At 39.7% G+C, this 144,179-nt stretch overlaps 1 protein-coding gene across 2 annotated transcripts; it reads right to left on the bottom strand.

Moving 5' to 3' along the window:
• Positions 1-26,808: 26,808 nt before the first annotated feature.
• DAPK1 (death associated protein kinase 1) lies at positions 26,809-113,925 on the bottom strand. 2 transcript variants are annotated; one of them, XM_040090124.2, is made up of 25 exons: positions 113,788-113,925; positions 69,232-69,453; positions 58,563-58,701; positions 57,800-57,929; positions 57,467-57,515; positions 57,280-57,306; positions 56,715-56,867; positions 56,528-56,573; positions 54,774-54,863; positions 54,279-54,371; positions 52,626-52,745; positions 51,409-51,507; positions 50,518-50,616; positions 49,233-49,331; positions 47,644-47,841; positions 46,476-46,673; positions 45,534-45,632; positions 42,710-42,787; positions 40,477-40,699; positions 37,926-38,114; positions 35,983-36,180; positions 33,614-33,752; positions 32,166-32,286; positions 30,519-30,707; positions 26,809-29,207 (listed from the first exon to the last, which is right to left on the bottom strand). In XM_040090124.2, the coding sequence occupies exons 1-25, from the start codon at positions 113,847-113,849 to the stop codon at positions 27,975-27,977; spliced, it is 4,293 nt and encodes a 1,430-aa protein (XP_039946058.1). In that variant the 5' UTR covers positions 113,850-113,925; the 3' UTR covers positions 26,809-27,974. The 2 variants fall into 2 exon arrangements, with proteins under 2 accessions (XP_039946058.1, XP_039946059.1); XM_040090125.2 differs by lacking the exon at positions 57,280-57,306.
• Between the last annotated feature and the right edge of the window lie 30,254 nt (positions 113,926-144,179).

Genomic DNA, 144,179 nt, shown 5'->3' with positions numbered 1-144,179 from the left:
ACTGCTGCCAGAAACATTTTCAGGAAACTCCTTTTATTCCCCCATGTTTTAGTATCTGAAAACTGCTTTATTGTTTTTTCTTTGTTTTGATTTGGTTTGGGTTTGGTTTGTTTTTTTGTTTGTTTGTTTACTTTGTAATTTTTTCTGCCTCTGGACTCAAGCTCGGTAAAAGGTGTTTTAATACCACTGGTGGCTAGTGTTTATGTGCATAGCATCCAGTAATACCTACTGGAAAACACTGTGACATCAAGAGTTACAGCACAGATGAGATACCAGTAGGTTTACACATGGACTTGGTTTTCACGTAAGCACTTTGATTTTTAACAGGAAACTTGTCTGCAGTAGGATAACTGCAATTTATGTGAGGTTCACCCTTAAACTCTTGTAGAGCCAGCAGTGCTGATGGCTTTAGCTTATAAACTTTAGAACGTATATTTAGTGTAAAAACCAGGGTTTGCAGACTGTTACACAACAGTGAAAAGGAAGAAATCACGTGATACTTTTTTGGTGCCTTAAGACACACAATATATTGCTAAAACAAGCAATACGTATTTCTTTACCCACGTAAAGGGGTATTTGGGATTTTTTTGAGATGCATGGCATTTGAAAATATTTTACTTAACAGCTTTTTGCTGATATTTTTTGTGCAATCAAATTTCTCAGTCCTGTTTAAGTTAGCTTTGTTTATGCAATTGTATCTAATACTGACTGAGCATTGAAAGGCTACAAGTAAATTATCAATGAACTATGGACAAGAAGTTCTCTTCTTAAAGGACAAGATGTTTAGCTGGCATGACAGGAGGTAATGTCTATATTACAGAAGGTCTTGCACCATAAGTCACATGCCTGCTGTTCTGTAGTGTGCCCTGAGATGCAGCAAGGCAAACTGATGCTTTTCTGGATGATAGGAGGTCCTGTCTCTTTGGGGAAGTTACCATACAGTCAGCTAACATATGATACCACTATCATATTCTCTCCTATTCTCTCCTCCTGAGCACTCTTGGTGAACGTACACACACACACACACAGGAGTCAAATACCATTTTTATTATGAAGATAAATTCACCCTACCAGTTTATTTAACAACTGTGCTTAGGGAAGTCTTAGCTAAGAATTTGTTGAAATCCTTGAAGGAGGCAGGAGACAGGAATACTTTCACCTTCAGCATGTTGACTTAGGCTTGTACCGAGTTCTAAGTGTTGTGTGGATATATCAATTCCTTAGGTATTTTGCTAAGGATGTTTGAGAGCCCAGGTGCAAAAATGTAAGCATATGCAAGGGAAATCAGTACAGCCATGGTCAGAATTTGGTCCTTGCAAGAGTGACCATCTAGAAACCTGTGATAGGAAGCTGAGCTAGGACCACCTTCAAGTCCTGGATGCACATTTCCTCTCTGAGAATTTTATAGTAATGCATCAACATGAACACTGACAGCCATGTTGTAACAGCTGTTCATTATTTCAGGCAAGGTAAAAACACTGTGTTACGGAGCTACTAGGCATCCCTCTCTTACTGACCCTGCTGCTCCTGCCTCTACACCACAATGTATTCACAAGCCAGACTGTAAGCCCAGTGTGGTGATGATCTGCTGAAGTGAACAGAAGGTCAGTGGCAGCAGTTACAGGTAATAACTGGACAGATACTGATAGAAATAATTTTCCATCGAACTGCGCAACCTTTTGACAGTATACTGCAGTCACACCAGCTGTAGCAGTCTTTGCTCTATTGAAAACAATCTCTGTGGGTACTGAGCAATGCACTCCTTCTAGGTTAGCAGAGAGAAGGGGTGAAATCAAGAGCTCCTTCACTCCCTCTGCTTAAAAGCTCTGTTGATGCCATCCAGTCCAGAGGAGTGGAGTCCATAGCTAGTCATGCTAATCACAGTAGTCAGTTCTGTCTGCAATAATCCAAAGATCAAAACTTGGAAGGAAGACACTTGTCCATTGTTTTAAATCTCTCCATTTCAGAGGATAACTTTCCAAGTTGTTTTTTTTTTTTTTTAAAAAAAGAGCTTTTGAGGAACCCTACATTTGCAAAACTCCTGGTATTTTGCCCAAGGCATACCACTCTTCTAAGAAGCAGGAACAACACCTTTTAATAACTAGTCATGTCACCATTGCAACAGCCAAACGTTTGCCAACTCTACTGCTGCTATCAGGCCCTACAAGTAACCAGATAACAGAATAGTTATCTGAATAGTGCCAAGAACTTGCATAGCGGTGTGTTGCCCCTGAAGCTGAAGGAGTCAATTCAGCATTGAATCTCCAGGGACATATCAACTGGAGTTGAGTTAACTGCTGCAGTTACCAAGTGTGCTTGGTACTGCACAAATTGCGGCATTGCACATGTGCAACACAATGCTTTCCCTTTGGAACCAATCTACTTATTTGAATCCAGGACTTTTGAAACTTTTTTGGTACTTTTAAATCATTGACGTTCTCCTGGTACAAATACACACAGGAAGGGACCAATCTGTATCTGCCAAAAGGCAACTCAGCAATCAGAAAAGCTGAGCTCCTTTGTAATGGCAATAGACTTGTGAAGCTACAGGTGGCTGGTAATATGTGAAAGCCATCCGAGCAATGTAAACAGAATAAGCTATGTCACACTCAACTGTGACAAGACTCTGCACAAGCAGTTCCCCCAGACCAGCAATCTCAAGATAACTCATGAGCCATGATCTTTACTGAAGTAAAAACAAATGGTTTATTTATATGCCATTTTGTCTGAACGGCAAAGGTAGGACATTTATTTTATTTAATCAAAGTGTTGAATGGATTTTTGTTTTACTATTGAGACTAAATTCAGGATTTCTGTTCCTGAAATAAAAATTTTCAACTGGCTTACTTAAAAAGCTATGCATATGAACATGTTTGTTTATACAAATATTAAAGTCCTCTAGCTTACAATCTCGTTTCTGTCATTTCACCCTACTACACTATGGCTTAAAAATAGATTTCTACAGGAGTATGGTCTCAGTCAAAATGTATTTTAGTGTTTTATAGCCTAACATGCAAGTTACTGTATTTCGTGGCAAGCTTTTACTGACCAGCTTCCATTAGATGCTACCAAAACAAAACAAGTGAAAACAAACACAAGGAAATAAAAACAAATAAAAAAATCCAAGTCTCATACTTCTGTTTAGCCAAAAAATTGATGCAGTTTAGAAAATTACAATTACGTTGCAGAGAACACTGTGCTGGTTTTACATCCCAGTGTTTGATTTGTGTGTAAGAAATTCCAGTCATATTTGTCTTTAGGAAAATGAAACTTTAAAAAATGCAGGCCAACTTTCTTTTCTAAAAAATAATCATGACTTTCTTCTGCCTATGGTAAAGATTCTTCTTACAGGAAAAAAAGCATAGTAAATTTCCAAAACCAGAGTGACTTCTTCAGAAAGCTGTGAGGATGTGAGAAAACAATTGCAGTAGGGATATCCCTATGCTGCTTGCTTTAATGCTTATTATTAGTGGCACACTCAGAAAAGTTTTAGGAACTGCAGATATTTTTCACCTAACTTGATTTGAACATCCCTGGGAAAAAGGCTGTCAAATAAACATGAGTGATTTCTTCTGTGTAGTTCTGTGAAAATAACCAGCTTTCTCCCTCAGTCTAGGCGTTCTTCACCACAGATCTAAGGTGGCTTTGTAGTTTATAATGTCCGTCTGGGATTATTATGTTCCCTCTGGGAACAAACAACGTTCATTCATAAGTAGCCTCTTAAGAATCTTTGTTTCAGATTCTCCCTAGTAAAATATAAGATTCAAACTGCTTCAGCTGGAGCATAACCCATAATGATGTTAGTTGCATCATTGTTAGGTTAGAAAAGGAAGCAGCATTTGCTTTAAGGGAACCCAGACAGGGTTCTGTGAGTGTTCCGAAGACCTGGGAGATGGCTGAGGAACAGTGACACAATCCTCTGAAATACTTCATTGTTTTCAGTGGTCCTGTGATCTGCCAGAATGACCATTTCCTCACCCGAGTGCTAGATAAGAAACTGCATTCCAGCTTTTCTGCTGGTCCCCAAGGCAGAGACGACTTCGTTTGCATCTTAATGTCTCACCTAGTCACAGGATTTGGGAAATGATGCAAGGGATTGCTTGCCTTGCAAGAAAGACCAGGTGGGGGTCCTCAATTACTTCAGGGTTAGGGTTTCTCAAAAGCAGTATTCTGTTCCTGTGAGGTTTTTTGATGAAGGTATTTTTTGTATATGTGGTGGGAGGGAAAGAGTTCTTTTGTTTTCTTTTTTCTTTCACCTTAATTTTTTTAAAGAGGTTAAATACTGAGTCATGTTTGAAGTCAGCTGTGAAGTTTTGACCATGATGTAACTCACATGCTTAAAATTTTAAACTTCAGTTTGATTGATTCCTCATTCATTACTCAGTGTCTCTTCCTGATTTCTGACAAGTAGTAATTTTTGTGTTTTGGGAGATTTGAAAGCTAACTGGGGGAAATAGTGCGAGTATGCGGGGAAGTATAATCTTGAATTGTTGATATAGAAATTGACAAATATAGAATAATTTTCACATTGTATTGATGTTTGTCTAAATTTTAAAAGTAATTGGTGTTTTTCCTCCTTATACTAAGAAGGATATATTAAAAAAATAGTCAAAAGTGTTTACCATTTCCTGACTCTCCTAATTTAAAATTTTATTCTAACAAGTTGAAACTTGTAGGTCCAGTCTGTATTGTAAAATTCTCTGACCAAGATCAATTTTTTGCTGCCCATCAGTACTCTACAGATCACAGTGAAAGCATTTTAACAGATTTCAAAGGAAGTGAAGGTGTGGGGAGGATTTAACATACTATTTAAAATTTGAAATCACATTTTATTTTTCTTTAATGATCCAACATTTCTGTTTTGGGACAGAAACAACTATAAAGTTCAGAGAAGTATAAATCTTAGTGTTTGATTATGGCGTTTATGCTTCTGTAAGCCATTGTAAACAGCTGCATAGCATGAAAGACAAATCTGTCTGTCTCTTGGAGCAGTAGCGTCTAAAGGGCAAGCTGACATGCTGGAAAGCATTTCCCATGATAAGGTTAGAGACAGTGAGTGAGGTGAGGAATTATTTTTAGAAGTTACAGGCTGGGCTTCATTAACAGATCATGTGAGAGAAGGTTAAACAAAAGCTGCTTGCAGAAGAGGAGAGAGGCTATTGAAACAATTGAATATGGGTCTAGTTTGTTTTCCCGAAAATCAGGTAAGAGCAAAATGACTGAGTGTGCTTTTGGGGTAAGAGCAGTGGTGACTCACACCCACTGTTATTCCTGCTTTACAAACAGAAAGACTGAGGAAAGAAGAAGCAGTAATGTACAGCTGTGGCCACTGAAATCAAATGAATGACTATGAACAAATCACTATAGGTTCTTCAACAGCACGATTACCCATGGTAAATCGTAATGCATCACATCTCTTTTCCTATTTCTGCCAGTCAAGAGAAATGTAAGGGTTACCTAGTTTGGGGAGTATGAACACACATGTGATATAAATGAGTGAATGGCACATTGCCTTGTTAGTCTCTGAGATTCAGTTGAAGCATTCTCAGCCCATTGATCCCCAGGATGCTGGCAGCTGCTGCCAGAATTACATTATAATTTCAAATATTTTAATAACTGCTTAACCACTGTGGCAGACACAGTGCACAGGTCTTTTATAAAACCTTTATGGCCACCGAAGAATTTCTTGATTTGAATCTTTGCATTAGTAGAGCAGAATTTCTTTTGATCTCTCCTTTGATCAACCTCAGCCCATGAGGCATCCAGAATGTATGCCACAAGCTTCAGGACAGCACAGCAGAAGGCAAACAACTTGTGCACTGGTTGTTCATTTGCCACTGAAAGTGAGTGTGTACATGAGGACAGTCATCTGGAGGTGAGGTGAAGCTGATTTACTTAGTAGCTAGCATGAAACAAGATATTTTAGGAAACTGTTTCACAATACAGCAGTGTCTTGATGGCTCCATGACAAGGCCATACATAGTGCAGCAGGTGCAGAGCTGAGGGCTGAATGCTACTTCTCCGACTTGTCTCATGAGCATCTATATATAAGCTTATGCTTATATGCTTATGCTTATTTCCTCTTGCTTATTTCCTCTTGCTCCATATGGAAACAACAGGGATTTTACTAGACCTTGCTCTTGGGCTTGCAGAAGAGCACAGTGAGTGACACCAACACAGTATTCATACAATCATTTCTCATCCTTGTCACCAGAGCCTTCCACTGCTCTTATAGCAGGCTATCTCTTGATGTGCATGCATTACCAGAAAAGTGGGCTGACCTGAAGGGTCATGATGGTACCTACAGCTTAGAGCTGTGCTGGACTGTGGCCCAGCTGCCTAATATTGGGGCCTCAATTGCTCAAGCCAAGCCTCACCATTCACATTACAGTGTACTCACAGATTCCTCCCTCCCTCCCTGAGTTCTGTTGCTCAAAGTCAGACTTGGATATTAGCTAAGTAAGCTGTTTTACACACTGGCCTGCAAACAACTCATTACTGATCATATCCGTGATCTTATGCAAAAAATTTGGCCTTTGCCCATGGCTGGAAAGGTGGTGACGAAACCCTTTGTTCAGAGGCTGTTCCGATGCTGTGTACCTGGGTTGCCTTCTGCTCTCCTGTCCCCTGATAGTGGTCCCAAGCCCTTCCATTAGCATGAAGGGCAGACACTTGAGCACACACAACAATCCAAACACACTGCAATCCAAACAGAGTGTTGGCTGTTTCCTGTCCCCCAGATGACTTTGTTTTTTTAAGAACTTCGTTTTTGGCTAAACAAGTAACTACTCAAAACAGAGGCTGTGTTTGGTGGTTTTGCCAGGGTGAATGCAGTCTGCTCCAGCTACCGTGTCTGTTAACAAAGGCTTTCCTTGGTGCAGGTGTCAGTGCAAATTTTCAAAGGCCCTCAGTCCTGGCACTGGAATCTAGAACTTTTCACAGCCTGCCTGCAAAAAGTTAATCTCCAAATACTATAATGAAGACAGACAGAGAGGAAGGAAGGGAGAAAGAAAGTGAAGAAATATACAAAAATAATCTAGCAGCCTAGAGTTTACCTAAAAAATCCTTATTTTGTGACTATTTTGACTATACATAGAGTAGCAAAGATTAATGTCAATATTAAATTTTTTTATTACTTTTTTCCCCTAGCAAATAAGCTTGAATTTAGTACTTTTTAATTGTTGTTGTTTTCCCAGTCAGTACTACTACATTAGCACAGCTGGACATCCCCGCTAAATAGTCTTACATTGTAACAAGGCAAGGACACTCAAGAATGGCTCCATAAAGGCACAACTATTTTCTTCCTGGGTTTCATAAAAAACATATCCATAGCTCAAATATGAGCTCACACTCATTATTTCATCTATTGTTCAGTGCACTGAGTTTGTACTGTCCTAAATCATTCACAGACTGTAAATTAAAATTCCTAGAAAGAATGAATAGTCAATTATTAATGGAAAAGGATACTTCAGTGATGTTCTGTATTTAGTATACCATAATAATTTAAATTAAAATGCTCCATCATAATATTACTAAAAATGTCTCCCCTTGAAGCAGTAATTAAAAATAAAACAACAGAATTCTCAAATCAAATACTGGATTAGACTTGGTTGAGCTGTGTAGTAAGATTTCTAATACCATATAGAAAGCTGTTTTTCCTTCTTTTATACTTCTCACTGAAAGAAAAGCCAAGCAGAAGTGGCAAAATTCAGTCAGGACAAGCCCAGACTTCTTTCTGTGTCTGGCCACATTTAAGAACTACATTGCCTTCTGCCCAGTATGCAGGTCTTCAGTTTCCTTGTTTGTCTGAAGGGGACTGGAGACATTAAATCAAAGAGTCATCAAAAAAAGTCTTTAAGAAATAGTTTAGAAAATTCTGACTCAGACAACTGTCTAGCTTTTCATGTTAGCTTTCAAACCAGAATCTATATGAAATGTATTTTTAAATGATACCAGAATGTCTAGCACAGATATGTCTGCATGTTTTAGCTCTGGCTGTAACATGCCCTTTTCACCTGGACTCAAGGCAGATTTTGTGCCTGTCTGATGATCCTGTACAAACCCAGTGCGGCTGAGGTTGTTTGTTCCTCCTGCGTTAACCTCAGTGAGGTAGAAGTCCATCTCTTCAGCCGTGAGTCCCTCTGCCGCCAGTGGTCTTTCTCTTATCTTCCCTCAGATGACTAAGTTTGTGTGCTGACAGCTCCTCATTCAGAGTGAAAATGAAGACAGACAAAGGACAGATTTTCTAGCAATGACTGATAGTTGGCTTAAGCAGAATATGTCGGATTTTCTAATGTTTCCCCTGACTTTTCCACCCATCAAGTCAGTCAGAGCACTTTATAGTGCTCTTTTATGCCTCAATCAAAATAAAAATAGCAAAAATAAGCTCTTCCTCTCTCCTTCTGCCAAGCTTTATCAGCAAGACCATTCTTGCTGTAAAATTTGATTCCATTAAGTGCTAGCCTTAACTTATCACTATTCTTTGAGGAAAGCAGAGGTCAGCAGCCACCCTAGATATTGTGTTAATGCACATTGTGTGGTTTTGGCTAGATCTTGATGGAAGATAACCAAAATAAAATAAAAAAGAGATAATAAAATGCCTCACTGTAGTGGTATCACTACTAAAGGTAATATTTTGCATTGATTAAATACCTTCCTATTCCACAAACGATAACTAATAATGCTTTGTTTACCAGGACCTGTGAGGGAGAAGGGGATCAAGCCTGAAAAAAATTCAGGACCAGTGTCTCCATAAAACATTCACACAGCTGTCAGGACTCATTTCTACATTTTTTTCCTAGCTAGAACCTAGTTGCAGAAACCATTTTTTTTGGGCTGACAAATCAGCCCAAATGTGTTGCTGCAGCACTGCCTAAAGTTTAGTGGAAGAAGATGAAAGCCAATTCTCAAACTGATTTCCTTCCTTCCTTCCTTCCTTCCTTCCTTCCTTCCTTCCTTCCTTCCTTCCTTCCTTCCTTCCTTCCTTCCTTCCTTCCTTCCTTCCTTCCTTCCTTCCTTCCTTCCTTCCTTCCTTCCTTCCTTCCTTCCTTCCTTCCTTCCTGCCTTCCTGCCTTCCTGCCTTCCTGCCTTCCTGCCTTCCTGCCTTCCTGCCTTCCTTCCTGCCTGCCTTCCTGCCTGCCTTCCTGCCTTCCTGCCTTCCTGTTTTGTGACTCACTAGTATGTCCTTTGACAAGGGCCTGAACCATTTTTTAAAATGCAAAACACTGGAAAGACAACAAGAATTCATCAACTGGGTTTGTAATTAAGCTCAGATGTAGTTCTGCATCCTGAATTCACTACAGGCTTGAAGGAGAGAATAGCAATCTAGAAATATCATGGCCCAGTGAGGTCTTGGCTGACTTTTTGTTGCTCTCCTCCTCAAGTAGAGAAATCCAACAGGTTACTGGTTACCTGTTCTCACATACTAGAGCAAAGGTACATTCACAGACATTCAGCTGCAGGGTGCAGTGAGGTTTTTTTTACAAGACTGCAGATACTAGGGCTGTGGGTAGCTCTTTATGAATGCTAAGCAAGGGAGATATATCATAAAGAAACAGTTTTATCTTCAGGGCCTTGGACAACCTTATCCTTACCTTCAGTTATGTCCTTGCAGTTGCGTATAACTCACTTGCTCACTGCCTGGTTTTCCTGTATTTCCATTTTGTTCCCCTTTCCCACTGGTTCTGGGAACTACCAGGGTTACCTCACATTTCTGAAACAGCCTTCCTAGTCAAGAAAATGTTCAAGTTTCACATGAATCATAGTAAAGCATACAGTGCCTTACCGTGGATCCTTATGTTGGCTGAGCTGAAAGTGTGTGAATAAGAGTTTTGCTAAGTAGGCAATGCGGAATAAGTGGCGAGATTCACACTTGTCCTGCTCCCACTCCCTTAGTTAGGCCATCAGTACCTTGGGTTTGTTTTTTTCCCATAGAAAATATAAGACCTGGGGCACAACATCATCCAACGTGTCTATTGACTTGCCATAGCTTTTGAGGACATTAGCCATCACAGATCAGTTGTGAAAGGGAGAAATCTCCAATTTGCCTGGAAGGCAGCTTTTTGATAGGAGAGAAGAAAACAAAACCAGAGCCTCCGCTGGGGGAAAGCCAGGGAGATGACAGCTGCCACAAATCAGTGCTTGGCAGCTGTATTGCAGTGTTCCCCAAATCTGAGCATCTATAGCTCCCATCTGTGGCACAGCTTTCACTTGCTCAGTGAGGATGGGATACAAAGGTACACAGAGAAAAGAGTGAATAAGAGACAAAAGAGAGTCCCAGCAGTAATGAAAATACATTGGTTCTGCCCTCATACTACTTCCAACATCCATGTTGACAAGCTGCTCTCATTTACTTGCAGAAGATCCCACAGCTACCTCTGTGTTATTACTGAAGTCTGATAGATTCTTGGAATGATGAATTGTAGCTAAGAAGAACAAATCCTACCTGTCCTTCTTATGTAAAGAAACTGATGTGTGTTGAAGCAAATGGGTGGTGAAATATCCTTGTCTATGCAGCTCAAGACTTTGCACTGCAGCAGGCATCCTACAGAGGAGGAGGCAAAGGCAGGATGATATTTCCTTTTCTGTTTGACTGTTTCTGATTAGGTGAGGTTTTCTAGGGTAAGTGAAATCACTAAAGATTGAGCATCCTTCAACTGCCAAGTATGATGTGACAATGTGCTTCTCATCAGTAGCAAAAACCAACAGGGATAATAAACATCAATTATTTTCGTAAGAAAGCATCTTAGAAAAGCAGTTAGGATGAAAAAATCATCACTAAAGGTCAATAAGGCCTGAGTAATCCATTATTCAACACACTTTTTAAAAATAGGACACTTTCCCATTTCTATAGATGGCATTTCTACAACACTTGGCAGGAACCTCCAATCATGCCAGTTCTGAAGACACTAAAAAACCATGCCTTGTCTTATTGTCCACAGAGGTGGTCTCATATAATTCCATCAGTTCACTCTCATGAATAAACTACACACACACAAACAGTTTTAAATGTTTGCAAGACTAAGCCCTAAATACCTAAGCTCTCTGCTTCAGTGGGATGGAAGAAATTTTTTTTTATTTTTTTTTCTCTGCTCAGGGAATAGCTGATAACACTAAGTATTTTATGCACTTGAAATATACTGATTTTTTTTTTTTTTTCCCAGCACTGCACTAAATTTCAGGAAGACTAAAATAAAAAAAACCCTAATTATAGGGCACATATATGCAGTCTACTAAATAAAGTGTCTTTTGAAGAGTGTATAATTTAAGCCAGAATTTCTCAGAGGACTAAATGGAAAGCAACCTGACATTTTTTGACACCTGACTGGAGGAATTAACAAATTTATAAGAGTTACGTAAGCAATTTGTATGTACGGAGGCCAAATGGAACTGCTGAGAAATTTTATTCCTGCCCCAAAGCTACTGTGAAGACCACACTGCAGTTTTTGCCAGGGTTACTTTCTGCAATGAAGTTAGGATCACTAGTGTTTTATTTCAACCTGTATAAGTGTTACAGCAATATTTCATAGATCTATCTATCTATCTATCTATCTATCTATCTATCTATCTATCTATCTATCTATCTATCTCCAATGTCCAAAGGGTCCAAACTGAGGGCTTGAATACAGTGAATCTATGATGGTGGTGTTGCTGTTTGTGTACAATGTGTTTCATGACAGAAGGAAGCTTCTCATTCTCCTTCAATCCCTCCTGGTTTTTTCAGTTAAAAGTAATTGCACTGATATGTGGAGGAGAGTATTCTGAGCGTCACAGGCTGAACACTTTCTTCAGGCAAGAGTTGATGAAGCTATGCCATTCACAGATGAGATTAGCAGTCACATTATTTGCACATGGAAACTGGCAGCGTTAGGGCAGAAGATCAAAGCTGCTGTTTTACACAGACCTTCTTATGACTTTTTTTTTTTCTTTTTTTTTTTTTTTTCACTTGTCTTTGAGCCTTGCTTTCTTGTCTTACCGTCTCTGTAGAGTTTTCATTTATCACTGGAATAATTTGATTTCTTTGAGGCTTCTTCAGACTGGAATAGATGTGTTTGGTTTGTTGCCTGTCCCCCTTCTCTTTGACCCAAAATTCATCCCCTGTGCTGTAAACATCCCTGCAAACCTTTGCTTTCCTTCTTCTCAAGTTGTTGCCCAGCTATCTATCTGCATGGAGGAGGTAACTGACAACACGCAGCAGAAGATGGAGCAGAGAACAGTGTCCTCTATTGTGTTTTCTTTGGTATGGAACCTGGTCAGAGGGGTACATCCACATACCACTAACATGGGTAGATATGGTACCTAGAAAGCTTTGTCAAGAAAGGCATTATACTTAGCTTTGAGAAACAACTCTCAGATACTTGCTGCTGAGAAATAGCATGTGTCTTGATACATTCCCATCCAACCAAGCCTCTACAGAAATGTTCAAAAGTGTGGCACAGGAGCTCTGCTAGCATGGTGACTTTAAATGCACATGCCCACACGACTTACTTGGCTAGCAACTATTGCAATGAAACAAGTTTTGCCAGCAGCTTGGGTCTACGTAGTCTTTCTCCCATTAAATAGGTCACAATGTTGTTTTTTGAGTTATGCTCTTGTTTACCGGATTCTTACCCTGGCTGACAGATAGCCTGAAGGCAAGATGTTGCAAAGGGACAGTGGGATGGCTGGAAGTCTGATGAGAGATGTGTCCCTCTTGCTGCAGTGCCGTCTGTATCTCCCCAGAAGCCCCTGTACAGACATACAGGAGGTGAGAGAGGGGAGGAGATGGGGTCAGGGCAAGCTGTGCTATGCCGTTTGATGATTGTGCAATGCTGTGTCCCCAGACAGAGACTTAAGTCAGTGCAGCAGTGCACTCTAGGGTCTCCTTGCACCACTCACCTCCCCTTATTTTACCAGAATGCATTGCACACGGGCTGTGCCGGAAATAGGATGTAATAGATTTGTGGTTATGTTGTGGGAAAAAAAAAAAAAAAAAAAAAAAAAAAAAAAAAAAAAGACTGTGTGAAATCAACATGTTTGTTTATCTTGTGGAATGGTGATATGAGAGAGCTGTTACCTTCTTTCAAGGGTGAATTGTATCGATGGTGCCTCCAAGAGTTATGAGGGACAAAACTAAGACCACCTCCCAAATGAAGGTGCGCTGACAGGAACCGAGGAAGAATTGTAAAACAGCCAAATAAAGGAAGAATTTGGCAATGGTCATTTTGAAATAAACCTGTTTGTGGCAAGCAGTGACTGTGGCAATATTTACGCTATGATTCATACCAAAGTGCAGCACCTGCAGTTCTAGTCAGGATGATTTTTAGGTTAGAAGCCACAGCAAACACCATTCTAGCGTTTAATAATGCGCAAGCAAGCAAGCGTCAAAGCTGCTCTTGGCTCTGGAAGTGTATTAATGTAGAGTAGGATGTGTAAGAGCTGGCTGGAAGCACCTTTACACCGCCAGGTGCATGTTACTTGTAACTGACTCACAAATGACCGGGGTTTGCACAGTTGCCCGTCTCCGTATTCACTTGCAGTCTCTCTTCTCTTTTGTGTGACAATTGCAATTACAAGTAGTTCTTAGCTGGCATATACACATTAGAGTCCTTTGAGGATGCTCTCACGAAGTCCCTTACCCTGCCTCCTACTCCTCCTTGATGACAATGACTGAACTTTATTACCTGCGTCTATACCAAAGAGCCAGCAACAGTGTCTGTCTGTAAGCTGCAAGCAGCTGCTGGATGCCTCCTTGCAGAGAGATACTGGCAAGTTATTCTCTTGGTGCTACCGATAAACAAACTGTTACAGCCAGGAAGACATCACAGTTGCTTTGTATTCCTGGTTTTTGATGCTGTCAAAAGGCAGCTTTTAGAAACTCATCGAATTCCAGTGGACACCAGTGGGAGCTGCATGTTGTAACACTGCAAAAGCAACTCTTCTGAGGGAATCAAAAAGTCAGGTTCCTGGTTTTTTTACAGGACATCAGCTTCAGAATGTGGGACTGTACTCTCTTTCCACCCTCATAATATTGATAAATGCCTAGTTAGTGAAAAAGCCTGGCTTACTGGCTGTTTTAGCAGGGGAAAATGAGATCAGAAAGGGGGTGTCATTCAAGATCTTTGCTTCCAGCAAAGTCTTCAACATTTGGATTTCTCAGTTTGGTCCTCAAACAAAGGTACTTAGTGGGTTTTGCCTACTATAAAATACTTGTGCAGGGAAGTATCTTCACACAGGCTTGTTGGTGACTTGTCTGCTTAGCACTACATGTTCTTTTAGTTATTCCCTGTACTCAGCTGTTCTAAACTTGTTTTGAACAGTTTAAAGAAAACACCCTTAAACATTTAATTAGGAAAAAATAAGAAAAAACCACCTATTTTTTAAAAACAGAAAAATTACTAATCTAGAACCTGGAAGAGTTGCTTACATGAGAAAACTGCCTGCTAACATTTTGTCCTTCTCACCTGTCTCTAATTTTCCACTTGAAAGAATTTTTGTTTCTTTTCATTTCCATTTCAGGTTAATGTCTTTTAAGTCAAAGCAAACGTATCTCATGTCCTAGCTAGTCTTTTTTTTAATTGCTGGAGAGGTAAAAGTTGTACTTCTGCACTTTGAAAGGCCACTGTTGTCCACATCTGAATCCTTCACCTTCACACACAGATCCTTCGCCTGTCATGAACTGGATAGCTTTTCCCCACAGCACAGCCCAGTCCCTTCTACTTATTTATTTTGATGGGTCTGTACTTGTTTTTATACATGAAGAGGAAATAATTCACAAATACAGATTTTCAAAGCCATGATAAATTAATGGGGTTTCCATACGCAGTAAATAAAAGACAAAATATGTTAATAGGATTGCAAATATCTTTTTGTTACACATACTTTTTATTATACATACTTTTTATTACTTACATACATACATACATACATACATACATACATACATACATTAATACATACTGCTTAGAGACACAAAGATTCTGGAAGTCGTAAAAATGAATACCATCCTCTATTCACATGAAGTGTGACTTTCCCAATCTGTGTATCTTCCCAGCTGTGTGGAAAACATCCTGGGACAGGGAGAAATGAGAGGCTGCATCATTGGCAAGTCTGCAGCTGATACTGTTACACAAAAAAAATACCCTCTTCCCAGCAAGCAGGGTCAAATGGTGAGAAAAGAGGTGCTGTAAATTCTTGAGTATGAAAATGTGAACCACTTAGAGAAAAGTTCACCCTAACCTACAGAAACAACTTAGCGATGATACTATCCACAGTCTGGTATCCAGCTGCAATACCCGGGAAACACACCATCCAAAAGCAATGCCCTAATCCTTGGTCATACTTGACCTGGTCCAAGCTGACCTTTGCTCTAGCTCTCAGGTGGTGCCTATCTTGAAAGGCTAGTCCTGGATCATGGCCCCTGCAGACAGCTGGGGCCATGTGCTAGCCACATTGCGAACCCTGCTGCTTTGAGGGTGAAGAGCAAACAGATTAAAAGAAGTGCATTCTTCAGAAGCAGGATCACAGAACATTCCTTAAATTTTATCAGGGTTTGTTCAAATACAGGAAGATGCTTTCTGACTCACTGACAGAACTAGAATTATTTGTTTGCTTGCTTTTTTAATGTTTTCCCACACAGAGTGATGTAGACTCAGGTCTTGAAACCACCAGTAGTATTGGGTGTGCAAGAAATGGAAGACTGAGTCTTGCTTTGTTAACAGTACTTTAAATTTAAAATTAAACTTTCTCATTATATTGGTTTAGGAAGCAACATCTGCAGCAGCTGCTGCCTATCTATAAAAGCATTTTCCCCTTTCTTTTCAGACTGAAAGGAAAGCAACAAATCCAAAAGCCAATAGACTAAAAGTATCTTATGGATATAATGAAAAAGATGAAGGGGGACAGATGACACACAGATGAGTTTTGCTCAAAAATGTTTAATGATGAGTAGCACCACATTTCTTCTTCATGTTCTGTACCTTTTCATCCACATCTCCATCTAGCCTCTCTCTTCCCAGTGCTTGTTTTATCACAGCATGTAAAGCCCAGTTCCTGTTGAGGTGGGGTGGCAATGGTTCAAATCTGCACAGGTCCTGCACCTGTGACAGTGCTACAGGACCAGCACAGCCTATATAGCTCTCAGGAGCTTAGCAAAAGTAATTTGAAATTACTTTTTTGAAAGTAATTTAAAAGCTCAAGAGCTTCTGCAGCACTGCAGCACTGAAACTTGGACTAGTTTTAGAAACATTCCCTGAGCTGAGCTGCAGCCCAGCCCTTGAAGGCAGGGCAGGACTATTACCTGTCAGCACACCGCAGGGAGCTGGGTCAAGGAAGGACTCAGCGACTTCAGCACAGGAATCTTGTTGTGCAGGCAAGAGCACAGCAAACTTCCTTTTCCTTTCTTCAGTACTAACCCTCCCTTCTTCACCAGATGGACCAGAATTAGCTGTACCCAGGAGCTTGAGGAGAGAAGGAAAGGGCTGTGGATGTCACTCTCAACTTGCTAACAGGAGTACTTAGGGGAGAGCAGTGAGTTAGGAGAGGTCAATCCCACGGTGCTGCTTTTGCAGTGCTGTCTTCTCCAGAACAGGTGCAGTTGCTACTCTGGGCTTGCCTTCTTGGTTAAACATTCTCCAGAGTACAGGCTTTCCCAGCTCACATCTGCTAGTGTTTCTGGATTTGGGATAGTTGCTGTTTCCCTGGAAGGGGGTAGAGGACTGCTTTATTTTCTGCCAAGAGCCACTGGCATCTAGACAGTTTTAACGGAGCTTATGGAAATACTTTTAGCTAAAACAAATACTGAAGTCAAACCTTTACAGGGTTTGAAAGTATTTATGGGTGAGGTTTACCAAGCAATTCAGGCTAATTTGAACCAGACTTAGTGCTGAAAAAAAGGCATTCTGGCCCTTCCTTCATCTGTCAATTCCCATTTCTGCCCTAAGCTGTAGCAGCAAGCTCATTGAACTGCAAGCAATGCCCGCAAACCCAAGTGACAGCTTCCTGTTGGATGAATGAGCTGAACTGGCTGAGCATGCCAGGTACTAGTGTGAACCCAAAAGACTGCAAACAGGGGTTGGACAGGACAGGTCTTCCCCTTTTAGTGCAGCACAGCTTTAGATTAGTGTAAGAAACCAAGGAAAAAATGGACGATCAAAACTTACAGTGTTGAGACTAAAGTGCTGACTAATGGCAGAAGCTGGTTAAAATCACTTCTGCAGCAAGCCAGGCATATTCACACTGACCAGAATTTAACACACCTAGCCTTACATACATACATCATATATAAAATCTCTATTCCTCTCTCTCCATTTTTGCCAAAATATTCTGGACTAAAGTAAAACTAAAAGGTAGAAAAAAGCAAAATATGAGAAGTACAGAAATTTCTGCAACAGGGTACCTAACCCCTGTCATCTGTCCTGACTCTAGCTATAAACACACATGCACGCACATACTAACCACCCTCCAAACAGGAGATGTCAGCCTTGGTCACATTTGTTGATCAGTTGCCAGCAGTCTCCTGATCAAAACGCATGGACTATGGCTTTGTACTGTGGCTATCATCCAGGAGACCACCTGCTCCTCTCTGCCCAAAACACGTAGTTACTTTAGCTGCTGCATGCTTAGTTTTGTTTACTGTTTCCCACTCACCTCTAATCATGCTTTTTTTACAAGACAGTTTAGGTGAGGTGAACACAGCACTTACTAAGCTGGCAGAATTGGACTCCCTCTTGCAACTAATCTAAAGGGGCTTTCAGAACTGGATGTACAGGGCTCTCCAGGAAACCGTACCAGAACCAGAACCAGAACCAGAACTGAACCCAGTCTAAACCAGACTGGGTTTAGAATGAGTGGCTTATCGTATTTTCCAGGTGCCTTGTTTACCCAGGCTATACATGAACGAGGGCCTCCCTTTCCCAAGACTCTTTCTGCATCATGGGGAGCAATGAAGAGGACTTGTCATTACCTCCACCTGCCATTTAAAACTGTCTCTCCTCCCTGAAGAAAGCAGTGTAGATGTTTTCCAAAGGTGAGTGCCATTTTCTAGTCTGATTATTTCAATACTTAATTATTTCATGCTGACTCCCCAAAGTATTTTATTTACTTGGTTTCTTGGAGCTGGCAATCACAGGTAGGCTTCAGGGAGAACAGGTTAGGAGAAGCACATCTGGCTTCCAAGATTTGAAACTGTCTGTGCAATTTGATGCCCTGATAAATTAAAAACTGGAAGGAAGGAATATAGCTATTTATGATATAGCAAAGATACATAGCTTGTGAAATTTGTTCCTCATGCAAGAACATCAAACTTTTTTTTTTTAACCCTAGACTCTAATTTTCGACCTTAGCATCTAAACACTGCACCTTTGATCAACAGATACTAATACATAATATCCCCAACTATTCAACAAGGTTGAGTACCCATTTACTTCACTCATTCCAATATTACCTTCATCACCAGTTTCCTTCCATATAATTAAGATAAATAGCAGGAGATGACAGAGAACATCAAATAAAGTCTCTGTCTTATTAATGGCTTACACTGAAGCCCCCCTCTCCCCACAGGGGCATCCAGACTAGTCCCTTTGTCATGTCAACTACTGCATCTCTGCCCATCAGGAATAAGACAGTGCTATTCCTGGCTGATGCTGGGAAATGTGAGGACACAACATGTCATCTGAACTTGCCTCTACCATAATACTATGGCAGTGGCTTTAAATACTTTTTACTGTATAACAAGGTTTGGACAACATTTCTCATCTACAGTGGGACTGATTCAAACACTAATAGGAGGAAGGACATCCTCACAATTAAGCATGTGTCAGATGAAAACTAAGTGGCAGAGGCAGTTTAATAACCTTGCACCACACCCTGCCTGATGGCAACAGAGCGCTCAAAAAATCCCTGTTGTTGGCAGCGCTAATAAAGCCCTTGTCTGAGTTACAAACATGACACAATATGTCCTCAGCTGGGATTTTTAAGAGTTGGGAAGCATCCTTTGGTCCACAGTAGAGAGTCTTCTGCTGGGCACACAGAAGAAATACTTCTACCAAGCAGAGGAAGCAGAAATCAGACTCTTTGTTGGTGTGAAAGACTGCGCTCTTGGACAATGTTTACAATGAGCAATTCCAGCCCATTTTCTTAGTTGTTTTTTTTCACAATATAGCCAAAATCACTTACACTACAAGATTTCCATACTTCCTAGATTTGAAAAAGACAAATTAATTGACTTGACAGATAAGTTTTAAAACAGGAAATTGCAGAAAGAGAATACAACATCTTCTTACAACTCAAATTACTGTATTTGCAAGTGATCTTCTTCTGAAAATTGTCATTAGCACTGTTTGCACACTTTATTTTTTAGGTTAAATTCAGCACAGGCATAGAAATGTTAGCCCTTGAGTTGGCTGAGATTAAGGCTGCAGATCAGTTCCTCCAAGCTACAAATGGAAATTGGTTTTAGCTCATGCAAAATGTGACTCTGGGCCTGGTGGATATTAATGATAAGGTTGCAGTGGCATAACAGTCTTCATACCTGCTGTGTATGCATGGATGCAAGGCTCTAAATTCCAGTAAGGGAAGGTGGTCTTCCTTCACGCTCTGCTGGTGGCAGGGAGCGGTGGGGCTGAGTGCTACAGGGGCCCTGGCCAGGTTGTTCTTCCACACCTCCCTGGGTGTGGAAGAACACCATACCTGGGAACAAGGCTCTGGCAGGAAAACCCAGTTGTGCCAGCAGAAGGGTGTAATTTTGCCTCCCCCTCTCCAGCAGGAAGGTGTTGGGAAGCACTGTCTGTGGGAGACCCCCCCTCCTCTTGGCCCTTGTTCTTGACTGTTGCAGGGCATAGGAAAGACTTTCATATTGCCTTTGTCTGGGAAGTCATGTGGGTGTGACCTGCGGGCAGCATCCACCATCTTATTTGTGTTCCTGAGGGTGAATACATTTCTGTAGGTAAAACATCTTCTCTCTTTCTATACTTTTGGCATTCATTTTGTTATTATTGTATATTTCTTACGCCATTGTCTTTTGCATTCAGGAAATTGTTATCTCAGCCCATAGCCTCTGCTTTTGCCCATTTCTTACTGGAAGATTTGTGGGTAAGGGGTGTTGTTTATTTGGGTTTGTTTTCCTGCTGGTGTTAAACCACTGCAACTTTTGTCTGTTATGTGAAGGCACACTAAAGTCATGAGTCTGCTGTGGTGTTGCTATGTAAATGTCTAACAAGGAGTTGTGGCTTTGGATTAATAGTCGATTACAGGAGTTTTTTAATACCAGATTTTGAAAACTAATTCTTCTAAGAACAGAAACAATTTGCATGTGACTTCACTTACCAGTCAAAGTAACAGTTAGCAGAAGTCTCTCTTAGATTTACAGACAATTTCTGCCAAAGATTATGTCTTTCCATTGGAGAAAATCTTTTAGAGGTTTCATTGAAACACAGCAAAAAATGTGCCTCAGAGATAATGATGATAAATTCTTGCTGAAAACAAATGGTTTCCAGCAATTCTACATAAATTGGCCTAATTTCTGGAAATGAAAAAGTGTAGTCCAATGAACTCTGAAAGAAGCAGGAATGTTCCCCTTAGTGCTTAATGCAATAGTACAAGTACACATGAACATCAAACTTGAGTTTAGTGAGGCTCCTTTGTGATTATGAAGTCTGCTTCTGGGCCCACTGGTGGAATGTAAAAGATGCCATAATTCTAGCACATCATAAAGAAAGATATAAAAGTTACACCTCTGTTCTCCTCACTAGATGCCATATTTTGGTATTTACAGGTATATCCATGGGAAATTCAGAGATCACATTCACACTGTGCAGCTGAATATTGTTGGAGCTGGGTGCATGGTTGAACTGATAGTAGGAAGAGGCCCTTGGGACCATCATGTTTATTTGTCATGCACTTGCTTTGACCTGTGCTCTCCTTCTATGCAATGCCTGGCTCACCTGGTGCCACAGACTGCTTCACATGAGTGATGCAGCACTCTTTCCTACGGTGAGCAATTTAAAGCAGAAAGGTAGGTCTGGTAAGGGAACTGTGAAAATACTATGCTAGCACAGAAGACTGAACATTTAAATAACTGAACATCCTTACTGAAGAAAAATGTATAACACAAGGAAGAATTTCTCTCTGGCATGCTTTTCTATGGTAGCTGTGGGGAGTTCTGTAGAGCTTTCCTAGCCATGATAGTGACAAATAGGACAACTGCAGGGTGCTAAGTCACAGCTGGGGAGGTTGTTCTTCGTGTAACTCTCCTTGACCTTCTGCTGAAAAATATTCTCCCTGTTTTTCTAAGTACAAACCAACAGTGTATCTTGGAGAATGAATGGCAGATGGGAAGTCACATGGTAGCTTTGTATTAATCTATTCATATCTGTCCTGTAGACCCAAATTGACACCAGATGAGATTCCTTTCTGTATTTCCCTGAGATGGCAGCAATAAGTGCTTTGCAAAACACTTCTCAGGCAGGTGTTATTACCTGGGATAAAAAGGCCTGGAAATCTACCTCTTCCCAGCAGCACTTGCAAGTTTTATGCCTTGATTCAGTTCTTGAAGTCTACATGGAGACTGTGTTAATCCATCAGTTTAAACATTCATGCAGCTCCTTTCTGAACCTCTATAAGCAGATTGATACTGCAGATGATGCCTTAAGCTTCCTCTGAAACCTTTACTGGTACCTGACTACCACGTCTAGGAGCTGCAAGGGATATTTCCTTGTGACTTTGAGCAATTGAGAAAATTTAGCCCATCCTATCTGATGCTAATTTGGTTATGGTGACTCACTCCTTCATTGTTTTCCAGGGCAATTGCTACAACATTCTCCAGCTGCCAACACAATCCCCAGAGGTCTGTAGAAAATTTTTATTTGAAGCGTTCTACTTGGAGAGGATGGTGGTTGATTTCTCAAGTGTAACCAAATCTGAGTCTAATCCTAGCTATCAGGTGTTATTGGGAAACACTTCTAAATAAATATCTTTCCTGCTCCTTCTGCAGATACATACCTTAGGAATGATGAAATAATCCGTATTATAGGTGTAGGAGAGTAGGATATGTTTCTGTCCTATAACGCACCTGGACCCACACTGGCTTTCGTATGCACTGACACATTGCCTTTGGCGCAAGATTCCAGACTTGTGCCCTTTGTTTTTCCAGTAATAAAAGCTTTGGCTTAGCAGTAATTGATTACACTCAGCACTCTGCAGAGTACTTTTTTCTCACATTTGCAACCAATAGAAAGACCTAAAAATTATATGAAATTATAGTGCTTTGTAGATAAATTTAGTGATAGCAAGATTTGCTGCTAATCTTTTCTCAGCACTCTTTTTGCTTAGCTGACTGCTACATCTATTTTGACTTGTAAGCAGTCAGAGAATCACAGAATCACAGAATTTTTAGGTTGGAAGAGACCTTCAAGATCATCGAGTCCAACCCATTTCTAATACCTCAACTAGACCATGACACCAAGTGCCACATCCAGTCTTTTTTTAAACACTTCTAGGGATGATGACTCCACCACCTCCCCAGGCAAGCCATTCCAGTACTTTATCACTCTTTCAGTCAAAAACTTTTTCCTAATATCCAGCCTGTATCTCCCTTGCCGCAGCTTGAGACTGTGTCCTCTTGTTCTGTCTGTTGTTGCCTGAAGAAAGAGACCAATCCCCAGCTGTCTACAGCCACGCTTCAGGAAGTTGTAGAGAGTGATAGGGTCACCTCTGAGTCTCCTTTTCTCCAGGCTAAACAACCCCAGCTCCCTCAGTCATTCTTCATATGGCTTGTGCTCCAAGCCCCTCACCAGCCTCGTTGCCTCCTCTGGACACGCTCAAGCATCTCAACGTCCTTACGCAGGGAGTCTGAGAGTGAAGCTGACTCATCTTTCATGGGAAACAGACTAGTCAAACTATACTTCTTTTGCCCAGGCTACAAAAGTTGATTTTGAAATTGAATGAGCAGCTCAAAAAGTGAAGCACAAGATGACTCAGAGTCATACACATGCCATCTTTTAACATCAGCAGTCTAGCCCCTCTAATGCAAGATCCTTCCCCTCTCTCCCGCATTTCTCTAACAGTTCTGAAAAGTACAACTTCATCCTCCCTGTGCACCACATGCTGGTGTCTCACTCGGTCGTTACTCATGCAAATTCCAACCCTCTCCCCTATCCCTCAAGCTTCAATCACTGAGGCACAGCAGAAGCATCCTGGCTATACTTCCAACTCATACAGTCCAGAGCTTCTCCAGGTGTTACACTCAGCTGTGACCATGCCTGAATCCATAGCGAAGATACCTCACCAAGCTGCACTCTGAATCCTGTGCAGATACAACACAGTGTGTATTTATGAGCCTGGACACAGAGCCACCAGAAATGGCTACACCATTGCAGCAGGTGGTACATTTCTGCAGGAGGAGTATGTGTGAGCTCAGGCTGTCAGCATGTCTTTGCTGAGAAATCCATGTAAGACGCAGCATGTCCAAGCGTTCACTCCTGTTTGAGACTCCTTATCACCCGGCCCTGAAGTCTTCCTAATCTTCCTCTCTGCCTAGGGTATGTGAGTGCATATTGGCAGTGTCGGTGTCCTAGGCCTTCTGACAGCTGGAGCCAGAGTCTGGGCAAGGTGGCCTGGGCTTGCCTCGTCTCAAGGCAGGCCAGTGGATTTTAATATACATCTAACTGACTCAGCAACGCAACTGCTTTCTGAAAAATGACTTTAAATATGCATGTGTTGGATTTGGACCTCACCCAAAGTAGTCTGACTGGTGCAGAAATGCTAGGTCAGTTTGGTTAATGCAAAACTGAACTAGGTCCACCTAGATCCTCATCTGGCTTTGAGGCAGTATAGCTGCTGGTCCCACTACTCCTGTAAAGCTTGTTATGACAAATGGATATGACAGAAGAATACCATCTGTTCCCTTCTATATACTGCTCATCTGACTTTTGAAGACCCGAAGACTTCTACCTGCAAAGTCTGAGTGGCTTGGCTGTAACCCTTTTGGAAAGCAAGTACCTTAGACATTGTTGAAAACTGATTTTCTTTCTCTTTTCCACCCGCTGCCTTATCTTCTGAGTCAAAAATTGTCGGAAAAAAATGTGAGTGAATTTTTGGTGGGGTGGTGGGGTTTTTTGGTGCGGTTTTATTTATTTATTTATTGTTTGTTTGTTTGTTTGTCTGTTTGTTTGTTTGTGGGGTGGTTTTTTGGGGGTGGTGGTGACACAGTGGACTGAGTTTAAGAATAAAAAATCAAATAGAAATAAATTTTAATATTGTGCAGAGTACTTTTAGGCCATCTGTATATATATATGTATATATATTGTACCATCTCCTCTGACTTAGCCAACAGCATGCTTCATTTACTTTCTTTGGAGTTACAACTTGGGCATTATTCCTCCATTTCATTGGCAAAGCTGAAATAGTGATGCAATTCAAATAGAAGCACCTGTTTTAAACAGTGATGCTGCAACAGAACATCTCTGCAATAAAAGGGTTGCAATGAATTAGGGAGGTAACTTCTCCTTTGAGGGAGGAACAGAGCCAACAGAGGTTTAGGATCTGAAACTGGCTCCAGCACAGCCAGCTCTAAAAACTTCACTGCTGCTCTCTGTAAAGACCTGACCATTTAGGAAACAGACTTTTTTCTAAACCTCCTGGCTCTGTCAAGCATGTGACATTTGGGAGTTTCTAAACTCTTGTAAGTTTCGTAACTTTCTCAATCACTTGAACTCCAAAGGTCCTAAAACCTGTGCCTCTCTTCATCTTACCCTTATCTCCTCACCCTTTTAAGGTGAGAAAAATCATATATATCTACCTCCACCCAAGGCTGCCTCTGGATGCCCTTGGCCCACCTTAAAATCATTTGCATATAACCACTGATCTCTTGTGGCTTTCCAAACTCAGCAGTCAAATCAGCAACAAAACTTCCAAAGACAGTACAGCTAGTAACACCTGATAAAAATAGCAATATGAAGCACTTCTTTTATTTGATGCATGCTGCTTCATGCCAGGGAGAAATCATTGACAAAATGGCCTGCACCAAAGTGTTTGCTTCTTCAGAAAATTTCTTCAAGATTTGAGTCTGGGTGCCTGTAGAATACTTCTCTAAACTTCAAGGTAATCTGCAATGTCTCTTGGCCTTGAGCAGCAAACTTGAGAGTTTGTCTATATTATGGATTTTGAAGACAAAATGAAAATTGTCATTCATTGCTTTATCCTCAAGATGATGTTTCAGCAGCTCTTCTCTGAAGCTACAAAGATGGCTAGTATCCAGCTTCAGTTATTTCACTGTCAGAAGCTAAGCTTATCATGTTCCTTGCATGAGCTATACATTCTGTACACTTACAACTAAACTTTTTTGAGCTTGCAAAGACCTGCATTTTCTCAATTTCTGGACTGAGTAAGGGCAGGATCTGTGCATCTTTTAAACACAGTTCTAAAAACTGTAGAATGAAGCTCTGCTCCTAGTTGCATTCACAAAACAAAACACAGCATTAATAAAAGTGACGCAACAGAAGGGATGCTCACTTGTAACACTTGGCTAGCCTTTTATTTTATCCCCAAATTGTCACCTAGGAATTTTTTTTTATTATTATTTTTTTCATCAGTAGCACAGGATTTATAAGAAAGGAATCCAAAGCTATCCTGTGACTGTGATTCACTTTCCTGAGCCTATTACCATGAAAACTGGAAATGATGCAATAGGCTGTGACTTCTAGTCAAAGGTACATCATAGAGTCCATTAAGTCATTTATACTCCCAGGTCTGCGTTTTACAGTAAATGGAAGCAAGGAACTGTGAGAAACATGCTGTTAGTAAGGGAGAAACAAAAAGAAGTAAAAGGAGTGGTTAATCAGTGTTGGTAAGTTGACCACATATCTCAAGTGCCCATAAAGCATCTGGGGAGGTGGGAGGAAACCTTTTCTGGTAGAAACCCAGAATGTTTTATGACATAAGAAAGACTCCTCCTCCACTTACCAGAATCTGACAGAAGTACTAAACATGTCCGCAGCTGGAAGCTGAAGTATGGTAGTGGCCATTAGTTGGCAGAGGTAAATACAGGCTGCAGAGAGCTGGGCTCTGCACTGAGCCACTTCGAACAGACGTGGGAGATGCTGAACGCAGTTTGTCAGAAGCAGAATATCAAAACACAGACAGCTCAGGGTAGGACTGCTTGTAAACTGTAGTTATTGAGGACTAGACTATAAAAGAATGGTTAACAATGGAGCACAGCAATAACTGGGACCTGGGGAAAGATTTAATGAAGCAAGGATAAAATAGGCAATGAAAGGCAGGGGCAAACAGCAACTAGCATTTTAAGATCTTGCTTAAAACCTTTGCAGCATACACAGGGCAGAGGCATTGTGCAAAGCTGCCGGCACAGCATGCCACACCAAGACTGTGCAGCTATCAGGGAGTGATGCTGAGATTTTAAATAAGCAGCTCCAGCAGAATCCCTTGTGTTATGAGGGGATATTTAATGTAAAAGACCATTATTGCAGCATAAGTTCTAATGCAGTGTCCTCTCTCTCTGCAGCACAGCATTATCTGGAGAATTCCTGATGACAGACTCACATTTGCTGTTTTGGTTTCCATTATGAAAAAACACAAAGGAAAAGCTATGTAGCAAACTGCTTTGGCTTGCCGTTTGCTAACATGAATGCAGATCTGCTGCACAGGGACCACCTCTGCAATAAAAAAAACCCATAAATACTCCTGCAACATTCTAAGAAATCCCCCTGAAGTCAAACAGCATGTTCCCAGAACTTCAGAAGGCAGGCATTGACTCTCGATTCTGACTGTAAAGAGAAGTTTTGATGCCCTTCAGCAACAGAATGTGATTAACAAGGATGCAACAAGCAACAGTTTATTTGTAGAAAAATCCTTTAAAATTTACTACAATGTAAGATTAAGGAAAAAATAGTCTTAATATATATACATACAATATATATAAACAAAACACATATCGCACCATGAAAATTACATGCTTTTTAGAACAGAGAATGGATCATATTCCCTCATATCAATTTTAAAGTTATCACTGCAAGAAACCTTGCTTCCTTTTTTTTTTTTTTTTATCCCCATCAAAGTTTTCAAGTACAGGAAGTAAGTAATGCAGAATCTAATAGTAGAAAACCTTTGTTATACACAAATTACAACTGACAGCTAGACAATATTATTCTGCAGTATCCAACACTTGTGTTTTTTGAACTCTATTATAATGATATGAACTTTTACCTGAGGTACATGGAAATAATGAAGCATGATAATTGGCAAGTTTAAGAGATTTTCACATTTTGATTTGACTGTAATTGATTAGGTATCACATCTACACCTATAGTACTGGCACAAGAATACTCTGCGTGAGTCATCACCAATGACTTAGAAGTGCAGGAAAAATTAACAGGCAAGCACCACTTGCAATGATAAGCATGCAGACAATTTGAGTGAAACAGAGGTAGCATGTTCTTGTAACTCCAGCAAGGTCATTCAAATCAACTGCACTCTCCCTTCTGCAAAAGGCACTCACTTTTTCAGCTAAAAACTATGCGCTTAAGTTTGGTCAGATTGACCACAAATGGTGGACTTCTCTCCTTACAAATATAAAAAAATATTAAGCAGAGGACACAGTGAAAAGAAAAAAAAAAAAAAAAAAAAAAAGTAAGAAACACATATATAAGGTACTATGTTTTATTCCTCTCCCCCTACCTTTTTTGGGGAGAATTATATAAAACAATTGCACTGCGTAATCCAAAAGTTAAGACTTTCCAGTTGAAATGGCAGTATTAAGCAGCACATTCTCAATCAGAAATAGTTTTAAACCAGCAGAAGTACACCAGTCTTTTTAATAAAGAGCAACAATTCACAGTTAGGAGTAGAAAGTTTATACACAAAAAAGGTGGTGCCAGAGAAGGACCCTCTGATGCAAAAGCTCATAAATTACAGTATGCAACTTTTATACCGTGTCTTTTATCCTTTATGCACTTTGAAAGGATGACCACGCAAAACACCTCCTCTTACCGTGACACTACAGAACTAATTGAGTTATAAGATGTGCCACTGTTGCAACTGGAGGCATAAGCCTCTTGACCATTAGCATCTAAATTTATTTTGAATACAGAAGATGCCTTCAGTAAGAAATCTGCTGCATCTCTGCGACCTAATTCCCTCAGCTTAGACATTAGTATGCCTACAGTGCTGTCAGGTGCATTACTCCATTCCTGTAGAAGGGCATGAACTGGGCTTAAGAGAAAATAATTTTGTGTTCCATTACTTGTATTGTACTTTGCAACAAGATCAGGGAGGCCCAGGTTCATGGCAAGAAGGCACCAGTCTTTGCCCATTGGATCAGGTGGATCCAAAAGTCGACTTAGTTTTCTCCTGGTAAGTAGATTCAGATCAGACACATGAATATCCATTCCTAGGCTTCCCTGGGAGTAAACATCAAGACACCCAAAACACAGTATGCTGCTAAAGCTCTCTTTATATCCCCCCATAGTGTTAGTTAATGATGTCTCCTTTTGACTCTGTGCACGGAAAAAGTCTCTAGGCTGGTAGACCATTACTGGCTCATGATGTTCCCTCAGCTGCTGAGGACTAAGGTAATATTTCCCGGTCAGAAGACCGGGTAAGGTTGTGGCTATTAAGTTATCAATGGTGCTGCACACAGAATCCAGAAGTAAACAGCACTTAATCTTCTCTGTTTCCAGTCCTCTAACTTGAACCTCTATACCCTGCCCATGGTTGACCAGCAGCACTAAAAGCTCAGCTCCACGATTCATAATCTTTGATCCATTTACCCACAGACGTATATCAGCATCTCCCTCTGTGCTCTGCTGATGAATCCACCTGCAGAGATTCACCTGAACTTTATGAAAAATTCCGCAAGGAAATGGGGCAAGATGTTCCACAGGAACGATTCTAACACCACCATAAATCAGCACTTCATCCTCCTCATCTGTCCAAGACCTGTGGAGATTGTCAGTCTTTATGAGAGCAGGAATATCCACCATTGCTCCACTGCTAAGGTCCCTTGCACAAATATCCATGGCATCCAAAATCTGTATCAGTTCTTCCACATCACTATCTGTCACCAGACGCTGGATGTCCTCTATGGTGTACCGACCTCTATAGTGATGGAGGGCTTTTGGGTTCTCCACTGACAAGACTTTTCCAAGGACATTAGAACAGAGCCAGCGAGGATCCAGAAGCACAACGTCTTGGACAGTTTCACTCTGCATAATGTTAATCTGTTTATAAATATGAAAGTTATTGTTTACATCTCATGAAGTACAAGATGATAGCCCACGTTCTCACCTTCCTAACAGACTGATCTGACAATTTGATTAACACTGCTCACAGGAAAAAGCTAACAGTGCATTTAAATATATGGCAAGTACTCAGAACAAAAACCAGATCTTGTTGCTATTTTCCACTAGTAATGAAATAATTAGAGCCCAACAGCTGGAAAGCCTAGTCATGCCCTGCAAGCTGTTTATGCAAAGATGTTATCCTACTATTCAATTTCTAATGGACACATAAATTCTCTCACATGTGGTGAACACTTCGTTGCAGGCGAATATAGTGATCCTTTCTGGTTATTTGATATTTGTCTTGGTTTGAAAAGACAGGTGTCTGCTAAGGAGAGGCAGGCCTCTCTAGGAAATGAGGAATTTGAATCCTTCCCTCTGTGTTATTATAATTTGGAAGATTAAAAAAAAAACCCAAAACTTTTCAGTCAGAGCTATGGGGAAAAGGAATAACAGTCCTTTACTAGTAAATATAACAGGACAGACAAAAAAACAACAGCAATTATAATAATAGTAAAACAGAACCAAGAACCCCGAGGGCAAACGGTGGAAGCTCCGGCGCTGATGGCTGGAAGCCGGGCGCGGTGGACTGTCCTCCGCAGGCAGGGGGGGTGCCCTGGCAGGCAAAGGTGGCCGTGCCAGAGAAGCCAGAGCAGCTGGACCCGGGCTCACCCAAAATCCAGCAGGACAGTGAAGAAACTCCGAATTCCTGGGCGCTCTAACAGATGGTAGAATTCCCAGGACCAGACTCCTTCGTTAACCATGGACTCCAGGCAGCTAGCAGCCGCACGATCTGTGCTCCCCGGAAGACCGAGAGACCTGAGACTACCACCCTCAGCTCTCTCCGGGAGCTTTCTCCCTCCCCCAAACTAAGTGATCAGCTTCTTTTGTCCAGGTTAAGCACTCTCTAACTATCAGCATTTAGTCTCCTAGCAAGTTGGGGCGGGGGGGGGGGGGGGGGGGGGGGGGGGGGGGGGGGGGGGGAATTCTACAGGAAACTTAACCCTCAACAATATTCTTACAACTATAGCAATAAACTGTAATTCTTCCTGTCTCAAAGAGATTACATAGAACAAAATAGAAGCCACGAGACATACTGATAACAGAAAGCGTTAATAAGAATACTTTTTACGATGTCTTAAGAGGGAGAGAAAAAAAACCAAACAACTTTAGATATTTGCTTAAACTCATAACGTAATATTCTACCAGAACTTGCAAATAAAGAGATGGAATTTAGATAAAAATACTTACTTCTCCTATGCTATGCAGTTGCTGTGCAATATGCCGTAGGTCATTTTCGCTTGCTAGGGGATTAAGATGTTCCTGTACATCATACACAAACTGCTGCAAGGACATCAGCTGGTTGGGTCCATTTATTTTTCTCCAGGAAGGTAGTGTGGAGATTATTTTTTCACACAGGTGAGTCATTGGTGGGCAAGTCTTAGAAAAGCACAGAAAACATCCATTTGAGAATAGTGGTACCCTTTTTTTTTTTTTTTTTTTTTTTTTTTTTTTGTTTTTTTGCGGGGGCCTAATCCATTTATAATGAATATTGAGATCTAAAGAGTTCCCTTTGTGCTGCATCCTTACTCTTTCATCTGGCATCTACTTGCCATAAGATCTGTCTACCTTTTCTTAAAAAAGTGAATTGCATAAACCAGTTTTTTACTGAAATAAGCAAATTTTCCAAATATCGCCATGAGTTGCTGTCATGCATCTGTAAGTTAATGCTTATTTCTGAAATTTTCAGTATTTATTTAGAATCTGTACTCAGTATCTGTACAGGACAAATTTACTTCAAAAGGTGAGACAGCTGGGTACTAAATAAGATGCAAAAATGGCACTTTGATGTATTGATTGCCTTAGACTTCACTGATGCCTTCTTGCTACATTCTCAAGTGAAAGCCTCTACTTCTTATGCAGTAAACCCCTTCAGATTTCAAGCTAGGGACCATAGCTATAATAAAGCTTTCTTAAGAGAACAAAAGCTTACAAAATCAAGAGACCATCAAAAATGTAAAATAGGCTGAGTTTTGCATGAATCCAAATATTTTCCTCAACCCACAGAATTAACTCAGTAATACATCCACTTTTAATCAATTACAAAAAAAACCGTTTCAAAAGTAGAGGCAGAAAATCTTGTTAGTCTGTAACATAATATTAATCCATTTAGCACAGGATACAAAAAATTTTGTTACACTTACTATGGAAGTATTCATGGTGACAACGTGAAAACATGGCTACACTTAACCTTTATTCTCATATGCCTATACCTACACATACAGGTACAACTGCAAGCAATATATTCCAATTAAAAAATGCAGTCAAAAGTTAATACATATTCAGTTTACATATCCATATTTGGAATTATCTTTCTAACAGTTGAGAAAACTGTTCTACTCTGGTGGGTTTTTAAGTGAAAAAACTTTTTTTCCTGAAATATATTTATAATATATTTCTCTCTTTCTGTATAATATTATGCTGATTAAAAACAAAACAACAACAACAACAAAACCCCAACAAAACAAAACAAAACACACACAAAAACCCCACAAACAAACAAACAAACAAAACCCCCCAAAACCCCCCCAAAACAACAAAAAACAACAACACCCCCCCCTCCCCCCCAACAAAAAGCCGGGCAGGGGGAGGCAATGCTGGAATCCAATCACTGCCAATCAAAAACCAAAATTATGACTTTGAACTGAAATCTCAATTTTTTTCCTTGATGTCAAGGGTTTGCTTATCACAAGACCTGTCAAATGTGCTGTTAGAACATTGGAACAATAGTGGTTTCTGTATGCTTCATTGTTCCAAGTTTGAAATTTACAGTAGTTTATTACACAAGTAATGTTCACATTTTGACTGATCCAACCCAGACCATTAGATACTACTTACAGAAATTATCTGGCTTCTTATTTCTTGCAAGTGATTTCGGAGAAGCTTCATATCTTTCGATCCAGATGCTCCAGCATCCAGGACAAATAACTTTTCTGAAATTTGCAAATCATTTCCAAATCTATGGGAAAATAATTATTACTAACTTAGCCTCAAATCCAGTTTATTTCTTAATACAAATATACTTCAGTCTTGAATTATACTAGAGTTGTTTTTCTTTAAGGAATGATGAAATTTAAGTAATGATTATGCTGAGATATTTTACCAGCACAGACATTATAGCTGCTGTATGATTTTCTTGAAAATAAAAAAAAATATTGAGAGAAAATTGTTTTCTTTCAGAATGAAGACTGCATATGCATAAGAAAATTGTAACTGCATCACATGACTTGTAATTACAAAACAAAGCATTTGACTAGAGAAGGGATTACAGGTATTTATTCTATTTATTTATTTTATTTAAGGACTTAATGTCTGTTGCTTGCTTTCTTCTCACTTTAAATAGTTCAGTAATCATTGCTGTTGACAGATCTCTTCCTTACTTGCTTCTGACTTTTCAACCACACAAACCTGTTTGCTTAGCTCTGGACAGATTTGTGTTTAAAAGGATTACAGCACCAAAGATGACACACAGGTATTTTTCTATTGGTTTATTTAATTGATTAAGACTCTACCCTCCTTACCCCCCCTCCCCAACAGTGCTGGAATTCCTACATCTGTTTCTTTTACAGCCCTGACAAATGTGTATACTTGCAGGTATGGATGATTTTCATATCCAGTGTTTCCCACTTACATGCTTACTCTGAATACAAGGTATTGTTACTTTAAACAATACTATGTTTATGGAAAATTCCCTATTTCCATCTACCATTAGTATATGCTCCAGACACCTGCTGAGTTTTAGAAATTTTGTTAACTTCTAGGTACCTCTTGGATTACCTTGTCACCTGTGTGACTCACGATGTCCAGCTTTTTGCAAACTGCGTGGGGAGTACTTCCAGGCCTCATTTAAATTTTTTTCATACCTATCCTAAATCAGTGAAGAGATAAGGGTACTCCTCTGGTAAAGTTTTCTCTTTTGCATCTGGAGTCTTTAGCTGCAAATGGACTACTTTTCTGAGACCAGTGCAAAACCCAAGAACCAAGATGTTAGACAGAAAATTGGAATAGGTCTTTGGATGTAGCCCAGTGTTTATAGGATGAGACTGCCTACACCACAGTTAATTTTGACACCACTTGGCTCATTTCAGCTCACTCAGGGCAGCTTAATCACTGCAATATTGGTAAATGTTTCAATTTTCGCACAACACATGCTTCCTGAAAATATTGAAAATATCATCTTATTATATAAGCCATATAAAAACCTTTTACCTATTCCAAAGCATTTTAGTATTTTTCTTTCCAGTTAGACTGTTTAAACACTATGTATAAATATGCTTCCCACTTACCTGTTCCTGATTTCTTTCAACAAGGAGATGTCTTTGTCATACCAGAACTCTCCCCCCACAGGCCGAGGCAGATTCACTATGTCAGCATGAGTGGCAACCAAAACAACATGCAGGGGACTTTTCAGCTTTCCACCAAATGCTAGGAGAGAAACAAAAGGACTCCCTCACTATGAGACATGCCTACGGAAATGGTTGATACTGAGCCAGAAAATCAGAAATACATTTTATGTCGTTCATACCAACCACTTTTGTAGTGATTTACCAACTCTAAGCACAGCTATTAACAGCATAACTGCTGGTGTTCTGGCAATTATCTGCTTATAGGACTGACTATATAAGGCCCAAATATCTAGACTATTTGAACAGCATCAGATACATTTATACTTCATTACTTTATTGGTTTAACAAAAATAGTAATCAGTTGCACTAATGATATAGTTACTAACTACAAAGTATGACAGTGTGAGGAAAAATAATTAGAAAGAGCAGCTTCTTGAAAGGGCTTTGCATAACCTTTGGACAGTCCTTAATATTACAGGAGCAGAATAGAGGATTGTAAGAACACAAGAGGTCTACAACATTCATATGTTGATATGAATGCTACTTTGCAGTACTTACACAAATAATGACCTCTCACTTAGGTGAGAGTTAAGTAGGAAAGCCTGGCAGAAGCCATGAAAAAGAATAAGAAAGAAAGAAAGATACAAATGGCATGAATGAGGTGACAGTATGGAGCACAGAGTTTTCAATCTTTTTGCAAACTCATATTCCAGAAAAGAAAAGACATCATTAAACTATTTTTAAGAGAGACAGTACACCCAATCCTGCTCTTTTAGCCTTAAAAAAGTCATGTGGGAAAATATGCTTACATCACTGCTGAGTTGTCATCAACTAAGAGCTACATAATCTTGATTAATTCATAAAAAGTCACATTTCCTGAAATCTCTGCAGAGAACTTCAAGGGAAGTGGTGTATGGTTTTTTGTGGTGGTTTTTTTTTTTTTTCCAATTGGCAGCTAAGGACTTAAGACAAAATAACTGGAAAGTAATTCCAAGAGATTTAACTTCTCTGCAAACATCAGTTACAAGATATTACTCGAGGGATTTGTAACAGTACAGAGATGCATGGGTACCCAGCCTGAGCTGATCAGTATAAACACAGATTTAAGTGAAGTATCTAAATAATACTGATAATCAGATGATCAAGAAGAAAAAATCAGGTGAGACTGAGGAGCCTTGAAAAGCTTTCAGCACTTGCAAATTAGCTGTATTTGCAGCTTTGTCACCTTTTTGCAATTTCTGAGATTTAACTTTCACAATTTATTCTTGGTTAGATGCAAATGCTGATATTATTAACACTGAAATTTGATCTAAAATAGAAAATAAAAGAATGCAGATGACTGAAATGAAAACCAAGGGTTGGCCTTGGCTCATTGTCTGGCTGAGATAATGCATAGCAGAACACAGAAAGAGAAAGAAAATAACTCTTTGCACAACGTTAAGTATTTAATACATTTGTATGGTGAATCCCTAGCATTGTTACAAATGTCCTTGACTTAGATCCACTGGCTGGAATAACCTTTCCGATCACAGAACCAAGCCACATGTCAGTTTGGTTAGTCCAAGAAACTGTAACAGTCTGCAGATCAATACTCAGCTACAAATGCAAACAAGTTATCATTTACTGTATATACACCTGGACTACCAGACCTTTTAAGAAAAATGTTATTTAAGTTAATTTAAGTTTGCCCACCAAGTAACTTCCTGTAAGCCTGAATATAAACCAAATAAAATTACGTAAAACCTGTGCAAAATTGGAGCATATGAGAAATTTACAGGAAATACTAACTTCTGTGCATCAGTACCAAAAAGTCATCATATCTGAAGTCCCAATAGAAGTCTAGTTAAACACCTGAAAGTTGCAGATACTGATGGGTAACATGGTTCCATAATACTGTTCTGACCTGTTGTCACTGACAAGACTAATTTATGCTGAAAATTTTGTTTATTTGGGCTAGATATAAGAGGAATTTAAGCAATGTGTCTAAACTTGGTTTTGAATGGTTCCCCTCTGAAACAATCTTGTCAGCTTATCTGACATAAAACTTCATCTGCCACATACAGATGTAAATCGCAGTGGCACAAGACATTGCACTGTACTTTATGACACTTTTTAATTGAACTAAGTGGTGTGTGCAACTCTTCTGGCTTCCACAGATAAAATTCCCTTTTGCTAACAAGTTTGTAAAGTTTGTTTAAATACATGGGGATGAAGACACCCAACATGGATGATGTACAGAGTTGCAGAGAAATACAAGAAGCTTTATTCTACAGATCTCTAATACTTCATTAACAACCACAAGAACATACCAATTGGCTCCTCAACTGGGACCAATGACTTCAGGAAATTGAGCCAAAAGGTCACTTGGTTTAACTGGATTTCATAAGGCTCCTCAAGACTAAAAAGCACTATATGAATTGCAGTGTGATCATTTGCAGCAAAATAATCGTAAGAGCAGAAGTACACAGGATTCCCAGAGAATTCCCAGATGCTGAAATCACCAACTCCTGAAAAACAATCAGATGAAGAGATGACACTTCATCAGTAAGCACAAAACATCTTCTGGCCACGGAAATGCAAACAAAACATTCAATCTGATTTAAATTTTCACAAACATAAACTGTATGCATGTGAGAAAGCAAGACTGAAAATGCAATCACGAACAAAGGGAAAGAGTTCCAGTTAGTTTCAGAGGCTTAGCAGTTGGACCCTCAAAGTTTGTTTCTCACGTTCCTCCTCTAGGACATTTAGCTGGATGACATATGTAAGTACCTGTGTTAAATGCATGCAGTCTTATGTAATTGAGCTTTGCCTTGAACAACAGCAGCTGATCTTTTAATTGTCTTGAAAACCAAGAATAATGGCTCCCATTAAAGCTTAATATTTTATTAATTATGGTTCTTAACATGGCATCACTGATTTTAAAAACCACTTAAGCGCATTCTAAAAAGAAGCTGCAATTCTGCTGTGAACAGAATTGTACTGTTCACACTGTGTCGGTAAATCAGGGATGAAGAATCACCATGTTAAGGGTTCCAAGAGCTCCATGCTTCTTTTCCCCATCTCCTTTAGTTTTTGGGTGAGAAAATTGTTAGTATGTTGCACTTCCTAGATGCACCATCTGATTAGGGTGATGTCTGCTGCACTTGTACTACTTCTAATTAAACAAACAGTGATTAAGATGCACCTCAAAATTCTAGAAGGAGAGAATTCAGAACACTCCAATCTGCTGTTTTGAGTACAGCTGCCCAGAGTTCACCTGTGTGTACACTTTTTCTGTAGTAAGACAGTACAGAGAAAGAAAAAAAAGTCCTTCTGACAGTCCATGGCACAACTCTGTTTCCTGCAGCATTTGATTTGGCTTAAAACTATACTGAAGGAAGAACTTAGCCTGAGCAAAGAACAAGCTTTAGCTACTTGGCAAACTCTTCAGCATCTAGGATAAATATTTTGTTGCTGGATTCATTACTGTGCACTTATAAGCAGGTTTCTATCTCCAAAGTAAACTCTTGATTAATACTAACTCATCTTCAAGATTGCAGCTGCTAAAACATTTTCCTTATGAAGACAAGACCTGACCACCTATATAAATGACAATTAGTATGGCTGGTGGAATAGAAGCACAATTTGTGTGGTCTCAGAGCCAAAAGCCATGTGAGTACTTATGACACCTTCTGTGACTGAGCCCTCTTACTGCTAACTGGCTTCAACTACACAGCAGTTAGTTTCCTTGCAAAAAAAGAAATTAAATCAGAAGCTCCACTCAAAATGACTGATGAGCTCCAGGACTCACCAAATATGCTCCAGCCCTGACATGGAGTGACAACAGCATGTCCTTTGCATAGCTGGGAATATACTTAAATGGTGAGGACTAAGTGAGACTAAATCTGATAAAATCCCCAGATGACATAGGTGAAGAAGCCGTCATACTAGTAGCTATTTTGCCAACCTGCTCCTGTCTAAATCCCAAATGCCAAATACCTCTTTTCTACTCTCCCACTTACCTCAGAAATGTTTCTCTGTAATACTACCAAGATCTGATACAAGTGATTAAAATGTATATTACAACAGCTACAGAACTTCGGGCAGATTTACTTTCTCAAACAAATTAAATGCCACCAGTGTTAGATTGTCAAACACTGTCACTACTATACCAAGTCAGTATTTCCCCCCATTTTTATTTTAAAAAACAAGTAAAATGGCATTAACTCTCCTGCAGCATTAAGGCACCCCAGCCCAGGACAATGCTTACCATGCAAGCAGGCATTCTGGATGTCAATGGCCTTGGTGGACTGGTCATCAGAAGAGAAGTGAGAGTGATGGGCAGGTGATACGAAAGTTTCTAATACCCCTTTGGTCAGGCCTGGCTCAAACATCATACTACGGCTTCTCACGCTGACATTTTCACAACCGGGATAAAGATTCGTAATACTTACTGAAACTGGGTCAGGGAAAGGAAAATGAGATTATAAACCATGTGAAAATCACAGCAAGAACACTTCAAAACAAGTATGCAAGCCATAAAAGCAGATTATAAAGCCCCAAGATGCTCCTCAAATAAAGAAGATGTCTATGAAGCTGTGGGTGTACACAACTACATTCTTATTCTGAATGATTAAAAGGAAAATATTAGAATGATCCTATAAAGTAGTTAATGTTCTATATTGCAAAGACATACTACCTTTTTCTCTCTCTTTTTTTTTTTTTTTTTTTTTTTTTTTTTTTTTTTTTTTTTTTTTTTTTTTTTTTTCCCCTAGCTAAGGGCTACAATTTCATTGCATGATCTACTATTATTGGCATGGAAATGTCACATATTCATATTGTTGATTCCTGTAAGTAATGATAAAAAAATATCACTGTGTAACAAGTTGTCTCTGGGGTGTTGAGGGAGAAAAGCAAGCCCTTAACCAAAATTATTTTCCTATTAAGCAATTTTTAAATTTCTTGTTTATTCAGATTCCCAGAGTGCAAATGAGAAACAAAAGGGCTTTTAAACTGACTTGCACCACCTAGTGGATATGGACTTCTTTCCCTCACTGGTTGGCAAATTCTAATATTTGGGTTATACAATAAAAAGAGATTACCTGTTAGCTGCAAAACTACACTTTCATGTTTTATTTCCTAGTGTAATAGTTTAAATCTTTCAGCTCTTGTAAATAATCACTTAGTGAATTTGCACACTTATTTTTACAGAATTTAAACAAACATATAAACAAACAAATCATGTCACCAAGTATAGGCCAAATTGTGCTGATTTAAGTATTTATCTGATTATGTCACTCAGCCCATTATATAATTTACATGCTATATAATTATTTACGTCCCAAAAGAACATATACTGAATGAAGCAAACCCCAAACTTGCAAATGCTAAAATAACACCATAAACCAGTAGCTTTGTATGTATAGAACTGCACTGTTTTGAAGGACATGCTTCAAATCCACCTTTATCTCTACACTGATTTGCCAGTGTCACTGGCAGTCTTTCTGATTTTAGGATGGTGTGAGCACATAACACCTCTTCTCTGGTTCTGTTACCAACCAACACACAAAAAAAATCTATCCTCAGTCAAAACATTCCTGTACTGCCTCCAGGAACAGATATTCCTTGAGTGATTTACTGGCCTTTGTATGACACAGTAAATTAAGATAAATTAATCAAGAACTTTTGATTGATTAATTTAATCAAGTTCCTTTTTCTGTTGTCACAGATGTGAGGCCCTTGTGTTAAGTAAACATCAAATGCAGTAACAATCTCTCTGGCATGGATCTTGCCTTGTTAAGTCACTCTGTGAACGCCCTATAGCTTCCTCAGGTGAACAGAGAGAAAGTAGAGATGAAAACTACTACTAGTACTGTTCTAATATTACTTAAAAATGATGAAAAAAATCCAAACCTGCAAGTATTATCCAAAAGTGTTGTTGTGGTGGTGTTGTTTTTTTTTTTTTTTTTTTTTTTTTTTTTTAAAGGCAACCCTAGCCTCCATCTAAAACTTACACAGTAAGACCACTTCTAAACATCAATTTAAACTTGAGCTCCTCAACATGCTTAGCTTGCTTGCGTTGGCTACCAGTGTTAGAAAAGGGCCCCGGACAAACATTTCACTGGTCTTTCCACTATCCCCCTGTGGGTTCTTCAAAATCTGGGCACACACTTAAGTGTAAACCTAGCTAGTTTCTCCACACCTTGAAGCTATTCCCACTTTGTACAGGCCAGCTCGTGCTACATGAACAATTTATTCCTTAATATTTGCAAACACTTCTGTTTAGAAAACTTCAATTTTCAGCTTGTTTGAAGATGATTTTAGACACCTCTAACTGGGCTAATTCAATCCTCTATCTTAGGGAAAAGCACTCAAAGGCATCAGAGGCAGTTCTGAAACCTGTTATTACTTAAAAATCACACAGAAATGCAGCAACTGTTCCAATTTTGTGGTCTTTATTGAAGTTCCTCTGGCAAAAAGGAAGCCAGTCATGATACTGATGTTTGCAGCCTAGGACTTTTTGTGAAAAATAAACAGCAGTGTTTACAAGACCTGTCCTCCATTCTGCAAGTGCACTTAGGCAGCATGTAAGCAAACAAAACCTTAACTATTCATGTGTCCTTCACACTCGCAGGTCCTCCTCCTCTTACTTTTGGTACAAGCCTATGCACAGAGAGGTCAAACCCCTCTCTCTTTTTCCTTTTTTCTTACATGATTAGGCTGTCCTGTCTTTTGAAGCACAGCCAAATACTACTTCTTAGGAGCTTAGAGAATAAGAGGAAACTCTTTTCTCGTACAAACATTATGGCTCAAAATCATACCTGAAGGTTTGGAAGACAAAGGAGATGGGGGGAATCTGCTTGAGTTTGTGGAGGAGAGTCTAGGCCTACGTCTTCGGAAAAAGCTTCGTATCAGGCCACACTTGAGGGACTCCACAAGGGTGGTTTTCCCAGTGCCAGAGTATCCAAACAACTTCAGTTTGATCCGGGGCTGTGGATTCTGTGTGTGCCTCAGCTGCTGGATAAAAATCCCCCGGTGAGTATCCTAAAATTCAACATAAAGAAGAAATCAGAATGTTTGGCAGGGAACTTCTGCCTCCCAACAAACTCAACATGGGGTTTAGAGACATTTTCTTGCCAGGTGCTCATCTGGTTCATCATGCAAGCCATCAGTTACTGGACAGGCAGACAGGAGAGCTTGATGCTTACTCTCAAGAGCCACCATGAAAATTGCACATCTTCAGGCTCAAATCAGTGAATGGAATTATTTTGACCTCCAATGGAGAGGGCAAAGGCACCAAAACTAGCCTCTTTCGGTGCCCATTCTCCTAGCCCATCAGTCTCAGAAGGTTAACCAATATACATATTCTTATAGAATATATATGCAGCACTGAAGAATTTTGCTGTGACAGCTATCACCTGAACCATCCAACAACTCCATGTGCATTTCTTCTCTTCTTTACGTCAACTTTTTCTGTGCTTCTCATGTTTGGGTGAATTTCAAGGAAACCAGGAGAACGCAGAAAAGTGCAAGGGCAAAGGAACTAGATACATCTTCCCTTTCTTCATTCTCCCAGTTGGAACTGAGAGAGAGGCTCTATTGTTCTGCATTTGCACCTAATTTGCATGTAGGATGAGCCTCCCTGATTTATAAGCATGCAACAATTGAGCTGAGAAATTTGACAGAAACTGTAGTGCATGCAATTTTGTTCCTTCCTCACTAGCAGGCATTTTTTTAGTAAGTTAGTCACAGTGCAAACACGGCACTGTTACAACTAATACTGAATCCTCCACAAGAGCCACTATGATAGTAGGTTCTTCACATGTTTGTACTAGAGGTAAAATACTTCACAAACAGCAAAAATAAGTGTAAGGTATGCTCTCTACTAGATGATACTGACCATTTTAAGTAGTACTAGAATATTTTCAGTGGTTAGATATAATTTGTTCGTTTCAATTAATTAGATTCTCTGTTACAAAGTATAATGCATTTTCCCCACATATATAGAGACAGGCCTCCAATAACGTATATTCCACTATCAAGAAGAGAGCTAGAGTTTACTAGTATTTCTTTCAAAAGAGATCTGTGTGACCTTCTTCCTTTGTTCTGGGTCAATTTGTATTATTTTCATATTTACATCATGAATAAATCAAAGATTTACCTGCCTGCATGCACACACAAATAAGAGTTTGGTGTGGGGACGTAACTATGCAAAATGGAGCCGATTATGACAAACTTTACAAAAGCTGTCATTGCAAAGGAAGTCTGAACTTCGCACTTTCTCACATCTTCACACATATATAGTTTACAATTCTAGGAAGTATAGATTTGCTGGCAGGCCTAAAGGACATGATTCTACTTCTACCTTGGAAGAAGTGTGCACCATCTTCTACTGGCAATAGAAATGGTAATTTATTTCTGTTTCTCCAGTCACAGACTCATCATTATAACTATAACAAAATTATTTTAACTGGTCTGGCTCTTGCTTGTAATCTCCAAGCAAGCAGGCTCTGAACCTTCCCAGCATGAGTGATGCTGCCTATCTGACTTATCAATGTGTATCAGATGTGTCAGACATACTGCCTTACTACAATCCCAGGTCCTCTTTTTGTTCTAATTGGCGAGACATTTGGATATACTGAAACTGCAGAATTAGAAGATAACTTACACAACTATTCCATATAGTACAGACATTTTCATACGGGGCACAAAACCCCCACCCTTTATAACCTTAATCTAAGTGAAATGGTGATGGTGAGGAAATAAGTCATCTTAGGGGGGGAGGAATGTGCTAATTCTTAATAGTTTATTTTCTACCAACCATCTTTGATGTTTTGCTAGGCACTGTCAGATACTGATAAGACATAAATCAGTGGTGCAGACTAGCTTAGACAGCTTCTTTAATATGTACATAAGGGCATAATTTCAAATTAAAAATATAAAAAAGGAAAAAGAAAAAAAAAAAAAAAGAGACACTATTGCAGCAAGGAATTTTGCACCAGCTTTTAGAACAGCTTTCATGAAAACCTCACTTAAAATTCATGCGTTCCCAACCTTTTTAAGTCTTGCAAGCAGACTGGCTACATGTTCATGCTGCTCTGCTCTGGCGAGATCTTCTGCTGTCTTCCCATCCTGTTAAAACACAAGTTATTACCAGCAGTCCCTTCATTTTTTTTTAAAAAGACGGGCATCTGGATGCCACTGTAACAAGATACTTTGAATTCAGACTCTGAGAGCAAAGTCAACACTCCTCCCCCTGAATTCCATCTCTCTTCTCACCAATTAGATGATGATAGTGATTTCTAGATATTGCCCACTGAATAGATTTAAAAAGTCACAAAGAAGGGACTCATCAGCATATAGACTCACATGAATAGCAAGTGAATATTTACCAATGGATAAAGACTGACAGCGGCATATCAGCCACTGGAGGTTTCCAGAAAGCAAGAAACCTGTAAGGGATGCAGTTTTAATTGCATCAGGCAGTTTAAAAGGAGAAGTAAAGCTGCCTTCAGTATGCTGGTCTTGCCATTTAGTTACCTATGTTTCACAGATCAGCAGTCCTTTAATATTAAAGGACTAATATGAAAAGAAAAATTGTCCACTGCTTTGGCTCTTATATCTATCTTATGTTATTGCACTGTTTTAAATTTTGGTAAGAAGTAACTAATTTCTGAGTACTTTGCTTATTTCCCTATCTCAGATAAGAGAATTGGAAAATACATCCACAAGCAAAACAGCAAGTTCCTCTCCTGTTCAAGCTTTCTTGAATAGTACAGAGTATCTACACACAGCTATAGCAACAGGTAAGCAAAACTGACATATAAAAAGCCCTTGGTTACAGGATCCTTGAAAGCATATTTTGCACCTACTGGTACTATTTCATTAAAAATGCTGGCTGGCTCCCTATATTGCAAATCAGCCTGCAAGAGCTGATCCTGAGTTCAAGTGGCATTTGCAAGCATAAAATTTTTAATCAATCTGACAATTTTAAAGTTGGTTTAGAAAATTCTATGAGGAGAAGCCAAAAACACAGTGTCAATTAACATGTGAGCAGATTAATAATTAACACATGTTTTGGTGCAATTTTCAAGCATTTGAAATGACTGTATACTCCAGGAGAGGAAGGTTTTCTAACGTCAATAAACACCATCCATGCAATCAAATTAAAAATAGACTAGTTCCAAAATGGTCTTTAACCCAGAAAGAAGTCAAAGAATTCATAATACAGCCCAGTTACTTAATGGTATTGGCAAAGTTAGCTCCTCAGAAATGGCATACTGAGAGAAGAAAATGCCATTAATTCTACTGCACTGGCTCAGAAAGAGCTGTTAATGAACTTTTCAGAATACTTTAACAGCCTTCTAGCAAACCAATGCAAAATAAAAATATTAAAATCACAACATGCAAGTCCCTATGGTCCTCTCCTCTGCCACCACACTGCTGGAATAATGGATGATTATATATATTCAGTATACTGCTCCTGCTAGTTTTAGTATCAGCACTATTTATTTTGTTATGTCCTTGAAACTGACCTAAACTAAAGACACAAAAGGTACTTTTATCTTGGACAGACGGTGTCCACACAGGCAATTACACCAACACAGCTGTCATGACATAAATGAAGTCCAACAGTGCAAGAATTCCCCCATCACTCTTTTATCTCATCTCTACAGTACATAGTAGTGCAAATACATACACACAATGGGAAGTAACAAACAAACAAAAAAGACAAAAAAGAGGTGACAAAGGAAATCTATAGAGCATCCTACCAAGTCCACTGCCTGCACATTTCATTGTTAGTAATTCATTGCCATTATTAGTATGGCAATATACAATCCAATAGTTATCAAAAAGTAATTATTAAGTCCTAGACTTATTCAAGCCACAATTCCAAGTTTATTGGCACTCCCCTCCTACATAAGATCTGTGCTTAAAAGAAAAAATCTTCAGTGCTAAATCTAGAGGAAAATGGCACAAAAATTAGTATATTCTACCAAATGGGTAAAGCAAACGATACAGAACTTTTCTTCTTTCCCCCATCCATTTCAGCCATCTCAGGAATAATTTGTTAAGAAAAGAACTCTGAAAACTCAACTAAAATCTAATGACAACATGTCTTCCTCATACACAGCAGTAGTTATTTCTAAGCAGAATACATTGGTTACAGTGAGTAGCAATGTAGAATGATCCACTGGATCTGAATACAAAACATGGTTAGTTTGTTCAAAACACACGTAATGGTGTGTATGATGCCTATAATTTATTGTGCATATGACAACAGACACTTCATTTCTGCTACAGGTATGTCATTAGGAGGATGTTTCTCACCTTAGCGAGAATGAAAAATGCCTTCAGTGTTACTAACTGGAAGCAGTGGTGCTTGCTGATTCTGACATGAATGATTTAGTTTACAAGGATACTCACATGCTAGTTCACTCACCCATGCAACCATCATCATAAAACCAACATCTCCCATCATAAAACCAGAACTTTTTAACCCCCTTAAAGAAAAACAAATATTTAAGATACATACAATGCATTTATATGTTTCTCAAATGTGATGTGAAATGACATACATCTTAATGAAGTGACTTACTATGCTTATAGAAACACAACGATACAAGTAATTCTTAGATGAAGAAATTATTAGGTGTAGATGAATTGATAGCTGTACTGCACCATAATCAGTTCCAAATTCAGTTGCAAGAAGGGAACAAGTAGACAAGAGATATATAACAAATACCACTCATGTTGTATAACATACAACAGCCTTTAAAAAAAAATTTCAAAATGTAATGTCCCATTCTTACTACTGTCTATGAGTTCTTTTTCTACTTCCACACATAAAAGAAGAACAGCATCTCTCAATACTTACAGAGGTTAATGCTTCTACATTGGCACCAGTAAGGCAAAGGAACCGGACAACATCAAGAATGCCATTGTTTGCTGCCAGGTGTAAAGGTGTTCTTCCATACTGACATGAGGAAAGAAGTGTCACTACATTACTCAAAGAACTTCACTTCAGATTTTGTGAGTAATAATCAGACATATTATACAATTATACATACTGATACACAGGAAAGGTTTTGCAAAAACTGCAAGAATAATTACTTTTGATTGCAGCTTAAGCACAACTGCTGAAAGTGCAATTAAAACAAAGGCTAGATGACTATTTGACTATTTAAAATATAGGGAAACAATTTTCTAGCTAAATCCCTCAGAACTGTGGAGGAATCCTTTAGAGTTTTTTGGGGGTTTTTTTTGCTATATTTGACAATGTCTTCTAATTCTAGAAAATTTAATTGCCTTTTTACTTAATTAAATATGAACCACTTAAACAACACTGATTCTTTAACCTTTAGAACTCCGGGTTCTACTTTAATCCAAGTGCTACTGAAGATTAAACATCTCCCTCTTTCACCAAAAGAAATAAAAGGAATGAATGAAAGAAGTCAGCATGAAATAATATATTTTTTCAGTGAAGAGGCAAAATGCTATAAAGTATTACTTTTCCAATTTTTCCTTTTTTTTCCATGAATCACTTCAATGACAACAGGTTCTCATGACATCCACTTCTGGTTTTGCCTGTTCAGAGCTACTGTTACAAAACCTGCCATTTATTCTCTGCTGGTAACCTACTAAACTTTGAAACTTTGGTAAATTTGCAAGGTGAGTCATTTAATACTATGCATTTGGCCACTTTGAGACACAGAAGAACCAAGGAAAAGGTTTTTTCATATCAGAGAACTTGAAAAGGTCACCTAATGCAACAGGTGAGCTAATAAACAACATAGTTCAGCATTCATACTCCATTTACCTTATTAGTGATATCCAAACTACAATTTGCTTCACAGAGTGCCATCACAATAGGCATGTTCCCATCTTTGCAGGCCACATGTAAGGGAGTATTGCCATGTCTGTCTTGGAAATCTACAAAACATCCTTGACTGATGAGAGTTTTAACTACTTCTACTTGACATCTTCTTACAGCAAGGTGCAGGGCTATATGACCATCCTGAAATAAAGAGACAACTTGTGTGATCAAATAATGCTAAATATTGAAACATTTATTAAAGTCACAACCATCTCAAGTAACAGGGTGCATGTCCTTGCCTCAAGAATCACAACGGTTTTTAATTTTAAGGTGGAGGAAGGGAGATGCACCATATCTGTCAAAACAAATAAGCCATGAAATGAAAGCAAATTTCTGTTAAGCCACTGGTCTTTGCAGTGGAGAGGATGAAATACAAATACACATTCGCTTCTAACAGCTTTCCTCGGAGGGAGGAGAGTGATCAACAGTAACAACCAGCTGAATATTGTAAACTCCATACAGAAGTTAGTGATACAAAAGTCATGTGATCTGCTTTCTGATCAGTAACTTTAAGGACAGAACTTTCTATCCGTAGAACAACTTAGAGAGACAATGTATCTGGAAAAAACAATTCTTTTAGAAGTAAAACTTTTTTCTGAACTCACTTTAATAACTATTTAGTTAATATGACTAGAAAAGGTGGCTAAAATGTCAGCCATACCAAAAATATAAGAAATGAATTCCAAATTTATTTATTGGGATTACATAATGAAAAACAAAAACTGATCCTGAATCAAATAGAGTAATATTTTTAAATAGTTCTTATTGGAAATGGGTGTAATTTATCCAACCCATAGTAATCAAAGGCCAACACTAAATCCATCTTTCTCTCTGAAGTTAACAGTTTGTTGCCAATTAGAGAACCTAATATTCCTGTAATTTTTCAAAGAGTGTTACTCATGAGGTGATAGATGATAAGGAAATGATAGATCAGCAAAAACCCAATCAGGAATAATAATCATCAGTGGACAACCTTAAAGACTATTTCAGCCATCAATAGGCCCTGTGTGAACTGCTACAAAAATTCACATTATGGAAGCAATGCTGACTTGCAGCACTCAAACGAAGCAATTGAGAAGACACATCCCTGTGATTTCCAGACCTAACTAACCTTGTCTGTTGCATGAAGGTCAGCTCTGTGTTCTGCCAAGCATTCCACAATATCATGGTAACCCCTAGCGGATGCTGTAAGGAGTGGGGTCTCCCCTTCTTTGTTTTTAATGTTCACATTGCAACCTGCTTCACAGAGTGCTTTGGCAACAGAGTAGTAGCCATGCCAAGCAGCGCAGTGCAGTGGGGTTTCTTCTTCCTGTCAACATCAAAAATCAAAAAACAGTAGTGAACCAAACTTCAGGAAAAACAATTCCCCCACTGAAAAATACAAAAAGATGGTATGAAAAAAAAAGACAGTCCACTAAATAAGTCCAATAAAAAGATACTATAATTTCTAGTGCTGACAATCTAAAACCAAGAGTAACTTCAGCTGACATAGTGATTATGGTACCATGTATGTCAGGAGTCCTACTTTAAATCTATCCATGCTCCTGAGGCTGTCTTGGTTTTCTCACTTGAAAACTGACCCTTGTTCACAAACAGTGTATCCTGTGTGCTTCTATATCCTGTGTGCTGTGATTAATCCAATGTCTAAAACAGACTGATTACCACGGAGATGCAAATCCTGCTAGACCTGCAGTTAGAGGCAGGTCACTCTACTTACCATGTAGAAAAAACACATTGCAATGCTCTAGGAGTGAAGATACCTAAAAATCCGAGTCCTTTAAAGACACATCACAACAAGCATTTGAAATTGTCTGCATTTGGGGTTCAGTTGTGACTGAAGTACTAATTTACTTTATGGTTGAACCCAGGAAACTTCAAAATACTCAATTAATTGAATGTCAGATCAGTTACATGGAACACCATTAAGAACCTCAAATGTTTCACAAAAACATGCTAAAAGTAGACCACTGAAAAAGCAGGGAGAATTAAAAACCCATTAAGAGAAGCAGCTCTATCAAATTCTAAGAAATATCCTTCTAAGAGATATCCTTTCTCTACCTGGCAAATATCAGAGGATAAATTGAATCTGATAATAGCAGAGGACCTGGACTGATTCAAGGTTTCTGTAAAAATCTTGAGCATGTCCTGTCCTCTCTCGGCATAGGGCTCCTTAAACAATGAAAAGGAAGTTGTAGAGATTGCAGCACTTATGGAGGCTTGTGGAATTCACACACACGGGGTCAAATTTGAGTCAAATGGATTTTCTTTTTCTGTTAAACCTTTTCTTCCTTGTTTTCTTGCAAGTGTTCAGACCTCTAAAGAAACCCTCCTGAGCCCTCTTCCAACTTTCAAAAATGAGTCCTTGACACTGCAGAAAAATCTTAGGACTGCTAAAACCAAGCAGAATTCAAGGCAAAAACGAATAAAAATCTTTAGCTGAACTCAGAGTACACACAACCAACCACACCTTTGTGGAGTTGTTTCTCCATCTTTAAGCTTTCATTTTTGAGAGAACCTGTGTTTTATAGCACTGGTTGGTTCTCTCAGTTTTTCATATAATCTTTATCTATTAAGAGCTATTAAAATCTCAGTAATTCTCATCTCCAAATATGCCAGAGGCTAAAAGTGAGACTTGAAGTTTTGACCACTTATATGAAGCCTTATTTGTTGAAAAAAATGCAGGCAGTGTTCATGACTCACCTTGTCTTGAAAGTCTGGATTGGATCCAAGGCTACAGAGAAATTGAACCACATCCACATGCCCATACCGAGCTGCCACATGGAGAGCGGTCTCCCCGGACTGCAATTACAGGAGAACATGCCAGTGTAATTTCCCGTGTCACACCATGATGTACACTGCCTGTACACCGTGTACAGCCTGAATGCCCTGAATCCTGCACGGGATACTCCTCCCTCTCCATTGCCCAGCCACACAGCTCCATCAGCAGAGCTTACAAACTGATTGTACGTGACAGACACACCACCAACTGGCAGGTAGGTTATTTCTTCAAAGGCTTTCTTTTCCCAGAACTTATTTTCCTACTTTATTTGTTCCAGATCACAGACATGATGGGATTTCTGAGCAATATGAGGAGGAAGCTATGTGCAGTTGTGTTGAAACAGATGTCCCATTTCTATTCATAATATTTCCATATGTCCCCTCCCCCCCGTTTATTCAAATGTAAAGAGCGGGCCTAACACATTTGTATACCCTGGTGCATTTTGGACACTATGTCTTACTATTTGCAACACTTTCTTTTTTAAAACGGTATGTTGTACCATTTTGAATGGTAAACCAGAAATGGTATTTTTATTAAGAGAGTAACCTGTTTCCTAGCAGCCTTATCAGGAGTCAAACAACCATTTTCCTAATGTACCTTGCCTTGCATTAGTTCCCACAACAAAGCAAACTGTGTTTCACAGGTATAATTTCTTCTGTACTGGAGCTTTGGCTAGTGTAAAATCATTGCTATGGTATAAAAATTTAACAGCAATTAGTTTCTAGTGCATATGTTGCTCAAATAACACTGCCAAAGACAAGGTAAGTGCTCATCAGCTATAAATTGTTAGGCTTCCTTATACTCAACTTAATAACAGTCAAATTTACTTGTCAGACAAAAGTGGTTTTCAATCAAGAGGAATGAAAAACCAAATCACGATTTCACCCTGAGTTTCAATGAGAAATCAAGTCTTCAAGTGAAAATTAATTTAGGTTTGTACTTCCCCACCTACCCACCATGTACTCACCACATTTAACATGCACACTTGGCTCACATTTGTCAGGAAAATAATCAGTACATCCAGCTACTTTAAAACTCTGTTATCATGGCCTTATGTGTCAACTTAGAAAACCATATTAAAAAAGCCAGTTAAATTCTTGGAATTATGGCACTGCTGAAAACCATTTCAATTGAAAGACCTCTGTCTTTTCTAAGATAAAGTTATAGGAGGAGGCCCTCTGAGTAAAAAAGGAGTTGTTTTCTTACCTTATCCTTAATATCCAAAGGACATTCATTATCACTGAGAAATTTCAGTGTTTCTACATGTCCATGTCGAGAAGCCCAATAGATTGCATTAGATCCAGCCTGTCAAAAATACTTAACTTCAGATGTTATAGATCAAGTTAAAATCCTAATTCTAGATTTTCAATTGAGATTCATGTGCATCTTGGTGTACACAGACACACTGAAAAGCTATTCAAGCTTATATGAACACATTCACTTTAAAAAAAATGTCAAATTGATTCAGCAACCCTACATACTAAAAGTGACAACAAAAACCTCCCTATGCAAGGATGATTAACAGGATTACTAACTGTTTGCAAGAATAATCCTCTTCTCCCTTGTTAGGGAGTTCTTTGGAAAGAACAGTCATGAGATGAAAACCTTTCTTCTGCTTGCTTTACCATCTATTAGATGGAGAAGCAGTTCTTCAAGCTTGCTTTAATGAATTGTTACAACACATTTGGGAAAAAAAGCTTATTGCAAAGCATATTGTCCATCAAATATGAATTTTAGTTGAAATATTCCCCATGGCTAAAATATTCATTTATCATTCTATATTAAATAAAGTTCACCATTGTGTTTTAGGGCAATCACTAATTTGAACTAATTGGGGTGGTTTTGTAAGCATTAAGTACATTATAAGATTAGTATAGTTCAAATTATTTCAGCTAATGCAATGATAAAAATCAGAGGATATGTATTGGTAATAAATGACATTGCTAAAAACTTGGTCTTGTTTTTGCTGTGGAAGGCAGAAAACAGGATCTATAGCTCAGAGTTTTAAATTTCCAATACCACTTGGTCTGAACTGTTTTTCTTCTGCTAACTGTACTAAAAACCTTATGAAGAGCAGTTGAAAAGCTGAACCCCAACCTTATCTTGAACATCAATACGAGATCCACGCTTTAAAAGCAACTGAAGCATCTGAATGTTTCCACAGCCAGCAGCAATCAGTAGTGGAGGTGTTCCATGCTAACAATGAAAGGCAAGCAATTATGTAATTAATTATTGAAGGATTAAGAAAACAGTGGAATAGAAGGCAGGCATTGAATAGCATTTCTGGACTTCCATTTTCAAATTAAGTCTTCAGGAAATATTATGTGAAAATAATTTATACCTTTGTTAAAAAAATATTGCACAGCAATTGTCCATGTTTTTGAGATGAATTAATGGTATTTCACACAGTAAATTTATTCTTTTTCAATTAGGAATATTAATATTAAGCTCTTATTAGCCCGGTTTGGCAAGAACATTCCCCTTTGCAGTCTCTTTGCAGCTACCTCACCACCTCAGACACAAGCCTTCAGCAACATCTAGGAAAGTGAAAAGGGACTGGTCATTAAAACAAAAAAATACTGTGATTTCTTAAATGGTACAAGACCCCATCACAGCAAAATAACATACATTTTACTTCTATACTGCTCTTTTGTGTGTTTATAGCGACCTTTATTACAAAGTACTTTCAGAAATATTCATGAAGAGCAGTATAGAAGTAAAATGTGTATTATTTTACTGTGATGGGGTCTTGAAACATTTAAGAAATCACAGTATTTTTTTTTTGTTTTAATGACCAGTCCCATTTCACTTTCCTAGATGTTGCTAATGCATTGAAATACTGTAGTGGACAAGCAATTTCATTACTGAAAATGAACACTGCCATCTAACATGTTCACATAACCCACTTCTGCAGTTTGCAACTTCTGTTTGTAGCAACGCTTTGCAAAGTCAGTTTTAGCAGTCTGGTTAATTCTTAGGTATTCTGCCATCTTCACTGGCCACAAGAAACAGCAACTGCAACCAAGAGTGGAGGCTGCTATTTGATACACCACAGTTCCTGACCACAGGTTTGAGTTATACTTTTGAAATGCCTAGGGAAAAAATCCCATTTTGGGCTTCATTTTAATGTATCTTGAGAAGATTGAACAAAAAGCACATGAAAATTTCTCCTAGAAAAAAGGCAGAATTTTTTCCTATTCCCTTGCCTTTTCATTTCATGTGTTACATTTCTATTTTGCAACCACACTGCTCTATTCAACAGGGTGGTAGCTAGTCCCCCACACACCCCACACCTCAACACAGACCCACACTACCTTGTTGGGTTGATTGACATCGTAATTTGTCAGAGATCCCAGAAGGTGCTGTAATCCGGGAACATTGTCATCATTGATGGCATGAATAATAGCTTTCATCACAAAAGAATCTTCCTCATCCTTGCAATTAAGGTGAAAAAAGAAAAATGGTTAGCTTTAAGAAAAAATCTGTATCTAAACAGCTGCCAAGACATAAAAAAAAGTTTTTGAGACACTTTTTTGTAAAAGAGTGCTTCAGCTGCAAGTTGTAATCTTTCATGAAACATATGGCTAGCATCTATTTGAAAACCCACACCAACACTCCCCCCACATTTTCTAGTGAAATATGCTTCCCTCTTCTTTACACACAAACCTGTTACTCACTGAGATTCCACAAAGGTTTCTTTTATTAGGTGTATATATATTTTTTTCCTCATAGGAAAAGCAGATGATAAATTTCAACAGAAGCAATAATTGCATAAAATGAAATTATTGTATGCACACAGGTAACGATAAAAAAACCCAAGAGGAGCATGAATACCAATTGAAGTATCAGGTTTTGTGCCATCTGCAGGAGAGGTGCTAGTCCAAGCTTTCATCTATGCAAATGGATCAATTAAAAACCTAGAACCTAAGTAATAAGCCTAAGATACCTCTGCACGTGTACCTTTATTTTTCTCCTCCACACTAGAATTTCAAAGAGTACATTATTTGGATTGCTCTTACCTCCTCTCTCCTGAGGTTTCAGATTTTTTTAGGACACTAACACTGGGCTATAAATCCTTTCTGCTGGAACACAGGTGTGAAATGCTGATCCAGTGTTAAAAAATATACAGATAGTGAAGAGGGGGTCAGTGGGCAGGGAAAGGAGAGCAAGAGGAGAACAAAGAGTTCAGAAGAAAGATAAGAGGAGAAAACGTGGAAACAATAGCATGGAATTGCACAGGAGGGACATAGGGAAGATAGTATGCATGAAAAGGGCTTTGCAGAATTTTTTAAGTTTGATCCTTATTAATGCACAGAAAAGGTAATATTCTTCACCTCTAAACATATTAACACACATTCCCTGCTGATCACAGGGAATTTGTGAAGTGTGTATTAAAACTTGTAGAGTAAGCTAAGAAGAATGCTTTTGGATTTGCAAGGATTTGTAATTACAGAACATACAGAAACTGCTCCTAACTACTCAACTCTAGTCATATCTAATACCACAAACTGAATACTGGCCAACTCTAAAGTTTCCTTCCTTAAATAATTGCTTGTTGTGACACTGCTGTCTAGGATTCATTGGATTTAAAATGGTCTTAATGATTTTGAATGTTTGGTGAAAAAAGAAGGAATACAAGGAATACTACATTAGTCTACACAATAATGATGTAAATGATAAGTAAAATTCAGATGACACTTTTCCACCATATAATTGTTACGGTACAAAAAAATCCCCACGAATCAAACTTCAAAACCAAGAAATAAAATTTTGACACCAGGTATCAGCCTCAACAAAATAGGATAAATTTCAAGGTTTCAAGATGCAGAAGATCAAACTAAGGATAACTGACCTTCAAAGCCTGACAATCTATTTCTTCCTACTTATGAGATTAGTTGATTGCACAAATTCTCAAGAGCCTAATATTTCTGTTAGTAAGCATTCTAAATATATAAGGACACACTTACCAGCGTATCATCACTTCTAGCGACACTCATGCTACTTCTGGACAAGAAAGATCTTGATAATCTTTGGCACAAGGATATTAAGCGCACCGATTGCTTTGTAAAAATAAGTAAAAAAGCTATGTGTAAAAAAATTAGAAAATTCTGATAGGATGCTACTGCAGAGATTTTAAAGGACTTAGCAAAACAAACTGAAGTTTGACTTCAACACCCCATCTGCTTTTTATATTGAATTTGAAACTTCAACTTTTGTTATCTTATAATCCATCAGAAGCACAAAGCAAACAATCCACACAACAAGCATTGTATGCATATCATTAACAAAGAAGTCATCTCCCATACTACGGTACTCAAGCACTTAATTTATTCCCAGTGATAGAAGAATGTGTTTCTTCTTCCTTCTTTTCCACTCTTAAATGTGCTGACCTTTTCCTGAAACAGGAAATGCTACTGCATTTGTGTGTCACCAACATTTTGATGTGTTCTTGAATGACTTACTTTCCATTTTCGCCGTGCTGCAAACTTCTTGAATTTCTCCATATTCACTGCAGAGGCTTTTCTACTGAGTGCTTGCTGAGTGTCTTTCGGCTGTGAGCAAAAGGAAAATAAACTGTTCTAAAAAATTCCATAATTTCTGCACGTGAGACTGTCCCTCAGTGATGCCATCCACTTACATTATAATGTGCTCCAATCCTACTGTAATAATAAAGTAATTGTAAGCACATCATTTTAATATTCAGAGTCTAGTCTGGCATACAGATGGAATTCTTAAGGAAATGCTATAAGGGGAATCCAGACCTAAAAATGAAACACTAAAATGTGCTTTTCAATTTTAAACAAAAAACCCCTTCAAACATCAGAACATTCAGCCTTGTCCTTGTCCTTCACCTCCCTCTCTGATAGAGATTTGATTTCCAAGATAAATGCTGTCTTCTGAGAAGATCTCCTGACTGATTTTAAATGCAGTCAATCTTTGTTACCAGCTCAGTATAATCACCTGGTTGCTGCTGAAAAATTACCTTCTCCCCAAACAAAATCACATCCCACCTACCAGTGCAGCAAGCTCTAAGCCTGCATCCTTTCAAATTTTTCATGGGCTAATACTAAGCACCAATGACTAATGGAGAATATCAAATTTTGCATTTTATGAATGCATTTTTCATTATTGAAGTAATTTTTACAGAGATATATAAATCATAGAATCACGGAAAGGCTTGGGTTGGAAGGGAACTAGTTTCAACCTTCCCTGCCATGGAATTGCAAGTAAAGATAGTGGTAGGAAAGGGGAAAAGGGGATATGACAAGTGGAGTGGTAATCAAATGCCTGGAAAGTTAAGTTATAAAGCAAAGTAATAGGGTACAAAACAACCTGTCTCTTCGCATGAGTATGCAACTTGGTCCAAGACAGACTAACCTGCACAATGCTTGCTTGAGAGGTTTAAAATACCATGTCAATACGTTCCACACATATCAACTATTTCATACTGCCTCAGCAAAAAGTCAGCAAAGCATGGTTATATTTCTAGTTTGGCACATTGGTGTAGAAATGCCTGCCCTTGGATGTCATATTGTGAACAGGAGCAGTTGTGGCACAGGTAAATATTCTGCTAAATGATTCTCTGGGAAGTAGAGTGGGATCAGACACCCACTGTGCATTGTGCATCCCCATATCCTGGGAAATCAATGGCACTGAATGGGTTTACTACTCAATCAGAATGTGATATGAAATTAAAAAATATTAACTGCCAGATAGTGCTATACACATTAAGAAGAATAATAGGTGCCATTTACTCTGTCTCAACCTAGCAGCTTCACAACAGCTCAATTTAAACCAAACACTGAAACAGTGGAAGAAGTGGACCACCACATCAACTGCTCTTCCCAGTCTAAAGGGGAAGGACAGAAGAGAGATCATAATTTTTTTTCCCCAGTCTAAATAAGGGCATTAGAAGAAGAAGAATTATTGTGAATTGGACTGGATTCAGAGACTGTATGTTTGTCAGTGCAATGCTCTCCAAAGATTAGCTTCTCTGTCTGACCATGAGTTTAATTCCCATAGTGGGCTACTTCCCTACCGCTAACTCACACAGAGCATATATTAATGAAGTCCACATTCTGCACGTCTTAGATATACACACAGCTTTCCAAAACAGTAAGTTACATTATGACAATACTCCATGTTAAGGAACTTGAAAAGCATGAAATGAAGAATGATTAAAAACAGGACAACAGAGAATGAATGGCATGCTAACCTTGATCCAAGGATGCAGCAAACTGTCTTGAATAGTCATTCTCTTCCTTTAAGAGAATAAGAGATAGAACTGTTTCAGATATTAATAAAATGTATACTGTTTTATGCTTATTAAAAACTCATCTCCAAATATAATGTAATTTTAAATACTAGAAATATAAATGCCACACAGAAGAAAAACAACTCACTTTGGATCCTTGACTAGAAGTCTTCGTATAAAGTCTTTAGCTAGGGCACTGGTATTACTGAAGAATTCCTCCTCAAATTCATAATTCACAGCAGACACATTTGCCAGTGTTTCCTGTTTGGTTTCTCCAAGAAATGGAGACGCACCACTTAGACTGCAAGAAAGACAGAACATTCCTTTCATTATGTGTTGCAACACTGCTGCTTCAACCCTCTGAGATCAAAAAACAGTAGAGAGTGAATACTTTTTCTGTTTTAAGGCTGCAAGTCTACATCACGAAGATGTGATGCAAAAAAAATTTGCTGTAATTTCAAAGAATACTGTAAAGATATAGCTATAGGAAAGACACCTACAGATTTGAAGACAGTTTCCCATGCTAGCTCACTGCTGATTAAACACAATTCCTTCAATAATTATACTATTGCTTTTAAGATCATACAACTTGAATCATGATGTGCAATCAGAATGGTTTGATTTCTACAGACAACGCCAACACCCCAGAGGACAGAAAAAGAATTAAAAAACAGCAGCATTTGCAAGAAACACCCATAGATTTTGGTACTTACAGAATATAAGTTATTACACCAATGCTCCTGGATTGAAGGAAAAACAAACAAACAAACAAACAAAAAAAAAAAAAAAAAGAGGGAGAGGAGAGAAAAATAGATGGAAAGAGAGAGAGGAGAGAAAAAAAATATTAGAACATAAGCATAATCACCATAGATTTATTTCAAGCAAGATCCAGTAACTTACCACATATCTGCTTCGAGACCAAGAGGCTCATAATTTACTATTTCAGGAGCTAAAGGAAAAAGCAGCAAGATAAGTACCTAGGCAAAGAACAGGTGTAAGTCTCACTCTGAGTCCATGTATGTCAGAGATAAAAAGCTAAGACACTGATAGATTTAAACACCTTAATGCAAGTCTAATTTGAAATCAAATGCTATAAATCCCTTATTTAAATTTCAGAATGTCACAAATTACACACAAATTTCATAATCTGTAAATCAGTCAAGCCAAGATAAGCCACAAATAGTGTTTCACAGACTGAAAAATAATAGTTTGAAGAAACAACAGTTTTCTCACCAACAAACTCTGGCGTTCCGAAGATATTTTTGAATTCATTTCCAAAGTCAATTTTGTGTGCTAAACCAAAGTCAATAATCTTGATTCGAGGCTTTGGTACATTCCTGTCCAACAACATAATGTTTTCAGGCTTTGAAAAGGAGGAAGGGGGAGAGGAAGAGAGATTACACATAGGTACAAACTGTGGACCAGTGTTCTTCAGCATTGAACATTCCTTTTTACCTCCCTCAGACACTTGAATTGTGTTTTAGGCAGAAAAGTCCTGTCTTTTCCTATCCTGATCTAACAAAGGCTAAAAGTTAACTACAGTAAATTAGGATTTCATGTTGGTGCTGGAGTGCTATGAGCATTTTCAAACCCTGTTGAATAAGGCATCCAGGTCAGAATGCTTCACCTAGATCCCATTCACATTAAAAAGAAAAACAAACACAACAAAAAAGCCCCCCAAAACAAAAACCAGCCAAACAACAACAGCAACAAAAACCGCAAAAAAACCATTGTCCTCATTTTTACTTCAGGTTTGTTTTCTCAGAATGGTTTTAATTTTGTCAGAAAGTGCTATTTCCCCTGAAGAACCTTACAGATGGGAGCGATTTACAGTTCAGTAACTTCTTTCCAATAGCTGAGCTTCTCCCTGTCTACATAAGCTAGCAAAACAAAACTGTGGCCAAGATGTGCATGATGACTGATTTGTGGCTAGAATTACAACGGACTTTAATGGATGTTGCTTACAGTTGTTGAGGTTTTTATCGGTTCAACACACCTTAAGATCAAAGTGAGCAATTTGCAGAGAGTGGAGATACTGAACACCATTAAGTATCTGTTTGAGAAATTCTGTGGCTTCTTCCTCCGTGAGAGATTCTTTTTCAGCTAAGAAGTCGAATAGCTCCCCACCTGCAACACTTGGAGAGCAGAAGCACAGTTATTGACAAGCTTGTTTTAACCATGGGTTCCTTTTAGCATAGTGATCCTCAAGCCTTGAAAAGTCTTGAAAAGGATCCAGATGCTTTAAATGTTTCAAATATCAGACAAAATGATGAAAACTACTTAATTCAATACCCAAAAGAGTTAGTAATTCTCTCCCTCCCCCTGGAAAGAATACAGTAAAAATAGTCTTACTTTCAGACAAAAAAATGTTTAGAAAACCCAAACAAACATAGTTAACAGTATTTAAACTTAAATTAAGTAAAAGCCTCCTACTCCCTGTATGCCCATTTAAAAGAATAAAATTAAATATGAAGTAATGAGACTCCAAACATACTAACATAATGGGACATTACATTATCTACGAAGTAAAACATGAATTGGCTCAGATCAGTAAAACAACATTTCTACATCCTCATGGAAAAATAAAAAAATTAAAGCTTATTTTGAAATATTTATTGGCTGCTGCCCTACTATTTAGTTTCTAAACTTCCCAGAGCATCCAACTCTTTGAAAATAGTTTCAGTTTTTGAAATATTGTATGCAGTACCTATATTGTATTTGTACTCTAACATGATAATACCTTTTCTTCAATGAAACGCCCTTGAGACTGTTTCCAGCAAATATTGTAGCCCCACAGCAGAAAGAAAAGAAGTAAGACAGGGTACATAAGCACATCTGGATTTTTGTGTTTAACAGAGAGAAAGGAATAAAGAGAAGCTGGCCCTCTTCTCAGCTCAGTCAAGCAGCTCTTGACTAAGTCAACAGCATAAAGAGATACTGAAGGGATAGGAAACTGAAGTGATAGAACTACAGCTATTCCCAAACAACAGACAAACATGTTTCAGCTGAACGACATATGACTGCCCACTGTGGCAAACGACTTTTCCCATCTGTGAAAGTAGGGGTATTACTTAGAAAAGTCTTAGTGATTGCAAAAATGGTCATAATACCCCCTCTGTTTTTAATTGTAATAATATTAAAACAAATTCAGAAAGGGCACCCTAATTTTTATTGCTTTTCTGCAGGGAAAGAAAATAATCTGTTCATGATTTAAAGCTTTGATTATGAAACATGAGATGGTGATTAACATATAACAATAGGAAAATAGTTTGGGCAAATTTCTGGAAATACATTTGACATCTTTATCATGTCTACTTTTTAAGAGACTTAATCTGCATTATTGTAATGCAAATTGCATGAAAAATGTATTTTAATGAGTTCTTGGAGCTTTCATAGAGCTGCCTAGACAATAATGAGAGTATTGTTTGGAGTATTATTTGTGTTGTAATATTTTCTGCATGAAAGCAATTATTGAAACAAAGTGCCATTAAAACATAAGAATTATAGACTGTAAGGATGAGAGCCCATTTCAATGATTTTTTGTTGTTGTAGAGACATTAAAACAGAATTCCTAATGATTAAATCCAACTTGTTATTTAACAGAGACTGGTCAGGAGCATCTTCCAAATAGATACACAGGCATATTCTCTCATTGTTTGCTTCTGACTGAAAAAAAACCATTTTCAGGCTAATGTCTGTATCTCTGCAGCACTGCATTGAACATGAATTTCCATAAATTAATAATTTCCATAATTTTCATGATTTCCATAATTACCAGTGACATTAATTTCCAACTATTGGGCTAAAGGCCTTAGCATCATGTGAAGCTTGCTTCTACAGGTTTACAAGTGGATGTTGGCTGCAGTTGTTGAGTGGCTGTAAACTGAAGCACAGCCTTGCCACAAGGAGGAGGCAGACTCACTGTGGCTACTGCCACAGCAGTGGGAAGCTGTGGCAATAGCCACAGCAAAACCCATCACCTGTATGCACTCAGCATGGTTTGGCACTGGGCTAGCTATCACACAGTTTGGGGAACCAGAGAAGAGCTCTCTTCTCAACTGAGGAGAAAGACTGTAAGACTGCACAAAAAGACTGCATCTGGTCCCACTTCTCAAGCAGCTGGAAACCCTGCAAAACAGCAAAAGCTCCTGCTGGTGCTTAAATCACTCATCAGCCATCACAAATACTAGTGAGGTACTCAGGCAGGCATTTGCAGCTATGCCCTCTCCAAGCACTGTGCTGTCCACCCTGCAGTCTCAAAGAGACTGTGATGGTGTCATGCAGGGGGTGTTATGCTTCATGGCTGGTAAAGCTTGCTCTTACTCCTATTGGCATTTTAAAGACATGCAGTCTATGAAATTTAATAATCATCTATGATTACCACTGATTATGCACATTCCTTATAGAGCCCCTCCCCTGCCAAAATTTAATTTCTAAAGTTTGCAACTTTTTGAGACACCTGCATTTGTAAGAGATTCTTCAGTTTCTTTTTATCTGCAATTATTCTGATTGTGTACTGCTGAATACTATTCTGTCTTTAACACAGGTTAATTGTAGGGACATTTCTTTAATACACATCATAAGCCTTATAATTGTGTGCAATAAAACCTTATTAGTATTTCTCAGGTAGTATACCTAGAGCTTGCAAATCTCAAAATTGAGGGCCAAAGAAGGTAAGAGGCTTGAAACATTCGGGTTTTTTTTTTTTTTTTCTTTTTTAAAACTGAAAGTTCATTAGCAAAAGTGGTTGATTTTTTCAATGTTGTGTGCTTTGATGCTTAAGTACTGTTATCCTAAGTGACTTGGAAGCCTGTGCTGAACAAGTAGGCGAGTGAAGAGGGACGAGCTGTAATGCGCTCAAAGTGCTGTTCCAGAAACAGCTGTACCTCTGGTTTGTGGGACTTTCGTGTGCCCCCTCATGTTACACATCTCGGCCTTGATTTCTAGGAGGAGATCCTGCGTGGGTTCACCTCAGAGAGGGGGCCACTGTGACTTCTCCTGCTGGTAACTCCTCAGATGTGGGGGCATGCTCCAGAAGCTTGGGGCGCTGCCATAGCTGGCAAGCACAGTGCCCATCTACCTGCTCCTGCTGCTTACTTATAGTAGGGATATAAAGCATGAGAAAAAAGAGTTTTATAGCAATGATGAGTAAAACATTATACTAGCATGCATAAGGAACTTCACCTGGCAGGTCAGAAATGCCTGGCTTCCCAAAAAGGTCCCTCTGCACCAGAGGGAGGTGGGTGCCTCTAAGGGAGGCCCTTCTCACGTGTGCAAGGCAGTTGCAATGCAATCCATTTCCCCATGGGAGGTTGTGTTTTTCAGCTTCCTCTTCATGCTTGTCAGCAGACTGCTTAATCCTTACCCTTTTGCTGACTCAGAAGATCTGATATTAAGCTGTACTACCATGGGCATACAAAAACCCACAGCATCACTGCAAGGCAAACTTCGAGCGAGTCATAGAGGGCTAATACAGGTCCACACTCAAACTTTACTAGTTTGACTTCCACAATTCATTGACTGAATTACAATGTCCTCAGATTTATTAGCAGAGCTGGTTTTCACAAATTTCATAACTGGATTATAGATGTAGGATAATTAGATGATCTTGACTAGACTTCCAGGTATCATAGATTAAGAAACAGGTTAGAAGAAGTCAGTAAAGACACTGGCTGTGTAGGCTACTGCAGCCTTCAAAAGCCTCCTAAAATGCTGTTGCACTGTCAAGTCTAGTCCTGTGCCTCAGCCAGTGTAACAGAGTCCCACAATACATAAACACTGCACGTTTTAGTGAACCAGGGTCACCTTCAAAAGTGGAGCCAGAAGGCAAGGAGAGAGCCCCATTGCACCAATGTAGATATCTCACCTCACACACAGAAGCAGTGTTAATCTAAAGAAGAAGGAACAGGTAAATCCATACATCAGCCCTTTTGATTGGTCTTTTTGAACATCATCTTCTACCAAGAAGTACACTGTTTCCACCTCCATTACAATGGGCCCTTGTTTCTGAATTAGCTTTGAGGACGCTGATGCACAAACACTCTGCTGAAATCTGACTGAAACCAAACCACTGCATGGGTTTCCCAAGCCATGCAAACTTGCTCCCAGCCTGCCTTTGGGCCTCTACAACCAACGTCCAAAAGACTGCTGCCGCCAGCCACCAACTGGATAAAGATGATTCCTGAAGGGAGTGGAGCCAAGAGGTTCACCAAGCACTAGTGCATCTTCCTGTAGAGGACTTTGGAGTATCTCTACCTGGTATTCCCAGGAAGAACAGAGCTTTCAATTCCTCTGTTTGCTGGTAGGAATTACCAGACAGCTTCCTGATCAGTTCTTCTGTGCTCTAAGACAACTCTAACTGCCAGAATGCCAGTAAGAAAAGGATGGACAGCAACCTACACCCATTCAGATTACCAAAGAAACTTGATTACAAGTCAAGTCACAGCTAAATTCCTTTATGGCATCAAAACCTCCAGGTTCACCTCCATATACTGTTTTCCTCTAAAGCATTAATTTGTTAATGTTCCTGTATAAAATTTTTCTGTTTACATTTAAATTAAGTCTTAATTTTGCAGTCCTAATATGCTGTTCAAATATCATGCTCAATAAAATAAGAGTTTGTGCTTTATGGCAGTCACATATTAATTCCACCTAATTCTAATGTATTATTGACCATGTTATAACACAAAAAGTCATTAAAGGCTGAGTAAACCTATTTCACAATTATAACATGACCTTTTATATTGTTTTAAAGCAGCAGAGCACGTTTTTAGAAGTATTTTGTATAAACAGTTTCACTTAGAGCAAAGCTGGTATATGCTATTTCACTGACATTCTAGGCAGAAGCACTAGCCTTCCTGAAATGAGAGATGTAAATAAAAGCTTTCAGCTGACTGCATTCTTTTTTGTAAAATGCAATAATGGTAAAACCATTTCCCAGCCTTCCCAAAGGAAGGTTGACATATGTGACTGCAACCCACACACCTCCCTCTGGGAAAAAAAAAAATAAATCACACCCATGGAAAAAGGATTTCTGGATAGTGCTTTTGGAAGTTGCCAGGCTTTCTAAGCTATGAAACAGAACTATCACCAGATCCCAGAGGAAGTCATTACGGGAACCTACTCAGGGAATTTAGAATCAATTAACCTTCAAAGTCAGCATGGTCACCTCGTGATGACTCAGTCATATGCTATGATCTCACTGCTTATTATGCAATAGCACCGAAATCATAATTAATGATTATCTAAGCATTTCTAATGAATTTAAAAATCTACAAATGAACCCCTTGAAGAAACATTTATCTTGCCTAGATTTCAAAACAACATAAACTAAGTTAAAGAAGCATGCCATCAATTTATTCCAGTTTTAAAACAGATGCAGATTGATAAATTATCAGAATTCTTCTCTAGTCCAAACTTTTCTTCTGTCAACTTGCAAAAGAAATGTTTCCCCTAGGGATTCTGTGGTCAAATGTGTCTTGTATGACACCCAGTCAGGCAGCTGTTAGCCCAAGACTAGATACATATATTATTACTTCTGTTTTATGTAAGAATAAGGGCGTTTGCATCCACTTCATTTCACTGCCTTTATGAATTGTGCAGTTAACAACCCACTCTTCAGAAGCACAAAGTGTACCAAACATTTTGAAAGAGCAGAACAGGGCTGCCAGCTCATTACATTACCTACTGGCTGAACAACATTGCACTTGAATTCTTCTTTATCTAGCTACCAGAAAAATAAAGACATGTTCCAGCATAACCATGCCTTTCCATTTTCATTTGTTCAGCTTCTATTAGAGATATCAACTATCATAAAATCCTCTCTTTTAGTGTGCCTAAATTCTTCAATTATACTCAACAAGAAGCATTGGCCTCAATGGCCAGCCAGAACACATGCACCAAAACCCGGACTGTATCTTCTCTGCACTCCAACACCACTGGTATTTAGGTTTTCACCACTGAAGTTCATGAAGTGCCCAGAGTCTTGATAGAGCAGGTGGTTACCTCAGCCCAGCAGAGTGCCTTGGTATTTTGATATCATCTACAATATTCAAATTTAATAGATGAGGAGCATTCAGGTTTAGCAAACAAAAGTAACAATGATTTTGCTCAGGGACTACAGCACATGGAAACCAATTCTCCCTTTGAGATGTGCTTGCCGTGTGGCAGAGTCACACCAACTCTGGAGCCTGTCCTGTCAGCCCTGTCAAGCCTTTGTTCTAACCTGTCTACACACTCTCTGTGCATGGATATGTGGTCCTGGAATTTAGGATTTTGAAAATCCAAAGGTGGCACAAGATCTACAAATTAGTGTCCCAGGGTTTGCAAATCACTGTTACATCCCAGAGGCACCAAATATTTAATTTAAATATTTAATCCTCCTCTCAAATTTCAGTGCAAAGCCACTGCAGAGTAGCTTTCTAATTTACTTTAAAATTAAAGTAAAATTAACAAAAGTCTTAGAGGTATTTCTGCCAAAAGAAAACTAAAAATTAAAGAAACCCCGTGAAGACTTCAAGCCTCTCTGGAAGACAGGCTATAACTCTCTTCCTGAGCATAAGTGTAAAAAGTTGAATTAAAGCCCGAAGAAGATAGAAGAGGAATTTAAAGAGCTTACAGTTATTTGATCTCATTTACTATTCAATGATCAACTAGTTACATTGTTATAATTTTTACACAAGGATGTATCATCCTCTCCTTTCACTGTTCTGTTTTGATTAATAATATGAAGCTACCAACAAAGAAGAAACTCAGAGACAGTATCATGCACGGGACTAAGTTTAAAAGAAAGTTCATGCTTTCAAATGAAGCATAAATCCTAGTATTTAATACACAAATGCTTCTAACACTTTCAAAGCTTTCTATTTTTAAAAAATGTAAAAAACCAGATAATCATCACTCAGAACCATGCTACAAAGGCTAACCACTTAAATTAAGATTTCAAATTCAGAAATGAAGTTATGTTTTGTACAGAGAAAAGTATTAATACCTAACTCCATCCACAGCTTCCAAGTGAGGTATTGCTATCAAGCTATTTCAAAAAAAAAAAAAAATGAGACCACTTGCATTGCTTTGGTGAATTCTAAGGAAGAACTATACAATATAGAATGAAAATATTTATTTTTGTATTGTAACAAGAAACCATAACCAAGGCTTCACAAAAAAACCCCACAGACTGAGTATATTTTACGTCTGCAGTCTAAATAAATCCATAATAAAGTGGAAGAGAAAATAAAATGGAAGAGAGAAATTATGCATCCAAGGCCAGAAAAAGGGGAACCAAGTAAGTGTGAAACATGCTTGAGGAAAGAAAATAATTATCACTGGGCAGAGACATCTGTGCTTTGTAGTCTGTGAAGTCTGAAGAAATGATAGCTTCAGCAGAGCTCACTAGAAATAGCTTAGTTCTGCTAACATGTATAACAGAGTAATTGCTGCAGCTGAATAGAAAAATGTACTGTGAGTTTCTGACAAATTCAATTATTTGTGTGATAATGTGATAAACGAAAAAAAAAAAAAAACAAACACAAAACCAAAAAACTATTAAGGTTTTAAGTTAGATGAGGAAAAGACAGTGGCTTCCAGTTTGTATGTAATATGTATAACATTCCTTTCAAGATGATGAGAATCCACAGAGTGGGAATTTAAAAGGTTATTTCCAAGTCAAGAAAGGAGACACTTGTCACTAAGACCTACAGTTATGAAAATACATCTGAATGCTCTAAATATACCAAATGATTGCGATAAAGTAAGGTTCTTCAAGGATATATCATACTTGTGCGTGGCTGCTGAATCTTTTAAGGAAGAATTTAGTTTTAAAAGGTTCATAAATAAAATGTTTCATAGAACTCGGGTTTTTTGGTAAATCAGTTTCCTGATATAAGGTAATTGAAAGAAAAACTTCCCAACACCTATGTGGATAAAGTAGATGTGTTTTGTATTCGGCGCTGTGAGGACCTGCTTGGCCACTGCAATAATTAACCAACTACCCACATATTCCTGCATATAAACCATGACCTTGAATAGAATCAGAGAATGGCTTTTGTTGTAAGGGACCTTAAAGATCATCAAGTTCCAACTCCCCTGCCACTGGCAGAGTCACCTCCCACTAGACCAAGTTGTTCAGAGCCCCATTTAACCTGGCCTTGAGCCCCTCAAGGAATGGAGATCCAAAACTTCTCTGGGCAGCCTGTTCCAGTGCCTCACCACTCTCACAGTAAATAATTTCCTCCTAATATCCCATCTGAGTCTACTGTCTTTCAGAGTGATACCATTCCTCCTTGTCCAATTAAATGCTCACCTCTGAGAAACTGCCTTTAGTAAGGCAGAAAAATGTTTAGGAGGCTGTATGCAATATAGCAAACCTCCTGCTGAAGCAGGAAATAAAAATCAATAGTGAACAGGCCATAGACCCTGTTGTCCTGGGACTGTGTGTGTTGACTATGGCAACAAAAAGGCAGCTGCTGTTGCTCAATTATACTAAATGGTGTCTCTGTGTGGCTTACTGCCTCATAATTGTATTCAGAAAAGTACACAAGTGCCAGGAAATATACTATGTTCTAATCAGAATGGAAAATGGACACTTAGGGTAGATTCTGAGGAATCTTGTTTGTATGAAATTGTTCTGTAAGAACAAAGACAGAACAAAGAGGGTAGCTCACTAGGCAAAATGTGAATATTAGAATGTTAGAGAAAAAGGATTACATATTTAATGTCTAATGCAATTAAAATGACAATCCTGTCTTTTCAGTAGCTTTATATAACATCACGGTGATTGTGAGAACTACAGAACTTTGTAGCAGTTAGCATATTCAAGTTTACAAAGGGACTGCTAATTTCATCTTTTCCTTTTTGACTGTCAAAATAAATAAATGCATTACTCTCTGATATCCAAAATAGCACTTTTTCAACTTGAAAGTCTCACAAAACAGTTTGCAAAAGTGAAAAAAAAAAAAAAAAAAAAAAATCTCCGATTGAAACTTTACCGGGATTGCTCATCTTGCAAAACAATTACCTAAATTGCAATGCAAATAGTTTGCTGAACTTCATGCCATCAAGCTTATGAAATACGCTCACTGCCATTCTTCTGCTCACTGGACAATACTGGGTACACACTGACACACATGCAGCAACGTTGCTGCCAAAAGAGCTCCTAGTCCATGTACAAAGTGGGGGTGGGTGGAGAAGTCCCATTCCTCCTATCACTGCCATGATTACAAAATCTCCCTCACAGCTTTCAAGTACAGGCACTGGCGATTTCATCTGGACAGATTTCAGAGCAGAAGGAGCTGCGGAAGCAAGAGTACTCTGACAGTAAGGTTATAGAGCGAGAGAACATGAGAGTTAGTATCAGGTGGGGAGTGTAAGAAGCATCACACTAATTTTGCTGCGTATTTACATCACACTTCAAAGAATTCTGAAAAAAACCCAGAAATAGTAAGAATATAAGGAACTTTTACTTTGTACAGGATGATAATTTAATCTGGAAAAAAATACTTGTTTAAATTATCTAAATTTGGCAAACCAACACAAGTGTATACAACTGGAACTAAAAAACCAAGACAGACTACAACTATTATAATAAACAATCACATGCTGGACTAGAAATGTAAAAAAAAGTTTGCATAAACATAACAAAGTAGTATCATGCATATTTAGACCATAGAATAAATGAACTCCAAAAGCTACTTCTCAGTTTTCTTTTTAAATCTAAACTGTAAATCTACATGTGACTGAAACTATGCAACACTGAAGTATCTTTATAAAGTGGAAATACCATTTATCAACGTTTGTAAACAGGAAGACAAAACTTACATATGAAAAAACACATGAACAACCAAGAAAAAGGCAACTGCTGCCCGAGACTCTGGTATCAAGTCTTCTGCTTGCATGAAATTCTTGCTTTAAAGCATAGTTAACTGATACTGAGCAGGTATGGCAATAATAAAGTGCCAGGCATACCATCTGTGTAAAGATATGCACAATCCAGCAGCAGGCACTGACAAACTCTAACAGGTGACTAATGCTTAACTCCTATAATTGAAGTCTTTGAGGAACTGGAAGCCACACTTGAAAAAATGCAGAAGTAGCCTCTGTTGACATATTTACCTCAATCTATTAGCAATGACATTGGATGAAAAAATTGGGAACTAAACCAGTATGAAACAGTGTGAAAGTTCAGTTCTCATTTCAACAAGAGAGGACTGGGAAAAAATCTGCTCTATGTGGGCTAGAAAATGAGAAAAAGCCTTCATCGAGGCCACTTTACACCAATACAAAACACAGGAAAATTTGCCAAACTAATTTCCACTTAGATTCTCTATTTTCATGTGCTCTGGTCTTCAGATCAGTTTATTTAGTTCCAGGCTATTCTTCTGGATCCATAACATCAACAGTGATTAAAGTATAAAGCACAAAAACGAAATCCTAAATATGCTGTTTGTTTTTTTTAAAACTTTATAGTGCATGCAGAGTAAAAAATATATGTAGAAATCAGGAAGTTACAACACTGACTAAGAAATGAAGATTACTAAGGCTATTATCTATTTTCTTTTGGGGTGATAAGGAACTTCCATTAAATCACTCCAGTTCTCAAAGTGTCTGTTTTTAAAAAACAAAGAAACAAATATTGTTCTACTTGTCCATGGGTCTCTAGAGTTACTTACAGCTCCAGAATAAGAATGACATCTGTTTTGTTCTCATAGACATCATGAAGTGTAATCACATTAGGATGCCGAATCTCTTTTAGTATGCCAACTTCTCGCTCGATATCTTCCCGGCTTACTCCACGACGGCTGGATTTCGTTCTCCTTTTCTTGATGAATTTTGCTGCAAACTGCTGACCAGTACTTTTCTCACGGCATTTTTTCACTACAGCAAACTGCCCACTAAAAAAAAAAAAAAAAAAAAAAAAAAAAAAAAGAAGAGTGTTCAGTTCAAGAAAATTAAGAGATTAAGAGTTACAAGCAGCCTGCTTACTGTGGTAGGGGAAATCAGCTTTTAACTCTGCTTAACCTAAGTATAGTACTGCTTTTTATGCCATCAAGAATAACACTTGAAAAAACCCAGAAGAGGCAGGAAGGGTAATTTAGGATATAGCTGTTGCATCGCACAAATGTACACATTTTAGCACATCAGTAAGTAAAAGGTAACACCTTATCAGTGAGCACCTCTGGATTTTTGACAAATATGTGCACTGGGGATTATTCAGCAAAGGTAGTAATTTCTGGATTTCTCTTTCCCTATGCTTGTTGAATATTTTTCTTTGTTCTGCAGTTGGGACAATTTGTAGTTTCTTATAATCTACATGATTTGTCAACATTAACTTTATTCTATCCTCAAGTCTTTTTTCAAAAAGTTTTAAAAACAAAACTGGGTTTCTTGACACTGCTTTGGATTTTTGAAGGACTGACTAAATACAATAGTATCAAGGATTACAGTTACTGTATCATCTTGCTAACTACAAGTTTGAAGATGAGAAAAGTACCAAGGCACTGAGAAGCAAAACCTGTGTTTTTATCACAAACCAGAATAAACTCCAGGAAGCCGCTCCAGCACACTATCATTGATGTACAAGCCTGCAGTTGCTGGATGTACACACTGATCTAGATCAGAAATCTCCAGGATTCTAACGCTGACATAAAGAAAGAACAGGATTTCTAAAACTGTTTTATTTCTTTTAAGTTTCTCTAATCTCTTGTTGAGGATTCACAGGAAATTCTCTCCCGGCTTTTTTTCCCATATGAAGGAATCATAGAAGTACAGAATGATACTGAGAACATTTTTTGTTCAAACCCCATTCACTGAACAAGAGCTGCTTTCTAAAGGAGACTTAGAACAGCAATCAAATCAGAACTAGCCCTAACAAGTTTGACTACTTGAACAGCCATACAGCATTCAGAGCTACCCATTTCAGGCCACCATTACTATGTTGATCTTACATAGCACCGTGAGTGACACACTGTCTTGAACGGGGACAAGTTGGACAAGGCTAAATGACTGTCCCTCATAGAAGGGCAGGGCAAAGACAGGACCTCTCATGTGATCTCTTAGAAAGACATTCTAGAGTAGCCACCACCATCTGGGAAATCTTTGAACGAAGCCATGGGTAGTGAGAGAAGCAAACCTTGAGAGAAGTTGAGGTTTAGATTTATTTTAGTATTATGATCACCATTCAAGTTTCATTCTTCACTGTTTAGTGAAATCAACTCATGAACTTGTGAGATGTTATGTTACATGAAAAATAACTTTGTCTTAAATTCCACCTGCTCCCAATTTCACACAAGGTTTTCAAGGATCAGATTTGCCATACAGGGTGCCCCATGTTGTTATTACAAACTGCAGTGGACAGAGCAATGCTTCAGATCACACTATATCCTCTTCTCCATTACACACAGGCTGGAAGATCTGTTTCACTTGCCCAGACTTGGTCTGCTAGTGTTACCAGAGATGCTCTTTGACATGTAAGACATTCATATATGACTGAAAGAGGAAGCACAGACTTCTGGAATACCTGTATTGTCTTAAACTGGCAGAAGAGAGCTAGACAAGATATCTATCCTAAATCCATCAGCCTTCTCTGCCTGGTTCAGTCCAGCTTCACAAAAACAGAGCTTGATCTCCAAGGTCAGCGCAATTTAGCACTGCCAGAGTAGATGTACTTGCACTGCTGAATTGAAAACACAGCTTTTCCGGCTGTTGTTTCCAGGGAGAAAAGCAAGTGATCGCCTCACACTCTCCCCCACAGCATGCACATCTCCACAGAGATACAAAGCTTTATTTAAAAAGCAGTCAGTTTTGCAAAAAATTTAGTTTCAGAGAAACCACAAAGTGGAGTGGTAGACAGATGCAGACATCACCACAACTCCAAACAGCTACAGAAGCTCAAGGATCACAAGGAAGTCAAAAGCTGCCGTTTGTCTTTTGACCACCTGGCTGGCTTTCAGGCTAGAAGTCCAAAATGCCTGAGAGAGTGTCCTAGGGTAACTTTATGATGCCTGTATCCCCAATCGTCTGTTCTGTTTGTGCTGTATATGGAGTCCTGTGCCTTTAAGACTGGTTCTAAGAGCAAGGAGAAGCGCGGAGTTTGTTTTGAGAAAACTGCCTGACTCCTCCACATTCTTCTGCGGACGGGGTGTTCGGCGGAGGCTTGGAGAGACTGCAGGACAGAGATTTTTTTTTTTTTTTTTTTTTTTTTTTTTTTTTTTTTCTTTTAGTTAGTTTCAGCTAGCTAGGGCAGAGAAGTTCCCTGAACTGTTTATTTCCCTTTTCTTGGGACTGTTTAAACCCGCTCTGGACTAAAAACCCAGGGGAGCACTGGGGGCTGCACATGCGGCCCACCGGGGCCTGGACCTCGGCATTTTCCAGCAGCTCCGGAGGGACTGGGACTGAGGAGAGACTGAGAGAGAGAGCCGAGCTACACCCACAGCAAGGACTTTCTCAATTTGCCATCTCACTTCAGAAGGAGAGGTTTTATTGTTTCATATTATTCATTCTTTATACTTGCATGCACTTCATTTGTTTAGTAAAATAGTTTTTTCCACTTTTCTCCAAAGAGGTTTTTTTTTTCCAGACCAGTTGGAGGGAGAGGCCACTTGGGCTTGCTTCCTTAGAGGGATCCTCTACAGGGGTTTTCTCCCAAATTTGTCCCAAACCAGGACAGAGAGGAAGAAAATTATTTCTGCTTAGGATTCATCCATAGGCTTGCTGCATGGCTAACCACTTTCGTATCGATGGTCAGTGTCTAAGTTTAGCAAAAGCTACTGTTTCAGTATGGAAAATCAACAAAACAAACAAGCAAAAAAAAAAAAAAGCAACCCACCCCTCTCCCCCCACCCTCACCCCACTGCCCCGCAATCCCTACCCAATGCCTACAGTGCAAATTAAACAACCCAGAAACAACAACCCCCAAAATATAATATTAAAACCAAAATTACACCTAATTAATTCCACATCAGCTCTGGAGTAAAAAAGGAAAAGCATAAATCTGAACTACACAGACTTAAAATATATTCTGATATCCAAGAAGACTTAATTATAAAAGTTTGTGGGGATTAAGAGTTGTCTGTGTTTTACTGACATGAGGATCTTTGCATAGTATTATTCATATTTGAATTACATCATTCCCCAAAGCCACTTCATGCTTCCGATGTCTTTAAGGCTAAGACTATTTAATCTTACTTTGGCAGTGGGTCAACGATGATATTATAGCATGAAGCTGACCTCCTGGAACAAAGGGGCCTACATAAGACAAGTAGATCTCCTCTCTTCTGAGATGTAATTTATTTTTTCAGTCTTCCACTATTTTCTCTGTTCACAACAACTTGTTGGAAGGATGCCCTGATCTATCACTAATCAACATAAATGCCATCAGAAGTACAATACATTGTTTAAAACACGACTTTAAAGATTAGTCTCATCCAGTTTATAGGAGGTGAAGCACCAAAAATCTTAGACACTGCTCAAGACTGTAAGAAAGTTATCAACTATCAAGTATCTTGAATAAGTACCAGTTGCACACCAAATAACCTTCTTATTGTTGCCTTTGTGGTATTTATTCAGCACACAACTGCGCAATTAGCTGTCACTAAACACTGAACATGCAGATCCCACTTAAGCTGCAATCAAAGGGGCTGTTTCATGCCTGTGATCCCACACCATTTTACAACTCTCTCTAAACTCCTGTTTTAAAAGCAGAGGAGATGGGTAAATCAAAATGTATTTACTAGGCTTCCCATAGTAGAACTACAGTGACAAGCTGATATAAATCAGCTTTGCATGGGCTAACACTCATAGAACATCCAATAATATCTCCTCACAGACCCTCTATTTTCAGATTCAGCATTTATTCATACAGCACCTTCAAAGCCAGAAAAGTCCTTTAGTTTTTAAAATTCTCTTGCTTTTGTAGGTTTGATTTAAAGTGCATGGAGTCAAAATATGACTGTCATTTTAGAAGAAAATTACACTAACCACCCTGCACCCTCTCCTCGAAGTAAATCGCAAATTCACACTTAATAAAGTATCTGACATCATTCTTTTTCCACATAGCAGAAGCAGGTTAAAACAGAAAGACAGGATGACCGCTTGAAGTAAGAACAAATACTTCTGCTAATAATAGTAATTTGTTTTGTCATCTTGTAATCCTTAACTCAACCAGACCTTAATTACTACCCTAAACCTACTCTTTGTCGGACACTTGGCATACATCCACATCCAGTGATTTTTCAGACTCACTTCAGAACAAGTATTTACCCATTACCTAATCATGACATTTCTGCATCCTTTTTACATCATGAGACACACTGCCCTTTACAATAAATGTATGTGTAAGCAAAATTTATGCAGATAGGGGATGGTAGCACCAATAAAGTCCCTATATGTCAGTCTTTATTGGTTCTTGCGTAGAGGGATCACAAAACAACTACTCATTAGCATGAATTAAGGAAAGTTTTAAATACGGAGACATTTGTTTTAGAATCAAAGGGAAGACACAAAAAAAGTAATTTCATTTTTTCCACAAGGATGATGACAGTGATTGTGGGTAGCAGACACCCTGTATTCTTTCCCACTCCCAGACGTCTGCACCACCTCTTCCCAGCTAGTTCGTTCTGTGAGGAGTAAAACTCTTGCCCCAGAACCCAGAGAAAGCTGGAGACAGAGTTGGTCAAGTAATCCCCAGGGATGAATTTTCTAGTAGTTATTGCCACAACAGGTCAAGAATGGGGCAATTTTCCATGCCACCTTCTGAAGAATGCATTCCAAAGTTTACTGGGAGCAGGAAACAGGAGTAAGAAAAAGACATTAAGTTGCCATCAGATTAATAAGATGCCTTAGTATATAGGAATTTTTCTCCTATTTACAAATTTGATATTCAATACACAACTCTGAAAACAAAATGTAGTGAGATTCAACTACTTTTACTATTTGTTTGACTGCTTCCCTTTTTAAAATGACACTAATCCATCAGAAAGAGTTTTACATAATACTATTAGATTAGCCAGTGAAAGAAACTGCAACTCATCCATGGGGCCACTTGTTTCCTCCAACAGAACACCTATCAGCATACTGTAGACATTTCTGTCTTTCCTCATAGATCTGCTGCAGGGAAGGCCAATGGATCAGGGGAGCCCTAGGAGCATCCCAGCATCATCCAGCTCCGTCAGAAACCTCTGCTATCCATTATCGCTGCCTGTCACCAAAGGCATCTGGCCTGCTTCTGCTAATAAGGTCAGCTCTCACAGAACTTGCTGGTGAGGCAGCAGTATGCAAATCCTTTCCAAAGAAAAGGAACACTTGTCCACAAACTTGATCACTTGGTAACATGAAGGAACAGCATCTATATACCTGGTAGGAGAAGGAGCTGGAAGTACTTGAAGCCTATTAATAATTTAATTTAAAATATTACATTTTATACTTTGCATATTTTGTTAAAATAACTGTAAATTAAATATTTAATGTATTCATACTGAAGGATAATCAAACAGCATCACATACATACATTGAATCACTATGGTGGAATCTTGGTACTTTTGGAAGTAAATATTTAAATTAAATGTTTAATAAATATTATTTATTAAACATTTAATATTTAAATTAAATGTTCCAGTCTGCACAAACCCAGTTGTTATAGGAAAGGGCACGGTGGCCACAGCGTAACAGAAATAGCAATTTTGGGAGTCACATGAAAAAAGCAGTACTAAAGAAAAGAAAAAAGAGATGGTAAACATGATACAGAATTTAAGCTAAAGAGAAAACAGTCCTCAAATGATACGTGAGTGACTAAGCAAAAGAATAGACCAGCTGGAAACTGACAGTGGACCACAGAGATCACTGTTAAGAACTGGCTCTTTCAAGGACTACTAGTATAGAAACTAATCTGGTTTAACTAGATCTGACTGTGGAACAATAAAAAGTTGAGTCCTGCAAGTGCCCAGGCAGGAGAGGAACATGTGTTAAGCAATTATGCAGCACATTTCCAACAGCTGCAGAGTTAAAATGAAGTTGCAATTTACACCCATCAATATAATGGATGCTGCTACACTTAGAAATATTTTAGAAAAGCAGCAAAGACAAAAGGAACAACAGCAAGGAATGGGAAGCAAAGAGGAAAATCAGACAGATTTACAAAAGGCCCAAGTGTACTAACATCTGGTATTTCTGAGTTCTGATAACTCCTAATTTCTGAATTCCTTGTTATACACAGGTGATTTTATACTTTTATAAACTCTACATCCTATAAATTATTTTTCTTTTTTCTGACTTAGAATAAATTTTGGTGTCTAATTACCAAGTTCCAAAAGTACCAAGATTCCACCATAGTGACTCAATGTATGTATGTGATGCTAAGTTTGATTATCCTTCAGTATGAATACATCAAATACTTAATTTAAAGTTATTTTACCAAAATATGCAAAGTATAAAATGTAATATTTTAAACTAAAAACCTCTCAACTTTCAAAATTAACTCTATTATTACTGTATCATTTAATTACTTTTTTTGTCTCTATAGATCAAATGAAACTCCTGTTGTACTAGCTTGTTATTCAAATACAGATGGAACAGTGTAACTATTAATTAAATTAATAGAAGCGTTTTGACAGTATCTATAACATGACAACACAAAGCAGTCAGAATCTGAGGTTTCAAGCAGTGTAAGAAGCAGGTGGGGAAGTCAGATTTTTAAGCATATTTATGGACTAAACTACCTACCATAAATTTGTGTAACTGAAGTGAGGTTGCATGACGGACCAGAAAATAAAGAATTATAGTGTTGTGACTTAACCCCAGATGGCAATCAAGCACTCCTTCCAAGCCCCTCCCTGGTGTGAAGGGGAGGAGAATCAGGTAAAATATTAAAAACTCAATGGCTAAGATAAGAACAGTTTAACAGCTGCAATAATGTAAAAGAAGAAAAGCTAATAAAACCAATGACAATAACAAGAGCAATGGAAAGGAGAGGGTATGTGTGTCAGAGAGAGAGAGGGGAATAAAACTGAAGAGAAAGAAGACACAATTGTCAGCGCACACTGATGCTGTCTTGGTTTGAAAAGACAGGTGTCTGCTAGGGAGAGGCAGGCCTCCCTAGGAATGAGGATTCAAACGCTTCCCTCCGTGTTATTGTAATTTGGAAGATTAAAAAAAACTTTTCAGTCAGAGCTATGGGGAAAGGAATAACAGTCCTTTACTAGTAACTGTAACAGGACAGACAAACAACAACAGCAATTATAATAATAGTAAAACAGAACCAAGAACCCCAAGGGGCAAATGGTGGAAACTCTGGCGCTGATGGCTGGAAGCGGTGGATTGTCCCCGGCAGGCAGGGCGGTGTCCTGGCAGACAGAGTTGGCAGTGCCAGAGAACCCGCAGCGGCTGGACCCGGGCCGACCCAAAATCCAGCAGGGCAGCGAAGAAACTCCGAATTCCTGGGTGCTCCAGCAGATGATAGAATTCCCAGGACCAGACTCCTCCGTTAACCGTGGACTCCAGGCAGCTACCAGTCGCCCGACCGTCCTCCCCGGAAAACTGAGAACAGATGAGTCCACCACCCTCAGCTCTCAGGGAGCCTTTTTTACTCCCCCACAACTAAGTGATCAACTTCCTTTGTCTGGGTTGAGCATCCTTTAACTATCAGTATTTAGTCTCCTAGCAACTTATGGGGGGGAAAAAATTCTACAGGAAAACTTAACCCTCAACAGATGCCCAAATCCATCCCCCAGCAGTAACTGCCTCTCTCTTATGACAAACTGCCCCTGGATTATATACTGGGTATGATTTTCATGGTATGGTACACCATGGCCAAAAATTAGCCATTTTGGGTCAGCTGTCCTGGCTGAGCAGATGCTCCAGCTTCTTGGATACCTGCTGGCTGGCAGAGCATGGGAAGGTGAAAAGTTCTTGCCTTAAGGTAGGCACTGCTGAGGAACAGTGGAAACCTCAGTGTGTTACCAACATTATTCTCATGCTAAATCCAAACCACAGCACTGTATGAGCTACTATGAAGAAAACTAACTCTATTACAGCTGAAACCAGACACAAAGAAGTAGAGAATTTGTCCAATCCATTATTTTCCCCAGCATTTTAAAGCTTGTGCCTCATATTTTTGTGATTTAGTTATTTTAAAAACAAATCATGCCTTTTAGCTATGTATTTATATCCTGCAGAAATCCTCTTGTGCTGTCAACCTCAGCACATAACACTGATGAAACTGGAGGTTTCTGTTGCTCTGCTGATTTCTATAATTTCACTAAGTTGCTAACAGACTTCTCTGTTTGCTAAGCTTACAGAAAAGTGACTTTCTTCACTATTTTCTCAGATACCCAGAAGAGCCACTAGTCCAAAGGCAGGACACAAGGGCATGATAAAAAATTTTATGACAGATCTAAATAAGGTGTACCAGAAAAATGTACATTGTTTACTGTTTTATTATTATTATTATTATTATTTCTTAAATGCTTCATATTGTTCCAAGTAGTGTATGAAAAATTTTAGAGGAATAGTTATACTGGAGAGGAGGAGGAAGAGAAAAAGAGAGGAAAAAACAAGAGACTATTACTTCATCTGTGTACAGATATGCATGAGTATGCAGTACTAAGTGCTACAAAGTGTTTTAATTCCTTACTGTAAACGTATCATAGAATTAAACTGCTTTCTGTGCCACACATTTAAAGAGGCAGGTGCCTGCCATTGCCACAGTTCCCTATGGCGCCCATTTATCCATGTATGGGTTTGGTCAGGATCACGTCTCACTGAACACAGCTCCTCATTACAGTAATTAGTTAAGCATGAGCAGATTAGTCAGATGGCTGTGGCTGGCTCAGAGAGAAGGGGACAAAGAAAGACAGCTATGTACTGTGCCTATATGCCAAAAGTAAGACCAAGCACACTTGTACAACTTTCCATAACCCTTCCCCAGCACTCTCACCACCTAAAGGATCGGCATCTGCTTGCAATTGTCTTACTCTACTGAGAGAACCACTGCGATAAAGTTTTCACAACATACTTAACGTCAAACAAGTTGAACAGTTGGAGCGTGAATGCATGCACACACCTGTGCATACATTTGCTGAGCTGAAAAGCACTTATTAACTAGCACTGTCCAACAGGCAGAGATGAGGCTCCAGTATCAGCAATTTGGCAGTAAACATCAAATGCAGATGACAAAAGTTCTTCACATTTACAAATAAGAAGCTTAGAAGAAATGCAATCTCGCGTTTAGGCTGAATTTCATAAAGTAGAATAAAGCACAAGTTTCAGCCACTCTGTGTACATATAATACACACAGTTATCTCTCTATATATTACTGTAAGGATTTTAGAAATAGGATAAAAAATATGAATGGATGATATTTCAGGATTATATTTTGTTTACTGTTTATTGTATACACACTATATTGTGAAGTAAATAGATATCTGATATATTTTATTGCAAGAAGTAACTGAATTTCATTCCTTGAAAAGGGTTTCAATTGGAAACATAGCACCTTGAAAAAGAAATTAAAAGTCAAAATGCTTGCAGTAGTTTCATCCTGCTGCTGTTTGTCTGAAGGCTAATGCATAGCCCTTGCCAAGTATGGCTGCTATGAAACCAGAAGAAAATGCAGTCTTCTCTTTTATGCAAGGAGACTGACTTCACCATTTTTCCTTTTAAATATGGCTTCATTTCAATTCACAGCTCGAAACTGAACAGTATTTTAGTGAAATCCTGGGTTCTGATTGATTATATCAATTCTCCCCATGGAGATACAAGTATCTCTGCTCAGTGTGATTCACAAGTGTTGGCATGTGACCTTGAAGGGGGGAGAAGAGTGGAAAGATTTATGAAAAGTAGAGTCAGAGATGCTTTATTATGTGATTTAGTGTGAAAACAGTTATGAAAACACTTGAACAAAAAGTGATATAAGTTTTGTGTGTGTTCAGAGGAAAGGGTTAAAAGGGGAAGAATAGCAAGGAAGATGGTGGATTTGCTCAAGCTGGGGAATAAACAGTGTGGGAAACTATATGTAGGGAAACCTACTGCTGTTTATCCTCTGTCTGTTAGGAGAAGTAGAATTTCTGTGAAGAGATAACATCAGTGTTCACAGAGACTTGTAGCCCTATCCCAGACATGCTTGAGTTCCCCGTTGGGAGAGAGATCAAAGCAGAGACCATAAAAAGCACAGGGAGATCACAGCATGGTGCTAAAAGTTGTGTGTTCAGGCCCTGGATTAATGGGCACAGCAGCCCTGCTGCCCGCTAGGATGGACTGAGCCTGACAGTGCCTGTGCCCTCGTTCTGTGTCTGCTGCCCAGCCTTGTTTCAGAATCCTCCAGATAGCGAGGTAATTCAGCAAATTTATTCTTTGCATTTCAGCTGTGGTTTTGTGGTTGCCCTCAGTCACCTGCCTGCCTTGATTCACAGTTCAAAACAGAAGCTAGTTGTATTGTCCTTACATAGTCCAACTTCTTGATATTTAATTAAATGTGGCTGAACTATAGTTTGCTTCACCACTTTAGAGGAATGTTTAGGTGAGTCAGGTTACATCACACATGAATAACCATAGAACAGTTTGGGTTGGAAGGGACTTTAAACATCAAGTTCCAACTCCCCTGCAATAGGCAGGGACACCTTCCCCTAAACCAGATTGTCTGAAGCTCTATTCAGCTTGGCATTGAACACTGCCAGAGATGGGGCATTTACAACTTCTCTGAGCAACCAGTTCCACCAGTGCCTCACCACCCTCACAGTAATGAATTTCTTCCTAATATCTACTCCAAGAATTCCTTCTTTCAGTTTGAAGCCATTCCTCTTGTTTTATCACTACATGCTGCTGCGAAAAATCTCTCTCTGGCCTTCCTCTAAGCCCCCTTTAGGTATTGAAAGGCTGCTTTACGGTCCCTGCAGAACCTTCCCTTGTCCAGGTTGAACAGCCCCAACTCAGTCGGTCAGTATAAAGCCTGGCATTACAGTATAGGAACAAGTAAATGATGTTCAACCACAATATAAAAAAGACACTCAGCTACTAGAGAGCATCCAAACGAGGGCCACGAGGATGTTGGTGAGCCTTGAGGGGGAGCTGAACAAGGAGCAGCTGAGGCCACTTGATCTGTTCAGCCGGGAGAAGACTGAGGACAGACCTCACTGCAGTTACAACCTCCTCATCAGGGGACGAGAAGGAGCAGTCAGACACTGATTTCTCCTCTGTGGTGACCACGGACAGGACCTTCAGGCCTGAAGCTGTGTCAGGGGAGGTTGCATATATGAGGGTGCTCGGGCACTGGAGCAGGCTCCCCAGGGCCATAGTCACAGAACCAGCCTGACAGAGTTCAAGAAGCATTTGGACAACACTTAAGCACATTTCTTGCAGATGTCCTGTGCAGGGCCAGGAGCTGGACTCAATGGTCCTGATAGGTCATTTCAAACTCAGCATATTATATGAATCTATAAATTAACTATTAATATTCAAGACCCTTTTGATTGCCAAAATAAAAGCAAATATATTAAATTACAACAAAGCATTAAAACAGAAACATGCGTCACAAATTTAATATAAACATACCATAAGAACATCACCGCTGAAGAATTTATTTGCATTGAACTAAAATTTATCTCTATTTAAAACTGTTCAAAAGAATGAGGAAGAAGAATATGGGAGTAACAGCAAAGAATGGAAAGCTCTGTTTTCCAATATATACAGTATTTCAACAAATATTATTATCTAAACTACCACACAAAGCATGTAATTGTGAGACAGTCAAGGCTTAAGAAGCAATTTCATAATTGTTTAAAAATATTAGACAATGAAGGTTAACTAGGACTTTAAGTTAAGAGTTGACACCCATACACTCAGATTGGCAGGTAACAACTCAATAATGTAACAGAAAGTTCACTAAGTCCTTCAGAAATCACCTGCTCAGAAGAAAATGCTGTACAAGAAAGATGCATCTTTAAGCCTCTGATCAGTCCTTAAGCTTAACCTTTGATGCTGCCTAAATTTTGTACTTCTATATGCCTCATTAGTTAGTATTAAATTCAGGTTAACATTTTTATTGACTTCATCCTTTTTAAGGCCGAGAAAAACTCCCAATGACTCAATTTCCCTCAGTTTATATATCTGTAAAATTAATTTGATTTCTGTATTCTCAAGTTGTCTTCAAATGTCTTATGACATTAAAAGTAACCGCTATAATTTTCTTTTTCCTAGTCAATAAAAGAGGGATCTATAAAACTCATGTGCAAAGTAAATTTAAAAAATCCACACATGAAATCATTACCTTATGAGCAAGACATGACACAACTGCATACAAAATGCTATCTAAAAGTGTAAAACTTAATGCCAGTGACTACATGAGAAGATTTAAGAAATCATACAGAATTCTTCAAATTATTTCTCTGGATAGATTTCTCTTTTCGACACTGATGCAATGGACTCATTCCAGGAAGCACTTCAAGATTCACAGAAATAGCTCCCATCAGTTAAATGTAATACCGTATCTGCTTTCAAATGAATACCTTTGAATAAAGTGTTTTGTTACTTCTAACACACAGCTGCAACCACTTCATGAGTTTATTCAACCTCCTGATTAGAAACAGTGGCGGTGGCAACAAACCTGACAAGTCCAAGATTTAAAAGGGTTTGGAGCATAGCACCTCCTAGTATTCACTCTCCTGTCCTTTCTCCCCCCAGGGCGGTGATGTGGTTCCCTGGTTACAATACATGGGATACACTAGTCTTGCTCTCTCTCACCGCTGTGGCAACAGATGCGACACTGTGCTATGTGCTCCATTTCTTCCGCTGTGTGGTTTGTAGGCTTTCTTGGTCAAAATTCTGCAATACAAATGAAACGCAACTTGTTTGCCTTTCAGTTTTTATTGAAACTAACTTTTGAACAGGATGTATGGTTTCATAGGCTGTTTACCAGTTTCAGTCCTCTTTATCCCATTCACTGTGCTCTTTTAATACAACAGAAAGGTTTCCTTCTAATGGTTTTCACCAGTGTCAGTCCTCTGTATTTATTTTCCTCACTCAGCTGTCTTCCAGATTTTTAAGACCATCACCTTCATCTGCAGCTTCAGCACTTGCAAGTGCTACATCTCACTACATACAAGTCTTGTATCTCACTAAATCTTCATCTTCATGCCATTTTTTTCCAAAACTGGGGAAAACTACAAATTTCTCCTCATTCCTTTCACCTCTGCTCTCATTGTTACTGCTCCTTCCTGTCCTTATACATTCACCTGATGCCAGCATGGCGACCAGATATTCAGATCTCTTCCTGAAGCTCAATTAAAGAAATTAATCAGTACTCCCCAAAAAGTCTTTCCTAATGAGACATGAATGGAAGAGATTTGGAGAGACGCCCTTTTTCAAATCACCCTCTTGCTGTCTATACTATGTTCTCTGCTTGACACTTGCTTTCCTTCCAACTTACCTAGCTCACCTTCACAATAAAATGGCAAAGCACACCAAAAACATAACCGAAAAAACCCCAAACCCAAACCACCCTGACAATTATGCTTCTGTTCTGGATTAAACAGAGTGCTGTTAATCCATGATGTTCACACTCACCCAGTACTTTTAATAAGCAGTAAGGCTTATTCAGTATGTAGACAGAAACAGTTCTTCAGAACATGTTATGTTCTCAGCTATGGATGTATGAAATAGATGGAAGCATTGCAGACTCAAGTTAACACATACAGTTTTAAACAAATGCTTTAATCTACCAAAAAAGGGAATAAACAGTAATCTAAGTTATTAATTTGAAGCTTCTACACACCTCATTAAAAATACAATTCTGCTGTTTTCATGGCTATTTACTCCCTTTTATTTAGACAGCCTAATTACTTGCTAGAAGTCTTTTAATGAATAAATAAAAAGTAAAAGCATATATGCACAAAGACTAAGTTTGACTTAACAGCTAAACAGATGTTAAACAGTTAAGCAGATGGCATTTCACGTAGTTACCCATCAATGGTTGAAAGGATTAATCTACAAATCTTGCTGAATAACGAGCGTCAATATGGAAACTGTCTCCCCCTCCTTTACATCCTCCCCTTCTCACATGCATTTAAAAAAAAAAAAAGTTCTTTAAGCAATAGTATTTCAGTGGGAAATTCTTGGACATTTACCTACCCACTTACTTTTGGGTCCAATTCAGTTCATTTTGCTGCATTTAAAATACAAACAATCTGAAATTCCTGCATTTGCCAAGATATTTCACTCACAGAAATTCTGTTATGTATGAAGTTTCACATTTCTTTTCTAATTTCAATCCACTGTTCTACTGAAGAGTTAGGTTAGCTCCTCTCTTTATCAAAAGTCCCACCATGACTGAACTAAATAGTACAATTATCCAAAAACACACTAAAATAAATTTTCTTTGGCAGACTGCATGCATATAGATCTAACTCTAAGACAGAGAAGACTGCACCACCTGTATGCTGTCCAATCTGAGAGCATAGTACAGATTCAGTCGCTGCAGGGGGGAGACAAGACAGTGATAAGCATTTTATTTATTTTTTTATGTAGCTAACTTCTAGCCAACCTTTATAACTGTCCCTAACCCCTTTCCTTAAAGGAAGAATGAAGCCCATGTCCTAGCAATTCAATCTATATCTTTATGTTAAAATATGCTGAAGATCGCTGCTTGTTATTATTTTGATATTGGTTTTCTTTAACATGGAAATACATTCTATCAGAACTTTGTGCTACAGCAACAATCACAGAATACTTGTGAAAGTAGTGGATGAAAGTCATCGGTGCCAAAACCAGCTCATTTCATTAAAAACAGTGTTCTCTTCCTTTGGTAGGATTTGGAAGTGCTGTTGTACAGCACTAGAGAGACAGCAAATTTGGAGCCTGATTGCTGAATAGTTACGTGAGCCCAGGTTAAGCACGCATTTCATTTGCATAAGTGCTCCCTGTGGAACAAAAATGAGGTTCCCAGTTACGACTTCTAGATGGAACTTGAGAAGATAGGAAAACATCAAGTTTTTGGAGGTCTGATTATCTAACTTTTTCACAACTTAAATGAGAAATAAGAAGAGATCACTGAAAATTAAAAAGCTTCTATCAAGTTAATATGAGAAATAGATGTATCATCACCTTTTTCATCTATTGGATCTCTTTCATTGCATGAAATAAAATAGCAACACTACCACTATCTTTTAGGATTCGATCCATTTGTGTTCCAGATTCTTAGTAGCAGATGCCTTCTTTCAAAAAACATGAAATATTCCTTGCATGTTTTTAATATGTTTTCTGCCTATTAAGAACTTACTTTAACTCATCATTAAAAAGCTAGGAGTATGCATTTAGTTAAGAAAAGAGTATTGAACATTTAGTTTTTCAGTGTTAGTTAGACAGAGAATACAGTTAACTTTTTTTTATATTTACAGGCAGCTGAGTTGATCTTTTAAAGCAGAGAAATGGATTAAGTAATTTCTAGAGATGGTTTATATAAAGCATAAAGCTAAAGCACGAAGACATCCCACTTCTGCAACTGGATGCTGTGCACAGAAGCTGTCTCCTGCGCGTAAGCTTTGACTTAACAATACCTCCATTTCTGACTTCAGCAGTCAGTGCTCTGAAACATTCAGATGTCCACATGCCTACTTCAATGATCTTTATGAAAGCTAGGAAAGCTATTACATTGAAGGAAAAGATGGAGACTATTGTAACCAATGCAGACACTTTTATTAATGCAAGGAGTATGCTCAAAATATATTAGCAGTGATAATTAATACAATTGAAAAAAAGGGAAAAAAAAGTTGCAAGTCCCTATCAGCATTACTAGAAATAAGTGGGTTTCTAAAATTCAGCTTCTTTGTCAAAATAAAGATACTCTTTCTACGTTTGGTTTTGACTAAGGAGATTTGTCATCCAAACAGTTGCATATTTAGAATTGCTAACATTACTGATAACATTCACTTTCTACAGTAATTCAGTCAGTCTCCAAGAGATTCTACTGCATCAATTCCAGCCCTTCCTACTCAGATGAGGAGTTAGGCATCAGAATAAAAACACATTCACATGGACTTAACAGTCACTGCAGGCTGCAGTTCAAAGTTTTTCTTCATGTTACAAGGGCTGAGAGAAAAGGACTGCACAAACTACAAGGAAGCACTTTGGAAATTATGGTCTTAATCAAGATGCACTTCTGTAGAATTTTGCAGTGTCAAATTGTAACTGACCTACATAACCTGGCTTTGCCATCCTCCCCCCTAGTGCTTCACAAGCTATGGCTAAGCAGTACTGCACCAGAGATAAAGCAAGTGCACTAACTTGGAAACATTTGGAAGAGCAATAAAGCGTGTTTAAATACAGCTTCAAAATAAAGCAATGATTTTTAAATTAATAAATTACTTTGTAAATGGGGCTTTAATAAGTGTATTTTTCCAGAAAACTGGTCTTTTCATTACAGCTTTTCAAACAAAATGGCAGTACCCTTGTAGAGAGCAGCATCCAAATCCATCCTGCCTAAGAGTTAGCTATAAGCAAGGAGTTGTGTGCTTCTTTCCTTTTGCCATCACGAGCAGTGAGTCCCTAGAATCAGTTCCTCATCTTACTTCTACTCAGGAGTCCCCTGCATGCAAACTGAAGATGAGCCAGGCCTGGAAAAAAAGCAGAACCAGTCACTAGTGGCATTTCAGTACTTCCAATGAATTTTTGCCACACATCAATTCCCTCTCCATCCTTCTAGAGGTATTTCACGACATTCTCTTCACTATTATAACTTCCTCAAGCATTAACTGCAAATTCACTTCCTGAAAGTGTTAAATGGTTACTGAAAAGGTTTCAGAGGCTAAGGGATGAGTACTGTAGACATGATAGAAGAGTATGAAGAGCTTTTAGTTGATTTAATCCTGCATCAAAGCTGTGAAGTTTGGGGAAAAAAGTTTGGAAATTTGTGGTCAGATGTTCCTCCAGTATATGGTATTCTAATTAAAAAAAAAAAGAGTTGTCCATGATTGACAGTCTGCTTTATAGAAGATATATTTGTTGTAGTTAATACATGGTTTTGCATATGGAAATAAGACACAAACAATCCTGAAATCTTTCACTTCCCAAACTGAGAGGAATGAGATCTGTCTTTACACACAAGCCCTCAGTCTGCTGGTAGATAAAACTAGCACTGAGAGATAAGAGAAACAATGGGAAGGATTCTACTGATTGATGAATGGAAAAGAAGATACTTAAACATAAGTTTGTTTGTAAATGAAATTGAATATTGAAAGATGAACGCAACAATGGGGAAAACCCATAAATCCCATAAAAATTAAAAATTAGCGGGGGGGGTTATACATTAAAAGGGGAATCTTAGGCCTTAGGCATTCAGGAATTCTGTACCTCTCAAGTACCTCAGCCAATGGGGAAAAAGAGAGGGAAATGCGTCCAGGAAATTAGGATAAAAAGGAGGCTGCGTCCTCCGAGAAACTGAGACACCCCAGGGGAAATGCCCCATGGCCTCTCCCTTTATTCGAATAAAGTAAAAGGACTCCTTTGTCTCCTTTTTGGACATAAACCTCTGGTGTTCGTAGATTAATTTTCCTAACAAAACCACAGCCTACTTTGATCTTAAATTTTCAAGTCAAGATTCCAAATATTAAACTGCGCAAATTCCTGAAATTTTCTTGTATCTGCTGCCTGCTTGACAAAGGAAACAGAAATGACACATGCTACACTAGTGCAAAGAAAGGTGTAATTAATTTTTGCTGAATTGTTGTTACCAATCCAGTTCACAAAGGCATTTTATTTTGGCCTCAAGAAATTCCATTCATACCTTTCTTTCCTTCTTCTGTCATTAAGCAACATTTATCTGCTTAAGTTTCATCTACTCGAATCATTACCTGGAGCAAGATTTCCCTTAGCATGGACTGCTATTGCCTCTGTCACAGAAGCCCAACTCTGATAAAAACACTGTGTCAGAGGACCGTGTGCTGCGTGACTGCTTTCTGCACAGACCCCCTGTGCCACTACTGTAAGCAGCCTACCTTTCCTACTGCCAGCCACCAGCTTTCCAGTCTGATACAAATTGTCTCAGGAAGGCCAGCACAATGTGCTCTACCCTGGTGACAAGCTTCATATTGTTCTTTTTCATGTTAAATTGTCAAAGAAAAATTGCTCTGACTGGAGTTTTCTCTTAGCTCTTTACACAAGGAAATGTCATTTAGGAGCTATCAGAAAGAGACCAGTGTGGCAGTACATTTGCCACAAATGGTCTTGCAAAACAGTGTGATGAAGAACAACAAATTTTAATAGTCCTTTTTTATTCTAGGGAAAGAGATCTTTTAAGAAGGATTTATTATACTAGGTAAGAAAACCTGTGCTGCCAGAGACAGACAGTGTGGCAAGTAGCATTTTCTTGCTTCAACTCGCATAAAGTTCTCACGCCCAGCTAGAAAGCAGCAGTAGCTACTTGTCAGGAAGTCAGCACTCAAATGCAGTTCCATGAAGCCAGCACACAGTCCAGTGTTTTGCAGAATGGCTCCCTTCCTATTAATGGTGCCTCAGTAACATGCCTCAAGGCAACTTTATACTTCTTCTCAGTTGTTCAGCATGCAAAACTCAAACCAGAATCCTGCTTGCCATAGGTTACAATGTAAGATGTGCCCAAAGTATGTATTCTATCACCATCTACATGAGCTGTTGAAACTAGGTTGGGCAGTGTTTCCCTTGCCCCCTCCCTCCAGACCATCTTCTGTTAATGCCCCATCAATGCCCTGCTGCATTACTCATAGATAACTCCCTCCAGGAGCTATCTCTGTTTAATGGGCAATCAAGGACCCATTACAAGACTGATAAAATGATATCAGCCCATTGTGAGATGCTCCACCCAGGGGGAGGAGCCAAGCATTCCCACCTGGATAGAATCTGGGATTTGGGACAGCACAGGCAGCCTTACCCACTGGATTCCCAGAGGACAAGAGCTACCAGACCTTTTTATGGGAACACTGCTTCGACAAGACCACTTCATCTGGACTGCTACCACCACGGTTTCAGGTTGTATTCTGACTATGTCAGTGATCTTTTGTACTGTTGCATGTGTTTTATTTTATTTTACCTTTTTTTTTCCCCTCTCCTATTAAATTGTTTTTTTCTGACTTGGAGTCTCTCGCTGATTTTGCCTTCAAGCCAGCACACTGCTATCCCTCTACACTACCATGTTTCTGAAATTATTCTGGCTGCTCTGTCAATTTAACCAAAAGTTCCACAATGCTGGATGCTAAAAATGGTTGCTTCTTCCCTTCACTGATCGGAAGCTCCTGAAGCAGCATCCCCCTGGCAGAGCTGGGAGTCCTGAGACAGGCCCTCACTGGTAGAAGGGAGATGATGCACAGAGAGGGCCATTATCACCTCTGGATCACTCACTGGGACAACTGCTAAAATCCCAGCATGCACTATGGAATGCAATGAAGAATTTGTCTGGCAAGAACCAAGGGTGCAGCATGCAGCCCTCCACAGGCACTGCTGCCCCACTGCCTTCAATGCCAGGCGGCACACACCTGCCAGAAGAGGGGATAATCTTTATTGTTATGTAGTTTGGGAGTTTGTACCCAAAAAGGCAACCCCCATTTGCCCAAAGAAAGTAAGACTGGGCTCCCAGGATATCTTGGTTTCTTAACCGCCCTTGATGGGCTTGCACTTGGAAGCCAAGTGCCTCACAACAGGGCAGGAAGGCAAGTGTGCTGGCGTGCAATTCAGGATTCAGGATGGACTGTCTGTCACTGCAGGAAACACTGTTTTGTTATGGCTGCCAGTGCAGTATATTTACTCTGACCAGCTGTGAGCAACCATGTGGCTACTCCTTGGTAGCCACAAAAAAACTAATGGAAGACACTCATGTTCTTGGTAGTCCAGAAAACTTAGAGGCACACAAGTTTGCATCTGCAGAGCACAAATTCCATGTTAAAGTCTTCCTTCCTCTCACAGATGAGGTGTTTCTCTGGCAACAAGAACTGCTTTTGGCCTTACAGTTTTCTCATGGCTGAACATCAACTATGTGCCATGTCCTAGGTTGACTGTGTATCCCCAATCGTCTGTTGGGTGCAAAGGGGAGGGAAGCACGGTTTGTTTTTTTTCCCAGGAAAACTCTGCTCCTTGGAGTGACCTTGAACTAGGGGGTGTTGGAACACTGCAAGATGAAAGAAGCCCTGTTGTTTATTTTCCCCAGCAGTTTAGTGCTAGCGTAGTTAGACCCTGTAGAATAGCTGAAGCTTTTTTTTTTTTTTTTTTCCTTTTTTTTTCCTTCCTTTTTTTCTTTTTTGCCCTCTCCTCAGAACTGTTCCAACCTCTCCGGACTAAGGACCTGGGGGAAGCACCGGGGGCCTCCACAGGGGACCCACCCCACCAAGACCAGCCCTGCATATCTCCTTTTCTCCCAGTTCCAGCAGAGACGGAGCGGCGGAACACAGTGACTATCTTCAAGAGGAGACTTTCTCTTTTTAAGTTTGTTATCTCTCCATAAGCGGCACGAAGCTCTTGTCGTTGGGTATTGTGCTGGGAGTGCTTTGCCGTTTAATAAACAGGTTTTTTCCACTTCTCTCTGAGGAAGTCTTTTCCCGAACTGGTTGGGGGAGGGGAGAAGGGCCCCGTGGGAGCGTTTCTCCCAAAATCTGCCTGAAACCACCACATGCTGGTAGGAAAATGAGTTTTCAGAGGCAAAACAAAAAAAGATTGCCAGAAAATACAGACTGCTCTCTTCCTGTTTCACAGAAAGACATCAGTGAAAATCTTAGCAATTAATGAGTTTGCACAGGTGTTACTCCAAGTGTAACCATAAGAGTGTCTAGCTGGCAGAAGTGATAGTGTGTTGGTGGTGACAGGCATAGAGCTGAGCTCAGCTGCTGCAAGTACACTACTGCAGGGTTGGCAGTCAAAAATCAGTTTGTGGGCTTGACATGAAAATCTGTCAAATGGAATAGGGAATCCTCCAACACCTTCCTTTCTGAAACTGTACAATCACACAAAAAGTCAGAAAAGCTTCTGAATTAATTTTCATTGTCTTGGCAACACCACCAGTGAGACTCAGCTGTTTTATAACCAGCTTTTAGGCTTAAATTTACTGCCATTCTCAATGCTTTCACTATGTTCAACTGAGGATACTTCCCGCTCTTTTTGAAAACTTTCTCAAATCATGGGAAAACAAAACAAAACGAAAACCAAAAAACCCACAAAACCACAAACAAAGAAGCAAACAACAACCACACCAACCCAAAACCCAACCAAACTTCAGCATCAGAGAACATTTATCTCAAACTATGAATCAAAGAACATTGGAGTAAACAAGCTGAAATCCCAATACATGTGTGAGTCTAGGCTTCCCCTTGAGGATGAACAAGGTAAGCACAGGCATTGCTGAAAACAGCCAGATACAACCTTTGTCAGGGATGCAAATATAAATTGACTTCACAATGAGTATCAACTCCTCCCAACAAAGGTTCCTCAAAAATCCAGGTTCCTTTGGAAGATGCAATCCAGTAGCAGCTGCAAGGGGCGAGTTACCAGGCAGCTGTAAAACACCTCTGCACACAACCACGTCATCATGGTGCTAAAAGAAGACAGTTTATCAGAGATGGGAACATAATAATATTAAACTAGATGACGAAAGGGCTTGAAGTGGCGCCCTCATTAAAGGTGGTGGCACATGGTGAGTGGGCTGTAGAAGTGAACCACTAGCACTACCTAAGCGTTCTCATAACTGCAAGTACAGGGTCACTGGAATTACAGTGAGCACAAGGAACACTGCCCTCTTCTGCAGATGATAGAGGAAAGTAATGATCACATGGAAACCAGGCTGTCACGATGAGACAGTCACTTTTTCTGACCTCACATGATTTTGTGTGCTACAATGCTGAGACTCTTTTCCCCATCTGCCACATGACTAGCAGAAGGAATAAACTTCAGTCAAGACCACCAGGGTAGAACAGAAAAGGTACTACCAGAACTCCAAAAAAAGTGAAAGCAGGGACGATATTAGCTTTTTTGAGTTTTAAGCTTTGCTCCAAAATTAAAGCCTATGTAGGCCAACATTAAACAGATACCTAAAGTAAATCAGGAGGGTGCATAAAATTAGTGTAGAAAGTAGTACTATTGAGACCAATATGAGATTTCTCTATGAAATTTATTATTGATTTATATTTTTTTCCACTCATAGTCCTCCCAAAATAGTATTTTCCCCCAATTTAGTTTAAATAATTTTCATATTAACATCATATAATATATAAACATTTGTTGGGCTGGACTGCTAGCACAGTGACAGTTCTGCAGCACATGGCAGAAAAGGGCCATGTGGAAATGGCCTCTAACATGTTCCTTCTCCGTCTAGAAGTGAAGCTAGTACAAAAATATCTGTGCATACCCTACTTACCCCCCTGCATGCCCAGCTATTTCTTCCTGTTATCATATCTCTTAAAGTGATCTCACAAAACCAAGATTTACTTCTAACCATTAATGCTCAATGATCCAGCTTAAAATATAATTTTAAAAACTCCAAACCCTGTTCACACAAGGCATGGCAGAAAGTGCTACCACATGTCCTAGGATGAAATAGCAATGAGCTAAAGATCTTCATGCTTTGTATTCTTCCTAAAACTGCAGAATCATAGAATGGCCTTGATTGGAAGGGACTTTAAAGATAATTTAGTTTCATTTAAAGATCATTTCGTTTCAACCCCCCTCTACCAGGGGCAGGCACAACTCCCATTAGACCAGGTTGCACAGAGCCTCATTCAACCTGGCCTTGAACACTTCCAGGGATGGGGCATCCACAACGTCTCTGGGCAGAGACACTGCAGTGCCTCACCACCCCCACAGTTTTTGTCTAGTATCTAATCTAAACCTGCTCTTTCAGTTTGAAGCCATTCTCCCTTGTCCTGTCACTACAGGCTGTTATGTACATGTCTTACATGCTCTCTCTCCATCTTTCTTGTAGGCTCCTTTCAGGTACAGAAATTAGGTACAGAGATTAGGTCACCCCAAAGTCTTCTCCAGGCTGAATAAATCCAATTCTCTCAGCTTTTTCCCCCTCTCCTGGACTCAATGCAACAGATTAATGTCCTTCTTGTGCTGGGAACTCAGGGCTGGATGCAGGGTTCCAGGTGGAGTCTCAGCAGAGCAGAGGGGCAGAATCCCCTCCCTCCTCTGCTGTCCACACTGCTTTGGATGTAGCCCAGGACACGTTTGGCTTTCATGGCTGGGTCATGTCCAGCCTCTCACCCACCAGCACCCCCAAGTCCTTCCTGCAGGGCTATTCTTGACATGTTCATCCCCCAGCCTGTGCTGGAACTGGGGTTGCCCCAACCCAGGTGCAGCACCTAGCACTTGGTTTTGTTAAACCTCATGAGATTCCCATGAGCCCAGTTCTTGAGCTTGCCCAGGTCCCTCTGGATGGCATCCTGTCCTTCAGGTATGTCAACAGCACCACTCAGCTTGGTGGCATCTGAAAATTTCCTGAAGGTGCTCTTGATCCGTTTATGTCATTAATAAACATATTAAATAACCGTGGACCCCAGGAGACCTCACTTGTCACTGATGTCTATAGGGACTCTGACCTATTGACCACAACCCTCTGGATGAGCACCTCCAAACAGTTTTTTATCAATTTCCAATTTAGAGAGAAGGATGTTGTGGGGGACTGTGTCAAAGGCTTTACAGAAGCCCAGATATATAACATCTGTGGCCCTTCTCTTATCCACTGATGTAGTCACTCCATCACAGAAGGCCACTGGGTTGGTCAGTCAGAACTTGTTCTTACTGAAGCCATGGTGGCTTGAGTCACTTCCCTGTGCCCCATGTGCTTAGCACAGCTTTCAGGAGGGTCTGTTCCATGATCTTTCCAGGCACAGAGACAATGCTGACAGGTCAGTAGTTCCCAGTGTCCTACTTTCTAACCTTTTTAAAAATTAATACAATGGTTACCCTTTTCCATTTCCTCTGACTGCCATGACTTTCTAAATACAATGAAGAGTGGCTTTGCAACTACATCAGCCAATTTCTTCACGACTCTGGTGTGTGTCTCATTAGGTCCCATGGATTTATGTATGTTTAAGTTCTTCAGATGGTCCCAAACCAGATCTTTATTTATAGTGGGAGCAAATTTGTTCCCTCAGTCCCCAGCCTGCTGTCCACACACTCAAGAGGTGTGGGAAGGAAGGTTGCCGTTGAAGATTGAGGCAAAAATAGATTTTTAAGTACCTCAGTATCTTCTCCTCATCCTTTCTTACCAGTTTGCCAGCATTGTTTATCGGGAGGGTACCCCTTGTCCTTTTCACCCATCACTACAAACTGAACTTCTATGCCCTTCCCAGCTCATTTTGTTTCCACTGCCTCTGCATTTGATTTATTCCCTTCAGTCCGACCAGCAGTTCCCTACTCATCTGTGCCCATCTCTTGCCTTCCTGGCCCGATTTCTTTTTCCTGGGGTTTGCCAGCTCTTCTGCTCTGTGGAAGACTTTCTCAGAGATTTGCCAGCTCTGTTCCACTCCCTTGCTCCTCTGGGCAGTCTCCCAGGACTGACTATGTCTCTGAAGATCTGTAAGTCTGCTTTCCTGTAGTTCAGGAGCCTAACTCTACTATTTTACCTGACCCATACCCCTCAGGACTGCAAGCCCCACCAGTGCATGGTTACGGCAACCAGGCTGCACTGTTTCTTCCACTCACAGAAAATTAATCACTTTCAGGCTAAGAAACAAAACTGAAATTAATTATAGTTAGTTCACTACATTTGGGATAATACTATGGAAACACCAAAATTGATTTCTTTATATAGCACAGTTACAGAGATGGATCACGTAAAATCAAAAAAGCTCATGGTTTTAAATTAAGACTGATAGCATATGCAAAACAGGTCAGAAAATTTTCCCTCCAGGTGATTTTCTCAGTAACTATGAAGCTCAGAGAACAGAGCTGAAAACATTACACTTTGTTACACTAACTTTACTGGTTACTTAGTGCTACTTTGAAGCAGTAGCACCAAACCATATACATTAAAAAGTACAAAGTCAACTCCAAATATTTTCATGAGCTCTCAACTGCTGATAAGTTATACCCAAATTCCACAGAAAACAAGCTAAGGGGCCACCTTGCAATGGTTGTGAAGGCCAACAGACATGTGTCAAACAATAAAGATACTTCTTTACTACATCATCTTCTCATCCCAGAACAGTGTTGATGGGGAGCTTAAATGCTTGGGAACTTCAGCAGGAAAGCTTGTACAGACAATAGTCACACTGTATGCAGGACTAACTTTGGTGTCTCCAAAGGAAAAAGGCGATTAATTCAACAGTTTCTTTATTATGATCAGATCAAAAGGCCACTTTATAGCTCCGTCTCTGAAATAGTTCCTCAGTCAGATTCAGAGTAACCTCCTCTAGCCAAAACCACAATGAACACTCATTCCAAACACCTAAAGCTGCACTGCCTAGAAGTCATGCAGCTACTCCAAATGGCAAAGAAGAGACTGTAAATTGACCTTTAGAGACCTCTCAAAAGCAGTTTTTTTATGCAAAAAACATAAAATGCAGATGAATCTGAAAAATGTTAAGATATTTAAACTAATTCTTTTCTCAACTTCTTCCTACCCTGTACAAAAAGTTACTGTCTAATTTCCAGAGTGAAAATTCTAAATGTCTACAGAGAAATTAAATTTTTCATCAGTTACTTATGAATAGTCAAGATAAATATTAATAATTAGCAACTATGTTACTAGCAACTATGTCACTATGTTTTCTGATGATAATGATCCAGCTTCACTATTGTCTTGTGACTGATTCTTAAGCTGAGGTGTTGGGGGGGTTGGATTTTTCATTTTTTAATGTTTCAATAACTTTTGGTTAAAGCAGCTATATCAACTTTAAGCAAAAAGGAACCACAAAACTCAACTGACAGGAATTCATTGTGTACCGAGGTGAACTGGATACTGCGTAAGTCAACTTTCTGATGAAGAAAATAAAAAGCACAGCAGAGGCAAAGGAGATGCTTTGAGACTAAGCCTGAAGATGTTTTCAACCTTCCAACATCCTGGAAAATCTCAGCTCCTGTCTGTTTATTGAGTGATTAAGGACAGCACGGTGCATTTTGACACTTGGAGATAAAGCCAAGGAAAATATCCAACAGGCAGCAGAAAGTGAGTATCGTGTTGAGATTGAATAGATGCCGAAGTACAGAGGGCAAAAGCAAATGTAAGCAAAGCTAACATCCAAGACAGACCAGAAGGCAGTGACATGTTGCTTCTGATGGTATACAGAAACAACTGAACCATTATACAAGGAGGAAGAAAGAGAAGGAAGAACAATGGGTAGAACACAACTGATTTTTAAAAATACACACATGAACAAGCTGTCAAATGTGCTTAACAACCTAGTCTGAGCTTTACAAAGATTAACCAGTTTCTTTCTTGTGCAATCTTGAAATCTATTGAAAAGATAAGGTGAAGACTAGCACTCCAGGCAGCACATCTGCAACTGAAACTTGCAGTTCTTGGCCTTTGTTAAAGCAAGCCATTATAAATACCTATAGTAAAACTAGAGTAAACCTGCCCAGATGCCAGCATAAGGCTACACTGTGTATCTAAGAAATGTACAATAACTGCCTCCATGCAGTACATGCAACCTGAACACTCTCATGCACACTTTATAACTACTAACAAGGTGACAGTAACCATATCCATAAAGCTCATCCCTTTCCCTAGAGAGTGGATTCAATTCTCAGCTCAGTCGATATCACATTATGTTACCTTGCTTTTTCTAGTGTTTCATATCTGTTTCAAAAGATCCTTCTTTTTCTTCATATCAGCTACTTGTCATTCTTGAGAAGTATGAGAAACCATCAGCCATAAACAGTATTAAAGATAATATTACGTAGTAGATAGAAGGAAGTTGTGTTTAAATGAAAGATGTTAAAAGCAGTTTAAAAATTCATAGTCCTTCCAAATGAACAGAGAATTGAGCGAAGGAACAGAACTTCATTATTAAGTAATTTTGCACAGCTGAATAAACACCAGACCTTCCAAAACATGCCAGTAACTGTACAATCTACATGTGTGGTAAAAATGGAAGAAAAACCAAGCACAGAGACACCACTACCATACATGTACAAACAGGGACACAGTCCTCTTCCCCTCCGCTTCTATTTTTAAGGAAAAAAGGGAGTCATCTCCCTCACAAATATATTCCCACTTGCTTTTACCCCTCAATACTTCTAAAAGACCAGCTACAGAGTACTTAACATTGCATGCTCAAGGACCATGGGCTGTAAACTTTATGGCATAAATCACAGACCAACAGATTTGCATAAAATGAATAATATTAATTTGAAAAGCCATCCTTGACAACACACTGCACGCAGAACACACAAGACACTTGAAGTGTGTCATCCTATTGTCCATAACTTTTTAAAAAAGAAGATACAAAAAAAGACAGGAGAACTGTCTAATACTGGAACACATAAACAAACAATCAAAAACATATTTTGCTTACTAGTTTTCAAATGAAAGCAACAGTCAGAAGAGCTCTCCCACCTCAGCTTTCTTTTTTCCTGCAAAAAGCAGTCGTGATGATAACATAAAGGATACTACTAAGTGCTACAAGTCAAATACAGTTCAATACAATTCAAAGCTCCCGCTTTGAATTCTGCATGATTCACACAATGAAATTTCCTACAGAGATATAATCAATCCTCCAAGAAAAGATAAAAATTAATATCTCACAATTATTTTATTTAGCAAATGAATCCAGTAGCAGCTAGGAAAGAATGATGTTGATGATCTGCGAAGTACAGTGCAAGGAAGAACTTCAATAACTCTAAAACACTTGCTACTTGACAGTGAAGGTCTCATTTTAGCAAGCGAATTTTCCTGTCACTAGGCTACTCCATAAGCTTGAAAAAACTCCTGTGCCTCCACTTAATTTGTGACTTGTTTTAGTACAGAGAGACATACACAAGGAACTTGAAAGAAATTTCCATCTGCCTTACAAAGGAGGCAGAGAAAACATTCCTTCACTTGACTGTCTCATTTTGTTACCATTACACACTGCTTAAACCAGAATGTATTAAGAGATTCTTCACAGCATAGCCCTGTCACAGTGTAACCCCACATTCATCAACACAGGAGACCAGGGCAGGTAACACAGGTTTCAACAGATGAAAGCTCCACTCTGCAGCAGCATACAGCTTCAGATTTTTTTAGAGATGCCCTGATCAGCTAGACAGAAAGTACCACAAGTATTGAAAAGGCACCAGAAGGTTTGCAGTGAGGTGCAGCTAAGGAAGGCACTGCCGACATGAGGAAATCATGCTCCCTCTCTTCCTCCTACGTTTGCTTGCTGCTGTGCTTTGAACCTTTTCAGAAAATGGGGGTTAATAGCTGTAATTGCATCTCTAGTTCTTGGTCTGGTCTCTTATTAGTTACCTGCTTCCAAATCATGAGAGCATTTCAAATTATCATTATACCCGCTCATCAGCCTTATAAAAAACAACTTGAAGAAACACAGGCACAGATTCAAGAGTTTGTCTTTCTGAAGTGCTGTGCAGCATAAAGGATAGGGTTTTTCCAGAGGAAAAAGTGCATGGCAATGGTATTTCAGAAAGAAAAGAAAGATCTTGCAGCTGCTAAATCCACCACAGACAGCACCAGCACACAGCCCTGCCTGCAGTCAATGTGGTCCTCTTCTTTCAAAGGAGCACATGACTTGAAAGAAGTTATTACCACAGGGCTATCAGACAATATATGGGTTTCTCCATGATCATACTCTGCTAAGTAATTAGGTCAAACTGTGCTCTTGAAAATTAGCTTAGTGCAACTGAAGGTCAAGGAATGAAAACATGTGGAGGAGATGAAGCAGAAAAGAAGTAGAAGGATTTAACTCTCAAGCACATACAAAACCCTTGCCAGCAAAAGGAGTTGCACTGTTGCTAGAACTTTGTAGTGTATGAAAGGAACATTCTTGGCACTGAAAAACTGGCATCTGTGTACAAATAGAAGAAGTGTTCCAAGTTACAAGCTGTACACAGAAACAAAAAGGAACTTCTTCACATCAATGTGCTCACCAGTACTGTCTTGTTCATTCTAAATTACACTTTTGTCAATGGATTGATGTGGCTTAGTTGTCAGGCAAATAAGTAGATTTTTGTTACTTTTAATCAGAACAAAGAGATACTATGTGCTTTTACAGAGTTCTGTAATTCCTTAAAAACAAACAAACAAACAACAAAACCCAAAAAAACCAACTCCCCCCAAAAAAACAAAAATGAAACAAAAAAATTCCAAACAAACAAACAAACAAAAAAACCACCCCAAAAGCCAACCAACCAAAAAACCCCCAGATTAATTTGCATAATCAGGGATTCTGATGTCAAGATTCTTTTTCTTATATTCACATTTGGGTTTTGGAATGCAAATTTGAATGAGTAAAGTACTCTGGGTCTATGTTGGCAGCAGATGTTCAGAAGAAAAGGCACACTGAAAAAGCTGGAAGTGTTACTGAAGGTTTGATGATTCTGTTCTCCTGGAAACTCATGGATTACTGCAGATACAAAGCAGAGACACACCAACAGCTTTACACATGGCTGTAAAAAATTGACTGAAAAATTCTTCTGAAAGCAGTCAAAGATTAAATTCTCTTTTCTGCTTTTTCTAGTGCTTTGAATGGTTGAATAGGTGAGCGAGAGACAAACAGACAGGCAGAGATAAAACCTGCCCTCCTTCCCGTATGCATATAAACAATTCAGCTCTGTCTCCAGTTTCATATTATCTATCCAGCACTCACTTTTACAGTCTGGGTAACACCAAACATGCATACTTGTCACTGTGCCAGTAGACAAGACAAGAAATGCAAGTTATCTTTGCTAAAACGTCATACAATAGACTGAATAATGGTCAGACACTACTTTTATGCTGTCCAGCAGGGGCGACGGGGAAAGCAGCTGTTGGCTATTCCTTTGTAAGCAAAAGCATAAAATCTAAAGGCTGTAACTTCCACACTTCAGGTGCAGTAAAACATTTCACTGCACAGGAGATAAACATTTTTTCTTAGTTTCTTACTGAAAATTCATTTTACCATACGACTACATTTCACTTTAAAGTTTCATCTAACATAGTGCAATGTGACATAAATGCAGAGGCATTATACAGACAGTTATAAGCTGAGAGTTAGTTTATACAGTCTTCCCAGTGGTATGTTCAAATTTTTTAAAAATTTTTCTTTTTAATATGAGACTAATCAATACTGCAAAGCTCAAGAGCTCTTAGCTTTCTAGTATACAAAAGCAATGCTACACCACACTTTCACACCCACACTGTCTCTCCCACTATCACAAAAAGAAATGTAGTGCTAGATTGAGTGAATCTTGGTATTCTGTGGTAATCTCACAAGGGATATTTCTGAGTAACTAATCTGTGACACGTGCATTCCTAAAAGGCAAAAAGTACTGACCTGTTCTAGAGGAATTTGGAGCTGCTCCTTTGCAGTTACAGTGGGAACAATAATAATTCACTGAATGTGGTAACAAGACATATAAAATGAACACAACCAGTTTGAGAGTGAACTCAATCTAAACACAAGTATGATTCTGGGTAAAACTTGGGGATGGTAACAACAACACAAAGTGAAAACGTGAGATGTTTCTATGCTTCAAATGCCTTAACAAAATACTTAATTATCAAACTACAGAATGTGAAGAGCTAAATAATACTAGTGAAAATACTTCTGACCAAAGTCCTGTAATAGACAAAGGAGTTTAAAATACCGATGTACAGTCTATGTCAAAATGTTATGGTATTTAATGTATAAGCTGGAGGAATGTGTATAGCTGTAAAACTTCCAAGGCAGCTGTATGTCAGCCATTTCCTATTAAGGATGCCTGGGCTGGAGCTTGTGGAAACCCATTCGGTCTGCATACATGTACATCTGCTAATGTCTTTTCAGAAATCATCGTATACTATGACAAGCAGAGTACTCACACTTGTAAGCAGTTGAAGTAATAACTACATCTGTAACAAACAGGAAAATGAAAAAAAAAAAAAAGGTAATGAAAAAAAGCCACAGATTTTTCAAGCAACTGCTATTCATTCATGGTATTAAAAAGTTCATGTACACATACAGCTACTTTAAGAATCAGTGTCTAAGCATTGCCATATAAAGACAGAACTTAATATACCTTGCAAGTACTTAACTAGATTCTTAATGCTTCTACCATTATTTAATACTTCATTTTCTCCTTCTTTTGGACTTTTCATGAAATTTGCAAACCAATTCAGCAATTAACATTAAATCATAAGTTAATCTAGCTAAATGTTTAAAGACACATGGGACATAAATCTGACTTGGAACTGATCATAAAAGCTCAGTTATCTCTAGCTCAGATAATCTTAAACCAAGAGACTGGTATGAATATTAAAACACATGAGCAGAACAAACATTTGATTTTGATGATGCTAAAGACTGTTTTTGCTGCTATTTTGTAACTAGTGTTTTGAGTTACGCGATTCTTTTTTCAGCAATGGGTTCTGAAGCATGCCCAAGCGGTGTTTATCCTTCAGCTTGGAGAAGAAAAGTCTAGTGATCAGACCTCACCTGTGTGATCCACTCTTTCATCACAATGAACAGCCTTTCTTCATTGCACCTTTTCAGAAATTCTCTGTTTAGTAGCGTATGACCTATCAACCTAATGTGCAGTAACACTTTACCTATATGCAGCATTCCTATGGAGATTTTGATTCTGGAAGGTATCTATGTTGGATGGTCACAAATGAAAACACAGAAATTCATCACCTTTACAGCACAGCTGCACCTGTTAAATACATTAAACAATGCTAATATAAGATTTTTTTTTCAATATGCTTGAAAAAAAAAATTAATACAGTCATAGAGTATGGATCATTCAAACACTTTCTAGAAAAAGGATGAAATCTAATTACTAAGAGCAGAAGTGAAGGTGCACTGCAAAGCCATAGCTTTCTCTAGAAATTATACAAATTAAAGGTGAGGAAAGGATTTAAAGTTTGGTTACTTTCTACTTCTATCATGTATGAAGAATCACTAAAATCCACAGGTGTATTACTAATCTTCTAGTTAATACTGAAAGGTTAGCATTAACCTTTTAATAACTAAGTTTCTCCTTTAACTAAAAGGAGAAACAATCTCCTTATGCTCCACAGAAGACAGCAGAGTAATTTTCTGTGCAGAAAAATTCTGGATTTTCTCCTCCAATTATTAACTTGATACTAGCTAAATATGTAAGAAACCCACTGAGCTATACACACATCACTTAAGCGAGTGATGAAAATACTGCTTTTCCATGACTTAAAGACGGCTTTTTAAGATGATATGGCATTACAAACAAAGCAGTTTTAGTCATAAGCACAGTGCTCTCATGCTAAGTGCCTTAGTAACTTCCATATGTATTATGGTTTTATGAGCCACTATTTACAGTCAAGTAATTGTCTGCTTCCCCAGATCTTCAGCTTTTATTCACAGCTATTCACTCTCACACACAAGCTTGGGCACCTCAGGATTTAGAACACCCAGAAAAAAAAGTAGAATATTACCAAAAAATTATATATATATACACACACATATATATTCATATATTCAGAGTTGTCCCTTCTGACCGCTGTGCAAAGGAGGGCTTGTATGACTACCATAGCTGCCACGGGAAAACATACTCAGACTGTGCTGTCACCAGTCTCATTGTCTGGGGTTAATCACAGTCAGGTTTTGCTTCCCAGTTCAGTGCAGCTCTTCCACATGGTCTTAGCCGGCTGGACCTGCACAGCACTAGCACAGAGCACACTCGGTGCAAGCTTTTCAGCATGCTTTAGTAGGCTGTGCCAGTACCTGTCACAAGCAGAGGCTTCCCCGTCCCACAGGCCCTGCATTCCTATGCTGCGCTGGCAGCTGGCACTGATCTTGGTCTGGCATGCCCACACTGACCCAGTTCATGGAGCTCCATCTGTAATCCCCTCCTGCTTCCAGGCTGTGCTCACAATGGCACTGGTGGCAGCACAGGAGAATGCTGCTCAGGGGGTGAGGAACAGGACCATCCCATTCTCTGACCCCTGCCCTAGGCTGGCTTAGCCACCCCCCGTGGGCTCGCAGGCAGGCAGAGCAGCACTGACCAGGAACTAACACACCCTTAGGAGGAACAATAATGTAGAGGTTTCTTTCTAGAGGAACAAAAGAGGCAGCAGAAACAGACCAGCTTTGCAAGATAGAATCTGGAAAGGTTTGTTCTTCAGCTAGTGTTAGAACTGGCAGCAAAACCAGGAAAAGGGATATCCTCCTTTCAGGCAAGAACGTGAAGTAAATAGTATCAGAAGGTCCTTTCAAATAAAATGCCATGAGAAAAGATGAGACATAAGGAACTGAGCCATTCCCTGATGTGCTTTACTTTCCCAGGGAATCAATGTCAATTCTACGCAGATGTCCCTGCTCATGGAGATAAGAAAATATTGCCAGACAGATAATACACCAACAAAGTCAACACTCCCATACCAAAATGTTTGAAGTCTGTGTTTGCAAGGAATAAAACCCACAACAAAACAAAAACAAATATACACAAACCTAAAGCAAGCAAAACTAAATCCCTAAAAGAAAGAGAAAGCTGAAGGAAAAAAGTTGAAATAGATCTCTAGGATTACATCTGCATCACCTGCCTTAGAGGTAACAGGAGCCAAGTGTCCCAACAAAGGAGTCCAAGTCTGCAAGAAGAGAGGTACTGAAAGATAAAATCTGTTACCATTCAAGACTTTCATATACTTTTTTTTTCCTTGTACAATAATAAACTCCCAGCCTCATTGACGGAGTTATTCAATGTTGAGTTCTTGGCCTCACAGTTGTAGGACCCAAGTAAGACACACTAGTGTAATTTTCCCCTATGGACAAATATGGGTGTCATGGTTTGAAACTGGTCAAACACCAGGCACCCATAAAAGTCACTCACCCTCCCCTGCCACAGCTGGGTAGAGGCAAAACAGGCTCAGCTTAGAGGTACAAAGTGAATTTATTACTGACAAAATAAAAGGAGGATAACGAGAAGTAAATAAGCCCTTAAAACATCTTTTTTCCCCCCAGCTTCTCCCTTCTTCCCACAGGCAGCACAGGGAGACAGGGCATGGGGGTTTTGGTCAGTTCATCACCAAGATTTTCTGCTGCTGCTCCAGGAGAGGAGCCCTTCACCTGTGAGATTGCGGTTCCTCTCACGGGAGACAATTCTCCGTGAACTTCTCCAGCATGGCTCCACTCTCATGAGCAGCAGTCCTGCCAAAACTGCTGCAATGTGAGTCCCCCCCCACAGGCACACACTACTCCCCAAACTGCTGTGGTTTGGGTCTTTCTTTCCACAGGGTGCAGTCTTCCAAAGACAGGCTGCTCCAGCCTGGGAGCAAGGGCCCTCTCTCTCCACCAGGTCTCCCACTGGATCACAGCCTCCTCCAGGAATCCAGGTGCTCCAGCATGAGCACCTCCCACATGGGCTGTGGGTGGATCTCTGCATCCCCTGTGTGTCCCCACAGGCTGGGGGTGGATCTCTGCATCCCCTGTGGGTCCCCACAGGCTGGGGGTGGATCTCTGCATCCCCTGTGGGTCCCCACAGGCTGTGGGTGGATCTCTGTACACCCCGTGGATCCCCACAGGCTGTGGGTGGATCTCTGCATGCCCCGTAGATCCCCATGGGCTGCAGGGGCACAGCGCTTCACCATGGTCTCACCACAGCCTGCAGAGGAATCTCAGCTCTGGGGACTGGAGCACCTCCTGCCCCTCCTTCTCCACTGACCTTGGTGTCTCCATGCTGTTTCCCTCACATGTTCTCACTTCCTCCTCTGACTAGAGAAAAAAACAAAACAAAACAAAACCAAAAAAACTCTGTGCCCCACTTTGGTTTGATTTTCTTTTTAAATATGTCATCACAAAGGTGTTACCACCATCTCTAATTGGCCCACCCTTGGCCAGAAACACGTCCATCTTCAGAGCCATCAGGGATTGGCTCTGTTGGACATGGTGAAAGCTTCTGACAGCTTCTCACAGGAGCCACCTCTGTGGCCCCCCCACTACCAAAAATCAGACAATGGAAACTCCACACCTTGTCACCCATTAAACCTGGCAGAATTATTTAACCTGGCAGAATAACTTAATTGTAAACTATGTCAGAATAAATCATTATCAGGTAGGATAGAAGTTAGCTGCACTCGGTTATACATACATAGCTAGGTAGAGTAAGCACAATGGCAAATAACAGGCACCACAAAGGATACACATGATTTGAAGCTTTATGCACCGGCTTTCTTAGTCTCCTTTAGAAAGACAGGATTACAAAATACCATATCAGCAGTGAAGTTCAATCCTCTTCTCTAAAAACTTCAGCAAACACAAAGAATAGGAGAAGAGGTCATAGTCTCCACACCACTTCTCTATAAGCACAAGACAGTTAAAAGTCACCGTTTTCCAGAAAATTAACAGCCTTTCTCTGTCCTGCAAGTGTTAACAACTTCAGAACACTACAGGTCCAAAAGACTGTGATCTGGGGAAAATAGCCCTCTGCTATCAGTTCCCATGGCACGAAAGCAGGTACTCTAAGTGCATACTTCCACAGGCACACCTAGCCAGCATCTCAAACTTGAAACAGGCTAGATGTGCCTTTCCTCAGGCTTCACTCACACTTGAGAGAAGCCTGAGGAAATGTACAAGAGCCCAGAAGCCAATTTAAGTACGAGGCAAAAAGCACAACTCCAAGTAACTCCTGATAACTTAGAAGCATAATATTAATTACTCACAAATAAAGACATAGTGGAAATAAAGTATTTCTAGTACACTGATTCATTTACAGGCTCTTAGCATCCTATTTAGGCAAGAAGTGCACAGACAAATGCTATTGCCCCAAATAATTTTTATCCTTTTCAAAACCTCACTCCTCTGCATCATTCAGAAAAAAAACCATGAAAAACCCCAAACCCCCTCAAACTATAATTTCAATCAGTATGTAAAGACAGTTATAATTTACACTGACTATGAAATCTCCAGCTTTAGATAAAGCTTATGGATCCACATAAGTTCATGACCAACGAGTAAGGTATTTTTCTTTCTGTTAAATACAGGCAAGGCCATCTGAGCTTCCTAATAAACAGAGACTTGCACCTGCAAGCAGAAGGTACTGGGGAAGACTTGCTCTAGTAGAGTGGCACACCAGGGTCCCTGCTGCTGGTGGATCAAGGCACCCACGTGGCCTGGACAACCATGCAACAATGCTTCCTCCTCAACACCACTGCCTTTGGAAGCAGAAATTGTTTGGAACATCAGCTTGCACAAACAGGAAGGAATAAGGGGAAGGTAATTAAACTTCTCAAACCAAGAGAATAAGGCTGAAGACCACCATATGGATTACTCAGAGAAGTGTTTTACAGCACTGCTGTAAACCATGTGAGTTATTCTGGGATTGGGTGAATATCTATTACAAGATATTCCCTCCAACAATGAGTACCACAACCAAAAAAACCCACCAAACTCCAACATGCCAATAATATCACACTTTTAATACAACAGGACAACATTCTCAAGGACTACAATATGCCTGGAAACTTTGAAAGACAGTGTCAAAACTGATGCAAAATATCAACAATGACTGTATCCTTATCAGCCTTCTCCTTTTCCAGAAGAGTATCATGCAATTCTTTCTATTAATATTATAAGCTCAATCGTGATACAATTTAGATTCCCTGTTCATAGAGGTCTCATTTCAATAGGTCCCATAAGGTCATTTTCCTTACGACAAGAAGCCTTTCAATTCCAGCCTGCAGAACCATCCATGAATATCGTAAATGTAAATACAGTTTCTAAAGTTTGTTTCACCAACCATTTTATTTTTTCCAGTGTATTAATAATATCATATCACTCCAAGCATATTACAAGGCTAAATGTACTGAAGTCTTAGGCCTTCTTTCTCAAGAAGTACTCTTTCTCTTCACCTCTCAGCTTCACCACCTTAGCTTTGCATCTCTTCTTCACTTTAGAAGAGGACGGCTGCCATCTCTTTGAAATTGCGGGACAAGACCTGCAAGTAACATGTGAAGGAGGATGTTGCAAGGTTTGCAAGGATATGGAGAGATACCTGCCCCTACAATTTATCTCTGTCATTAGTCAGTTCCATAACTGCACCAAAACCAACAGGAATGTCACCCAACAACTGACTGAAATGTGCAGGCTCCACTTTTCCTGTATCATCTCCTAGACAAGATCTCAGAGTTTAGCAACATCACCTATATTAGACTCCTTGGCACTGGCCTCTGTACCCAGTTCCGCAAAGTTTCACATTACACCAATATTCACTTCATAAGGTGGACAAGCAACGAAAGAGTAAAGGCTTGAAGAACTTTAGGCTTTGTCTACACTTTTCTCAGCTTCATCCACCTCAGCCACAAACTCATCATAGTTAAGTATGACCTATTATACCACATGGCTAGTCAAAGAATGCTGTTCGGGTTTAGTGGATAATCCTCATTTGTGTCACCTATCTTCCTGCAAGGGGGACAAAACACAGTTTGAGAAACAACAGTTTTATCTGAGACAGAGCCACTACCACTCAGGAAACAAGCTGCTAAGACACTGCTTTAAGTGGCGTAATTTCTTCAGAATATAAAATTGTATCAACAAGTTGCAAAGGTTTTCTAACCAAGCCAGTTAAAAACAGAAAGACACCTGGATGGATATTAAGGCAGGGTTTCAAACACACACAATCACAAAAATTGGTACAGCTTTGAATACCTTTGACTAACTGCAACAACCATTCACAAAGATTATTCCAATTACTACTGCACCTCCCATAGTTCTCCTAATTTCCAGTTTAAACTTCTTTGTTGTCAGTTTATGCTCTGTCTTTGTAGTAAAGTCTCCGTCCCTCCTGCATATTTAACTTGAGGTAGATTTATGGAGGAAAGCACAACTCCATGCAGGCTGAGATTTTGCAGTGATTTCAGCTGATCTGAGCGTGTACACCTGCCATAAATTAGATAAAGGGTGTGGTATTTTTCCTCTTTGACGGCAGCACTACATAAAAAAACCTCCAAAACTGAAACAAAACAACTTACAGAGAAACACACAGCAGGGGAAAGAGATACTGATCCTTTCAACCACCAACACTGCAGCCTGAGCTTTGAACAAAGCGTTCATGAAACAGCGGTGTCAGCCTCCCCTTTCTAGGCTAAAGGGGCCAACTTCTGTTCAGTACACGTGATTCCAACAGAGAAACTGACATACTGAAACATCTGCAAAGAGAGAAGACAGGGAGGGAAAAAAAAAAACCCACCTAAAACCCCCCACAAACACAGAAGGACGAATCTGGAAAGCTAGGACAGATTGAAGTTTCAGCACACCCCTAACATGCTTGTTCTGGTACTGATCATGCCTCACTAAGCCTGGCTAGAAGAAAAAATCAGACAAGCATTTTTGTCTGCTTCCTGATGAGTTTAGATTTACAAAGATTTGTGTATTTAAACTGAAAGCACAGAATAATCAGAAAGCTCTAGGTTTTATTACACTGTATTTTAAAAAACATTCAAAGCAGTCATTATTCTTCCTCAGAGAGAGAAAAACAGTAAGCAGGACCAAGTTATACCCAAAAAATCACCACCATTTCTTGTGCTTTTCATGAAGCAAACCTCTCAACACATTTTATAAGGCAGCAATTGTCACCAGAGGCACTATATGGGGACAGCTCTTGCAGCCTGTGCAATCAACAGTTTGCAGGCTACTGTGCATTTGTGAAAAGAAAACATTTTGAGGCATGTCTGGGAGGCAAAGTGACTTGAGATGCATTAATTTTTGCAGCTATGCTTTCCAGTTAAGAAACCTTCCTTTTCAGTATCCATGCAACCACTATAGCCAGGACTTACAGACAAGCATGGAAAAACCATGTTCTCCAAAGGTTGATAAAACACATGCATAGTTCACAAACAGCACAGAAAGGGTTATTTGATGTAATTTGAATTACACAACCTCCAACTCTTCAAATAAAAACAAAAAAGTAGACAAGGCACCAATTAACCAAGTTTACTGGTCAAACAGGGGCTTTGTCATGAACATTTTCAGAGTTCCTTCTGAGATCCTTTTCCCTGAAAAATTAATGTACCCCACTCAATTTAATTAATTATCGTGTACTACTAAAATCTGAATAAAGTAGTTATAAAAACAGTGAATTATACACTTGCAGTATTTCTGACCATGCCTGTACAAAAAACACAGGAAATGGCACCACAAAGGTCTGCACCTTCTGCTTCTTCCATTTAACCATTTTACTGCTGCTTGAGAAAGAAGGTTAACACATGCCTTATAATGGAGCGATAGAGATGAGCTTATAGCAAGAAAATGCAAGGAAACAGAAACTGGAAATTTCAATGTACCACAGTTAAAAATTTTGTAGCTCACATGCAACAGTTTCAGCCTTACAAAAATCACCTTTCACATTGCTCCTTCCCCTCCCTCCTATGACTTTCTGCTAATTCATAGGGAAAAATATTACACTATAAGATTATTAAAGATTGCTGTCTTGGGTTTTAAATGTGAGTATTGAAAGGACATATCACCTGAAACATGTTTCATGTCCTATAAATCTCAAAACAGAGCCTGACAACACTGACGCAATTTTAATACATGGGCTAGTTAGCAAGATTAAGTTAAGTTTTCAAGCCTGAGAAGTGCCATGAAAGTCAAATTCTGGTCACCATTCAAGTTGGGGTTTTTGGGGCTTTTTCCAGTGGTTTTACTTTCCTCCCAATACAGATGTGTAATGTAGTTACAGTTATAGTGTTTGGATAGATGACAGGCAGTCTCTGCAGTCATAAGACACAGTGCTACCAAAACCCAGTATCTGAATAATCAAGACCACATGAATTCATGCACACACACACATATATATATATTTGTATATTCAGCCTATTTACTTCCTGTTTACAATGGAAAACATTTTCTGGTGGGGGGAGGGGAAAGAAAAAATCCTTTTTCACTTAACTCTGAAAGGTAGAGGGACATTTTACAGAATGTAAATTCATATTTGCACAGCTCTCTGTTCCCTCTTATCAACATCTTCAGCATGTTATCCTTGGCATTTTTCTCTCACAACTGATAAAGCCATTCAGTACACTAGGTAGCAGGGTTAGGTTGCTGCTTTTTACTCTCAGCATCTCTGCTTAGTGAGCTACCAAACAGTCAGAACAGTCTCCAAAACTGGCAAGATTCAGTGTAGCTTCCTTTGACAAGTTAGAAGTGTTTCCCTAGTGAGTCCAGCAGGTCCAAACAAGCCTGGCATTCAAAACTGTTAGATACCTCTTCCTACTTTCTCAATCAACAAGAATCCAAAAAATTGTGAACCACAGTGCAAATACCATTCTTCAATTCCAAAACTTTACCTTAACACCCTGCATCTCTTTTAGAAAGCACATGAAAGCTTGAAGGAAAATAAAACAACCAAAAATACCAAATGTGGGTGTTGGGGGTGAAGGAAGAAGATGTCTATATGATCAGGAACTCACACAGACAAACACAGTATGTATTTAAAACACAGCTTTGGATAGCTCTCCCTAAAATTATTTAAACCACACCACATTTCTCACAATACTGTATGAATTCCCAAGCAAGGCCAATCATGGGAGGTAAAACGTACCTTGAAAAGTTCAGTGTGTTTTGAAGGTCTTTACTTGCTTGCTCACTATATTGAGGGTTTTGATATTGCTGAACTTGAATTCCTGACTTTTGGGCAGACTGAAGTAAAAGCACTGCAGCAGTGTATCTAAAATGTACAGTCACGCCACCTCCAACTGCAGGCAGAATTAAAATGCCAAAATTGCTTTTGGCAAATTTGTTGCTCTTGCATGATACTGTTTACCACCCCTTGAAACTTTATGCTTAGATGATTACTTAACGTCTGTAGGTAGCCTGCATGTGAACAAGTAACACATGTAATTTCATAGTTCTAAGATGGAAAACAAAACAAAAAAAAGTCTATGCAACGCACCATACATTAAATCAAGAGCAATTTTCCTATATGTTCCAAAGAGAGCATTAGATCCATAAGTCTCCCAAGACTGCTTAAGATACACCAACCTGAACAGCCATGAACTTCTCAGGAGAAACAGGAGAAATCACGTATGAGGAAGAAAAATAAATAAGGGTGATTCTACCAGTATTCACAATCACAAATTTCTTTTTCCTTATATATATGCATTCCAAAGCATAAATGAAAATGAGCTAAAGACTAGAAGAAAACTCAGACATTTTTGTAAGAGGATTATGATGTTTATTACTTTTGCTGCAAAAGCATGGTAAAATACCAGAAAACTAGAAAACTCAGTTTTTTTAGCCTAGGCACACCATCATCCCTTAGGTTTTATGCTGAGCAATACTTAAACCTCCTTCATGACTTTATATCAAAAACTAAATTTACACAGCCCATTTGCTTTCTTTACCACACCTTTCTTATTCAAATGATTTTTTTTATTCTAGTTACTGTCAGAAGTATTATAATGTAACAAAGACTTAAATAATTTACAAGGGAAAACAGTGTAGATTATTAAAATCAAGATAATTAAAATTAAAATTCACTGAGCTCTCTCAAAAGGCAGGTTGGCCTAGGAACTTAAGAATCTTTTCACTCAAACACAAGTCTGTCAATAAAACCTCACCTGTTAATTTATTCACCTTTTTTGCTTCATGCCTGCAGCTAAGTAAGAGGAAATAAAAGCATTCTTCCAAGAGAAGGGGAAAAGTCAGTTGATTTTGCGAAATGGAACCTTTCATCATTGCTTAGTTGAAGTATTAATTCACAATTTGGGTTCCCAAATGAATACAGGAAATTTTAAAGTCAAAGATGTTTTTAATATTCACTGGTTTTTGTATTTTGAGCCTCAGGGTAACTACATTTATATGCAAAGCTAACAGTCAGAAACCTGCTAAGGGGTAAATGAGGAATGGAAAGTGACAGATTTACAAAAAAGTATTTTGTGCAACCCTAGAAACTTAAGTTCCAAAAGTTAAAAACACCACTGAAATAAACCATACAATTATCCAGAGATTTGCCTACTCTTATGGTTTTAGGTTTTATTCCAACTTTTCACACTGGAACAATCCTGATTACTTAAAATGATACTGAAGTGAAAGCTTTGGCCCTTTAAAATAACTATATACCATTTTTAAAGTAAAAGCCCTGCCAAGCATTTCACAGTGCTTTACAATACACTGGTATGGTAAAACATATGTAGATAAAATTGATGAGGTTCTTAGATTTATTTACTCTTTTTCAAGTGAAAACTAGAGTAGATTTTAACATTCTTTAAAATTCATAAAATATTATAGGTTTAGACTGCATGCCAAGCTTCTACAGCGTTAGGATGGATAAAACCCCCAGTGCTGTAATACCCTGTTGGTAAATGATCAAATGAATATAACATTTTTAAACTGAACACCATTACTTAACACTGCGCCAATCCAAAACCCTCCATTTGTTCTGGTGTTTCTAGTTGCTCTTTTACAAAGTAATGTTCTGAGCATTTGCACTTCCCATAATGTAAAAACAAAATGCTCGTTCTCCACTGCAGTGTTTTGGAGCTAGTGACTTCCAAAGGACATTTATTTGAAAGAAAACTTCCATGTATTTAAACACTTCTCATGTAATTGGCCTAAGGGCAACTATTCTATTTCATAAATATGTATTAGCAACCAAACATTGCATTGATACTTCCTCTTAAAAAAAAAAAAAATACAGGAGAAATTACATAAACCTTTACACCTTCTAAATTTAAGTATTGACATAGTGTTCTCCCTGAAGAACCTTAAAAACCCCACAATATATGTGTGTCTTTACTTTCTTCCATAAAGTCAATAATTTACAGTACCTGTAAGCACAACAATGGTTTTATTTTGAGAGTTCAGAAACCTAAACCTGAATTTTGGAACACTGTGCATCCTTGTCAAAACCGCCCCCCTAAAAATCAAATAGAACAATTTTAGGTTCCAAAATAATCGTTTAGACCACAAAATCCAAACTTATGCTTTAGCATGATAATACGTCTTCCTAAAAAGCTATCCAGCAAGTTAATACTACTTCATAGTCTAACACAGAATACTACTCTAAATGTGTGAAAATGCCAACCCAGAACACTATGAGGAAATAAAGGTACAAATTTATTGTCAAAGTCACATAAACAAACTTGTATATAAATGGGACGAAGTTTACTGGAAATACCTCACAATTGACTTTCTTAATAATGGGCTTCTTGGTTGGTTAGCTGTTGTTTGGGTTTGGTATGGTTTATTTTTATTTTTATCTATTTTTTAAGAAATAGTGAAACATTTCTAAGTTCCTCCCTATCAAGTAACTTGTTCACAACGTTTGCTATGACTGGACCCTTCACTGGAAAGGTATGAAGAGGCAGATGTGGGGGCATTTGCTCCACGTATACTGAATGCCCTGTGTTAATTGAACACTGATCCTATGCTTCGAAATCACCTAGATGAACACTAGAAAAGGATTTTGCCACACTGGTTTGCTAGAATGCCACTGGATTCCTCCTTAAAGGATGGGGAAAGAACATGAAAAGGACTCTCATGTAACACAACTCAGTGTTTCAATAGTCTTAAAACATGGAAAACTAGAAAACACTAAAAAAAACAAGGCATGACTAATAGTGCCAGCTTGGAGGAGCTCACAACTACATAGCATTCAAGAATCAAGGCTCAAGTAGGCAGGTCTGCATCTGCAGCACTCTGCTCATATCCCTTAATCAGACTTCCAGCTCCAACAGGGATGCCCAGTGATCTTCACCACAATAGTATCGATGAAATACAGAGCTTCTCCCACTTCTTAAGTTACGTTCTTAAAGAAAAATCCAACACATGATACAAACGTAGTCCTTGACACTACGAAAAATGAAAACTTCTCTCCTTCAAGCCCAGCCCGTTTCCAGTTCCCCGCCCGGCGAACAGCAGCGAGCCTCGCACCGCCACAGCTGCGCCGCCGGCAGCGAGTTCGCCCCTACGCGCCTCACAGCAGCCGGGAGGGCATCGAGCCAGAGCAGGTACCACTTAGGAACGGTCCCTGTCCAAAAATCTCATCAGACCCCTATTAAAAAGGCAAAGATGCGGTAACTTCAAATCCAACTCCCTTTTCGGGCACCTTAGACATGGTGGAAAGGCAACGTGGGTACGAGCCTGCCCTCGCCCCTTGTCCCGCCGCGCTCAGCGGCCGCGGCTCCATCCGCCCGCACCCACCTGCCAAGGTCCTCGCCCGTCTCGTAATGCTCCTCCAGGTTCTCCTGCCGGAAGACCGTCATGGTCGCCGCCCGCCGCCGGCTTCAGCCCCTGCTCGGCGCCCTCATCACCAGCGCTCCGGAGCCGCCCCGAGCTCGGCTGCGCGCCCTGCGGAGGACCGCGGAGGTGAACGCCCCTGCCCACGGTCCCTCCCGGAACCAGGGGCACTCTCGGCCCGCCTCACCCGCGAAGGAAGCGGCACCCGCGGGCCCAAGGGCACCTCCCCCTGCCCCTGCCCGAGCGCCGGGAGAAAAAACCGGCGCCCCGCGCCCCCGCCCCTCCCCCGGGAGCGGCAGCCGCCCAGCTGCCGTGGCGGCTACCGGAGCCCAGCCGCCCGCCCGCCGCATTCCTCAGAGGCTCCGTTGCCCCGTCAACCGGAACGTGCCGCCGGGCCTGCGGGAGGAGCCCTCACCGGACATCTCCGCAACCCGACCCCGGGCGAGGCGGGGGATGCCCTCGGCGCCGCCGGGCCGGGGCTAACGACACCGGCTCTCCCCTCCGCGGCGCCCCCCGCTGGGTAAGCTCACCCTTCCGCCGCCGCAGCGGCTGCCGCGGCTCCCGCCGCTCCGCGACCCGGGAAGCGGCGACAGCGCCGCGGCCGCTCCCGGCCGGCGCGCAGGCACTCGCGGTGTGGCCGCACGGCCAATGGGGAGCGGCCCGCCCGCCGCGCCGCCCCTCGCCGCGGCCTCCCGCCCCTGCCCCGCCGCCGCCGCCGCTCGCCTCGGCCAGGTGCGCCCGCCCCGCCCCGCCCCAACCCCTCCCGGCACGGCACGGCGAGCCCGCGGCGACGGGACCCGCCCAGCGCGGCTCTGCGGGTGGCTCCCGGCACGGCTATTGTGTGCTCGCCCGCGGCCGCGCCCTCCCGCAGCCCGCGCCTCCGCCTGTACTGCGCCCCGGGCAGGGTGAGCTGGGGCCAGGGCAGCCGAGAGACTGGCGGCTGCTGCCCTCCGCCCACCCGCTGCTGTCACCCAGCTCTGCCAAAAAAGAAGTTCCCACCCCAGCGTCCCCCCCGTCCGGAACCCCCGGCCGCGCCAGCAGCGGCGAGCTCAGGAAGGCGGCTGCAACCGGGCACACGCGCGCACCCCGGGCACACCCGAGTGTTCCTGGTCCGCGCGGAGAAGGGAGCCTCCGCCACTGGCAGCGCTCTCGGGTAGTTTAGAAAGCAAATGCTTACGTGCTGTTTGCAGGTATTCTTTTACCAAACCACAATAATGACCCCTTTTTAAAATACAAGATACAGTCTACAATCTCTACAGAGTTTTGCACCTTGTATTTGACGTTTTCCTGTTCCTCTTAGGCGCTTCTGTTGCTTCTCTGGCTCAGATTTCCCTCCACTGTATGTTTCGTGTAGTGTATTGGTCCCATGCCAAGCTGAGTACTGATTACATCCTGGAGACAAGTGTTTTTCCTAGTAGCTCTATTTTCCTCCCATCCATTTTGTTTGGCCTTTGAAGGGTACATGACGTCACATAACTGAGCAACTTTTAAGTTCCATCTGAACTTCTGGTGTTTGGAGGTGTTCAGAGAGAGAATTGCTCATCAAAGGTAACAGGAAGTTCAATGCTCTCATATAATTTCACACCTAATCGATTTAGCACTTGAAAGAGCCTAGCCTCCAGATACAGGTCAACAAGTACAGAATCCTTGATATTTTCTGAGTTACAGCATGACCTTGTGCAAGTGTCAAAAGCATTTTTCACCTCCACTGAGGTCCTCTGTAAATTTGAAGGGAAGGTATTTGGTTGGCTTGCTGGATGTGAAGTCACACAAGACCACCTGCAAAGAGGGCAGCATGGTGGCATCTCAGCCTGAGTTTAGATTAAGAACTATGCACCCCCTCTTTCATTTATAGCCAAAGATGCAGGAGTATGGATGCTCTGCCTTTTATTCAGCCTGTCTTCTACATGTTTTCAAAGGTTTTCAAAGTCACGACTCACACAGTTTAGGCTGTCAGATTTTCAACACAGCTCCAGGCTGTTAACAAACACTGGGTACAGGTTCAAAATTTCATTTTGGTTTTGAAGATTGTTCCTTTGTTGAAAATAAAGACAATGAGTGTAGCCAGCCCGTGGAATTTACAACACTCCAACCTTGCTTGATCTTCAGAGGTTTTTCACTTCATTGCTATGTTTTATGGGAGTCCTGAGCTCATACAAGAGTAACATTTCTAGTACCTTTTATGAGCACTTTTGCATTGCAAGCAGTGCTCAAATGTGCATTTCAGTACTACTCTTTATGTCCCAGCCCTGCTGCAACTGAAGGAAATGGAATTTTACTATTGATTCAAGTAAAGCAGGTGCACATTGGAATCAATACACCATAACTGAGATCATTTCCAAGATGCAAAGTAATAACAGAAAAAATAATTTCTTAAATATTTATCTTTTCCCTTTTATTAAATAATCGTATTAGAAGATGAAAATCTTGCAACTGCCACCTGTCCATCTAGGTCTGAGATGCCTGATTTCTGTTGTCCAGGCCCCTCAGTGACCTGAAGGTTGTGTTTGAATGATCTCGTGGCAGCAGCAACAGCAAAGGTCACCACAATGTATGCATGAAGAGGAGTCCACTTGAGTGCTCCACTTGAGTGAAGTCAGCCACAATGGCATATAGATGCCATGGTATACTCAGGTACAGGAGAAGAGGTTTGACAACAGAAACACTGTTCCTGTTTCTTCAGAGAAGTACTCACCTGGTTTTGTCTGATGCAGTCCACTTTTAAAGAGTTTTCCAGTTCATGGTGGGACTCATCTGGCAGTCTGGGAGCAGTTAGTCTGGTGAAAACCCAGTCCCATTGCTGTGCCTTCAAAATGCTCATTGACGTTCATGAGAATTATATTGGACTGTACATGTAGTAAATTGAATAAATCTAAATTGCTATCTAATATAATTCAGCAACTGTGATTGTGGTTTATGCTTACAGATTTAATAGTATATTGGATGAAATCCAGCCCTAATAAACTTGGTGGGAGAATCTGCATGATTTCATTGTTCCATGATTTCAAGCCAGTGTGTTTTTTTCAGTTATTGTAATAGAAATAATGAAGTGAGGTTGACTCCTTAGTAACACCATTGTATATCAGGAGTGATAGTGAATATTTCAATGTGAAAGAGGCTCAGGAGCAAGATTAATAACAACAAATGTGTTTTCAAAGGAATGATTGTGTCTGCCAGATTACTAGGTAAAGTGTCTCATGTACATTTTGTTGTGTTGAAAGATAAGTGTTCTGTTTCTCAGTAAATATTACAAAGAATCAAATTTTCAGAGTATGTGTATCCCCAAGCAGTGTTAAGTGAAAAACCTACATTGTTTCTGCAAGTCAAGTGATTTACAGCACACTTTAGCCACTTGGCTCCTGAACCTACACAGCCTTTTCTACATGAAGTTGACAGAAAAGGAGGCATAACAAGTGCATTGTTTCAGGATAAATATTTTCAAAATCTCTGTCAGATTATTTTCTGACATCCAGGTAATACATCTCTCCTAATAATGTAAGACCCTAGTTATAGTAAAGAACATAAATTACTTGGGCTGGCTGTTACTTCTTCTGTGTATAGTTTTCTTTTTAAGAGATCAGCATTTGTTTTCAGCATGACTATAGAAGCAATTTCCTGGGTTATGTGTGATATCCTCTGCTGATTCATAGATTTTCCATCCCTATTTTAATTTCTCACAAAGCAGTCTAGGGTACTGCCCCCAAAAATTGAGCTTCCTTATCCATCAAAACATCAAGGGTGATAGCATAATTGGAAAGTGACAATTGGTGACAATGAGTTTTAGTAAATCTAAAACACTTTTCCTAGAAAAGTTGCTCCAGATGTGCCAGTGACTTTTGTGTTAGGCCTTGCGTCACTAAGAAAGTAGACTGAAAACTGATTCACAAAGGCCTGAAGCTGCTGACAAGGTAGGACCTCTAGCCTCACAAGGCAGTACTTTCAGTGCAGTAACTCAACTCAGCTAAGTGGTGCAAAGTAAATTTTTCTAGGTGGGAAGATAATTCCTTAGCCTTTCAATCAGCAAACGAAACACTGTGTTGTTTAAAATTGCAAAAGTTCATTTCATTGTTGTTCTTGGAAGACACATAGAAATAAAGTTCAGAGAAAATTATCAGCATCACTGTTCTGGAAGCATCTCAGAATGATTAGTGTCTCTTATTCTCTAGGTATTTACGTCAGTTCCTCAGGGTGGGGGAAAAAAAAAAATGGAATAAGGAAAAGAAAAAGTATTTTTCGTCTCCCAAGGCACTTAGAGCTAACCTAGCACCTGTCAGCTCCTGTGATTATTCATTAGGGACCCATAGCATGTACATACCCCAACACATGCTCTTCGCTACTGAAAAACGCAAGCTTTCAATGGAAACAGGGAGACTCAGATCTGTGGTGGATGGATCATTTTCCCTGAAGCCGAGCTATGAACATGAAATCCTTTGACAAATGACCCAAGAATAATCATTAAGCAAAATCAGGGCTAAATAGCAATTACATTCCTTTGACTTATAATAAATCTCACATGTAGGTTTGGTCTCTGTGTTATTGCATGTTTATTAAGAGAAAATCTGCAAATGATGGATTTTTATTTATAAACAGGCAAAACTGTTTCTTTCTGAAAAGAAACTTTAGTCCAAGTCAAAACCTTTTGACAAAGATTGTATTAATGTATAATTTCAGTAGGGCAGATGTGTATTTTCTTACCTTTAGTTAAAATGTTACTTTTAGTACTGTATCTTTTTGTTGAATATAGAATAACATATTCTGTGGGGAAAAACATATATGTCCTAAAGTAGCATGACTAAATCCTTTGGGTTTTTTTGACTTTTTAATTCTGAGTTCAAAGAGTTTGATTTCCTGCAAAAACAAAACAAACCAAATATGTAACTGCATTTTTCGTAAATTTTCTTCAGTCAGGCCAAAGGACATTCTAAACTTACATTTGAAAGAAGAAGTCAAGAAAGCACTTGCTGGAAATTCTTAGTAATTCCCATGCTACCTCAAGATTTTACAGGGATAACGAGGGATTTACTTGTACTGTATATTGCACTATAAACCTTGAACTTGATTGGCATCTCAGTATTGTGATATGCATGTTTAATAATAAAGTTTATAACATTTGCTGTGATAAAACAATGAGCATTGCATCAGCTTTTATGCAATAGGCACTAGATTTCCTGCTACTCAGCTTTGAAATGTAAAAGTTCATCAGACCTGTCCGTACTATATGATAAAACAAAAACATATTTACTCAGATCAGTAAGTTTCATGGGGTAATGGATGACAGGATGAGGTAGCATTTCCTGTCCTGTCTTTATATCTATTTATTCTCTTTTATTTTTTAAAGGAAGCTCTACAATTCTGGTCAGTATAAAAACAAAGAACTCAAAGCATACATATATACAAAAAAAACCCCAGTTAATAAGGGAACTTAAATTTATTATAATGACTTTCATTCAATGCTGCCCAAATACTTCGCAAACTTTGGTTCCTTTCATTATTCTTTGCTATACCTCTGTAACCGCTGAGTGTAAAGTAATTTTACTTGTAGATACTGAACAGGTACTCCATGCACTCACCATAGACAGGAACCAAATTTAGAGAAACCCATGTGAGGGGCAGAAGAGATGGGTAGGATAGTGCCTGCAGTGCTTTATTTTGGTGCTGTAACCCACCAAACTTCCCACACCACCTTCCTGCTGATATCAGGTGTTAGAAGGTAAATGTGGTTGCTGACACGTGGCCTTGCCTCATTGCCTGACAAAGCCACCTGTGGGTTCAAATTCCTTTGGCACTGTACGGTAATGTGGTGGTCATATCCTTAGAAATATATGCTGAGTAGTGTTTAATGTAATCATTTTAGAGATAAGTCATGGGAAGTGCAGGCTGGATATAGGGTTTAATCCCCAAACCATGGATGTATATTTAGCTGCTGAAAATATATTTTTTCTGCTTTAGCTGAACATGACTAAACTGTACATGAAGATTGTCTGTAGGATCTGCGTGACATGCACAGTATCAGACTTGAAATAAGTGATGATGACTGAAAAAAAGATATTACCCTAACACTTAACTCCTTATTCCAGTTACGCTGTAAGACTGTCAGATAACGTGAGACAAGACACCTACATGATAGAGTTTCCTTCAATGATGCACTGTGAAAATCTGGATTTAAAGTCATTAACGCTTTTAACTGCTGCCCCAAATTTTTCCTGTCTCAGCAGGTCTGGCATGACAGATATACCACTGTGGAGTCCACAATAAATACCTTGTTACTACAGCAAGCATTACTATCTCTTTGGCTTTGAAAGCATATTTACCACAGGAATCCCAAATCTGTACACTCATCCAAAACTCAGTTTTCACCTTGGTGCTTGCATGTGCCTGTCACAATTTCTGTTGGAGAAAAGCTCATAATGCAAGACTAGTGCAAAACCAGAACAGACATAGAAGGGGATATTTAAAGGTAAAAATGTGGGAGACTTCTTTTGTGGGATTAGTACATGTCATGGGTTAGTACAGTTTGGTTTTTAAGTTATAGAAGAAGGTAGAATAATTCTCCAGGTCAGGACCTGGGAATTGCTGTAGAAAAGACAGGGACCTATCAGAGGGTTCGTTGGAATATTGGCATCTGTTCTGACCACTGAAAATTGTTGGCTATGACTTTGGGAAGCACCATATAAAGCCCCTTAATTTCCTGTAGGTGGGTCCTTTTTCTTCTTTCCTTTGGCCAGAGAGAGACAGGTAACATTGAGTTGGGCCTGCTGCTCCCCCTTTTTGGGGGGGAGCTGGCCTGAGGCCTGGCCAGATTCCATCGGCTCCCAGGTGAGGGGGGGAAGGAGAGGTTGCTGCTCTACAGCAACTACCTTCTCCAAACTTCTCTGGAGCAGGGAGAGATCTCTGCCGAGCCCCTGATAAGAGCTATGGGCAGCATTTAGGCTGAGGCCACCCAATTTACACCGAGGGGTGGCTGAAAAGGCATTTATGATCCTGCCTGGTTTTTTGTGATTCCGGACTGCCTGAGTGCTCTGATCTCTGATGTTTCTGTGTGAGTTCTTCCTCCCTCACCAACGGGGCCTTGAACATCTAACACCACGAGCTACAGAGAGAGAGACAAAGACTCCGAGCAGATTTAACTCTTTCTTAGCAACATGAAGCTTCCAGAGCTTGGCCCTTCTCTGAGAGAGTAAGAAAGGACAGAGTGAACATAAAGAACAACAGCATGAAGTCAGTAAAGCAAAAGTGAAAAGACTATTGGGACAGAGGGGTTGTTCTATTCTTACTTGAGCCATGGAAATGAACTCTGTATTTAGATCATTCCTTTAAATCATGGGAAAGATATGCATTTAGGGAGATGACTGTTTTAATTTGTGTGTGGATTTGAGCAAAGGTATTTGTGATAGACTAAGTAATATTATTCCTATAAGATGCTTGAACAGAGATAAAGATGAGAAACCCCTGTGTCAGTGAAGAAGTGAGAAGATATCTCTGTACCTTGAAGTGAAAAATCCCTTGCTTTAGAGTTATTAATCTTTAAAAGGTGACACCTCAGTATGCAAAAGTCTAAGACCCATGACCCATAAGCAGCTTGGGAAACTGCTCCTGGGAGGGTCCCAAAGGCAGGTTTCTCCGGGCGGTTGTTTTTGTGACAGTTTAAAACCCACAAGAGAACTGTTCTCAATTGTCAGTGGGATCCATGACTCTAAAAGATACTCCTCCCCTAATGAACTGATGAAAGACTATTGTCAGATAGTGAAACTGACTGAAAATTACAAGTTTTGTCTCTTTATGTTCTTTTGTAAGAAAGTGAACAGTTTGTAAGGGGAAGGAAAAGTGTTTTTGAAGTTTCATTCTGTTTTAGTTTTTTTCCAACTTTCTTTTTTCTATTCTTTCAGTGTATAGTAATAAACCTATTTGTTAATTTTAAAGTTGAGCTTGCTTTGTTTTTCTCCTAGTCTCTCTCCCACAGAAAAATTAAGTACTAAGACCAAAATTTAGTGAATGTAAAATCACTACAGTACATGGTCCAGGTTGCTCAGAATACTGGGGAGTCAAGAGCAGCATTTTGAAAATCATGAACTGGGATGAACACATCAGCTGCCTGGCATCCTGACAAGCTATAGGTAGAGTGTTAAAGGCGTAGCACTCTCCAGATATTTGTGAAATGCCTATGTGTGAAATCATTGGTATATGAAAAAAAAAGCTGTCTGACTGTTTTGCAGCATTTGCTCTGTGAATTTGGGCATTTCTGAAAACAAAACAACCCTAAGCATGAATCTGCAACAAACAGGAGTTGTATACAATTGTCATCTAGATGTTAGGGAGATAAAGTAATCATGTTTGGCATGTTTCATGCCTATACATTCCAGCTGCCTATCATCTTTACATGTACAACAGACAATGAAACAATTGTGCATAATTTCTGAAGAGGGAAATTGGAAGTTTGTGCTCAGTTTCCCTCGTGTGTGATTCCTTTGCCCAGGTACTGCCCACAACACACTCTGATTGTGCCAATTGCTTCTCTATATGTGTGTGTATGCCACAGAGAGAGCTAGGCAGAAGCACAGCTAAACTTCTGCAGACTGGCAGACTCATCAAGCAAAAGGAAAAGAACCACAAGAGGCTTCTGTAATGTAAATTACACAGACTCTTGGAGAACTGATTAAGAGATGATGTATATTGTTCAAATACTATAATCAAGTCAGTTGAATTTTCCTGTGGTAAAGAAAAAACTCTGTCCTGGTGAAATTCCAGTTTCTGAGGTTGATTTTTAAGTTTGCCTGGTATAAGTGGTAGGGGTTGTGATGCTCAGCCATTGCCTGCTGAATTTAGTTTCCCCAGACCCTCCCCCTCCACTTTATTTTACCTAGTTGCATTAGTTCAAGGTAACACAACCTAAGTATGTCCCATCTTGCTGTGGGATGTGTCCCATCTTTTTTTGATACGAAAGCTTGCTGAGAAGCAGAGAGTCTGACAGCTAACCTTGTAGCAACTCTTTGCTGGTATAGCTGGGAGTAAAATGTGGAGGAAGGACTCTGGGACAAAATAATAATTTCCAAACTAATAATTTCCAATTAAGGGTGTATGTGTAATGTTGAGTGCTAGTAGTGAGCACTTCTCATGTCATGTGGTTCAGAGTATGTTAAAAGGAGGGTCAAAACCATTTTTCTCAGCTGAATTAAGCCTTTTCAGCATTCCTTCAATTAATTTAGTATTTTATCCCTTAAACTGATTTATTATTATATCAAAAGTAAAGCTGAACAAGTGATTTAATGAATTCAAGTACTACAATGGATGGGTTACTGTTATATGTTTTAGTGATTATTTCCTTTCTGTATAATTTTCAAAGGAAAAGTAGCAGCCAAATGCCTAGATATTCAACTGTGCCAGTAGGATTTTACATCCTGAGTCCCTGAAGGATTTCCCTTCTCCATAGACCCTAGAGCCTTCTCAGCTATAAACAGAACAGGTGTGACAAGTGGGGATACTGCTGTATTGCAAAACCAAATATATATTTTATTATTTATTGTCACAGCCCCTCATTAGCATGGAAACTTCTTGCAGGAAACTAAAGATGAGAGTCACCAAAGCAGATCTATATTCTAAACGTAACAACATGAACTCTTAATCTGGTGGAGTAAAACACTACTTACATAAGTACAGGCTGGAGAGTTTGTAATCACTCTCCTGGGAGAGCACCTGGGTTTGCAGTGTGCAGTAGAATGAAGGGTGAAAGTCAAACATGTGCTTAAATAAAGGGACTGCTTTTCAAATCCAGATTCTCACCCTGACTTCAAGACATAGGGAGCAGCATGGGTCCACGATTAAAATAGAGAATGTCATTCTAATATTCTCTTACAAAAAGTAGCATCATGATTCATTCCTATTCACATTACAAAAATTACACGTTGTTTATACACTCAAATGAGTACCATTGTATCCACAAATTACTAAATGGGAAGTAAGCATTCAGAACATCTTATTCTTGAATTAACAAAGACATTCATTAACAATGATGGGTCTTGTACCTGAAACCATATTTAGCAGCTAATTTAACTGACAGACAAGGAGAAACTGTCATGCAGATGTGACCTTCAGCTATCAGGGTGTTGCAAAGACCTAATGCATAATACTATGCAAAGCAGTTCCAAAGCATCTTTTTCTTTCTCTGTTCCTCTTATCTATCTAATCTATCTATCTATCTATCTATCTATCTATCTATCTATCTATCTAAACATTACATACCAATATTTAAACAAACAAAGATATTTTACAATCTGGCCAATGAGAAAAAAAACCTAGTGAGGATGCATGGAACAATAACAAAGACATATGAGGAAATTCAGATTAAATACTAGAAATTACTATGTAAAACTTTGTGAATATTGCTCGAGGGGAGAGACTGCCTTGAATCCATGTGAGGGAGATGGATATGTTGGTGACTCAGCCGCACAATCAGGACCTCGGACTCCAGAGCAAAAGCAGTGGTAACGGAGAAGGATTGGGACCAGAGGAGGAGGAAGGAGGAAGCTCATATCTCTGCCATGGCCTTGGAAAATCTGCAGCTGTATTGCCTTTTGTGAGTGATGAGAACATGAAGAAACACCAGAGAACACTAATCTCCATTCCAAATGAAGTGAAAACTATTTTGTAATATTAAATGTCAGAAAGTTATCCAGGGCTAGTTCTTCAGCTGCTCTTAATCAATATGATAAATTGGTTTGGTCCTCTAAAGTAATAGAACCAGGATAATTTAAAGTCCAGTATTTAAAATTAATTAACTGTTTAATTTACCCACTTGATGTGGGGGGATTTAGTGCTAAAGAAAAGTCATGTGTGAATTCAGCCTTGGAGACATATCCGTACAGTTCAGATGAAGGACTAGATACTGAGCTTAGGAGTGGAAATTGTACATTGTTTCAGAATAATTACATGGAAGGCAGGATTTTTTTCTTTTTTCCTTTGTACAAGCCTGTTAAAATTAGATTATATTGTGTTCTAGTGTTCAGACTCTGGAGCGCGTTCTTCAAGCTCTTGTTGGCCTGTTGGTCTGTGATGGGGGTGTTACCTTTGAAGTTGCTTTGGGAAAGGTGACACACTGAGTTAATGCAACAGCATTTTACCTAAGAAAATTGGGGTTCTAGCAAATTTGATGTAATTTTGTCAATGCCAGGCTAATGTAGGTGCTTGTTCCCATCCCTCCCAAGAGACACAGTGCAGTGCTGTAGAGCTGACACCAGCAGTAAGTGCATGTACAGAAGAGATATGAGACTGCGAATGGACGGCTGCTCACAGGCATTGTCAAGGGGGACTGGACTGGAAACATTTCAGGCAGCACATCCTGTGCTTCCTCAGCACACTGAGAATTCACTTGGCTTCTCTACACCTGTCAAAACAATAACTATTGCATCCTCCACCCCAAAACATGCAGATGAATAATGGCTGGGGGTGGGGAGGTTTTGCTGATTATTGACTGTAATGAAGGAGAGTGGGAGGTGATAGCACATAGCAGAAACCTAGAAGAAAGGCAGTATGATATAATTTCACCCTGGGAATCTATTGCTATGGCAACAAAGAACAGATTTTTTTTTTTTTTTTTAAATAGGGTTCAATACAAAAGTAACACAAAAGCAGAAATCCCATTTTTGACAAATTTTTTCCCTTTGCTTTTTGTTCAATTGTATTTGTATTCATTTGTACAGAAATATTTGTAAATATGAGAAATAAATGTTTGTAGCCACTAACATTTCTCTTGAAAGAAATAAAGTATGGTTTACAGACTTGGTGTGAAGTGACAGCAAATTTCCTGTTTATGATCTTGATGTTCAGGCTACAGACCACTTAGAGTTTACATTCCTTTAACAGTTATTGAAGTGTTCTTCAAGATTTAAAAAGATGTAGCTGAGACCAGAATTTGGCCTGCACCATTTTCTATTCGATAAAGATTTAAAAAAAAAAAAACAAAAAAAACAAAAAAAAACCCCACACAAACATCTGGTTAAAGCTACTGAAGTAGGTTTTGATGACCATTACAAGACACCCTGGCAGCAACATTTCACTTCAGGAACTGCAGCAGCTTGGGATGGTGAATAGGTGCTTGGGGAGCCAATTTTCTACATTTTCTGTGTAAGAAAGGTTAAAGCTTTGCAGTAAAATTAAATGAAGGAACAGTGCTAATCACACCTCTTCAGGAAGAAATAAAGCCTTTCATCAGAATGCCAGATTAATATTGTATGGCTCTGTGCCAGCAATGCCTGCCAAAGCCCTGGGATCACCACTCTGTCTGCTGGAGACAAGCTCCTGATATAAGGAAGAGTGACCAAATCTGGGTTTCTTTCTTTCTTCAGGGTTTAAATGATAACTGTGATCTACTACCTAGATGAGCTAAGGATTAGCCTATGCTGGAGATCTTCTCCTCCATTTCCCCTTTGAGAAGTCTTTATTTCATGACTTTAGGCTTTATCTCACCATGTTTTCCTAATGCCTGCACTATGGAAATAACATTTCCTATTTCTTTGCTCAGAAATTATTTCAGTTGTATACTCATGTTTATACCATTTTAGCTCTACACCAGGCGTAATTCTATTTTTTTTTTTCATTATATCAATTGTGTAATTTGAAATATCTGCAAGCTTTTTATACAATATTGAAGCAATCTTTTTCCACACCTTTTTTTTTGACAAAGATCTTCCAAAAAAGGTATCTGCTGCTGCATGATACCCTGAGCTCCATGAACAAAAACCTCTTGGAGCACCAATGATATTGATAGTTAAAATACAAATTTAGTGAAGAAATGAAGCACACATATGGCAAGAGACATTGACTCAAACAAAGCAATTTTTCTCTGTATGACTAATTTGTAAAAAACACAAACAAACCAGCCCCAAAACTGAAACGAGAACAGAGAAGAACAAATAAGAACCAGGGACTCAATTTGACAGCAGACAAAGCTAAACACAGATACAGGACCCTAAGGGGTTTTCCCCTCCAATAGGTTGATGAGGCAAGGATGCTGTTCTGTTAAAAACTCCATTTAGAAGTACCTATCAGGCTGAGAGGTGCAGAAATATTGTTTTACTACATTTTTGCTATATTTAGCATAAATTTATAGCAGATTAGATTGGCAGGCATTGCTCACCTTTGGACCATTTCAGAAAGCTACTGGGGACCTGAGTTGCATACAGGGATCTGTGGTTGTTGAGTATAGAAATCTGTCATTGGCATTGACCTTACTCATACATCTCTGGAGCACACACTTCCTCAAATTTGTTGGCAAACAAGGCTGCAAACAAACCCTAGCATATGTTATGTGTCATAAGATGAAAATCTCTGGCAAAGAGGGAAGTATTCTCAGGGCATATTGTGCATCAGTCTTTGTCCAGAAAAAAAAACAAGAACAAAAAACCAAACAAACAAAAAAAACCACCACCACCACCCCCCCAAAAAAAACAAACAAAAAAACCCAAAAAAACCCCACAACCCCCCCACCCAAACAAAAAACCCCCCACAACCAAAAAACCACCACCACCACAACAAAACAACAAAAAATGAAAACAAACAAACAAACAAACAAAAAACCAACACACATCTGCAAGGGCCAATGCTACTGAGAAATTTTCTGAGATCAATTTTCACTCTCTCTTCAAGTGTCTTGCCTATAAACTATGAATTTGCCTTGAAAGGATTCTGTCCAGCAAAGATTCTGCCACAGAATTACTGCTCACAGAAGCTGCAACACTTGTATCTGGATGGAAAGGCACTGAATTACATGTCCATGACCCTGAAGAAGTAAAAGTCGGTCTCACAGTTCTTGCTGCATAAAGAAAAGGGACAACCTTTTATGCTTCTTTGGCCTGGTATCTGCTTTTAATATTTATGTGCTCTTCTTGTTCTCACAACATCACTACCAGTTTTCCCGCTGGCAGGTCCTCTGGCAGGAAGCCCAGGCCTTCTGATATGAGTGAGCTTTGGCACTGCTGCTAGTGTCAAGTGGAGTAGCAGCTTCTTCTATCCCTTTGTGTTGCTAATGGAGCTTAAAATGAACATGGCTTTCCTATGTATTTGTACAGAACTTTACATTGTTTTTTCAGAGTTGTACTTGACTGTTTGGTTTGGTTTTTTTCAGTATTAAGCACGAGCACCTAAATCTACTTGTGCTATTACTATACCCTAGTAATAATATATGGCAGGCATAAATCCACTCTTTTTCTTTTTTTAAGAATGATAATTATTAGAGAGACCTCTTTGAATTCTGTGGAGTACTTTTAGGTTGCTATTAGTTAAGCCTAACATAATATTTTTTTGAAACAAAGTGTGTTTAGTATGAACTGATTTTTGTTGAATATCAAATGCTTTGAATTTATGCAGCAGAGACCTCCCACTTTGTATGTAACAGAACAGTAGCAATTTTACCTCCTATTAAACAATACAGATATACTCTGCCTTGTATCTGTGTAGGCTGCAGTAAGTATGCATGTTTTTTCTATAGAAAAGACTTATTGAATTGAACAAGGAAGAAATCAGAAAGAATCCGTAGAAATTTAGTGCAGCTAATAGCTATGAATGAAGAATTGCATCCCTGTTACAGTGCACTCTGGGTAGTTCTAACCATTCCACAGAAAGCTTGTCATTCCCTATTAAACTCCATAAGAATTTTCCCCAAATGCTGGTTTTTGAGCTATTGGGACTGGAAGTAGATGCAAAGGATTAGCAAGCACCATCATTTTGTCAGACTACTAAAAGTTACTTTTAGTCTGCCTTATACAGGTGTTATTCTTCTGGGTCCAAAAGACAATCTGAAATCTAAATTCCCCCAGTGTAACAGGGAGAAAAAAGGTGGAATGAGTGGGGTGTCATCACAGCTTTAACTGGTAGAAAGAAGAGAAACAGGATGCTCATTCTTGTCTTTAACTCCAAAACAACAATATAATCCACATTATACAGTACAGCTACATTACTTCAGCACTGTTTATTGTTTAGGTTTCAGAAAATGAACATATTGTTAGACTGGTAGGTTTTAATAAATGCTGTGGTGTGAGAGCTGGAATTCTGTCTGCCAGTGGGCTGCAGGAAACCCTAGTGTACATTCAGGGATTGCACTTCCCTGAATGACACTGAGCCTGTGTGATTCTGGTATCATAGCAACAGCCATGAGTGATGATTTTTTTTCTGAGACTTGTTTATATAAAAAACACTGTCAGTATGAGTCCTGCCCTTCTACTGTTCACCACAGTGAATAGGAGAACTGCTAAGTGGTCCTACCAGCTTCAGTGTGAGTCACAGGGAAGTTTTCTGAGGCGGGAACTGCTTTGTGCTCAGTGCCGGTATATACATTAGCACACACTGAGCTTTAATAATGAAAAGGCTTGGTTTTGCAATGGCACAGAAAATAAAGAAATAACACTCAAAACAATACTTTCCAAATGTGCTTTCCTAAGAATAAAAAGGAATTTAAGCAGTTATTGTGCCTGAACAGTGTAAAGCCATATGACTTGCCTTCTTCTTTGTGCTCACCAGGTCATGCTGTGCACACTGCTCAGGAGGACACAACTCCAGAGCAGGAAAACACCATGCTCTTCTCAGGTTAGAGAAAGGCACCTCAGGTCTACACAATGCTCACCAATCTCCAATTCCTCTCTCACAAATGCAGTAGGATTAGTGAAGAGAGACTTTGCTTTAAATCAGGCCTACCAAGAAAACAAAGGGGTGAAATTGATGTAGTGAGGCTTTTGCTGTCCTCTGCTTTGGCAGGGAAACACACAGAAGGTGGTGCTGGAATTTGCTCCTACATAGCAACAGAGAAAGACAATGCTGTCTATGTAGAAGAGTAACTGTAGCATGAATCCTTGGTCTTACAACTTTTAGTCAAGCTCCTGTTTCCATTTGGCCCTGAAACTTCTGTGTAAGAGCAAATGCTTTCCTAAACAGTTTCCCTATGAAATTATAATCTACCACAGTGTCAACTATTGCACAGAGAGGAGACCATGTGGGACAAGACAGGGTAACTATAAATTTCTGTTTATTTCATTTTCTCTGCTGTCATTGGTGCTCATGTATTTCTTCAAAGTGTAAAATTACCAGCTGTCATGGTTTAGGAATAGCACTCCCCAATTCAGTGTCCCCTACCAAGACTCTTCCAAATGAGACACTGATCATTTGCTCACATTTCCCCTTCCCTGTCTCTGTGGGGATGGAGTTGAGAACTGGAAACACAAAAATGTGCAAATCACAGGTTGAGATAGGAACAATTTACGGGAAACAGCAATGAGGTAAGAAAACGAACAGTTGCAGCGACAATATTAATAACAACAGTGTACAAAGAGAGGATGATATACATTCCATATACATGGAAGATGCTCACCAAGCCCAGGAACATGAAAAACAATGGTGGAAGGATAGCCGTGGCCATGCTTGCTCTCCTGACTGGAAAGGGCTACAGTTTCTCAGAAGAGTGAGAGTGCCTTTCCCTCTGCCTTGGCAATGATGTAAGATAGTGTCTAATAACATGATGTCTTGGCCACACCTGCTGTCACTGATCTGGACAGGAACCAGAACACCACTTCTTAAAGCCACTGCACTTAGATGGTATTGGCTGAAAAGGAAGAACACATTATGTACAGGTCAACAAAAACATACTGACTTTGTGCAATAAAACAGAGAGAATATTACATTAAATGCTTTATAAATTTTCATAAAATATAAGAGACATTTTAAATTTAAATTACTGATTCTGGCATATGGCAACAGAGATACTACTGCAAAGACAAAGCTAGTGCTAACTTAAAAGCTCGTAACCTTGCCAGACAAAGAGTGCCATGGACACAAAAGAGCCTCAGGGTTCTTTATCCTCCAGATGAAAATTAGTTTTGCTGGGAACATTGTGGTATTTCTTTATTGAGACCCAGATGACCACCAATGGCAAAAGGAAAGAGCCTGCTCTCTCATCGGGGGGATATCATGGCTTTATTCTGGAGTCCTGCTCCTGCCAGCTGGAGTCATTTCCCGTCCACCCTGGTGCCCGAGTGCCTGAGGCCTTGCCCGTCCCGGGGCTTTTTCCCAGGGGGAAGGGCCCAGAGGCAGGGACAAGCCACTGCCCAACCAGGGACAAGGTGGGAGTGGAACAGAGCTGGGTTACATTCCAGTGTGGGGGATGGCCATGGCTAAGCAGGGACACACCACGTGATACAGTTTCCAAGGGGGACAGGGGAAAGCATCACAAATCACATGAAACACAATATAAACCAAATTAATACACTGTAACAGAACATGAATAGTTTTGATCCTAATTCAAAATGTGGCTTTTGACAATAAACTAATTTTGATACTACAGAGAGTAGAGCTAAACTACAGGGGATCAGAAATTAACGGTAAATATGAAGATCAGGCATATAATATCATTCTAGGTGAAAAAGATATTTCAGATCATAACTAAAGATCCTGGAAAGAAATGTAAATTCTTGTCAGTGCTACAAGGAAGAATCTCCATACACACTTGTGCAGAGATGGCTCCACATGTGCATGCAGTAACCTCCAGAATTTCAGGAGTTTGGGGCTATTGGTCCTAAAATAAGGTCCTAAAAATTAGTCCTGGCATTCTACAGTGGTCAAGTCACATCCATACTTCACAGTTTCATTTGTGTTGTTAACAAAGAGGTAAAAGATGAGAGTGATGCTGTGCTTGTGCCTGAACCAAGTGTTTTGCTCCCAGGGAAATACTAACTTTAGTGCTGAGCATTGTCAAAGCTCTAAATATTTTAGCAGTTCTTTCTCCCTCACCCCAATTTGAAACTGGTAAAAGAAACTTTTTCCCCCACATGATTTATCTATGTAGAGATGCATCAGTTATGTTTATTAAATTTTGCAGAGAGCTCAGGCAGGCAAGCCACAGTTTCTTACAGTCTGAACTATCTATATTATTCCTCAACAAGGTAGGGGCATCCTGAGGAAATGGTAGCAATGATAGAAGTCTTTCAGGGAGGAAGGTGTGCCCTTGCTGACTCCCCTGGGATTTCCTCTTTCTGGAATTACTGGTGAACTATCTAGAGGAACCTAACACTGTGAAACTCTCCTTTATTTAGAAATTCATCAATTTATTTCTATAATACAGTTGTTCTTATATCCATTTCACCCAGTTAACTCTCCTTGTATCTGTTCATCTGGCTTGGTTTCCTGTCCTGTACTTTGGTTCCTATTTTTGGTTGCCAGGGGCTCTTGCTGCCTTGAACACTTCCCAGCACATGGGCTATGTCTCAGGCAGCTGAGACTCAGAGCACTGCCTGGTTGCACAGACCAGGGCCAGAGCTGCAGCTTAGTACAGCCCTGTGCTTCCTTCCTCTGCCCTTAGACCATCAGTTATGAACTGTTCTTGGTCTACCAAATCTGGGATGAGGGAACTTTGAGCCATGGCCTGTGATCCTATTCCTCTTTCCAGTGATTCTAGAAATTAAAAAGAACACTCTCAGCATCTGTCTGAATTTTCCGTGAAAATCCTAGTAAAAAGGATGTTGAGACCTTTCCTATTTTAATTCTACTTTGCAGTCATTATTTCTTGAAGACAATAATGAATTTCTGGCCTCTGATTTCCTCTGTTAACATGGCTCATTAGTGTGACCTTGCAGTGCTTGGCAGTACCAGACACCTGACCTTGTTTCTTCCTGACATTTATCAGTCACTCTGAGGTGGTAATCAGTTTATATCTCGTGAAAACCTATTTCGTCTTTTATGAAGCTGCTGTCCTTGATCACAAAATGAGGGAACAGTAGTAGCACCTGGGTCTTTGACTCTAAAGGGAAATGTAGGAACAATGCCACTGACAGATAAATGGAAATGAGACAAACAGGTACTTGTAATGGTGATGGGATGACGGAAAAAAAGTGTTGTCTCTTGAATAAAGTAGATAGTATCCAGGAAGTTGGTAATAAAAAAAAATCCATCAAATTAAGCAGATTTCCACAGTGGTTATTAAGTTTTGAGAGCAAAAGATCTTTTGGGGAATCTCTTGCCTCAGATACAGTTGTAAACAACACAAAGAGTAACCTCAGTTAAGCATTTGCAGATTAGTGAAAACATTGGATGGTCAGATTTTCATGTAATTGTTCATATAACAATGAAGTTGGCACCTCCAACAGAAGAGAAAATATCAATGGCTAACACCATGATCTCAGCATAAGAGATTACATATGGTGTTTCTACAATAAGTTCCCAGTGTGCAGACCATAAGAGAGAGAAGGCCTTCCCATACAGTTTCCAGATAAAAGAACAAGATAACATTAATCACACCCATAGTTGCCAGGATTTACTTCTTGACTACAGCCATTGAGATCCTCAGCAAAGACACCTCTACTGATATTAAAAGGCCACAGTGAACCTTCTCTAAGGAAAGGAGGACACGAACGTCCATCTCCTATTCTCGATCATTGTGAGTGGCTGTTAGTGGATAGTGCAGCTAATGCCTATAAAAACAGAAATACTCGTATTTCAACAGTTATGAAAAGAGCTGAAAAGCTTTGCCTCATCAAAACAGGTGTCTTGCTTTCATTCATTAGGTAGGGGAGAAGAAATGGAAAGGATAAAGCCGGAAAGGACTTTCTTATCCAGAATGAGACTATGTTTGTTTCCTGTTTTCAGACCTGAGAGCTCATGAGGCCTGTCTGTTAGAGAAAGGGCAGACCCCTGACATCTGTTCTCAGCTGTGTGAATCAACAGAATCATCACACAGATCACTGAGGGCAACCACAAAACCACAGCTGAAATGCAAAGAATAAATTTGCTGAATTACCTTGCTATCTGGAGGATTCTGAAACAAGGCTGGGCAGCAGACACAGAACGAGGGCACAGGCACTGTCAGGCTCAGTCCATCCTAGCGGGCAGCAGGGCTGCTGTGCCCATTAATCCAGGGCCTGAACACACGTCTTTTAGCACCATGCTGTGATCTCCCTGTGCTTTTTATGGTCTCTGCTTTGATCTCTCTCCCAACGGGGAGCTCAGGCATGTCTGGGATAGGGCCTACAAGTCTCTGTAAACACCGATGTTATTTATCTCTTCACAGAAATTCTACTTCTCCAAACAGATAGAGGATAAACAGCAGTAGGTTTAATACATGGTTTCCTACACTGATTTACTCCAGGCCTTGACATTCCCAATGTAAGGTCACTTGAGTGAATCCACCATCCTCATCACCATTCTTCCCCTTTTAACCCTTTCCTCCCAAGAGCAGAGCTTTAGGTAGACAGCACCTCTCCTTGTAGTTAGGCTAAAATCTTTTCATCATTTGAATCTGAGTACTTAGAAGTTATGGGAAGCCACCACCACAGGTAGCTCAGTTACACAGTTTAGGTCCTTTAGTCCAACACACAACTTCATCTCCCTTCAGTCTGCTTCACTCTCCCTTCAGCTAAACTACGATTTCCGTGTTGCATTTTCTTCTACTTTCTGTTCAGATTGTGAGATGGGGTTCACTTCCAAATGAGGTAGGTTATGCTAGGTTCTGTAATTCCCTCCCAAAAGGAGAGAACACTGCTCACTGAGGAAGCTGCTGAAGTTGCCTCTGATTAGTATTTGCCTTTTAGTGGTGAGTCACCCTGCTCTTTCCTCCTGTGAAAGCTAATGTTAGTTGTTTGCAACTTACTAAGTTGCAAAGTTATTCACTAGCAGTGAACTCAATGTCTTTCTATTTACAGCAAAATTTCTATACTCTGCTGTCTTGTGATAGATCTGAACTTAACAGAATCACAGGGGTTGGCACTATACCCTTCTCACTGAAAAGAGCTCAAGAAAAAACTGTGTGATACAGGAGGTAGAAAAGTGGTAAAGGGCAATGGAACACCCTTCCATGGAGATGTTTTGAAATATACATTTGTTTCTGAAGAGGTGGAAAGGAAGCTGAAGTCATTAAAAAAAAAAAAAAAAAAAAAAAAAAAAAAAAATGGGGGGGGGGGTGATATTAATTAACCTCTCACTATCCAAACTCAAGAAATTCTACGTTCCAGATTAGTAGATCATCTCTTAATACACAAAAAAACATCATCATGCTGCAGAAGGTAAATCCATCTAAGAAAAGTAAAGCCTTGAAAGAAATGCTGTCATAGTCAATAATTAAATTGTCTGGCTGTGTAAACACAGATAACTCTGTGTGCCAAAAAAGTTTTGCTTCCTGCTGGGGAAATTATCAGTGATAAGAAAGGGCCTCCACCTCTTCTACAGGGAATTGTAAGACCTATTTAAATGTGTGTAATGGAAAAAACTGAGAACCAGAAAACAACAAGCTGTCCAGGCTTTAGTGACAGTGGGATCCGTCAACTTAATTTAGAGGTTTGTTAACCCTTTGTGTGCCCCAGAATCACAGAATGGGCAAGGTTGGGGGGGACCACAATAGCCCATCTGGTCCAGCCTCCCTGCTCAAGCAGGCTCATTCCAGAGCACATGGCATAGGATTGTGTCCAGCCAGTGAGGTAGATTCCACAACCTCTCTGGATAATCTGTTCCAGTGTTTGTTCATCTGCACAGTAAAGTTCTTCCTCATATCCAGCTGAAATATCCTCGCATCAGTTTGTTGCCTCCTGTGCCATTGCTTGGCACCACCAAGCAAAGCCTGGATCCATGCCTTTGAACCCCCTGCTTCAGATACTGATAGACATTGATGAGGTCCCCTCTGTTGTCTTTTCTTGAGGCAGAACAGGCCCAGCTCCCTCAGTCTTTTCTTAGGATGGAGATGCTCCATTCCCATAGCTATCTTTGTGTTCTTCCACTGGATTCTTTCCAGCTGCTCCATGGTTCTCCATAGTAGAACCATTAATGCTTTGGGTTGAAAGGGACTTTAAAGATCATATATTTACCACTCCTGCCATGGGCAGGGATGTTGTAATGCATTAATTTGGTTTATATGGTGTTTCATCGGATTTGTAATGTTTTTTCTCTGTATCATGTGGTCTGTCCTTGCCCAGCAGTGCCCATCCCCCACACTGGAATGTAACCTAACTCTGTTCCCCTCCCACTTTATCCCTTATTGGGCAGTGGCTTGTCCCTGCCTCTGGGCCCTGCCCCCTGGGGAAAAAGCCCCAACATGGGAGGGGCCTCTCTCTCTCTCTGGCACTGGTGAGCCATCAGGAAAGAACTCCAGCCAAGGAAGGGCAGGACTCTAGAATAAAGCCAATATTCCCCTGGTGAGAGAGAGCATACTCTTTCCTTTTGCCATCAGCGGTCGTCTGGTCTCATAAAGAAACTCAACAATTGGTTCCCTAACGTGGGGCTCGAAGCCACAAGAGGTTCCCAAAAAGCTGGAAGAACCACTCAGAGAGCACGTGGCCGAAGAATCTCACACAGGTACATGAGTCACGAAACGTAGCCCACCCATGCAGAGACACAGACTCGTCAGCGAACTTGGCGTTCGCTGTGGAGTCTCCGAAACACAGGATTCTACAGGCCAGGGCTGTAGTTTTCTCCTTTGGACTTAAAGAACCCATCGGAGTGCTGCAAAGAAGCCCCCCAAATGGCAGGCTGCTCCCAGAGAGGGTGACCACATGTTCTTGGAAATATGACCCTGGGATCCGGGACTGGAAGCTCTTTTTGCACCAAAAAGGGTCAGTCTCAGGCAAAAGGAGTGAGTGAAAAGGGAAAGAAAGGAAAGGAACGCTGGATTTTTGGTGAGTACCACTTTCAGTTTTCTAAGGGAAAATCTTTTTCAGAGGCATTGATCCTCAGGGAAAAGGGTTTTTTCCTTTCGTGGAAGGTTTTTGCTTTCAGAGTAAAAACCTTCAAAGTGCTTTAATAGCACATTTCTTTCGGCAGCGGGGGCGGGGGGGGGCACGGGGTGTGAAAAAGGAAACTGTTTCCCCTTTTGGCTCTTTTTTTTTTTTTTCTCTCCAGTGAGGGTTTTTTAACTTTAAAGTCACAGTTAAAGGGGACAGAGAAACTTAGAATCTGGGCCAAAAATGGGTGCTAGGTTGTGTGTGTCTCAAAAAAGAGTCTATTATCAAATTTTAAGTGCCTTGGAAAATGGCAGGACCCATTGCCCAAAGAGACAGTTGAAAACATTTATTCGATATATATTTTCTCAATTTTCAGGTGTATCATTAGAGCAAATAAGCTACCTGGAATTCTGGGAAACTGTTGCAAATAAAATAGTTGAATCTGGCTCCTCTAATAATAAAGAAAAAGCAAATTTTGTTTTTCATAGCTTAAAAATTAAGTTTGCATTGCAAAAGCAAAATGAAAAGGGAAAAAAGCCAGTTCTTTGTGAATTTTCCCCAGCTTGTACCTTTGCAGGCAGTCCGAGTGCTCAAACCCCCCGTCTTAGTGGTCCCCAGGTGGGGGGGGTCACAAGATGGAGGAGATTCCTTTGTCCAAAATGGCAAAGCCATGGGCTCCCGAGCCAGGAGGAGTCTCTCCCTTTGTCTGTCCCTCCTTCCTGCAGTCCCTTCCTCTCCCCAGACCCCTCCTTCCCTTCAGTGCCGCCCCCAGCACTGCCCTCTCCTCTGACTCTGCCCCCTACCCTCAAACCTCCACCCTCCGACTCCTCCCCATGTGACTCAAGCCTCCAGCCCCTCCCTGCCCCTGGTTCCCACGGTTTCCCTGCCCATAGTCCTGGTTCTCAAGCCCCAGAGTCAGAGGGGGAGCTGGGAAACCTGGAAGCAGGAAGCGATCCCGGCTTTTCTGCCACGCCTTTCACATAACAACAATCAAAAAGAGGGGGTGCTGTCCACAGTACTTCGGACCCCTTCCCCCAACAAGCGATTCAGGGTTTATGCAAAGCTCAGGCCAAATTTAAATATGAAAGAGAATACTTCTGCAACCGTTTAAAAGCAAATTTAGCAAGGAATACTACAGTTCTCTTTGACCTCCAAAAAGATTTACTTCCGGAGCTTTGGCAAAATCCTGAAATGGCTGTTGATAATAAGAATCCACCAATTTGATTAGCAATCCAGCCCGATAAGTCTTTCCAGCCTTACAGTAAAATAAAGCAGCTTCCATCGGAAACTTTTGTAATATTTGTGGAGAGATTAATCCGAGCGATCAGGTTCCAGGATCAGAATGAAGGAGCCCAGGAACAGGTCCTGGAGGAGATGGCTCTGGCCAATGCAAATGAACAGTGCAAGGCAGCTATCCTCAGCCTGTCCATAGAACCGGCTTCAGCTTTACATGACATGCTCCAGGTGTGTGCCAGGAAGATTCCCTTTATAACAGCTCATCAAAACCACAGTTCCAGAGTCAAGCCACCACAAAAAGCTGCTGCAAACACTATACTTTGTGTACCACGGACACTGCCCAAGAGAGGAACAACGTGTCTCCTGTGCGATCAGGCTGGACATTGGGCATCTCAATGCCCTTTGAAGAAGCAATTTCTGGACTTCTGGGATGATGGAGGTGGGAGATCTCAAAGGTCCAAAGGGAATTTTTCAAAAAAATAGAAAATGTAAATGTTAAACTAAATAATCCCGCTTTAACCAGTTCTGCCTTGCAGCAAAAGTCACTGGATATGATAGTAAAGGATCCAGCAACCAGAGAAACAAAAAGTCCTCATGATCTGGTCACCTGGGGTCGTGAGTACGCCTAAGTGTCCACTTCCCCAAGTCTCAAGTGGGTGCCAGCTGAGTGGGTGAAACCTTTCATCCCTAAAACTGCAAAACCCCCTGCAGAGGCCCCACAAGTGGCCAGTGCTGCCTGGAGGAGGAGAAAGCACTGAGCCTTCCTCCTTCTTAATTTAATAAGAAAAGGGGAAATGTTGTAATACATTAATTGGATTTATATGGTGTTTCATCGGATTTGTAATGTTTTTTCTCTGTATCACATGGTCTGTCCTTGCCCAGCAGTGCCCATCCCCCACACTGGAATGTAACCTAACTCTGTTCTCCTCCCACTTTATCCCTTATTGGGCAGTGGCTTGTCCCTGCCTCTGGGCCCTGCCCCCTGGGGAAAAAGCCCCAACATGTGAGGGGCTTCGCTCTCTCTGGCACTGGTGAGCCATCGGGAAAGAACTCCAGCTAAGGAAGGGCAGGACTCCAGAATAAAGCCAATATTCCCCTGGTGAGAGAGAGCAGACTCTTTCCTTTTGCCATCGGCAGTCTTCTTGTCTCATAAAGAAACTCAACACAGGGACACCTCCCACTAGCTCAGGTTGCTCAAAGCTGCATCCAACCTGGCCTTTAACACTTCCAGGGGTTCTAGTATTGCTAGACGCTACTGTGTTTCAAGCATGAGTTATTTATGTTTTTCCAGGTTAAATGCAGTAAAGTGGCAATCAGTCTGACGACCTCATAGCAGAGAAAGGAGAGATCTGCAACTAATATGTTTGTGTATGGAATTGGCATCCAGGCTAACAAAGGTTTGTCAGTGCTGGCTTGGCACACTTGATTCCCGTCCTGCCATGGGATTATCATAAGTTGGTTTCACTTCAAAGAAACTGTACCCCAGATATGCCTTGATGAGATCGTGCAATATAAAGACGGTGGTTGCTTCTTCAGAAACTCTCATCCTGTTTCCATTTGTTGCTTTTGAGGCAATCCTAGCATCACAGTATCAGACTTGTTTACATGGTCCAGGACAACAGCTTGTAAAAGAAAATATTCATCATATTCTGTCTTCACCATTACCTAACAATAGGAAGGGCACAACTTGGCCTTGAAGCTTGCTCATGCTGTCTGTCATGGGTTAGCACAGCTTGGTTTTTGAGTTATAGAAGAATGTAGAATAATTCTCCAGGTCAGGACCTGGGAATTGCTGTAGAAAAGACAGGGACCTATCAGAGGGTTCGTTGGAATATTGGCATCTGTTCTGACCACTGAAAATTACTAGCTGCGACTTTGGGAAGTACCATATAAAACCCCGTGAATTTCCTGTAAGTGGGTCCTTTTTCTTCTTTCCTTTGGCCAGAGTGAGACAGGTAACATTGAGCTGGGCCTGCTGCTTCCCCCTTTTGGGGGGGAGCTGGCCTGAGGCCTGGCCGGATTCCATCGGCTCCTGGGTGAAGGGGAAGGGAAGGAGAGGTTGCTGTTTTGCCACAGCTACTTTTTTCAGACTTCTCTGGAGCAGGGAGAGATCTCTGCCGGGCCCCTGATAAGAGCTATGGGCACCATTTGGGCCGAGGTTACCCCGATTTACACCGAGGGGTGGGCTGAGAAGGCATTTATGATCCTGCCTGGTTTTTTGTGATTCCAGACTGCCCGAGTGCTCTGATCTCTGATGTTTCTGTGTGAGTTCTTCCTCCCTCACCAATGGGGCCTTGAACATCTAACACCATGAGCTACAGAGAGAGAGACAAAGACTCCGAGCAGATTTAACTCTTTCTTAGCAACATGAAGCTTCCAGAGCTTGGCCCTTCTCTGAGAGAGTAAGAAAGGACAGAGTGAACATAGAGAACAACAGCATGAAGTCAGTAAAGCAAGAGTGAAAAGACTATTGGACAGAGGGTTGAAGTTCATTCATGGAAATGAACTCTATATTTAGATCATTCCTTTAAATCATGGGAAAGACATGCATTTGGGAAGATGATTGTTTTAATTTGTGTGTAGACTTGAGCAAAGGTGTTTGTGATGAACTGAGTAATATCCTATAAGATGCTTGAACAGAGATAAAGATGAGAAGCCCCTGCGCCAGTGAAGAAGTGAGAAGATATCTCTGTACCTTGAAGTGAAAAATCCCTTGCTTTAGAGTTATTAATCTTTAAAAGGTGACACCTCAGTATGCAAAAGTCTAAGATCCATGACCCATAAGCAGCTTGGGAAACTGCTCCTGGGAGGAGTCACAAAGGCAGGTTTCTCTGGGCAGTTGTTTTTGTGACAGTTTAAAACCCACAAGAGAACTGTTCTAAGTTGTCAGTGGGATCCATGACTCTAGAAGATACTCCTCCCCTAATGAACTGATGAAAGACTATTGTCAGATAGTGAAACTGACTGAAAATTACAAGTTTTGTCTCTTTATGTTATTTTGTAAGAAAGTGAACAGTTTATAAGGGGAGGGAAAAGGGTTTTAAAGTTTCATTCAGTTTTAGTTTGGTTTTTTTTTTTTTCCAACTATCTTTTTTCTATTCTTTTAGTGTATGTTAATAAAACTATTTGTTAATTTTAAAGTTGAGCCTGCTTTGTTTTTCTCCTAGTCTCTCTCCCACAGACCAAAATTTAGTGAACGTAAAACCACTACACTGTCTTATTAAGACATTTTGCTTTCTGAATCTAAGGATCTCTTTTACTCTCCTTCACCACTGCATACCATCCTTGTGGAGATTACCTGCAAGGAAACTTAATGCTATAAAAGAATGAAATTCATTTCCAGCATCTTTTAGTTCACCAAAGTGGGTAAGAAATAAGAAAAGCCCTGTCAATGAGCTCATTCTCTTCCCCACTGACAAGTCTAAGATTCTGAGAGAGTTTTGGTGGCAGGCAAATAGCTAAAAATTGCTTATTCTTACTTCCCTCTAAACTTTCCATTGAAAATCATTTTCACCTTACAAAATAACATTTACTTCTCTTTAGAACTATTCTGTTCTTATGGGTTCCAGATTCCCATTCCAATGCCTTTCAGGGGCCTAACTCTAATAGTTGGGAAAGGGAGTCTGAAGAGATTTGAGTATTGGGTCCCATAGTTACTGTATTGGATTATGTAACCTAAAAATGTGTATTCTATTTTATCTGTTGAAAGCTGTTTTTTGGGAGATGTTTTATCCTTCTCCTGTAACTCCAGGGGGGAAGGGGGTGGATGCCTTCTGATAATGGCCCAGCCATTAAAACCAAGTGAGGCAGTGTTTCTTATCTCTTTCACCACCCCTCCATCCTCAGGTGGACATCTTCTGATAATGGGCCTTTAGGGCCCACCAATGATATGACACATTCCATCATCCCATGGTGAGATGCTCCACACAATAGGGGAGGAGCCAACTGTTGTTGGCTAGATGAAAACTGGGACTGGAAGACACAAGGTATCTGGTTTTTCCACTGGATTCCCGGAGGAAGACCAAACCCATCTCATCACCACTGGACTTTCTACAGGATCATCTCTACTCCACAGGACCACATCTGTTACTCCAGGAGGACTTATTTGGACTGCTTCCAACACCATGACTACCAGGGTGCCAGGCCATATTCCTGGCCCTGTCAGGTTTTTTCCAGGATCTTTGTTTGCTTCCTTGGTGTTTTTTTTTTGGGGGGGTGTGTGTGGTGGGGGGGGGGGGGGGGGGGGGTGTGTTTGTTGTTTTTGGTTTTGTGTTGTTTTGTTTTTACTATTCCTAGTAAAGAACAGTTCCTCCTATTGCCATATCTTTGCCTGAAAGCCCCTAATTGCAAAATTATAATAATTTGGAGGGAAGCGGGTTTACATTCTCCATTCATCTAGCAGCTTTTTCCTTTTTATATATATATATTAAAAATTTATTTATTTATTTATTTATTTCCTTCCTTCCTTATTTATTTAGTATTCTACAGTCACTCGTAAAACAGCAAATACATACTTTGATGCAGATGTAGCTTTTGGATGGACAAACAAGTCCTAATCCTGCAGTTAGCCCAGGATATAAGGAATCAAGGTAAAACACTGCCGCTCTCAGGTGAATTGTTCACAAGTTTGTTTTAGTATCTAGATGCAGAAAGGTCATATGACTTCATGTCTGCAGGAGTTAAATACTATGAGGCAGAAATGGAAAGGAAATTCTATATAATTTTTGTAAATCAAAAAAATTTGCAGTATATGCTGTCAGCACAGAACGTTCAGGTTTAGATGTTGACTAAAGGATTAAAAAGTACAAACACTGTGAAACTGGTCATTACCTGATGATGAGGACTAAATATTTATGATGGAAAGAACAAAACACGCACTTACTTTCTACATCACTCCCTCAGTACTCTCATGCTATTTGACCACTTACTTCCCATCCCCAGGGCATTTCACTACAGCTGCATCCTACCCTTTTCAAACTGCCCTTCCCCACTAGCATTGGCGCCTTTAATAGAAGTCCCAATTCAGGCTGGTTTGCAATAGCTCTTGATGTATGCAAAAAGGAAAAAAAGGATCAGAGCTACATATTTGTGTTTGTTGGTAGCCTGGGGAGAGATTTAAACTTAGGTTTGCAGGAGGAACAGGCACTATCTTTTTTATTTTTACAATCCACGGTATGTTTCAAATATTGTTATGGCTTAAAGCCCACAGCTTAAAGCCTGTTGTTGAATTTGTTCTTCTTTTGATAAGAAAAACCCCACCCCACTGTGCTTGTACAGGTTTGAAAGACTAGGAAACATAGTACCAAATGCAGCTCTTTCATGCAGGTAGGCAAAAATACACTGATCACTTACTGTTTTCTAAGAACTTTTGACAAATTGAGGCATGCCTTTTATGAAAGACTGTTCCCTCTTTCTAAAGGAACTCTACATGAGTTCTTGTTTAGTAGCTCAGGACATAAAGTAGAGTGAAACAAGACTTGCATTTTGCAAATTATTATGCATTTGATCGCCTACAGTTAATGCTGGCCATAAGAGCATCACTGCTACGTCAGTGAATTCTCCAGTGAAAATTCTGGCCTGTGTGTTTCCTCATAAAAAGGCACTCCTGAATATCTCAGGAGGGAAAGGATAAGAGTGTCTACCTCAGTAGGAAGGCTGCTGCCCTGCCCTCCAGTCAGTTGTGTGGTAAGGAGGCATTTTCTATCTCAAACATGCCCACGAAGGAAAGCATAGCAGTGTAGCTAATGCTCCTCTTCCTCATAGGTCCTGCCAGTGTCAAGAGAGATAATCTTTCTTAAGACCAAATCTGACAGTAGTCTACAGGCTGTCTGAGCATGTGTCAGACAGCTTCAGATTTTTTAGCAAGTGATCTCTGCTATGCAAGGTAGCTATGGATCCCACTGTAGATGTAACATGCAGATAAAAGTATACCTGGAATCACAGTACACAGACAGACTGTCTAGGACAAGTCCCAGATGTTCTTGAGTGAAGATTTATCTTGGAGATTCAGAGTAAATATTTTCTTTTCTGACTTGATGTGCAGGATTAGGAGAAGATAATGCCAACACTGTTCAGCTGCTCTTAAAGTGCAAAAAATATGTGAAAAGTGAATATAAGTCCAAAACGATTTCTACAGTACTGTTGATACAAAGCTCAGAAAACAGTCAGTGGACTATTATGAAGAGGCAACTATTGCGAGACTATTTAGTTTATACTTTCATTCTGAGTATTTATGTCAGAAATCTAAGTCAAGAGTCTACAAAAGTATTAGTTCAAAATGAAACAGGCTTCGATTCAGGTTATTTCAGTCATACTTTTACATACTGAAAATAAATTGGTACAATATTCCACGTATTGTCAGGATAAAATGACTATTTAGTAGAATAAAGTAGAAAAAAATCATCTAGACAGTTATTATCTGTTGCTATTATCTGCTCATTTGGA

The sequence above is a fragment of the Hirundo rustica genome, chromosome Z, assembly GCF_015227805.2.
Source record: "Hirundo rustica isolate bHirRus1 chromosome Z, bHirRus1.pri.v3, whole genome shotgun sequence".
Classification (NCBI taxonomy): Eukaryota; Metazoa; Chordata; class Aves; order Passeriformes; family Hirundinidae; genus Hirundo; species Hirundo rustica.
The sequence above is the reverse complement of the archived record's forward strand: the minus strand, read 5'-3'. Positions and strand labels throughout refer to the sequence as shown.

Bases quoted from the DNA above. Each gene is read 5' to 3' on its own strand.
- DAPK1 (XM_040090124.2), bottom strand. From the start codon at position 113,849: ATGACGGTCTTCCGGCAGGAGAACCTGGAGGAGCATTACGAGACGGGC. The intron at 54,864-56,527 runs GTTAGCATGCCA...TTTTGCTCACAG, and splicing joins TGCTGCATCCTTGGATCAAG to CCGAAAGACACTCAGCAAGC. The intron at 47,842-49,232 runs GTGAGTCATGAA...TGATGTTGACAG, and splicing joins ATCCAGACTTTCAAGACAAG to GAAGAAGAAACCCCACTGCA.